Consider the following 140,782-nt stretch of genomic DNA (forward strand, 5'->3'; position numbering starts at 1 on the left):
ATGTATTCTGATGGAAGTGGATTTCTTCGACAAAGAGATCTAACTCAGTTTCAATTGATCAAGGATGGACAGAAGCAGCTACACCCAAAGAAAGAACACTGGGAAATGAATATAAACTGTTTGCATTTTTGTTTTTCTTCCTGGGTTATTTTTACCTTCTGAATCCAATTCTCCCTGTGCAACAAGAGAACTGTTTGGTTCTGCACATATATATTGTATCTAGGATATACTGTAATCTATTTAACATGTATAGGACTGCTTGCCATCTGAGGGAGGGAGTGGGGGGGAGGGGGAAAATCAGAACAGAAGTGAGTGCAAGGGATAATGCTGTAAAAAATTACCCTGGCATGGGTTCTGTCAATAAAAAGTTATTTAAAAAAAAAAAGAAAAGAAAAGAAAAGTCAGTACATGTACAACATGTTGAATTGCTTGTCTTTTCGATTGGGGGGAGAGGGGATGGAGGGAGAGAATCTGGAAACTCAAAGTTTTAAGAAATGAATCTTTAAAATTGTTTTTATATGTAATTAAAGGAGAAATATTGAATAATTATTTTAAAAGTCAATCAATAAGCATTTATTAGTGTTTACTATGTGCTAGGTATTGTGTTAAGTATTAAGGATACAAAAAAAAAGGCAGAAGCCAGTCCTGATCCTCAAAGAATTCACAATCTAACAAGGAAATAACATGTTTAAAAATGTACAAATAAACTAAGTAGAGGATGAGTAGAAAACAATCAACAGAGAAAAGATATAAGAATTTTTAAAAGCTTAGTAAAGAATTCCTGTAGAAGATAGGATTTTGCTGGGACTTGAAGGAATCTAGGAGGCAGAGATGAGGAGAGAGAGCATTCCAAGTATGATGAACAGTAAGAGAAAATCCCAGAGAAGAAAGGAGGATTTTATTAACAGAATGGTAAGGAGGCCAATGTTACTAGACATATGGAGGGGAAAAGGGTTAAGTTATAAGAAAACTAGAAAGGTAAGGTGAGGGGATCAAGTTTATGAAGGGTATCACAGAGGAGGTGATAGGGAGCCTTTGGAGTAAGGGATAACACTTTAAGAAAATCACTTTGACAGTGTCAAAGGGCAATCACAACTTCACAAAACTTATGTGAACAATAGCTGAGTGGAAGATGAATTGGAGCAGCAAGAAGGTACTTGTGATAGGGAGATGATCTCCAGCAGGATATCGCAAGTCCATGCATGAAGTCCTGCATCACCTGGTGTGTCAGAGGGTAAGAAGGAATAATTGAGAAATGTTTAAACCCATCAGCTTCAGCTCCATTCCCTTTGCCTCATTTGATTCTGGAGAATCTGTGATTCCTTCACTCACTCTTTTTGTCCTGTGAAGAAATTGGAGTTCCCTACTTTCAGAGTTTCAAAAGATCAGAAGAATAAACAGTAGGAATCAGAGTCAGAGCCTCCTCCCAGGGCTGCAGCCAGCCTAGTATTGATGTGTTGTTGGTTGCTGGCCCCCTAACAATGAAAGGAACAAAAGCAGTGAAGCCCAAAGAAATGGCAATAGAGAAAAGGCTACCTTTAAGCGCCTCAGAAAATTTGAGCCTCCTGGTGTCTTGAGCAAGAATATATATATTACAACAGCAAAAGATCCTGAGAAATAGGTGATTGAATAGATAGAATAACTAGGAGAGATATATATTATGAAAACCAAGTGAGGAGAGCATTTCCAAGAGAGAAAGGATGTTCAGTATTTGAAAAAACACAGAAAGTCCAAAGTGGATTAAAAAAATCATGGAATTTAGTATATAAGAAATGCATCAACTCTTTTTATGGTAGCAAAGAATTGGAAAATGAGTGGATCCCTATCAACTGGGAATGGCTGAACAGGTTGTGGCATATCAAGGTACTAGAATATTATCGTTCTATAAAAAATGATGAACAAGCTGGTTTTAGAAAGGATTGGAAAGATTTACATGAATGGATGCTGAGTGAAACAAGCAGAACCTGGAATACATTGTACACAATAACAGCAAGAATGTATGATGATCAGCTGTGAAATATGTGGTTCTTCTCAGTAGTTTAGTGATCCGACGCAATCCCAATAAACTTTGAACAGAAAATGCCATCTGCAATCAGAAAAAGAAATAAGGAAACTGAATATAAACCAATACATGCTATGTTCACTTCTTTTTTCTGTTTTTTTTAATCTCCCTCATAGTTTTTCCCTTTTGCTCTGATTTTTCTCTCCCTTCATGATTCATAAAGCAATGTATATTAAAAATAAATACATTTACTAGAAAAAAAGAAAGGCATTGTGTTCAGAATAAATAAGATGATAATTCTGCTATAATGAAAAACATCTAAAGAATTACTTTTGGCTATAGAAGGTACATTTTAGAAAAGTCATTGACAACACATAACCATATCCAGAAAAGGGCAACTAGTATGATGAAGAGACCTAGAGATATAGTATAGAAGGTTTGGTTGAAGTAACAGGAGTTATTTTGCTTGAAAAAGAGATTTATGGAAAACAAGATAGGAGTCCAAGTGCAATACCAAAGAAACTGAGGTGAGAAGAGATTGTTTTTAGTCTTTAATGTGGAGAGTTTAAGCTAGCTGACTGAAATGAGAATATACTTCCAAAACATTTGGTCCAGAGCAACTGAGGCACACCATTTATATAAAGTTTTTTAGTAAACAAAGTACAGAAGAGAGAAAGCAGTTAATTTTGCAGCTGTTGTTACCTTTACTTCAAAGAGAAGGCAGGGAGAGAGGAGTTAACTTATAACTTAGTATTTATAGCTTGGAGATTGTGGCTTACTCTTGTCAGAGAGGGGAATGGAAGCATTGGCTAGATAGGGATTTTAACGAGGGCATAACTGCAGGACATGACATTGTTCTTGACAATAATTCTATTCTCAGGGTAGTTTTTGGACAGGAATGACATCAGAGAGGCAAACAGATGAAGACTGTGTTTCTTTTCTACCCTTCATTGTGTTGCAATGATACTGGAAAGGAAGTCAAAGCCTCAAGGTTTAAAGTTTCTTTTTAAACTCAATTCTCCAAGTCTAATTGCACAAATGAAAAAGGGGAGAAGGGGGTATGGCTCGCTATACAGAGCCTAACACAAGTATTTAAAGAACTATATAGTATGTCATAAAGAAATTTTAGATTTTCTTATTTATCCTCAGAGAGAAGAGTAATGTCTGAAGGTTTCAGAGAAGAAGAGTTGGCTCCATGCAAGAAAAACTTTCTTAAAAATTAGAGGTATCCAAAAATGTAATGGAGTAAAGATGCTGGGTCAGGGAAAGTATTAAGGTGAAAAATGGTTGCCCACTTGCTTGGAAGTATAGTAGAAAGATACTACTATTGTTATGTCCAGTCATCTAACTCAGTCTTAAGGAAAAGATGGCTCCAATAAATTAAGTGGTTAAATTATTGCTGATTGATGGTAAAATCTAAACTGTAAGCTGGAGAAGGAAATAAAAAGAAAGCTTTAATAGGCTTGCAGAGATCATTGTTAGATTTTCAGTGTAAGCATTTATACCTTACAAAATTTTGGTGGCTACAAATCAGGCCTTGATTTATCATTTTGTTAATTGTCCAGATTTAAGAAAGTGTTAATAATGCAGACCAAATTTTAATTTCTTCCCTCCTCGTTCACCCCCAACCCAATTGTTAAATATTTACCAACACAATCCTGACTGAGGCAGTGGCAAATCCAACATTTCCTGCTAACCCTTGACTTAACTTCCTGGACTTTTTCATACAAATAAAACAATCTAAAAGGTGAAAATTGGGGAGAGGATTCTGAGAAGATGGCTGAGTAGGTTCATAAATTTCATGCTCTCCAGGTGTCTCCCACAAATAGAACAAATTTTCTCCTCAGGGAAAACATAGACTGGTGAAAAATCAAGAAGACGTGAGGCAGAATAGAGGTGGGTACAACCAGCGAAGACCTGAAGAAACACCCACAGCTGGGATTAACCCTTGTGAAGTGCAAACACCTCTGAGCTAACTCTGTAGAAACCCCAAGTGGGGAGTCATGGGGGAGCTGGGTTTGGCTGGGGCCTCAGCTGTTGCCACAGAAACTTTCACCTCCCAGACACTATATGAAACTGCGGTCTGAGTCAGGGAAGACTGAGTGAACCTCAGCTAATCAGGGACGTCAAGCTAAACTGGGACTGCAGAGATTGGCCCTGGGCCAGAAGAAATCAGCATACCCAGTAAATGCAGAAGTAGGGGGCAGGGAAGCGGCTGGCTGTGGGCACTTGCTGGAGGGCTCTAGGACAGAGGGGAGACCTCAAGTGAAGTTAGAGGCACTCTTCTCCTACACCATGATTAGAGGTGCTTACACTAATATCTCTTATTTAAAAAAAAAAAATTAACCAGCAAAGAAGAATCCCACCATAGAAATTTACTATGGGAACAAAGAAGACAGGGGCTCATTTTCAGAGGAGAATGCTGAAATAAAAAGCGTTTCTTTTACCCCAAATAGTGATATGAAATGGCTTCCTGCCCAAAGAGAATTTATAAAAGACCTCAAAAAAGAATTTAAAAATCAAATGAGAGACATTAAGGAAAAACTAAAAATAAAAAATAAAAACCATCCAAGAAAAACAAAATTATGGGAAAAAAAAGTCAGCCAAATAGAAAAGGAGGCACAGAATCTCAAAAATAAAAATAACTCTTTGAAAATTAGAATTGGGGGAAAGCTAGTTGATGTAGTGGATAGAGCACCAGCCCTAAAGTCAAGAGGACCTGAGTTCAAATATGGCCTCAGACACTTAATGCTTCCTGGATGTGTGACCCTGGGCAAGTCACTTAACCCCAATTGGCTCAAAAAAAAAAAAAATTAGAATTGGGCAAAAGGAAGCTAGTGAAGCTATGAGAGACCCAGAAATAACAAAACAGATTCTAAAGAATGAAAAAATAGAACAGAATGTGAAATATGTTTTAAGAAAAATGACAAATCTGGTGAACAGATCAAGAAAAGAAAATATAAGAATAATTGTGCTGCCTGAAAGTTGTAATTAAAAAAGAACCTTGACACAATAATGCAAAAAATAATCCAAAAAAATTGTCTAGGAGTGATAGAACATAAGGGAAAAATAGAAATAGAAAAAATCTACCAATCATCTCCTCAAGAGATCCTTTGTGGAAAAGACACAGGAACATTATTGCCAAATTTTGAAATCCCCAGATCAAAGAGAAAATTTTGCAAGAAACAAGAAAAAAATTCAAATATGCTGGAGCTACAATTAGAATTGCACAGGACTTATCAACAGCCACAATAAAAGACCACAGGTCCTGAATCACATCTACCAGCAATCAAACAAAATAAGCCTGTGACCAAAAATATCATATCCAGCAAAATTATCCACAATATTGAACTAGAAAAAATTAATATTCAACAAACTTAAAGATTTTCAGAACTTTCTGTCCCCTTCTATTATTTTAGCCAGTCTCATAAGTATAAGATGATATTTCAAAGTTGTTTTAATGTGCATTTTTCTAATCATAGTGATTTCGGGCATTTTTATACAATGACATATAGTTTTGATTTCTTCATGAAAAAATTGCCTGTTTATGTCCTTTGACCATTTATTAATTGAGAAATTACTCATATTCTTATGTTTGTCAAAGTTCTTTATATATTTGAGATGAGACCTTTATCTGAGAAACTATCTATAAACATTTTCTCCCAATTTTCTGTTTTTCTTTTAATCTTGGCTACAGATTTTATTTGTACTTGGCATTATGTATTTAATTTTTTCAATTTAATATAATCAAAATTATCCACTTTATGCCTTACATTGTTCTCTATCTTCTTTATTCATAAATTGTTCTCCTCTACATAAATCTGATAGATAATATGCTCCATTTTTAGTTTCCTTTTTCATATCTCCTTTACATTTAGATCATGTATTTATTCATTTTGAGTTGTCTAGGTAAATAGTATAAGATAGTAGCCTTTGCCCAATTTCTACTAGGCTGTTTTTCAATTTTCCCAGAAATGTTTAGCAAATTATGAATTCTTATCCCAAAAATTTAAATCTTTACATTTGTCAAACACAAGGTTACTATAAACACTTGTTGCTTTATTGTATACCTATTCTGTTGTATTGATCTACCTTTCAATTTCTTAGGTATTATCTGATAGTTTTGGCAACTATATAGTTTAAGATCTGGTACTGCCAAACTTGCTTCTTTAATTTTTTTCATAAAGTACTTTGATGTTCTTGAGCCTTCATTTTTCCGAATGAATTTTGTTATTATTTTTTCCAACTCAGTAAAATAATAAAATAAAATAATTCCAATTCAGTAAAATAAGATAGTATTGAATTAAAAGGTTAGGTAAAATTTTTATTTTTATTATATTGGCTCTGCTTACCCATAAACAATTACTATTTCTCCAAATATTTAAACCTGACTTTGTTTTTTAAATGTTTTATAATTATGTTCGTGTGGTCTATGCCCAAGTTCTTGGTTTGTTTTGATAGATATACTCCCAGGTTTTTTATACTGTTTCCAATTATTTTAAATAGATATCTCTTAATATCTCTTCTTACAGAATTTTGCTCCTGATATATAAAAATACAAATGATTTTTATGCACTTATTGTATATCCTGCTACTTTGCTAAAATTATTGTTTATACTAACTTTTGGGTTGAATCTTTAGAATTTTCCGGTGTATCATCATCTTGTCTCCAAAAAGAGAGTTTTATTCCCTCATTACCCATTCTGATTCCTTCAATTTCTTTTTTCCCTCTAATTACTATTTCTATCATTTCTAATACTTTATTGAATTATATTGGTAACAATGGGCAGCCTTCTTTCACTCTTGATCTAAGTGAGAAGGCTTCTAGTTTATTCCCATTACAAATAATATTTGCTAAGAGTTTTTGGTAGATGCTCCTTGTCATTTTAAGGAAAAACCCTTTATACTTTTGCTTTCAAGTTTTTTTTTTAATAAAAATGAGTGTCATATTTTATGAAAAGCTTTTTTTGACATCTATTGATATAATGAAATGATTTTTGTGATTTTTGTTATTAATATAGTCAATTATATTAATAGTTTTCCTTATGTTGAATCATACCTGTATTCCTGGTATAAATCCTAATTTGTCATTATGCATAATTTTTATATATTTATATATATAATATTAATTATAATTATATATATAATATTAATTAATAAATAATAAGTATTTATTTATATATATTTATATAACAATATATTGTTATAGCTTCTTAGCTAGTATTTTATTTAGGATTTTGTATCTATATTCATTAATGAAATTAGTCTATAATTTTCTTTCTTTGTTTTTGCTCTTCCTGCTTAGGAATCTGGTACTGATTTTTGTTTCAAAAAAGGAGTTTGGTGAGACTCCTTCTTTGCCTAGTATTACAAATTATGTATTTAATGTTGAAATTAGCTAATCTTTAAATATTTGGTCAATTTGTAAATCTGCTTGGTCCTGTTCAATTTTTTTTTGTAAAATGGGTTTATTTAAATATTCTATTTCCTTTTCTGTTTCTTATTCTAAGCAGTTTATATTTTTGTAGAAATTCTTTAATTTCACTTAAATTGTCAAATTTATTGACCTATAATTGGGCAAAATAACTCCTCATGATTGCTTTGATTTCATCTTCATTATTGATATAATCACCCTTTTTATTTTTTTGTATTAATGATTTTGTTTTCTTCTTTAAATATCTTATTAATCTATGGTTTATCTATTTTTTTCCATAAAACCATCTCTTAGTTTTATTTATTAATCCAATTGTCTTCTTACACTCAATTTTATTAATCTCACATTTAATTTTTTAGATTTCCAATTTGATATTGAGGATTTTTAATTTGCTTCTTATCTAGTTTTTTTTAATTGCATACCCAATCCACTGATCTGCTCTTTCTTTATTTTATTGATACAAGCATTTAGAGATATAAATTTTCCTCTGATTACTGCTTTTCCTATGCCCATAGTTTTGATATAGTGTCTTATTATTTTCATTCTCTTTAATGAAACTATTGATGGTTTCCATGATTGTTTCTTTAACCTACTCATTCTTTAAAATTAGGTTGTTTAGTCTTCAATTAATTTTTAATCTAAGTTTTCATTTTCCCTTATGGAATATAACTTTCATTGCATTGTAATCTGAAAAAGATGCATCAAATATTTCTGATTTTCTTCATTTAACTATAATGTTTTTATATCCTAATATATGGTCAATTTTTATAAAGGTATATTTGACTGAGAAAAGGTATATTCTTTTCTATTCGCATTCCATTCTCTCTAGATAGTGATCATATCTATTTTACTTTAGTTTCTATTTACCTCCTTAACTTTCCAGCTCTGACATTCTGTGATTCTATGATCTGAGTTCAAATCCTACCCCTAGAATTAATTTGCATTGAGATCTTCAAGAAGATCATTTAACTTTCAAGTTTTCTAATCTATCAAATAAAAACATTTGAACAGAAAATCTCTTAGGGTCCTCCTCACTCTAGGACTGACTTACCAGGTGTGAAATCCAGGCTCTGAGGAAAGCAAAAATTATAATAATTATAATAATTAGCTATTATATTTTATTATGCTTATTTCTATTCTATGGACAGACAATGACCTAACTCTGTTGCTGTGATACACATACAACTTTATCACACCAATCTTTGAATCTTTCCACTAGCACTCATCTTCATCTTATTTAAATAAGAAGGAAGCCCCATTGTATAGTATCATCTGAGGAGTGGGGGAAAACATCTGGCCAAAAATATGACTCTATCCTTGAACAGTTCCTCTACTTTAACATCCGACTATTAAGAAATAATTCCTTTGAAAGAAGAAATTGTTCCCCTTTAAAATGCAAATACTATTGAGAAAAGTCATATTCTAAAATTTCAGTCTGGTAGAAACTTCAGATACTATCTAGTCCACTCTGTACCTGAACAGGAATCTATTCATCAACATTCCTGATGTTGATCATCCAGTCTACAAGTGAAAGTGAAAGTTGTAGCTTACAACTTTCTAGAGTATCCTCCTATTCCATTTCCTAGTAACTCTAATTATTTGTCAATTTGGGTTGGCTTTGGGTTTTTTGTTTTATTTTCTGTTTATTTATTTATGTATTTGTTTTTTGTTCCTCCCAACTCTGCCTATTCCTCCTGGTTCTGCTTTTTGTGGCTAAGAACAAAAAAATCAAGTCTCTCATTTAAATGACTTTTTTTTTTATCAAATACAGTCAATTCTTAGTAATCATAAAATGGTTATTTGCAAATTTGCTCATTTGCTCAAATTTATTTATAATGCTCAAAATCAATATTCACAATACTTTCATAGACATTCACAGATATACTTGATAATGGAAAATTTTAAATCACTCATCTGAAAGATTCTCAGCTGAAGCTGAACTGAAGTTCTGCCTTCTTGTTTCAGCTCTCAAAGTAGAAACAACTGTTCTCTTTATGGTCTATTGAGTTACATGTGTTTTTTGCCTTTTTTTGTGTGTGATGATTTTACTGCTTAAAATGTTTCCCAATTGCAGTGCTGAAATGTGGTCTAAGATTCCTAAATTCAAGAAATCTGTGATATGTCTTATAAAGAAAATATGTGTCAGACACATTTCATTCAGGTGTGAGTTTTAAGTGCTGTTGACCACGAGTTCAATATTCGTTAATCAACAATATAATACATCCAGAAAAGGGAAGAGAAAACTAGCCAATTTAACATGAAGCCACTCATAAAATGCTAAAGCCAATATTGTGACCAGTAGCTCACAGGAACCTGTATTTCCCAGACAAAAATGATTCCATATTCATTGGTTGAACATTTGGGGTGAGAAGAAAAGACAACTACTTCAAATGATACAAATCAATTGTACTTGAAATCCAGTATCATATTTCCGCCTGAGCTTCCTCTTCTCTGGACTGAATGTCTTCCATTTCTTCAACTGATTCTTGAATGACATAATATCCAATTTTTTCACTGCTCTGGTCATTCTCTGTAGTTCTTTAATTTGCCAATGTCCTTCTTAAAAGAATGGAAACATTCTGGATATCCTCTAAATAAAAATTGTAATGTAATGACACCATTCTTCTTGTCATTCGGACACAGTGATCTTATTAGCACAGGCAGAGCTGGCAATAACTTTTTCTATGTCACAGTGTACTCAGGCCCCCAGATTTTCCCACACACACACAAAAATTAGAAATATGTTGTCTAATCACATTTCCCCACATCTTATATTTGCACATTTGATTTTTTTTTTTAATCAATGCTATCAATTACAGGGAACTCATGCTGAAATTGTAGCTTATGTGTGGGAGATCTTTTCAGGTAGGTTTATTTATGGCTCTCTCAGCCTTACTATTTATGAGAACAAGAGAAAACAAGATTTTTTAAACATTAACAATCTACAGGGTTGAAATTAACATTAGTAAGAATAAATATGTTAGCTGTAAGGTGTGGCAGGGGGCACACTTCCAAAGCATTATTAATTTAGATATCCAGAAGCCATCCCAACAGTATCATGGCATCTAAAGGTCTTAGCCATTGTCCTGCTCACAATTTTTTTTTTAATGGTGGCTAATTTTAATCTTTTTCTGTCTTGAATGTTTAACCTAAAGAAGAAAAAAGTAGAAAAAGATATGTTTTCAAGTGTTTGAAAGATTGTCATATAGAAGAAGCAATAGTTTACCTCAAGAAGATAAAATCAGGAACCCTAGGAAGAACTTTCAGATTCTAGGTATATCTGTAATATTCGTCTCTTAAATATAATAGTTCTCTTGGAGCAGATTTCTTGGGGGGCTTCTGGAGGCAGCGTTAGTTTCAATTCAAAGTAATAATCACCTCAAATGCAGCCTGGAATTAAAGTCCAAATCCGTTATTGTTACCTTTTAAGTCTTGTCTCCTTTCTGGGGCCCAGTTAGCTTTCTTAGAGGCCTATCTCTCTCCTTGGTTCCAAGAGCTCTTGCCACTAGTTCTTTGCCTCTCCAGCTTCAGCCTCCAGCCAGCACAAAGTGGAAGTTGGAATGAATCTGACTCCTTCTCCGAGAGAGTGGGCTTCTGGGCTTCTGTGGGTTTGTGGGAGCTCCTCCTTGTATATGCTCTCTCAAAGGTGTGAACTCTAATAAGTACTAAGTACATAATCATTGTCTCTATCTGGACGTGGCCCTCTTCAGCAATGAGATGAACCAAATCAGTTCCAATAGAACAGTAATGAATTGAACCAACTACACCCAGTGAAAGAACTCTGGGAGATGACTATGAACCACTACATAGAATTCCCAGTCCCTCTATTTTTGTCCGCCTGCATTTTTGTTTTCCTTCACAGGCTAATTGTACATTATTTCAAAGTCCGACTCTTTTTGTACAACAAAATAACTGTTTGGACATGTACACATATATTGTATTTAATTTATACTTCAACATATTTAACATGTATTGGTCAAACTGCCATCTGGGAGAAGGAGTGGGGGGGGGAGGGAAAAGTTAGAACAAAAGGATTTGCAACTGTCAATGCTGAAAAACTACCTATGCATATATCTTGTAAATAAAAAGCTATAATAAAAAAAAATCATTGTCTCTATCAATTCAGTGACTTAGCACCTTGTAATAATTCTAACATATATCATTACAACTTTTTGACAGAAAAGCTTCCTAAAATCCTGAGATGTCCAAAAGGGGAGTGAGCTGTTACACAGTCAATGTAGGTCTTCAAATGGAAACTGGAAAACCACTTATTGGAGACATTGCAGAAAGATTTTCTGTTCCTAGCCTCTTTCTAATACTCAAATGCCTCAGAATCAAAATTCAATTTATTATTAGACTTATGCCCAAGACCTCTCCCAATTTGGTAAAACAAATAAGATTATATTCTGTTGTCATAGTCTTCAAGATCTAGTCATATGCTATCCTATGCATAGATAAAATAATATTAACAATTATCTTAATATTTTATCAATATATTTTGGTTTTACCTCATCAAAATTTCTCCCATTAACCATCTCATATGACAAATAATATTTTAAAGACAAAAAGATCATACAGAAAGAGAAATCAGCACAACCAATGGACTGAAAAAGTCCAAAAATATATGCAATATGAAACATTTATGGTTCTCCCAATTCCAAAAAGTAGTAAGAAGCATCCTCTCATATAGCTTCTTTTGAGCCATATTCATTCTTTATAATTTATCATTTATTCATATATGTGCACATGGTTATTCTTTCCATTTGTATTATTAAACTATTGTTATATTGTTTTCTTGACTCTGCTTACTTCACTATATATCATTTTTCATGGATTTTTCCATACTTTTCTGTGTTTCTTATCATTTTTTACAGTATAGTAATATTACATTATGTTCATATATACCACAATTTATTGAGCCATTACTTAATTGATGAGCGTCCATTTTGTTTCCAATTGTATGCTCTCACAGAAAATGCTGCTATAACTATATTGAAGTATATGATGACTGTACTTTTATCATTACTCTCCTTGGGGTATAAACCCAGTAATGTACTCTCCGATTAAAGAGTGTGGACACATTAGTCATTTTATTTGCATAATTCCATGTTGTTTTCCAAAATGGTTGTACTAATTCATACCTCCTTGAGCAATGCTCCAGAATGCCTATCTTCCCACAAACTTTTTAACACTGATTATTACCACTTTTTGTCATCTTTACCAATTTGCAGGGAAATTGGTGAAACCTCACAATTATTTTTATTTTAATTTCTTTTACTTGTGATTTGGAGAGTGTTTTCATTTGGTTTTCTAAATTTATAAAAACTATTTTCAATTCATTACTCCTTTCAAAAAAAGTTATTGATATATCTTTGTAGAAATATTATTTTTCCCCTTAGGACTATTTTAATTGCATTCCAGAGATTTTAATATACTGTTTCACTATTATCATTTTCTGTCACATAATTATTCATTGTTTCTATGACTTATTCTTTGACCCACTTATTATTTCAGACTTGCATTATATCTATGTTTTTCATCTGTGTTACCTGAACTGATTACTATTTTTATTGTTTTGTTATCTCTAAAGGATGTATTTATAAATTTTGCCTTTTATTTGTCATATCTGTGGCCTAATGTGAGGTTAATATTTGTAAAAGTTCCACATAGTACTGTTTTTTTTAGAGTCTCATTTAGAAGTTGTCTGCTTTTTACAATGTGTTTCATTCTATATTTTCTCTTTTTTATATCTCTCTGTTATTCATAAAAATTGAGGGACATTGTGGTTTCCTACTATGATAATATTACTCTGTCTTCTTGTATTTTAGTGATTTTTTTCCTCTAAGAATTTAGATTCTGAGACATATAAAGTATATCAGTTTAATACTGATAATGATTTTCTGTCTATGGTTCCTTTCAACAAAAGGTAATTTTCTTGTTTATATCTTTTTTTTCTTGTTTATCTTATCTACCTATCTTTTAACTCTTACTTTTTAAAATTCCCCTAATACATAATATGCTTTTTTCTAGGATCTCATTTTTATTCTGTATATATCTTTGGTTTTTAGGTAAGAGCAAGAAATTGTGGGACTTTGTTTTCTTATATAATGCATTACTTTTTTTTCATGTTTTTGTCTTCTTGAACCCATTCACCCTTAAACTTATGAGTAAGATTTATATTTTCCTCCATTCATCTCTAATATTGAGAGGTGGTTTTTTTCCCTCTTCCTCTATAAAGACAATATTTTGTCTCCAGTTATTTTAGCTACAACTAGTTTAAAGCAACTCTAGACATACTGGGTCTTTTAAACTCACCCTCAAACTCCTATATCCATCCATTTGTTCCTTCTTTCCCTCTTTTTTTTTTTTTTAACCTTTGCTTGACTTAATTTTTTTTCTTTCTTTCTCTTACCTAGTTATTAAATTTGTCTTCTGATCTTCTGATTAGTTCAATTCTGTTCAAAATAGTCAAGTAAAATACCTTTCTCTCTTCTTCTTCAACTTGTTTGATTCATTAGTTTTAAATTTTCATTTTCTGCATTTTTTTGCAAATAGGATTCCCCCCTTGTTGTCTTTTTTATCTTCCCTTTCTATTTATTCTATGCTTTTATTCTTTGATTCATGGCCCATATATTTGTTTAGTTCTTCTTTTTAGCCTTTGTATTACTCATAGAATTAAAGCTGCTAAGATACCTTGTACCTTATTGCCTTGTAGATTTTACTCTTTTTACTTTTTTCTTTTACAAATACTAATTTCTACAAGCAGTCAAGAAGATATTGCTCTCATGGTATCGATTATTCTATGTCCTTGATCATATAGTTTATTTTTAACCTTTATCTCCCCAGGGTCATTTCTCTTCCCCTCCCCCCAATTTATCATAAAATATGCTTTCAAGGTCTGTTACTTCCCACTTTTCTGGATGTCAGTTGCCTATAGGAGTTCTGATTTCCCTTCTCCTGAGGCAGGATGAGTGATTACTCTAAGAATCAAATCCTCACTAATTATCTCTATTGCAAGCCCCCAATTCCCTCTCTTCCTCAAAAAAAAGGGAGATAATAACCCCTCTCACCACTAAAACAAGAGTTGCTTTATTTTACTTTTTTTCAATCCTTCATTTACTTCCTTACTCCTTTTTCTGTACTCTCTCTCCTTGCTAAGAGGCCACCAAAAATAATTTCCCCTTATTATTATTTTTATTTCACTCAGTCCCGTCTAGATTCTCTTTTATATACATTTTTATTCTATAATTTGTTGTGGTTTAGTTAAGTTATTTCCATTGGACCAACTCTTTGCTATGCCATTTGGAGTTTTCTTGGCAAAGATACAGGAGTAGTTTGCTATTTCCTTCTCCAGTTCATTTTACAAATGAGGAAACCAAGACAAATAGGTTACATGACTTGCCCAGAGTCACATGGCTAGAAAGTGTCTGAGGCCAGATTTGAACTCAGGAAGATGCACTCTACCAATTGGACTACCTAGCTCCCTCTTCTGCAATTTAAAATTTAAAAAAAAATTCATTCACCTGTTAGTATTATATTTCTCCATCATTATTTCTATTTGACTATTGCTTTCACTTTTGTCTATTGTAGACTTTTAGAAAAAAATCTCATGATCATCTCCGTTATTTTGTTTTTGTTATCCTTGGTTACATTTATTGTATTTCTATTGTTAATGATGCTTGAAAAACTATTAATTTGCTCTGGTCTGGTTTTCCTTGTAGGAATGCTTCAAATTCCTCTACTTTTTTTATACTAATAGTTAGACTCATATTTGCAAGGTTGTGTTGAATCTTGAGAGCCTTAATGTTTCAGAGCACATTATTCCATTCTCTCCTGTGTTTTCTAGTTTGTGTCAAATAGTCTCATGTAATTAAAATTTCCTTTACTTTGTACTTGAAGTTCTTTCTCCTGGTCTTTTGCAAGAATTGTTATTTGTCATCGGGATAAATAAATTTGGACATTATGCATACCAATAACTTTGCACCATAAGACTGGGTTTTTCCCCCCTTCTTGTTTTGTTTTGTTTTCTGGGGCTGACTTCTTTTTAGTTCTATTTTATTTTCCATTCTAAATTATCTTCTTCCCCTACCCACTGAAAAGACAAGAAAAACAAAACCCATTATAACAATATGGATAGTCAAGCAAAACAAATCCCCACATTAGCTATATGGAAAGAAGAGAAGAAAAGAAAGGAAAAAATGCTTCGAATTGTACCCCAAATCTTCAGCTATTTCTCAGGAATGGATACTATGTTTCATTTTATTGTGGTTGCTCAGCGTGTTGATCAGAGTTCTTAAGTCTTTTAAAATTATTTTTCTTCACAATATTGTTGTTACTGTGTACGTTGTTCTCCTGGTTCTCTTCACTTTACTTTGCATCAGTTCTTCGCAGACTTTTCTGAAACCATCCTCCTCTTCATTTCTTACAACAGAATAACTTTATTTTTTAACAATAGTTTTTTATTTTCAAAATACATACAAAAATAGTTTCAACATTCTCATGTATTCCAAATTTTTCTCCTTTCCTTCCTCAACCCTCCTCCCATAGAAAGCAAGCAATTCAATATAGATCAAACATATGAAATTCTTCTAAATATGTTTCTATATTTATCATGCTTCACAAGAAGAATCAGATAAAAAAAGGGGAAAATTTGGAAAAGAAAGGGGGAAAAGGCAAGCAAACAACAACAAAAAAGATGAAAATACTATGTTGTGTTTCACATTCACTCCCTATAGTCCTCTTTCTGCATGCAAATGGCTCTCTCCATCACAAGTCTATTGGAATTGCATTGAATCATCTCATTATTGAAAAGAGCCAAGTCCATCACAGTTATTCATCACATAATCTTCTTGTTGCTGTGTACCATATTCTCTTGGTTCTACTTCACTTAGCATCAGTACATCTCAGTCTCTCCAGGCCTTTCTGAAATCATCCTGCTGATTGTTTTTTTTGTAGAATAATATACCATACCATGTAGAATAAGTTATATACCATAACTTATTCAGCCATTTCCCAACTGACTAGCATCCACTCAGTTGGCAGGATAGCTTTCTATCACTCTATGATACTTTAAGACCTCCTTCTTTCCCACTTTCTTCATTAATTCATTTTCTATTATTGACTTTTTTGTTGCTCCAGATTTTATATATATATATATGTCCATATATATATATATATATATATATTACATATATATATATAAAACAACTCCACCAACAATTCATTCCAGTTTTCCCACAGTCATTCTAGTAATTGTAATTTCTTCTTGTTAACTTTGCCTAACTGATTAATATGAGGTGTTATGTCAGAGTTGTTTTAATTTGTATTTTTCTAGTTATTAGTGATTTAGAACATTTTTATATGATTATTGATAGCTTGAATTTCTTTCTCTGAAAGCTGCCTATTCCTATCCTGTCACCATTTATTAACTGGAGAATGACTTTTATGCTCTATTTGTCATAAATTTGATTATATAAATGGAACTTTTTAGAGAAACTGGTCTGAAAATATTATTTCCCCAATTTCCAACTTCTAATTTTACCTGCATTGATCTTGCTTGAGCTTTAATTTCATATAATCAAAATTGTCCATTTTATTTTCTGTGAACCTCTCACTATCTTTTTTAGTTATGAAATTTTCCTCTATTCATCAATCTGACCGAAGATTTTCCTATGCTTCCCTAATTGCTTATGATAATCACCCTTTATGTCAAAATCATATATCCATTTGGAGGTTATCTTGACAAACAATGAGAGATGTTCATTTATATCTAGTTTTTGCAAGACTGATTTCCAGTTTTTCCAAGTTGTTTTTTTGTTGTTTTGCTGGTAGTTGTTTTTGGTTTTGTTGTTGTTGTTGTTTTGCTTGGTAAAATTGTGAGTTCTTATCCCAGTAGCTGAGATTTTATGAAACACCATATTACTATGCTCATTTGCTTCAGTATATTTTGTGCCAAATCTGTTCCACTAATCAATCTCTTCACTTCTTACCTAATACCAAATTGTTTTGATGATTATGGAGTTGTAATATATTTTGAGATATGACACTTCTAGACCTTTTTCTTTCCCACTTTTTTCATTATTTCATTTTCTCTTCTTGACTTTGGTTGCTCCAGATAAATTTTATTATTTTTTCTAACTTCATAAAATCCTGAAAATTCTTCAAATCAATATCATGTCTTGAAATTTTACTTATATTTATATATAATATGTATATGTACATATGCATACATATACATGTGCATATGCATGTATATATACACATATACATAAATATATACGTATATAACATTCTTAGGAAGGGCATTAAACTTACTGTTTTATTAAATAGAATGTTCTTCAACTTAATTGATTTAGTAAAATCTTCAAGGGGAAGCTAGGTAGTGCAGTGGATAGAGCATCAGTCCTAAAGTTAGAAGGATCTGAGTTCAAATTTGATTTCAGACACTTAACACACTTGCTAGCTGTGTGACTGTGAAAAAGTCACTTAACCCCAATTGCCTCAGCAAAAAAAATAATAATAAAATAAATATTCAATTTAAGATTCATGCTTTCTAGTACCAGTCTTCAAATTTTCTAAAGCTGATGGTACATTTAATTATTTTTATGTTTTCTGAAAAGCACTTTAGTTCACCTTGACTGCACCACAGTTAAAAGTAATGAAAATTCTTCAAGAATGTCAATAATTGAAGCAAATTATTACAATAAATTAATGTTAGCTCATCTCTTTACCAAACCCAGAATAAGGAGAAAAATGCAAATATTATGCAAAATACCTATATCATATAGCAGTAATGTCTTATAAACTATCTGCCATCCATTTCAGTTCCAATATTTGACCTATTTTAATAATTTCAAGTTCTTTATAGTTTCTAGCTAAGTTTTATTATTATTGGATTTGTAATTAATAAAGGAAAATTTATTCAGAACATTTTAATGATTAATTTTATTTCAGCTATTGAATCAATTGATCATTTCAATCAATGATTTAAACAGTGCTAAATGATGATTTCAGGAAAATTTTCTAACAACTTCACAGACTTTCTTTCTGGTATTATATAAGTACCATCAAAACAAAATATAATTAAATTCACTTTCACATATTCACTATAATTATTAAATTAAATACTCTTTAAAAATCATTTAAAGTAGAAAATTATGTTTTGAAAATACATTATGCTATGGTTGACAAAAATTCTTTTAAAGCAGCATATAATGTTACCAACATTAGAGTTAATTGTGCTGTATAATGGCTGTGTTTAAAAACTTGCTCTGAAAATTGCTGAAAATTTAATAGTCATCTCTTGAGAGCCAGTACTGTATGGTTCTAGCACATTACTGCTTATAGCCTAGAGATCAGTCCAATTTCATGAAATTCCCTGGAGTACATTTCTCAAAAAGCTGTATGTCTGAGTACTATACAGGGCTAGCATAGTAAGATAATAAGTTTTCTGTCAGAAGATACAGTGGGATCTATAATTTCAGCAAGGAGCTGATGATGGTACCTCAGAGAGAAGGAAGAATATAAATATTTGTATCATTTTAGGCACTATGTTAACCATGAAAGATAGATTTTATTATTCTCATACACAATTGAAGAAACTGAGGCAAACAGAGGTGAAGTAACTTATTTAGGATCACACAGCTTGTAAATTTCCAAGGTGAGATTTGAACTCAGACCTTCCTGATTCCAAGTCAGCACTTTATCCATTGAACCACCAGGTGCTAACTCAGAAGTATCACTGAGAAGAAGCTAAGAAAAGATGGAGAAAAATCCTTTCTCCATCCATCTGCCTCTACCACCACTACATAAATGCATATATATGTATGTATGTATGTATGTATAAAATGACTTTTTTCACAACTCAAATATTAGCTTTCTAGAGAAATTGTGCATATTTTCATATGGGATCTGAGAATACTGCATGATTTTTTTCTTCGTTATTTACCTTGCTATTGTGTCTGTATGAAATATGTCAGTTGCTTTTATTTAAAATTTTTCTCTGGTTTATACTAACGTGTATACTGAAATAGAAGCTTGAGATTTATTTACATACTTATGATTACCAAAATGTCACATCTGAATCTGAGACAGCAAAAGGTTCTAGAACTGAGTGGAATTTGTGCTGCATTTGTAGGTTTATCTGGAATTAATTATGACTATTAAAAATCTTTATGAATGCTATTGCTACCTGTCTGAGCATTACTAGTATAAATTGAAATTTTTTGTTGTTGCTTTTCCATCCTCAAAATCTAGAATGCAATTTGGCAGCATTTTCCCACTTTGCAAACTTTATTATAAATCAGATAGAAATTCTGAATAAAATAACCAAAGTATTTTGTTTAAAGTTAATAGCAACAGAAATAATAAGGGGGAAGACAAGAATCACTCTTATCCTACATCCCCATCCAATATTCAAGTGGATACCACCTCCCTAGAAAGCTCATAAAGAATGTTATTGCTTTACAAAGAAGTGTATTGCCTCCTGGGAAATGAAGTCCTAGGAATTTTTCCTAGTGAGCAGCTTTCATGGTCTCCAAGTACCATCAGAAATGAAGTGAGGGCTTTTTCATACTGGCACTGCTCACTACAATATCTCTGATTGTTTTTCTCATTTTGTGATTTCTTTTTGTTCAAGCTGAATAGGAATAATACACACACATACACACACACACACACAAATATATATATATAACTTCAGAAAACATTAAGATTAATTTTAGAACTTTAAGTCTTCCCAGGAACAATGATTTGGAGCTTATCATCAATTTTATGTTTAATAAGGCTGTCTAAACTTTTTGAAATTTTCTCAAATCAAGGTCACCCAAACCTATTGTAATCTGTCATTTCTTAAATAGACCAAGGAGTTATACTAGATTACTATCAGAATGTTTCACAAATTTTGTTTGTTTGTTATTTAAGATTATACATGTACATTCACTTTTTACATATTTCTATATGAGTCATGTTGAGAGAGAAAAATCAAAACAAAAGGGAAAAAAACACAAGAAAAAAAAAAAAAAAGAAAAGGGGGAAAATGTGAAAATACTATGTGTTGATCCACATTCAGTCTCCATAGTTTTCTCTCTGGATGCAGATGGTGTTTTCCATCCAAGGTTTATTGGAATACTCTCCAATCACTGAATTGCTGAGAACCAAGTCTATCATAGTTGTTCATCCCACAATATTCAGTAATTGTTTTGTTTGTTTTTATGGGGGTAGGGTTGTGTTCCCAAACTTGCGTCCAAGCTAATTCCTAACAAACCTAGAACCAGTAAGATGCTATTTCACAGGTAAGAAAGAAAGTACGTATTTATATAGTGATAGTCACTGTGCTGCTCACTTTGAGAGGTAGGAGCAAGATGAAGGCTTTTCCTTTGTTTAAGTTGAACCTAAAGTAATCTTTGAAGAAGATTCTGCAGACAGTGATCTCTTTTTCTTCTTCTGATGTGACTAAAAATATTAAAAGCAATAGGTTCTAGCCATCTGGCTTTGCTTAGAAGTCACTGAGGTGAGGAATGACCTGACACTGTGCCATTAGTTTGGTATGCTCCAGAGAAGTCGTTTGAAAGACTTAGGAAATAGCAAGATCTAGGGAGGCAAGAAATGAATCAAGCAAATGGGTTTACTCAGCAGATAGTTTTGACCAGAAGGAAACAGCTCGGTGGTAGACTGAGAAGGCCTTCCTAAAGTAGAAAGTGGCCCCAGAAATTTGTTTTTGTTTTGTTTTGGGAGAGATGGAAGGCTGTAGAAGGGAAGCTCACATAAGTGAAACCTGAGGTTCAAAGTCAATTTGCATGGGACTTTCCTCGTTGTGAGGATTGATTCTGTATCTGCATGAGAGTTTGAGGGAGATGAAAAATCCTGATTTTCTGGCTTCCAACTTCAACAAAAAAGACACAAGGTTCACAAGTTCCTAAAGAAACAGACTTTCAGAAGAAATTTATATGTAGAGGAGCCAATTCTTCCATCTTACTCCTAACAGAGACTAGCCGCTCTGTTCTCCTCAGACAAAGGATTCTGGACTAGAATTATATCTATTCTCCTCACTCCACACCCAGATATTATTAATCTAGAAGAAATCATTTTTAGGGTTGCTAAGAGGCTGTTGTTAGTTGTCCTTTGTTCCCAAAGAGGACCAATGACATCACAAGGTTGATCTCTTGACTTGTTTGTGAATTGGACTGAAGGGAGCCAGAACTGTGAAAAGTTTGTTATGTTCCAGAGATTATCCTATAAATATAGTATTCCAGAGACTTTGGGAAATTTCCTTTTGGGCAAAATCTGAGATTCTCTCTCAGTTAAGCTAACCCACTCCAACTAAGAGAATTCATTCACTAATATTATCTGGTATATTCTCATCTGGATACCTTCTCTGATTTCTGATTGCTATTGACATGGTTAAATGGGTTTGTTTACTATTTTCTGCTATTTACTAATGGTGTTCTTTGTTGAACCAAGATTAGGTGAAAAAGGAGTCAAGTCTTCCATAGACAGCTTGGGAAACTTTTTTATCAGGAGCTCAATTTGACTCTACTAAGGCATTGCCAGTCATCTTGATCTTTGGCTTCAGCTAACTCTGGAGGGGAAAGTAAAACTGGCGATTTTTGCACAGCTCTGGATCATTATAATCCAATTCACAAGCAAATCAAGATATCAGCTTCAAGATGTCATTGGTGCTCTACAAGAAAAAATGATGGGGAGGATTCTGGGAAGATGGCAGAGTAGGTTGGTAAATTTCCAGCTTTCCGGATTTTCCCTACAAATAGAATAAGCTTGTGCCTCAGGGTAAACATAGACTCATGAAAAAACAAGAAGATTTGGGGCAGAACAGGGGTCCTCTTGAAACAACTGAGAAGATGCAAAGAAAGACCCCAGGCCATGATTAACCTGTGTGAAGTGCCAACACCTCTGGGCTAGCTCCACAGAAATATCAAGTGGGGAGCCTGAGGATGAGCTGAGTTGTAGTTAGAGCCTCAGTAGGAACCACAGAAACTTTCACCTCCTGTACTGTTTGTCCAGTCTGGGTCTGAATCTGGGAAGATTGATGGAATTTCTGATGATTAAGAATGCCAGGCCCAATCGTACTGCTGAGACCCAGCTCAGGGCCAGGAGGAAACAGCACCTTGTGAATGCAGACAGGGGAGCAGGGATGCACTGGCTGAGGGCACTTGCTAGAGGGTGGAGCTCTTGGTATAGGGTTCATGATCATAGGAGAAACCTGAAGTGAAGCCAGAGACACCATTCCCCACACACACACCTAAGATTAAAGTTGCTTATACTAGTATCTCTTATTTAAAAAAAAAAAAAAACTGAGCCAACAAAGAAGAAAGAACCCCACCATAGAAACATATAGGAACAGGAAGTTCAGGTACATCTTTAGAGGAAATCACTGAAATTAAAAAAAAAAAAAAATCCATTCCAAAGAGTAATGTGAAATGGCTCCCTGGGCCCAGAGGGAATTTATGAAAGAACTTTAAAAAGAATTTAAAAGTCAAATAACTTGATTGAGGAAAAAAAACCAAAAATAAAAATAAAAATCATCCAAGACAAACAAGATTATGAAAAAAAAAAAGTTAACCAAGTAGAAAAGGAGATATAGAGTCTCAAAGATGAAAATAACTCTTTGAAAATTAGAATTAGGCAAGGGGAAGCCAGGGAAATTATGAGAGACCCAGAAATAACAAAACATATTCTAAAGAATGAAAAAATAGGGCAGAATGGGAAATATAAGAAAAATGACAGATCTGGAGAACAGATCGAGAAGAGAAAATATAAAAATAATTGGACTGCCTAAAAATTGTGACCAAAAAAAAGAACCTTGACACTATAATGCAAGAAATAATCCAAGAAAATTATCCTGGAGTGACAGAACATGAGAGGAAAGTAGAAATAGAAAAAATCCACCCATATCATCTCAATGAGATCCTTTGTGAAAAACACATAAGAATATCATTGTCAAATTTTGAAACCCTCAGATCAAAGAGAAAATTTTGCAAGCAACAAGAAAAAAAATTCAAATATGCTGGAGCTACAATTAGAATTGTACAGTACTTATCAGCAGCCACAATAAAAAACCACAGGTTCTGGAATCATATCCACTCGATAATCAAAAGAACTAGATTTGGAGTCAAAAATATCATATCCAGCAAAATTATCTATAATATTGAACTAGAAAAAATAGATATTCAATGAACTTGCAGATTTCTAGGACTTCCTATCAACTAAATCCAAACTTAATAGAAATTTTTCTCCTTTAGGCAATTGGGGTTAAGTGACTTGCCCAGAGTCACATAGCTAGGAAGTGTTAAGTGTCTGAAGCCAGATTTGAACTCATGTCCTCCTGATTTTAGGGAAGTGCTCTATCCACTGCACCACCTAGCTCCCCTTAGAAAAAGTAACATATAAGAGCCCTTATCAAAGATTATTTTCAAAGAACTCAATATGGAAAAATTGTTTATGTTTTTTTTTAACCTGGGAAATTTATAGCATATGTTTAAGATGGACATCAAATTAAAACAGCTCAGAAAAAAGATTGGGATAGAGTTAAAGTAAAAATAGTAATTCTGGCATGCAAATGAGATGCAAAGGAAGAATAGACACAGAGGTATTACAGGGGGGAGGAAGGCCCATAGGTCTGAAAACCTACTCACATTGGGAATAGGTTAAATTGGCAGCACTACATATATACTATCAAGGATATAGCACCCTTCAAAATCTATAAAGAAATAAACCCGGACTGATGGACAAACAGGAAGCAAAGTGTAAGGGAAGAAGTCAAGGAAGGGATCCATGGTTGGGAGAAGGTTAAGTAATAGCAAGGCAAGTTAGGAATTAAACCAAAGGATCAGTAGGCATAGGAAAGATATATGTGGGGCTATGTGTATGTGTGTGTATATATATTGACATATGTATATATAAATAAATCCTCTCTTAACTATAGCCTGCATGGAGGTGGAGAGATGAAAGAAGGAAAAAAGAATAAAGTAAAAAAAAAAAAAAAAGAAAGAAAGAAAAGATGCACAGCAGAGAACAAAAGAACAATTTACAAGAAAGTAAAGAGAAAAAAAGAAAGAAAGAGAGAGAAAAAAAGAGAAAGAAAAGAGAGAAAGAAATAAAGAGAGAACGAGAAAGAGAGAGGGAGAAGGGAGAGAAGGAGGGAGGGAGGAAGGAAGTAAGGAAGGAAGGAAGATAATTTTTTTCTTTTTCCATTTCTTCTTCTTCCTCCCCTCCTTTTCATTTGCCTCCTTTTTCTCTTCCTCCTGCTTTTTCTCCTTACATATGAGCTGTCCAAAGGAATATAATTTTTGGTCATTTATATTTTATAAACTATTTTGATATTTGGGTAGTTTTTTTTTAATTTACTGTTTTCATCATTATTTTCTAGGACAATTAATTCTTTTCCTTGTGCAGTTTTCATTTAGGAAAAGCAGTTCTGAAAACACAGGATTTGAAAAAACTCATTGTGAGTCACATGGAATTATTTGACCATATATTTAAACCCAAATCAATTTGGCTTTCACTGAATGACCAATAAAAAGTCCCAATCCAATTCTCTCTTGCACATTACTAGGGATTTGATGGCTCAGAGTGAACATAAACAGTACTTTTTTCTATTTTAGCAAGAAATTCAAAAGTTCTTTCCCTCCTGAATTGATACTTTTGTGATGGCAAACCAGGTCATCCATTGTCTCAATTCTTACCTGGATAATGTTAGAACTTTATGTAAGAAAATGTATCGTGCTTTGGGGCTCATGGAAGTTATGTTTGCCTGCATGTATCTGCCTAGATGTGGGTCAGGGTTATGGATAGATATATTTAAAGGCATCACTACCTACCATTGTCCAAAGGAATCTTTGATTCCTGCCAGGAGGGATGTAGGGGTTTGGAGCCAAAGACTAGCTCTCTTCAGACAAAGAGTTCTGGACTACAATTATATCTATTCTCCTCATTCCACATCCAGATATTATTATTCTAGAAGAAATCATTTTTGGGGTCAAGAGGTCATTATTCAACCTTTGTTCCCAAAGGATGAAGACCATTGACCTCATGAGTCTGATGTCTTGATTTGTGTGTGAATTGGACTGAAGGGAGCCAGAGCTGTGTAAAGTCATCACCTCACTTTCTCTTCCAGAGTCACTGGAGTCCTCCAATGGCTAGACAAAATAACTGGCAATGGCCCAGGATGCAGTGGGTGACAGCTTTCTTAAACTAAGATCTTTTGTAGGACTCAGGCAACACCCATTCAATGGCTAAGGGTTAAGAATATAATGAATTTTCAATAAGAATCTGAAATCAGTAAGTATTTACAGTGTCCACTCACTAGGTGGACACACATAATCCTCTAGGACTTAATAAGAGCTAGGGAGGATATAGAAAGACACTGGTCCCTTCACACTGATCTCTGCCTCTTGAAACTTATAATTTAGTCAAGAAAGGGAAGAATATATGATTATGCATAGAGAATAACTCCAATAATTTTATTGTTCAGTGCTTTCTCATTTATGTAGGTATTGCTGTATATGATGGTGACCACAGCCCATCCACACCTTCTCATTTAGGGTAATTCTCATACCAGAGGTAAATCCTTCACAAAGAAATCAACAAATGTGTTGGGGGCCTCCCACAATTTCTGGATAACCACAGAGTAACAGGTGAATTGGTCTCACTCAAATGTTCTTATAGTATATCTCTCTGATGATGGAAAAGGGGACCAAAAAAAGGGGGGGGGGAATGCTACAAGAAGTCTGAATGAGGATTTTCATTTCTGATTGAGGAAATTAGGAAATGTTTCAAGAAACTGGTGCCTCTTGAGTCCTAAAGAATGGCTGGGAATTTCATAGGTGAGGATTGGGGGTGGGGAAAGGCTGCAGGGGAGGAAGAAGAGGGACTTCAAGGCACCAAGGCAAAATATAGGAAGGATACAAGATGGGTACTGGCAGAGTATAAGATCTGGAATAGTGTTAAAATTTATGTATGTATATATACATATATATGCATACATAAATTTTGTATGTTCATGTATATAAATGTATATATATACATCCATACATTTTATACTATTCTAGATCTTGTATGTATTATATACATTATATATGTGTGTGTGTGTGTGTGTGTGTGTGTGTGTGTGTGTGTGTATCCTGCTAGATTGTAGAAGACTGTGAATGCTAGCCAAAGAAGATGGGCTTTATTTGAGAAGCATTTGAGAAATAAGGAACCTTTGAAGAATAGAAGTTTTGAACAGAGACACATCAGCATTTTTCTAACAGTAATGAGTATTGTGTCTGAGATTAAAACACTTAAGTTCAAATCCTAGACACATGATTTAATTTGTCTCAATTACTTTTTCAGCAAAATAAAAGACTAATGTGAAGCCCCTTCCAGCTTTAAATCCAATAATTACTTTGTTGTTGTGATATTCTTTGTCATAACACATATTTGATCTATCAATGCTTCCTTTAGAATACTTCGCAGTGTTAGAGTTGGAGTTGGAAATTGTCTAGACTAACCTCCTTCGTCTTCCAGGTAGAGAAAAGTGAAGTTTAAATGGATTCAGTGATTTACACAGTCACACAGACAATAAGAACTTCATCCATAAATTCCAAGATACTTAAAATTTAGTCATTAATAAAGTAATTGGGGCTACGGCAAAATTTTTTCTTAGGAAGAAAAATAAATAATTGTAATAATAGATGGGTCCTTGTATTTTCTCTCATTTCATCATGGGATGAAGGTGACACACAGCTCTCAACTGTTATTCCAGCAGAGGGCAAATTTTGGCAGGTCCTCCAAGCTGGAAAGGCTTCAAGTACCAACTCAGATACATTCTGTCTGACAGAATGTGTATCTCTCCTCAAAATGTCAGGCTAGCAGGGTATGGAAGACTCATCACCTTAAGGACACATCATTAGAAACCACATGTCCCTTGTTTTAGCTGAGTTCTGAAGACTGTTAGAATAGTCATTTTTCAAATATTCCAATATAATAATATTGTAAAACACTTAGCATAGAGTCTGGCACATAGTAGGTGCTATGTAAACACTTATTCCCCTTTCCTTCCTTTCCCCTTACTTTAGATGACTGGAAAGCAGGAGAAGGGGAGGAAGATATAGGGGAAAATTCAAGGGAAGCATCTTGAGAACTGAGATTTTATTCTTTTATTTTCCCAGCATGTAGAGCAGTGCCTGGCACAGTCACATAGTAGAAGCTTAATAAACGCCTGTTGTTGATTTGTTTTTGTATTTGTTGCCCTGGACCCAAGTGCAGAGCACATTTTATGCTCAACAAATTGATTTTAGGTTACCACAAACAGGCTGCTTAGTGAGGTATTAAGTTTGCAACACAGGAAGTAAAGAAGCAGAGGCTGAATGGTTTCTTGTGAGATATGTTTTAGTGGGGAGTTATGTTTAGGTACAGGTTGGATTAGATGACTTCTATTCTAATAAAAAACATTAGGACATCTAGGTGACATGGACTGGATAGAACTGAATTCAAGTCCTGTCTTAGACATTCAAAAGCTGGGCAAATCACATAATCTGTTTCTTTATCTGTAAAATGGGAATAGGAACACCAACTTCATAGGAGATAATTTATGTAAAGTGCATTACGACACTTTAAGTTGCTACATAAATGCCATGCTGTGATTTTTAAAATTTTTTTAAAAATTATTTCTTTTTAATACACATTGTTTTATAAATCATATTGGGAGAAAAAAATCAAAGAAAAAGGGAAAAACCATAGGAGAGAAAAAAAAAAAAAAAAAAGAAGTGAACCTAACATGTGTTGATTTACATTCAATCTCCATAATTCTTTTTTTGGATGCAGATGGCATTTTCTGCCCAAAATCTATTGGGATTGCTTAGAATCATTGATCCACTGAGTAGAACCAAGTCTTTCAAAGTTTATTAGTTACACATACTTGCTGTTATCGTGAACAACATATTTCTGGCTCTGTTTGTTTCACTCAGCATCAGTTCGTGTAAATCTTTCCAGGCCTTCCTAAAATAAGCTTGTTCATCATTTTTTGTAGAACAATAATATTCCATTACCTTCGTGTACCACAACTTGTTCAGCCATTCCCCAACTGATGGGCATCCATTCCTTTTCCAATTCTTCGCTACCACAAAAAGAGCTGCTACAAACATTTTTGCACATGTGCATCCTTTTCACAATCTTTTTGATTTCCTTAAGATACAGATCCAGTAGTGGCACTGGTGGATACAAGGATATGCTTGACAGCCCTTTGGCTAATTCCAAATTGCTCTCCAGAATGAGCGTCCCAATTTTCCCACATCCCCTCCAACATTTATCCTTGTTTCCCTGTCTTCTTAACCAATTTGAGAGTGTGAGGTGTTAACTCAGAGTTGTTCTAATTTGCATTTCTCTAATCAATAGTGAAGAGCATTTTTTCATATTATTATAGATGGCTTTAATTTTATCATCTGAAAATGGTTCGCATCCTTTGTTATTATTAAATAGAAGGCAGCGAGAAACATAAACGTTAAAGAGTTGAGAAAGAGGAGGCAGCAAGAACCAAGTAGAGTAGCCAAACGGGATGGGGCGGGGCGGGGCGGGGCGGGATTTGGACGAGGGAAAAAGCCGGGCTAGAGTCTTTGAACCTACAAGAACCAGATGAGAAGAAGGTGGGAGGCCGGGTACTGAAGTTAGGTGCCCTCCCCCACTCATGTCTATAAAGACGTGATTTTCTACCCGGCCGACTCCCATTGGCTATTTAAATAAGCTAAGAACCCGTGGACCAATGAGGAGCGGCCACGGCTTGGCGAGCGTTTTCTCTCCCTCCCTCTCCTGCCGCTATTGCTCTCTCGCTTCCCTCCCCGCCCCTCTTGGGTAGAGGGAGGGGTTGCCCGGCCTGTGGGGGTATTGAGGCGAGAGAGCGGGCGGGCGGCTGAGGAAGCAGGCGAGCTAGTATTGCAGCGGCGGCTTTTATTGCAACGGTGCCCCCGGGGCGCTACTCAACATGACCGGCCTAGGATTCGGTAAGCGCAAGGCTGGCGGGCGGGCACGCGCGCGCGCGGAGACGACCGGTGGGAGAGCGATGGGGGGGATGGGAAGGGAGAAAGCGCGTGCGGACTGCCGGCTTCATCCTCCGCCCCCCGCGGCTACAATGGCCGTCTGCCTGGCCCGGCTTGCTTTAGAGGGAGACCAGAGGAGGGGGTGAGCTCTGGTCGGGGAATGCGCGGGGCTGGCCGTCCTGACAGTCTGGACCATGCCGCTGTGGGTGGGAAGGAGGGGGAAGAGTAGCATGTGAGGATGAGCTGGGATGGGGGGGATTCCGGAGGTGGGGCGGACGAGCTGCGGGTCTCGTCGGCGGTGTGGGGGCCGCTTGAGGAGTTTTGTTAGGGAGTAAAAAGTGTAGGGCTTTGGGACCAGTGCTCGGTGGGGGAGGGGGCCTTAGTGGGTTTAAGTTTGGAATACTTGGGGCGGGGGTCAGAGAGGAACACCGAGAACCGTTTTGAGGAGTTAGAATTGCTTAAGGAGGAACCATGAAAACTAGCGGCCCCTGCTTCGGGGCTGGGGAGTGCTGTTTGCGAGCAGATTAGGGACCAAATTCCCTGTGGGTGGGAGATGCTTTGTGTGTACGAGCTGGGGGTGGCGGGGTAGGGGTGGGATTCGCTAATGAAGAACCCTGGTCGAGGAAGTTCTTCCTGTGAGGGAGGAAATGATGGCTGCACAGGGCCTTTCCTAGGCAAAACTTTGGGCACTCTGGGAATTGAAGTGGTGGGTGTGGTGAAAGCTTAGTTACATTTCATCTAATTTTAATGTGACTGGCCCAATACGGTTTTATTCTTAATATTCTGACCCATTTTATTTGTAGGGAGAAGTGAAAGCACATTTCTTTTAGGACAGGCTCACTTAGGTATGGGAGGGGGATTTACCTATTGAAAGGAATAGAATAAAAATTTGTTGTGGTTCAGTTTATTTACACTTAATTTTTGTGGGCACACGAGGTGGTTGGGGGTACCACCAGTTCTTAAAAGATACCTGTGTTGTATAAAATGAAGTATATCTATTTGTGGAGTCTTGGGTTCTAGAGATTCTTACCTCTCTGGGTCCATGTCACTTTGAAGTGAAGGCTGGGTGAGAGTTTCTCAGGGGACATAATATGAGTGATAGCTATTCTGTCCATATTTTCATCAGGGGTGTTTTTTCTTTGTATCCCTAGATTGTGTAATACATAAGAATTGATTGATAAATACTTGTTGATATGTAGATGGAAGGGACCTTAGAGATCATAGACCAACTCCATCATTTACAGTTCAGGAAACTGAGACCCAGCATAGTTAAGTGACTTACTTAGTAACTGATTCTGGATTTAAATTCAGATCCTCTGATTCAAAGTCTGACGCCCTTTCCATTCAACTGAAGAGGATAATTTCTGTATTAATTTAGTGAATTTTCTTGAGAATCTCCTAAGACGAGATGGATGGTTTTAGAATGCACATTTTTATTAGCAATGTGGAATTGTCCTTTCACTGAGACAGCATAATGACATCCTTGAATATAGTAGGGAAATAGAAATTACAGGTGCCAAAATGTGTGCTTACATAGATTTTAACATTAAACATTTATATATTGAAATATTGCCGATGGCATTCATCAGCGGACTACAAGGATGAAAAATAAATTTTAAAGTTGTACAGGTCAGTTTGGAAGTTAGCCTGTTTTGTCATGTTTATTTTTATAGAGGTATTTGGGATTATTTTATTTGAGGGCCTGAAGTTAAGATCTAGGAATTAGCCTGTTATAGATCTCCCTTTATTTAAAAAAAAAAAAGCTTCAGTGGCTTACTGCCCTCTCTAGTTTCCAAGTTCCTGGCTCCCTAATTAAAAAGAAAAAGACAGACCTTTGTCTTGACTGTGGTCAAGCAAAAGGAATCCATATAGTGGCTGTCACTTTCAGTATCACCTCTTTCTGGAAGTGGAGAACATCCTAAATCATATCCTTTGGGGAGCCATAGTTAGTCCTTGCATTGATAATGAATACTTTTAAAGTTTTTCAGTTCTTCACAACATTGTATTTAAGTTATTTGTTCTTGTGGTTCTGCACATCTGAACTTTGTTGGCTCATAATACCCAGGATGTTCTATAAATACCTTTTGTCTTTCTTAATAAAATAAAATTGCATTCATTTATCATTTGTTCAGCCATTAATGGGGCATCCTCTTAGGTTCTAGATCTTGTCCCAATTTTACCCACACCTTCAGCATATGAAAGATTGTTTTGCTTGGTTATTACTATTTCCTTGGTCTTTTCCTTTTTTTTTTTTTTTTTTTTAACTCCACTTCCTCCTTATTCCTGTTTGTTTCCTTGTGTTTTTACACCAAACTGTGGGTTCAACCTTCCTTCGCTGCTTTTTCGGGTAAGAGTGTGGTGATTCTAATGCTTGCCTTCTCTTGCATCATTTTTATATATTCTCCAATTTTGAGAAATGACAAATCACACCTTTCTTCACTAGTGATTCCTTTTATTCTCCATTCTTACTCCTTTAAAACTCTTACAACAAAAGCCACTTCCAGATACTGCTTTTTTAAACTTTATTTACATTTGAAAACATTAATATTGAAGTGCACTTAATCCTTTTTTCTCTTCCTTTCTTAATAATGTTAATACCACCATCACATGGCCTTTTCCAATTACTCAAATAAAATTACTTTTTGGTTTTTTCACCCTAAGTAACTAAATTGCCCTCTCTTCCATTATAGATCAACATTTTTTTCCCCCACTTAGAATTATACTTAGCTTTACAGGGCAATTTATTCTTGATAGCTTCTATCTTTTGTTTTTGTAATACTCTTAAGATATAATCTTGACTGTTGCTCTTGAATCTTGCAGTATTTTTTCTTTTGACTATCTTCATTTTACCCTTTTGGTTCTAATAGATCTAGATAGTTTTAATTTATGACTAACTGAAATTCAGTGATTAAACTTTTTTATCATTGTTTTCAGAAAAATCTAATGATTCTCAAATTATTAGTTGTCTTTGATATGAGGTTTCTCACATTTAATTTTTTTCAGTCCTGATCTTTGTTCTAATATTTTTGGCTGTGTCATGGAGTCATTAATTTCTGTCTATTCTAGTTTTTAGGGACTCTATTTCTTGGATAAGGTTTACGATAATAATTTCTAATCTATTTATTTCTTTCCAATTCTTTCCCTCAGAAATTTTATTTTACTTTTTCTATGTATTTATGTAATCCTTGTAGAAGATCCATTTTTTTTCCTTTGAATTTATATTTGCCATTGTTACAATTAACTCTCCTTTTGTACATCTTAACATGTTTCCAGTTTTAGTTCCTTAACTTAGGTTTTGATCCAGGATCAGATTCTGCCTCCGCTTTATTTCTCCCCTTTGGGTCTTGAGAGTCATAGCATTGACTCTTTAGGATCTTTAGTAGCATCTCAGAAAAAAAGGCTAGAGAACTTGGGAAACTGAGCATCAGTACTGCTTTGGTTTTAACACTGCTTCAGCTTCCAGGGTCCTCATCCTGCCTTATCTGTGCTGATCATGGCTTTATTGAGGTTTCCTTTCCTGTTGCCCATGGTTCTTATGGCTAACGTTTTGTATAGTTCAGCAGCAAAAGAAGCCATTTGCTATTTTTCTTAATGGTCTCGTTGTTCAATGTGGTACGAATTTCAGTTTTTGCTTAAGAAGGTATAGATAAGCTGCTCAGCTACCCTTCTTACAGATAGTATTCTTGGCTAGAGATTCTTGTGTAGTTTAAAGGTATTAAAAGTTAATGTAAACTTCATTATTTGTCAAGAATGTAGGGCATTGGGGCAGCTAGATGGCTCAATGGAATTGATGCTGGCCTGAAGTCAAGAAGACCTGAGTTCAAAAATCCTACCTCAGACACTTTCTAACTGTATAAATCCTAGCCAAGTCAGTTTTGGCCTCAGCCAAAAAAACAAAACAAACAAACAAACAAACAAACAAACAAAAAAAGATGGCAAATATAGGGAATCTCGTTTGAAAGAGGAATTAGTAAAATGCCATCTAAGTATTAAAATGGCTGTTCTCCTGAAAGCATTTCATTAGTGCCATCATTAAATAGATAGGCTGGGATGCAAAGTACCTTCAAAAGACTATTCCATGCATTGTAGTGTGTACTACTGAGACTTGGAGCCATGAGGGGACCCTCAGGTTTCTAATAGCTGCTTAAGCCTAGAGATATACTTTGAATGGGGCTATGTCACCATGGCTTCTAATCCACAGAGTAGATCATTAAGCTTATATCTAGCTTGAAAATAGAACAGAAGTACAAAGAGATTTATATATAAAGCACATCTTGCTTTGACACATACTTATCTCAGGAGCGTGATATATTTCAGGGATGGTTTGAGAGGAACACGCAGCTCTAAGCTAATGCAGGCATTGGCTTAGTAAACATCAGGCTTCTGGTTGTATGCACAATTCTAGATGATAAATATTACATATTAAGTCTTTGGGAAACAGCATAGTTGGGTAGATCACAGTACTATATAAGTGCTTTGAAGAGATGAAAAACAGGTTTCATGAAGAAAATATCCTTTGAATTGAACTAAAAGAGGATACCTTTATTAAGGAAATATGGACCACATTCAGTGAACTTAAATTTTTTCCTTTTTCCTACTTCAAAACCTTTCTACATTGTAGAGGTCTGGACAACTGAGCACTTAAGGCTAATTACCCATTGGACAATACACCAAGCATATACTTGGAAAATGGCCCTTCTCACTATTCTGTGCTGGCTCGATAATTGGTGTATACAGAGAATTGTAGGAGAGACTGGGGGTAGAATAAGACTGGCCAGGGTCACTTTGGCCGTGGAGGAGGAAGAAGGTCATGGAGATTCTGCGTCCGTCCAATTCAATCCTACCTCTAAAGACCAAGAATAAAGACCAAGGACTTTTGCTTATCCTGACTCCGGCTGATTCTAAGGTATCCAGGGTGCTATAACGTGATCATCACACTACATCTTTACCTATTTCTTTTCCTTCCTTGAAGAAAGAAGGTCCTGCTCCCTCTGGACTTAGTTCCCATTTCCCAGAATTTATCCTGTGGATCATTTATCATCTTTAATTTGCCATCTCTTTTCTGCTGCCAATATACATATCCAGATTTACTTCATTCTTTAAAAATCTTCAGTTAACATATTTCTTCAAGTTAATCCTATATATTTCCCTTTTACTACTAAAGTCATAGAATTATTAGTTCTCTTATCTCTACTTCCTCATTTATTCTTCAATCCCTACTAATCTGATTTCTGATCCCACCACTCTAATGAAATAATTTTTAAATTAATCTAATGGCTTTTAAATCCTTAATCACTGACTTTTCTGGAGTTTTTATATATTGTTGACTAACCCTTTTATGACACTTTTCTTTGGTTCTCTTCCTATCTGGTATCTGGCTATACCTCTGTGGGATCATCTCTTGCCTTCTAAAGATCACTTTCCTCAGTCACCATCTTCTCTTCTCTCAAATAATTCTTATGACTCTCAAATCTACATAACTGTTGCTAATTATTGTATTGGATTCCAGCCACAGGTCTTCAACTGATTTGTCAGATATTTCTCTTTAGGGATGTCCTATAGTTATCTATGCCTCAGGGTGTCTGAAGCAGAACTCATTTTCCTTCCACCTAAACTCACCGGTTTTTCTTGAAGGTACCATTATTCTTCTAGTCACCCATATATAGTCTTCAGAATTATCCTTAACTCTTTCTCACATTTGATTTCTGATTATCACATTGTCAAATAAGTCTTTTTGATTTTACCCCACAACCTTGTCTCTCAATTGCATCAGTTTCTCTTCTCTGACCCTCAGAATTCAAATTTTCATTAGAATTGGCTTCTATATCTATCCTATTTGTCTTCATGTTTCTAGTCTTCCCTCTCCAATCTGTCTTCTGCACAACTGACAATATTTAGTTCACTTCTCCTGCTCAAGATCTTCTAGTATCCACGGGAGTGAAATAGAAATGCCTCATTTTATAGTGTTTAAGGCTGACCTGATATCTGGCCCCATCCACCTTTCCAGACTTGTTTTATATCATTACCCTTTACTTGCTCTGCAAATTAGCAAATTTGCAGTCAACTGGCAAATTAGCTGTTACTCTAATTCCACACTCAGTCTCTTTTAACATCTATTCATTCTCAGTTCATTTCAGTGGCTGGAATAATATATTGCTACTTCATTTCTGTTCAAAATTCTTTCTAGTCTCGGCCAATGCTCCCTTCATCGAAGATTTCCTTGATTTCTCTCCTTCCCCCTCCCCTAAGTTCTTTGTTTTTTTCTTTATATTATACATATTGGTGCAAAAATCCAGAAGACAGACTTTACATCTTCATACTACTGATGCATATTATTGCATCTTAATGTTTTTATTGAGAAATGGAAGGAGGGCAGTTTTAAGTCTAGGGAGTGAGTGTTATTAGAGGAATGGAAGGGACAGGATAAATAATCTTGCGTCAGATTTAGCCTCAGACACTTGCTGTGTTTGGGCAAATCAACTTCTATCTGCCTTTCCTCATCTGTAAAATGGGAATAATAGCAACTACCTCTCAGAGTTAGGAAAAAAATGAGATAATTTGTAAAAAAAATACTTTGCAAAAAATAACTGTTTGGACATGTATACTTATATTGTATTTAATTTATACTTTAACATATTTAACATGTATTGGTCAACCTGCCATTGTGGGGAAGGAGGGGAAAAATTGGAACAAAAGGTTTGGCAGTTGTCAATGCTGTAAAATTATCCATGCTTATAACTTGTAAATAAAAAGCTATAATTAAAAAAAATACTTTGCAAACCTTTAAAAGCCCTTAAGAATGTTAGGTATTGTTACCATTATCTTTATTATGCTTTTTCCTCTTTTCATTTGTACTATTTACTTGCTCACTCTGGAGTCAGGGGATGGAAGACTTGGATTTTTAACTTGGCTTTTCCAACTGTTAGTTGAGTGTCACAACCTTTCTGGCCTTTGAGTTTCTCATCTTATTTGGATGATATGAGGAGCAAATGAGATAACATATAAAAACAAACTAAATTATTCAACAATGACACCCTAGGTTCTGAATACGTATGACGTACAAGGGCTTTGAGGCCAGTTTATCGTCCAAGTCTTTTTGCTATAGAGATTGTTACAAATAGTGGTGTGGTGTTAGATCCCCAAGATAGCCATTAGGAACCCACTTAAACTATAATGTAGCTATAAAGTTTATTACCATTTGCAGTGTTCATGAAAATTCCTTGCAGTGCTATTCTAGAAATAAGCAAGCAGGAATCTTCTAACTGTATGGAGCCACACTGGGTGGAGGAATAGGGACTGCCAGAGGAGATGGGAAGTAGAAGACTAATCCCTCTGTACTTTTTTGATGGTATGATTATGTTTTTGTTCTAGGACTAATAAGCTGTGCCTTCTTTTTGGGTGTGAATGGCCTATATTCCTCTAGTGATGATGTCATAGAACTTACTTCTTCCAATTTCAACCGTGAAGTTATTCAAAGTAACAGTTTGTGGCTTGTAGAATTCTATGCTCCGTGGTAAGTTTTGTAAGCACTTTAATATCAAAGTATTGCTATAAACTTGAGAAAATTATTGGTATAGTAAAAAGAAAATTGATGTTGATGTTATGATTGCTTGCCTAAGGAGAAGCTAGTGAAAGATAACTGGGGGAACTGAGGGAAATACTTAAAATGGTTAAAGTTATTGAAGAAGAGGGGTAGCTAGATTGACCTATCAGATAAGAGTACTATCCCTGAAGTCAGGAGGACTTGACTTCAAATTAGGCCTCAGGCAATACTTACTAGCTATGTATGATCCTGAGCAAATCACCTATCCTCAATTGCCTTGCAAATACATATATATATATATATATATAGTAAAAATTAATGTTTTATAGAGGAAGATAATTGTGATGATACATACAGAACTGAAAACTTTGTTGCATAAAAATTAACTGCATTTATTATGCCCAAATGTTTATGAAAAAGACAGAATTAGTAATTATTTTAAAAATTTCCTTAAGCAAATTGTTAACTAAAATATATTTTCTAGTTGCTTATCTTCTTCTTCTTTTTCTTCTTTTTTTTTTTTCTTATCTTATTCAATGTAATAAGTGGTTTGTGTAAGTTGAAAGTAACTGGGACTTGAACTTTTTATTTTAGATAAAAAATGGTGAGTTACCCAGAACAAAAAATCTCATGAAAGGGAGTCATAGAGAACATTTAATTAAAAGCTTGTCCTCAGCAACATAGTGGATCAAGAACTAGCTTCAAAGTTAGAAAGACCTTTATTAAAATTCCATTTTTGATATATGTTATGTAGCCATAGGCAAATCATTTAACATGGCAGTATCCCCAGGTAATTTTCTAAATTGGGGGCAGTTGCTGACCTGCAATAGTGGGAGTTTCCTTATCAAGGAGTGTTCTGCATTAATGAAATCTTCAGTCTAGATGAAGGAAAAAAAAAAAAAAAAAAAAAAAGCTTGTGCTAACAAACACCAATCACATAGTCTATTTAATGTAATACTCTGCTTTTTGAGGGGTGGGATGTATTTTGTAAAGGAATCTTTAAAGTAAATGTCAGTGAATTTGAAAGTAAAATACAATTCCAAATTTTGAATATTTATCAATGGAAACATTAAAACAAAGTCCTCAAACTTTTAAATAGGCCACTTCACTGTCCCTCAGCCTATTGGAGGACCAGATAATAACAAAAACTTTGTTTTGTGGGCCTTTAAATAAAGAAATTTCATAGCCCTGGGTGAGGGGGATAAACGTCCTCAGTTGCTGCATCTGGCCTGTGGGCCGTAGTTTGAGGACCCCTGCATTAAAAATTGCTTTTTTAATGAACTTGCATAATTAAAAACTTGGTGGGGTGATTAATTAGTTTAATGGTCTCTTGTTATTAAAATTTTTAGCTATAGATTAACTGGATAAAACCATTTGTGCAAATGCTTTCTTATTAAATATCAATTGAAATTCTTTCATGAGAAGTGATTTTATTTAAAGAATTAAAACAACATAGTTAATAATTATTTATAATGTACATGGGTTACCTACTAATACACAAATATAGAGAAAGCTCTATGATTTCACTTTTAAAGGAACTGTTTGTATTTCCTTTTGTAATTCCTTCATGGAATTATTTATTACTGTATAAGTGTGTTAGTGCTAGAAGCAAATAAAAGTTAAGAGATTTACCCAGAATCACAAAGGGTTAAGGGTTAACTTTGTGGGATGGGATTTATACAAAGGTTCTAAAGACTTAAGTCCAAAACTAGCCACTTTGCCAAGCTACTTTTATAATACTATTGTTAAAATAATTTACCATTTTGCTAACAAGCATATGTTAATAGAGATTAAATAACTATCCAATTAAAGGGCTTGCTATTTAGATAAACCACACATTACATAGCATCTTGATGTGTACAGTTGACAGATAATCTAACAGCTAAGAGATAATGTGATCTTATTTGGACAAAGGTGTTTATATGAATCACATATAATTTTGTTAAAATCTGACTCCTATTGTGACTAAATTTGTATAGAAAAAGTATGTTTGTCAATACATAAAAGCCTCATCCCAAGATAGCTTTGGATAGTTGAAATTTTAGATTAGTGTTTTGCTCAGTGGCCATCAATAAAGTATTACCTTCTATGTTTGCAACAGTGATTGCAAATAACTAAAAAGTTAGGATTGAAGAACACAGGTGATTCGGACCTTATGTTATATTTCCAGCCTGAGGTTTGATTTTAAATTTGTAACTTCTAAAATTATTACTTGTGTTACAGGTAAACATTCCTTAACATTTTTCTGTTTAAAATTAAAGTTTAATCCTCTCATTGTTCCCCACCCCTCTACCCAAAATCTACCACTTGTAAAATATCAGCCTGAGATAGATGGAGTTTCAGCTCTGCTAGTCAGATTTCTAGGTCTTTGATGTTTATTCAAATCATTTAGATAAAATTTAACATTTTTCTTATTGAAGTGTTAACCAAAATTTTTTACAATCTCTGTTTCTGTGATTATAAGTAGAGATTAAAGTAATCTAATTGTGTGATTTTTCTATCCTTCTACCCTGTTTCTCTCCTATAAAGGTGTGGTCATTGCCAAAGGTTAGCACCAGAATGGAAGAAAGCAGCTACTGCATTAAAAGTAAGTTTCACCCATTCTTAGAAGCTATAAATTTGGTTTGAATAGTACAATTTGAATTTATTGAAATCTTAAGTCCATGCGGAATCCTTAGGAATTATGTTTTGTTTTCCATTCTGCCTTTAATTATTGTTAGTTTATCCGTTTCCTATTACTTCACAATCTACTTAGTACTAATTCTGCATCAGAATTTTGCTTCCATTAAAATCCTGATATCACAAATTGTTTTTAAACTTTTTTATTTAAGCAGTTCTGAAATATATGAAAAATATTCGGTTTTGGATAAAATAATGAAATCATGTTGTTAACTGATCTAGGAAACCAAGAAAAAAAAAGCAGGTCTTTGTGAAGTGAGTACAAAGTAATTTTTATTTGAATTTCAACAGGATATAGTGAAAATTGGTGCAGTTGATGCAGATAAACATCAGTCCTTAGGTGGACAATATGGAGTCCAAGGATTCCCTACTATTAAAATCTTTAGCTCCAACAAAAATAGACCAGAAGATTATCAGGGTAAGAATTTACTTTCCTATTTCTCCCTTTCTTATGGCTTTGTTATATATCTTTGTTTGAAATCTGAAACCAGATTTCAAATAACTAATACATCATCACAGAAAAATACATGGCATTTAGATTGCTGAGTGCTTCCTACTTTTTTTTTGTTATTTGTGTCATATTGTTTGTAAGGTATTTGTGTCCCTCTACTAATTTATGACAACCTTGTTCCTCCCCCTACTGGGGATAGAAGGAATAGAATATGAATAAAAAGATAGTTCATTTTAGTTTACAGTTTAGACACCCACACAGACAGATCTAAAATATGCATATATACATTAAGTGCCTACGTTCTGTAAGAAATGCACAATTGAGAATTGAAATATTTCCTGCCTTTTAAGAACTTATGTTCTGTTGACTAGAAACAAATGAGCACAAAACATACACAAGGTAATTGAAGTGGAAAGGGGACTAATAACTTCTATAGTGATATGGAGGATCCCTGGTCCCCTTGTAGGAGATGGCACTTAATCTTGTCTGTTTTGGGACATGACTTTTTATGGGAATTTGTTGCTTAATTGTACATATTTGTCCTCATCAGTTCTATTTATCTCCAGTGAAGTTATGGTCTCAAGAGGTGGGGAAAATTAGGAGGAAAAATCAATGCTTGATCACTGGAAAAATAAAATGTCATAAAATTTTTGAAGCTGCCTGTTTATAGTCTTTGACCTTTATTTAAATGGCTCTTTCTCTGACCTTGTGATTTTCTTTTTCTTTTGAAAAGGCAGGAAAGAAAATACATTTTTTAGCACTTTTTACAAAAAGACAATGCAACTAGATAGAATTATTATTTTTATTCATAATTTTTGTTTTGTCAGAACAAACTAAGCTTTAAGAATTTAGTATCTTGAAGTTTTTCTACTTCAGAAAAATTAGCTAAAAATATAAAATCACATAAAACGGGAAACTAATTGGTATTGTTGAAAAAAGCATTTGTTTTCAGAAAAGGAATTGGGAAGTGTAGGAGATATGCACATCATTGATTGAACTAATAGTAGTCTATGAGACAAGAAAGTTGTTATAGTGCTAGATTTTCTAAGAACTTGATGGAGTCTCAATTCCTTCTTTTTAAAATATAAGGAATTTGGAATAAATGTTTTGTTATATTTTCTTCTATATCAGAAGATTTAGTGAATAAGCAGGATGATTTAAAAATAGGAACTATCTGTACTTTTTATATTCCAAAGCAACTTAGTGACTTGCAACTAGTCAATTTTTGAGTTGTCGGGATTCCTGCTTGTTTTGTGTGTAAACATTAACCATTTGTTTTCCTTTTAGGTGGTAGAACTGGTGAAGCTATTGTAGATGCTGCTCTTAATTCTTTAAGACAACTGGTAAAGGAACGCCTTGGTGGAAGAAGTGGTGGATATAGTTCTGTAAGACTTTCTAGTTATTTTTGGTAACTTTAAAAAAAAAGTTTTGTTGATCTTATCTACATCTTTCTACATCAGTCACTTCCAGGTAGCTCTTCATCTCCTCCCTCACTAAACCAACCCCTTATTCCTTGTTAGTTTTCCCATATCACAACAAACAAAAAACACTACTTGCATTGACACTGTTGCAAAAATAATTTTCTAACTCTTCTCTTGTTAATACTTTATAAATTTAGCAGTACTACATGTCATATGTGTTTAATAACATTCAATATTCCATATCCAGTCTCCCATCCCTCCATCAGAGATTAGAGGTACATTTCCTTATCTCTTCTGAGTCCAAGATCAGTCAAAATAAATGCTCAAGACTTTTAATTTCATTTGTTTGTTTCAGACACATTTTTGTAGTCATTGTTCACTATTTTCCCTAGTCGTTTCATTTTGCATCACTTCATCCAGGTCTTTTCTTTTTTTTTTTTTTTTTTTTTAATTCCTTATTGCTCATTTCTTAGGTGAAATTCTATCTCATTACATTTATGTGCCACAGTTCATTTAACTAAAGATTGATACAAATTTGCTCCAAGTGAGTGTGAGTGTATTAAAGCTTCAACTCCTATGTGTGAAAGAGTATTGTTTGTATACGTTTTTAAGGCAGAGAATATATGTCCGCTTAATTTAAAAATTATATTCCATTCTGTTTTTATTACACTGGTAAAGCTTTTTATTTTTACTTATTTTGCACATGAATTGCAAAAAATAAACAAAAGCCTCCAGGAGTGTGTAAACATTTTTTAAGTTTAGATACAGAATTATATTCATTGCCCCAAACCTTTTTTTTTTTAATAATAGCTTTTTATTTTCAAAATATGTGCAAAGATAGTTTTCAACATTCACCTTTGCAAAACCCTGTGTTCCAAATTTTTCTTCCTCCCAATCCCTCCCCTAGATAGCAAGTAATCCAATATAGTTAAATATGTGCAGTTCTTCTAAATATATTTCCACATTTTTTTTTAATTAAAGTTTTTTATTTTCAAAATATATACATGGATAATTTTCACCATTCACCCTTACAAAATCTTGTGTTCTAAATTTCTTCCCCACCTCCTCCCCTATAAGACAAGTAATCTAATATATGTTAAACATGTTCAGTTCTATATATATTTCCCCAAATATTATGCTGCACAAGAAAAATCAGATCAAAAAGGGGAAAAAATAAGAAAGTAAACAAAATGCAAGCAAATACAAAAAAAGTGAAAATACTTTGTTGTGATCCATACTCAGTTACTCTCTTCTATAACAAACTATTTAAAGTGCCAGTGCCTATTTCTTTTTTTTAATTAATTAATTTATTTGTATTAACAAAGCTTTTTATTTACAAGACATGCATGGTAATTTTTCAGCATTCACCCTTGCAAAACATTTCCACATTTATTGTGCTACACAATAAAAGTAAGATGAGAAAGGATAAAAACAGCAACAAAAAAGGTAAAAATACTATATTGTGATCTACATTCAGTTTCCATAGTCCTCTTTCTGGATATAGATGGCTCTCTCCATCCCAAGTCTTTGGAATTCATTGCCCCAAATCTTATTCCCAAGCTATAACTAAGGGTTTGCATGTATTTTAATTACAGGGTCGAAGTGAAGGTTCAGGCAAGAAGGATGTGATTGAACTGACAGATGACACTTTTGATAAAAATGTGCTTGACAGTGATGATGTTTGGTTGGTAGAATTTTATGCCCCTTGGTGTGGACACTGCAAAAAGTAAGTTTGATAATTGTTTTTTAATCCTCTTTTTGTTTCATAACTATAGTGGTAGACAATTTAGTCTATTATCAGACTTTAAAATGTTTAGCCAGCAAAATGGTTCTAAGGTATATAGGGAATGGCATGGCACATATTTATGGAAAATGGAACTTGAAAAGAAATACATTTAATGCGCGCGCGTGCGTGCATGTGTGTGTGTGTGTGTGTGTGTGTTTTCCAGGGAACTTTGAAAATAGGTGTTATCTGCAGAAGAAAGTGGCTACAAAGGGTCATTTCTAAAGTCTGCCTCATGACTTTATACAATAGTGTATACAATAACACAATTGTATAAAAAGAGAATATAGGGGTATGCAGTTTTTAGAGCACCAGCCTTGAAGTCAGAAGGACCTGAGTTCAAATGTGGTCTCAGATACTTAACACTTCCAAGCTGTGTGACCCTGGGCAAGTCACTTAACCCCAATTGCTTCAGTAAAATTAAAAAAAGAGAGAATATAAAAGGAAATATTATTGCTAATCATTGAAGATGAGGTGAAATCTAATGATATTTTATTTTTATAGCTTAGAGCCAGAATGGGCAGCTGCAGCCACAGAAGTAAAAGAACAGACAAAAGGAAAAGTGAAGCTAGCTGCTGTAGATGCTACAGTAAATCAGGCATTGACTAGCCGATATGGGGTAAGTATATTTTAAATCATTAAATATTAAGAGTTAGAAAAGACCTTAAAAATCATCTAGTTCAAATCTCTAAAGAGTAAAGAAACTGCATGGTGTCCCCAGCTAATAAGAGCTGAGATTTGAAATCCAAGTGTTCTAACTTTTTAAGTTTAGTACTTTCATTTGGCTTTCTTCCAGTGTCACTTTTTATATAGCATATTTGCAGAAAATATTTTCAAAGGTGATTTTTGTTTGTTTTTAAGTAAATCTTCACTGATAACCTCAGTTTTTACATCACTATTTTGCTACTACTGTGTGGTGATCTTTTTCTAATTTAAAATATGTAAGATAAAGGTTCTCTCTGGGGGAGAGAGCAGGTTTCTCGAGGAGATTTTCTGGCGGCAGTCTTAGTATCAGTTCAGATCAATAATTACCCCAAATGCAGCCAGTTGGTAAAAGTACAAATGTTTATTTCTCCTTCCAAGTCTTGTCTCTTTCCTTGGGCCTGGATAGCTAGATTCTTAGAGGCCTATTTCTCTGCTTAGTTCCAAGAGCTCCCTCCGAATATCTCCAAATCCAAAGGTTTGTCCTTCAGCTTCTGCCTCTGCTTTCTTCAGCCTCCAGCCAGCACAAAGATGAATCTGTCTGTCTTGCCTTCCAAAGTAATTCTCTCCTGGCTCTGGCTCAACTCTGACTCGTGACTTCTTCTGACTTGATGCTCTTCTCTTTGTGTAATTTGGCTGAATTCTCTCTGAGAGCCTTTGTCTGTATCTTATATATGAGAGAGAGGAATTGTGGGATATGAGAGAGAGAGATTATGGGTTTCTCCCATAGTGCTCTCTGGCCCTAAGAGCTTCAAGGGAGGTGTGAATTCACAAAGTTACAAAGTTTACTTTGTGAATGTCCCGTACTTGTGAATTCCAATGAGTAAAGCTGTAAACACAAGCATTGTATTAATTAGTTCTACTTAGTATCTTGTTTCAGGTTCTGGCCCAAAACTTCTTCTTGTAAAATCAGATCAATAATCTATCAACTCTAATGAGTTAGCAGTTTGTAAAGATTCCAACACTACTGCACTAGAATATTAGGCCTTTCAGCAAGTTGGGTGAAGGCCCCATGTTTAATTTGTGGAAAGATGTGTACAAGAAGAGTTGAATGATCAGTTAATCTGTATTATTGAAAGGGATATTCATGTCAATAAATCACAAAGTCACTGATTATATTGGAATATTTATTCCTGTAAATACTCCTTTCCTGCAGAATGAGGCTTTTTTTTGCCAGTGTTGTCACCTGCTTTTATACCAGTAATTGGTCTCAGGGGAACTCATCTTTAGTCCACAGCACTTGAAGTTCAGGGCCTCATCAACTTCCTTCAGTCTTATCTTCACACACAGAATTAGTGAATTTCAGAATTGGAAGGGGACTTATAAGAATCCCTTCTACAGCATCCCCAACAAGTCATCTAGCCTTTGCTTGAAGACTTAGAATAAGGAGGAATCTGACTGTGACATGAAGAATTTTTTTAATCAATTTTTTAATTTTTCTGCTTTATGTTGCCCAGAATTGAATTCAGCATTCTGTATGTGATTTGACTAGGGTGGAGTCTGATGAAGATTTTTGCCTTCTTCCTGAGAGCCATGCTTTATTAGTTTTGTTTGACCAACACAACATATTGACTTATTAAGCTTGTCCAACAAACTGCAAGTGTTTTTCTGACAAATTGCTGTCTAAGTATTTTCTCTTTCACTTTCGTTGAAGTGGCACAATGCATAAAGTGTTGCGTCTGGAATCAAGAAGATCTCCAGCATCATACTTTTAGCTGTTCTGGGCAAATAACTTATGTTTTCCTAAATTGCAAAATGATGATAATATAAAAGCATCTCCCTCACAGAGCTGTGAGAATCAAATAAGATGGTATCTGTAAAATGCTTAGCATAGTAGCCTAATACATAGTATGCATTTAATAAATGCTTTCTTTCCTTACAGTTAACTAATAAAAATTTATATACCACAGGATCAATCAAGCACAAATCCTTGGGGTACTCCACTGATGACTCGGTCCAATTTAATATTGAACCATTATCATTACTGTAGATATTCACCAGATTCCCATTGAATCTAACCATTTCATTGTATACATTAAGAAAAATGGAGGGAGCTTAGTGGAAGGATGGGAAGAGAATCAGGGCACGAGGACAACAAAATGATGCAGTCAATAGCAGCCCTGGAGTCAAGAGAATATGTAATTGGTCCTAGCTCTATGATCCTGGGCAACTCACTTAACCCCAATTTTCTTCTTCCCCTCTCCCCCAAAAAAGATGATTCAGACAGACCGAGTGACTTTTGACTAAAATCACAATATATAGTTTTTCTCTATCACCCCAAAATCAAAGTGATTGTATATCATAAACATTATTCCCAGAGTTCACAAAAGATATGCTTTTTCCTTACAGAATATTAACTGAAAATTTGTTCCTACCTTCCTTCCTTCCCCCTATTTCTCCCTATCAATCAGCCAATCATTCCTTTTAATTGACTTTTTCCTGTTCTAGCTAGGTCAGTTTGATTTAACCACTTCTGGAAACAAGTTTATCCAGTTAAGAATTTGAGGGAGAGATAGCAGGGTATAGGGGGTGGAGGGAGGAGAAAGAGATTGGAACCAGTTTTCAGTTAAATGTTCTGTAAGAAAGAAAGTTATCTTTTGTGAATTCCGGGAATAATATTTATGGGGTAACATCACTGAGCTTGAAAATTCAAGCTCAATTTTTCTTTGAAATCTTGGTATTTAGGAAGTTAAGCATCTGTTAAATGATCTGTCCTTCCAATCTGTTTTCCAGGTCAGTTTCTATAATCTCATGGAGTCATTGACTTCTAAATCATCTATTCTAATTTTCAGAGAGTCCTTTACTTAGGTCAGACTTATGTTCTTTTCTAAACTATTTATTTTCTTTCCAAGGACTTTCCTTTTTTTTTCTTTTCACATTTTGCTTCATTTCATGTAGTCCTTTAGAAATTTCTTTCTCTGAGTCTTAGCTTAAGTTATTTCTTCTTTTGCAAACTCCAGATTGTTATTGTGGTGGTTGTTGTTTTCTCCTGATACCTCAGGTATCCTCAGAGTGCTGAAGAATTGGACTTTCCCATCTAAATACTTTAGTACCCCATACCAGTCATTGCCTTCTCTTGTGTAGGATCCATCCTGGTTTAAAGTGGGGTGTTTCTGTTAGCCTGGAAGCTTTCTCCATGGAGCCTTCAGCACTTGGTTGCCTTCAGACACTACACATTTATCCTTGCTCTGATTTTATTAGCAAAGGCTTCTTTCCTTGGCTGATTTTTTTTTTTTTTAATATGCATGTATGTGCAGTTCTAGAATTGAAGCACTTACTGTCATTTCTCAGTGGCTTTCTTGTCCATTATTCAGTTTTATGTGGATATCTGGATTTTGCTGGATTTGGGTATCTAGGGGGTAGACAATTTAATTTGCCTCCTTCAGACATCCCTTCCAGAAGTTCAATACTTCTCTCTTTTCTTCCCTATTCTCTGCAATGAACAATTTTAGGAAGTGACCCAGTACTTTGAAATCGGTAGCCACTGGCATGTCTTAGAAAATAAACAAATTACTAAAGGAAAGGGAAAAATTTGGAGCTAGATTTTAATGATCTTTACTAATTAATGTGTAGTGCTAGAGTTAATCACTGTTCTTTAGCTAAAAATGAAAAGCACAAAGATAGATGAAACTTACTGAGGATAAGAATAGAATCAAATATTTATCTAAATGAAAATATTTGGGGAAATTTGGGCTGTGTGATAATGGTTAATAAGTATTCCTATTTTTTCTGATTGCAATATATTGTATTGAAATGTCAAGCAGCCTTAGGACCATTATTACTTTCCAACTCATCTATATACAGTTTGATGGGAAGATTGATGAAACAGTAGGTGCTTCAGCAAAATTAACTGGCAGCATAGAAGTCCTGAAACTCACAAAAAAATCAGGTCAGTTTTTGTATAACAGACCACATATAGTAAGTAGTACATATATGTACAGAAGATAGTAATTTGAATACATCTGGTACAAATATTTTACGATTTGTTTACATCTGATTTTAATTGAAGAAGTGAAATTCTCCTGGAAAGTGCTATTTTCCTTATTAAAATCCAAATACCCAAGTAGGTTTTAATTAACATTAAGATTTGGTAAGAATATTGGTGAGTATGATCATCTTTGACTTCTACTTAGAAATTAATGTGTGTTTTGTTGCCCTACTTTACCACTCTCCCATTTCCCAACTTCTATGTGTGAATATGCAGATGCTTTCAAATCAGTAGCTGTATTTTAAGGATCTTTTAGTTTTAATAACATGTTGCACATTTAATTGACTTATTCAGTTATTGAAAATTCCAAGGGAAAAAAGGCTTGGTTGAGCCTAAAGGGAAGTCAGACTGAAGAAAAAAAAAAAATTAAACTGAATCAAGTAGTATGAGACTTGATATATTGGTACTTTTGGATATTTAGATATAGATAGAAAATAAAGGCAAAATGTGTTTGTTTTCTTTTAGCAAGTTACACAGTGGTTTTAGAAATGGTGAAACGCAATTCTTTTGTTTTAATCTGATTAAAAAATAAATATTCTGCATTTTATTATAGATTGGAGGATTTCCCACAATCAAGATTTTTCAGAAAGGAGAACCACCTATGGATTACAATGGTGGGAGGACAAGATCTGACATAGTTTCCCGAGCTCTAGATTTATTTTCTGATAATGCTCCACCACCTGAACTCCTGGAGGTATATCACTTTTTTTAAATTTCAGTTTATTTCATACTAATTTTACTATTTCTATTGAGGATGTCACTATATTCTCTCATTGTGCAAGTAAACAATCTCCTCAACTTGGGCACTTTCCTTTCCCTATTTTCACTTATTTGATAAATCTTATTGATGCTATATATATCTCCCTGCCTCTTAACTCACATCTGCTAGTCAAGATCAGGTCCACATCACTTTTTTTTCTGAGCTGTTGGAGTAGCCTCCTAATTGATCTCCATGTCTTTGGTAACCCAAGTGTGATTCTGATTATGCCACCCTCATGTTCAAAAAGCTTTATTGGTTCCCAAAATGGGTTTTCCAAAATGATTTTTTATTGCTTCTTCTAAGACATAATTATGTTCTGACCAAACTAGCCCACTTGCTGCTTGCCACCCATGACATTTCTTTCTCCTGGATTAGTACAGATTGTGCCTTTATACCTAGCACACTCTCCCTGCCAACTCTGTCTCATGGAATCCTAAGTTTCCTTCAAATTACAGCTCAAGTATCACCTCCTACATGAAACTTTTTTTGATTTATTTCAATTGTTAGTGCTCCCTCATACCTTTTGAAATTACTTCATCATTGACTGAATTTTATATTTTTCTGTGTACATAGTGTTGCACCTCAATAGAATATCTTATTAAAGGCAAAGACTATTGGTTTTTTTTCACCTAGTATAGTGTCTGACTCAGATATTTGCTTAGTAAATTGAGATGTTGATGGATACTTCATACAAAGTACTTTTAATGTCAAAATGAAAAAAAAAATTTTAAATTGGTATGTAGAGACTTTGAAACCGAAATAAATGCTCTTAGGTTGTTTCCCTTTTTATTCTAAACTGGCTCTGTGCCTTTTTGACAAACAGGAGTATTTGACTGCTTTTAGGTGCACAGTTTTCTTGAATACTTCATTTTATTTTTTTGCACTAAAATAATTGATGAGCAGGAATGTACCTAAAGATCCTAAATATACTTTATTGGGTTTTGTATGAGCATCTTTGTTAGATGCATTCCTTAAAGTGATATTTGGCAAAAGAATTTAACAATCTAATGGCATAAATGATGGATTTACTTTTTGGAATGATTTTATGAAATTCAGAACACTGAATTTTTCTTTTTATTTTCTTGGCTATTTATATTGCAGTTCCCTAATTTTTAACTGCTGGCTTCCATATTATTATTCACAGATTGTTGATGAAGCAGTAGCAAAGAAAACATGTGAAGATCACCAGCTCTGTGTAGTTGCCGTGTTGCCTCATATTCTTGATACTGGTAAGAGGAAAAGAAACCCATTCTCCATCAGTTTTTCTTCTAATACTAAATGAATCTTACAAATAGCTCTTAAATGGAGGGAGAATAATTTTTCCCTCTATAATTAAAATTTTATCTATCTAAAACAGGTGCAGCAGGCAGAAATTCTTACTTAGAAGTTCTACTAAAATTGGCAGAGAAATACAAAAAGAAATTGTGGGGGTAAGTTACTGATCAATCTTCACATTTCAGAAGGTATGGGACTTCTGAACTTGGTTTTCCCATTAACTATCCAAAATAGGTCTTAACTATTGCTTCTCTTAATGTTTTTTATCTCTTTAAAAAGTGCATAGTCTATTAGGATACATTAGAACTTTGACAATTAAATACAGGAGTGAGTCAAGGATGCCTCCTTCTCTCTACTACTAAATGATTAATAGCTTCATCAGAGTTGCAGGGTAAGGAATAAATCAGCAGAAAGTAAATAAATAAAAGTACATATTTCCATTAAATGCCCTTGGGAATATACAGATGAAAAAGCCAGTAATGTCCAGTGGCCTTCACATAATATGGTTTTTAAGATATGAATAGATTAATACAAAACAAACAATAGCTGTGAGATTATGCTCAATCCCTAACTCCTAGGAGGTAGTGGTGTTGGTTGTCAATAGAGTGTTGAGTGAGAGATAGAAAACAATATGCCCATTAAGTAAAAGAGTTTATTTAAATGTTGAGGGAGGTTAATTGGGCTTAAGGAAGAATCTCTTGCCTGAATGATAAGTTGTTAAAGAACATCACAGATCTTACATTCTATAGAAATTCGTGAGCAAGCAAGCTTTATGGGATTGAAATCTTGTCTTGTTGATACTTTATTGCATGGTGAAGAACATTCTAAGTTTAAAGTCATTAGAAGGCTGAGGAGTAAGGCCTAGTCCTGACCTTTAATGGGTTTGTTACTAGCAGCAAATTAGATATTTTTAGCTTCAAGTTTTCGCTAGTAAAATGAGTTTAGGAATATGAAAATTGCTTATTTCTCATTAAGATTGAAGAGATATATGAAGGAGTTTTGTGATTCCTTAAGAATCCATTTTCCTGGGGCAAGCTGGGTGGCAGAGTGAATAGAGCACCAGCCTGAAGTCAGGAGGACCTGAGTTCAAATCTGGTCCTAGCTGGGCAAGTCACTTAACCCCAATTGCCTCAGCAAAAAAAAAAAAAAAAGAAAAGAAAAGAATCCATTTTCCATTATACAGAAATAGCTCATCTTTAAATTTTACAAAGTATATTTCTTTTAAACCCTGTACCTTATGAGGTAATAAACAGTAGCTTTGTTTGTGTATAGATGCAATCCTGTATCTCTTCATTTTCCTGGCTATTCTCCTTGGGAAAACTATTTCTAATATCTTTCTTCTCACTCTCTTTAACATTCTTTAGTCACTGCCAGTTTTGTCATTCAACTGAAAATTGCTTTCCAAAGTTAGCAAATGATCTCTTAATTGCCAGATCTAAGGGCCTTTTCTCATTCTTCATTCTTGACTTCTCTGCAGTTTGATATTGTGGGTCAGCTTCTTTTCCATAATATACTCTGTAGTAAAGTTTTCATGACGCTTCTAGGTTCTAGTTCTCTTTAACTTCTCCAATTGTTCCTTTTCAGTCTCCTTTCCTGTATATTCATGTAAATCACATCTACTAATTGTTTTGTCAACCAAGGCTCTGTCTTGATCTCTTTTCACTCTGTACTTTTTTACTTGGTGATCTCAGCTCCCATGGATTCAATTGTCATTTTTGTGCTGATGATTTTCAGATGAGTTTTTCTAACTCTACCCTTCTCCTAACCTTTGATCTCGCCTCCAAGACATCTAGTTGTCTTTTTGATGTCTTGAATGTTTTATCAGCATCTTTAACTGAACTCAGTATCTTTTCTCATTCCCATTTTATCTTATCCCATCCCATTCCCATTCCCATTGCTAGTTTCCCTTTATTGTTAAGGGCACACCACCATTTTCCCAGGCTCCCAAACTAAATGACATTTTCAACTTGCCTCCATAATCAATCATTTGCTTAATTTCTCACTTCAACTTTCATAATATTTTTATATATTATAAATGAGCAAATTCACCTAAAATTATACAGATAATACATAGCATAACTCTGGATTTGAATTTTCTTAGTCCGAACATTTTGATAATGGTTTGTGTGTGTATGTACATATATGTATAAATATATATATATGTAATTTTTTTTAAAAGGCAAAGAAAATGGGAGTACCACTTCTTGGGGTAGTTGAAAAAAATACTCTCCACCAAAAGAAAATTGAAATTTTACATCAAAGAACATTTTGCGACCCATTGAAAATACATTTATTATGGGAAATCTTAATGTGGTTTGCTAAAACCACTTGTCCTTCTTGGGCCTTTCCTTCTTTCTCCTCCCCAAAAACCTATTCACTTTCCCTACAGTCAGTCCCCTTTCACTTTATCACTGTATTTCACTCATTTTTGACCCTTAGCTATTCAGTTGAACTTTTTATACTAATTTCAGTCCTTAGCCCCATTGCCTTCTTACAACCTATCCCTTTCCACACTCCACCCTGCGTTGTTTTAATCATCTCTTTTGTCCACTCCTGAATGCTGCTACTGAAGAAAGGCATATTTTGATTAGATCAACTACAAGTTGTTTAGTTATTCTCAACAGGGGCCTTGTTTGTTGCATGTCATCCATTTGTCAAGTAGGCCACAATTATTTTAGCTACTCACATTCAAAATTTTAGTATCAGTTCTTGGTTTTTTGCTCTCTCACCCCCAGTATCTGACTACTTACCAAGTCTTGTTGATTCCATCTGACCATCTCTCACATCTATTTTATTTCTCAGTTAAGTTTTAATCACCTCTTCTCTTGCCTATACTATTGCAATAATCTCCTAACTTATGTCCATTCTTTTTCCAAAACACTTTCTAAAGCTGCTAAATTGCCATGCTTAATATGTGCCATGTTACTAGATGAAATAGACTTCAGTCTTTAGCATTTAAAGCCCTGCACAGTCTGTCTTTAGCATTTATTAGTGTAAACTATATATTATTCCTGTTCAGACACTATACTTCAGACAAACTGTCCCACTTGCTGTTCCCCATAAATGACATTCTGCCTCACACCTATGGTTTGACACAATCCAGCCTACATGCCTCTGCCTCTGGGGATCCCTTTTTTGCTTCAAGGCTCAGTTCAGGTGATACTTCCTTCAAGAGATCTTTTCTGAGTTCCTCAGTTTGGGATACATCCTATATTTATCTTTGTATATACCATATTTTATCTCTTCTTTTGTATGTGAAAATATTTTGGGAATGGAGAAATAATTCTTATTTTGTCTTATTCTTAATTTATGGCCAGTTGTTAATATAAAGAATGCCCTAAGAAATTTTAAAAATATTCTTTTCTAGATGGCTGTGGACAGAAGCTGGAGCTCAGCATGAGCTTGAGACTGCACTGGGAATTGGAGGTTTTGGGTACCCTGCAATGGCAGCTGTCAATACACGGAAAATGAAATTTGCTCTTTTGAAAGGGTCTTTCAGTGAGCAAGGAATCAATGAATTTCTCAGGTAAGATGGGGAATAGAGGATGGGGAGAAGTGCCTCTGTAGGAGGTTTGGGAGTTAATATAATTAGACCTAAGTTCAAATTCAGTCTCACATACTTACTAGCTGTATGAACTTGGGCTTACTTGCCTGAGTTTCCTCCACTAAAAAAGGGATACCACAGTGCCTACCTTGATGATGTTAAGCTCATGAAAGATAATACTTCTAAGTTGCTTATTAGTACTATGTTTGGCCACGTTATTAATGACACTAATAATAGTGGTTTGTATGTGGTTCATATTAAATCTCTTCATTGTCAAGAGTTCCCAGCCTTTCTGTTTCTGCCTTAGCAACAGGCTTTGTTTTTTATTTTATTTTTGTTTGTTTTTTGTTAAAGATGTTTTTAACCATAAACAAAGTTATTAGGAACGAGGAACCTAGAAGGGCTAGAGCTGGCTAGTCAAGATTCTTCTGTACTTGACTTTAGACTCCAATTATTTGAATGTGGGTGTGTCTGACCATTCATAGTACTTCAAATAGCATAATGAATCCACTCTAGTAGTTTAAAAGTTTGCTAATTTTTCTATTCTTGTTCCTCTGCTCATGATCATGCTTTCCATACTATACTGCAGTTTGACCTTATCCCTCATTTTAAAAAAAATACCCATGTCCGAACTCAACAGTCAACAGAGAAGTAGCTTTCCATAAAATTCTGCCTCTGCTTCTCAGTTATACCTTCTCCTTAAGTCATTCCTCTTTCTGGTTACAAAGAAAATCAAAGCACCTAGCCAAGCAGCTTAGTAATAGCCATGAGAAATCAAAAGCAAGATCTTACCAAGTTCTGCTTAAGCTGAGTTAATAATTGAGTTCATTTTACATCTGAGTGTATAATAGAGTAATATGGAGTGTTTTCAGACAAGTATAGCAAAAATGAATATTCAAAGAAAAATTAGAATTTAGATTGAATACAGAAATAGACATGGAAATTTTATTTAGTTTTCATTCAGTAACCAAGATAATATGTGGCATACTGGGACAGATTGCACTGAAGTAATCACAGATCTAGTTCTGCGTCACAGAAGAGCTTTCTTTTAATGGTATATCCTTGGGAACTTTTTTTACTGTTGAGAAAATAATTGCTGGGAAGACATTATAAACAATGTTTTTGTTTCTCTCTTTAAAATGTGGTTCACATTTTTGTTTCTAATATTTCAGATTTATAATTGAGTTCCTATGGGACTAAAATGCCATGAGTAATCTAGTTTTGTGTTTGCAGGAAACTAAGTTTATAGAGTATTTATATAACAAAGCTACATTAGTGCATATGGAAGAAACATATCAGCTTTTTGATTTTTGAGTTATTTTAGGTAATCTCTAAAAAATCTCTTTAAAAACATCCAACATTTTTTAGTTCCCCCAGATTTGCCTAATAAGAATAAGAGATTGATGTCTGGTTTTCATTTGCATGTGGGAGACAGCAATGTATAGAAATTGGCTTGTGGAATTTGAATGTAAAGTTTTGTGCTTTTTGTAGGGAAGTTAGGAGTTAACTAGTTATAAGACTCTAGTAGCATAAAATTTGGATCTCTAACACAGACCTTTTTGCAAGGGGGGAGGGGGAGAAGGGGAGGGAGGGAGAAGAGATATATCCACAGACCTCTTCAGAATTTCTGGGACATCCCAAAAAAACTCCTTTAGGAGTCCTTGTGGTCAAAACCAAACCTAGAGATCCTAAAACCAAAAAGATTGCTAACAACTTCTAAGTAGTAAGCTCATTTAAGAAAGAACATTTTAAAGAAAAGAGCCCTGGACTTTGAGTCAGAGGTAGGTCCCAATCCCAACATCTCTCTTCCTTATCAGATAAATTACTGAGAAATACTTTTTGTCAGAAATTGGGTTATTGCTGTGGACTGTGATCCAGATCCTTGGGGCAATGTAGCATATTTCTGTCTTCTCTGCTAGGGGAGAAACCCCTGTAATCTGACCTTTTGTCTCAACCCCCTTAATTATCTGTGGGACTGAGGGCTCCAGAAGCAACTGCTGCTATTGCTAATTCACTGGCTCCCAAGGCCTACTCCTGGGTTTGCTAGGCCAGGTCTGTGCTGATGCAGCTCCTGCTAGACACTGCTGTAATCCTTGCCTGCTGACCTTCTAAGCTAGAAAATTGTTTCACCCTATCCTTGTGGATTCTGCCATTCCAAAATATTTTAAGACCATTATTTTAAAGGTATATTTGCAAGTGAATTAAAATAATGAAAAGATCAACTACCTGGGATTATGCCATTTTAAATGAAAAAAAATGGAATGTTTTTGTATTTGTTAGTGATTTATAATTATCTTTAATGTAATCAGGGAAATTGACTTGACTGTTGAAGTCACATTTTGCTTAATTCACCAAACATATATTTTAATCAAACAGTTTACCATTTATTTGTTTTGTTTTTCAGGGAGCTTTCTGTTGGCCGGGGCTCCACAGCACCAGTAGGTGGTGGTATGTTCCCTAAAATAAACACAGTAGCCCCTTGGGATGGCAAAGATGGTGAGGTAAGTATTTATATATAGTGCCTACTCTATACCAGGCACTATGCTAAGCACTTTACAAATACCTCATTTGATCCAACAATTCTGCACAGTAGTTGCTGTTGTTATACCTATTTCACAGTTGAAGAAACTGAAGCCGTTTTCTTAAAATTCAAATGATTTTAACATATTAGATTACTTGCATCTAGGGGAGTGGAGGAGAAAGGAGAGGGAAATTTGGAACACAAGGTTTAAAAGGGTCAGTGAGGAAAACTATGCTAGGAGATTCTACTTCTTTAAAATTCTTTGAATTTTTGTTATTAGCTCCTTCATTCAACATTCATCCCCTCCAGAATCTTTATTTATTTTTTGGGTGAGAAATACCATCTACTATAGAGGACCCAATTTCAGATTCTCCAATCTCTCCTATTGATATTTTTGCTATAGGCAAGTCACCCAAACTTCCTTAGTACTTCAGTTTCTTCATCACTAAACCGAGGGGATTAAGCCATATAATGATTATAATGATAAAGCCTTCCAGCTGAGATTTTATAAACTATGAACAGGAAATTATATTGTGGCTTTGGCCCATTTGTTGTGTTGTCATTATTTCAGAGTTTAAAAGGCCCATTTGTTGTGTTGTCATTATTTCAGAGTTTAAAAGAAAGTTATTTTTGAGTTGTGTGTGTGTGTGTGTGTGTGTGTGTGTGTGTGTGTGTATTTTATTACTCCAAAACTGAAGCAGAAATATATCAAGAAGCTCTATGATAGTAGTTGAATTCTTTCAAGTCTTATTTTGTTGGTCTTTTGTAATATTTAATCTATTGCTTAAGGGATGAGATAAAGTGTGGGGTGTAATATAGGTTAAATACCTATAATCTGAAATCTAGAGGAAATACAGATTCTCTTTAAATATCCCACATTGCTTAGATTTTATTCTAAGGTATTAATTGGCCACATTCAGTAAGATCCCATTTATTATTATTTCACAGCTTCCCATTGAAGATGATATTGATCTCAGTGATGTAGAACTTGACGACTTGGGAAAAGATGAGTTGTGAGATATGACATATACTTCTTGGGAGCGGATTTTTCCAACAGTGGTGGAACATCCTTTGCAATCAAATGGATATACCAGTGGCCTTCTTAAAAACTGAAGCAGCATTGTTTGGTCATTTTAAACACTGTAACAGTGAACTGTTTGCTTCTCAAGAAAAACATTGAAAAATTCTATGAATTGTTGTTAACCAGTGAATTTGATTGTATTCTGTCAAATAATATTTTGAAGATAATTGATTTTTTTTGTTGTTAAAATTTTTTTCCATCCCAAGTGTGCTGTTTGTAGGTTCTTTAAGGCTGTTACTTTACTAAGTTTTTAACTGTGATTTTTTTTTTCCCCTTCATTTGAACACAATGCTTTGTTCCAGTTAAAGAATAAAAACAAAGTATTTTTGACAGTGCCTATCATGTATGAAAACAAATCCACGTCACAAGTTTAATTCAGGGTTTGAAGGTTGTGTCCAATAACTCCTCACATAATAATGTCCTTTGGGTTTCTTTCCTCCCTTCTGTAGGTGAATAGTAGCAATGCAATATGTATGCCTTTATTTTGAATATTTAGAGAGTACTTAGTTCTCTCTGCCTTGCTTTCCTCTTATTATCTTGTTTTTTCCTTTTTGTCTTCACTGGGCCTGTTTTCAAATTTCTCTCATTTTAATCATATCTTTAGAAATTGAATTGCTACAGGAATACAAAGAACCCTTCGATTGTAGCACTATTTTATTTTTACACTTTATAAAATTAGTTTCAGTTTGGGGAACCCAGATAAGACTCTTAAGTGTGATATACTTTTAGGGACAAAGCATTTGTGAAAGCCAGGCTTACCACATACTGTTTTTAAAGTGCTCCTTGTGCCTGAAGCAACCACCTATCCCTAGTCTTTGCTTTGCTTGAGAATAGGTTTTAATCAATTGCTGGTTCAGGGCTTCATTTCCAACCTACCACTCTTTAGTCCTCCTCAAATGAATATCAGGGAACCAGAACCCAGGTATATAGCTAGGCAATAAGCAATTTCCAAATATTTGTTAAATGGCATGATGTACACATTTGTAATAATTTAGTCTTTTTCAGACTTCAGTGTAAGGCATGGAACTTATATACTTATGCCCTACTTAGGAATCTTCAACTTTGACAAATTATCTTAGATTTTGGGGCAGGGCACAGAACTATAAGACTTAAGTACAAAACAGTTGTAATTATTTTACATGTTTGTACATATAATGCCTTGAATACGTGTAAAATTATCTTTAGAAAAGGGTGACTAGGTGTTCAGTATTATCTTAGTTTTTAATTATGTTTAAATTGAAGTCAAGAAAAAATACTTCAAAATTTAAAGACATGGGAGCTTTTCTTTATTGTAACTTACAAAAAATAAATACAACCATAACTAATTTTTGTGAGTAATTTTTGTGGTAACATTCTAAATTGTAGGCCATTTTTTTAAAAAGTAATTGCTATTCTGAAGTTAATTTTGTAACAGTTCTTTAACTTAGAGAAGACAGCACCTAAAGTTTAATTTGATGAAATAAAACAATTTCTAGAGTTACCGGGCTGTTAAAAACTAGTCGAGAAGACTAAGGTCAATGTGAAAGTAGACATAAGGAAAATAATCTTGGTTATTTAGTTGTAATCCAGGAATATCCACAGAAGCCTAGAAAAGGAAAAAAAGACTAATTAAATGCATTCTTGGAAGATTTGGGTTTTAGTTTTTTGGTCCAAGTTTGAACCTTGTTCATATTTTCCACGTTTCAATCTTTGAAAACACTACTTAGCACTAAATCTTAACATCTGATGGGAGATTATCTAGATATTAAAACCAATTCTTTCTTCTTGGCACCCTTAACATTGTTTTAATTTCACACACACACACACAAAATTTGGTAATGGAAATAAAATACAATTACATCTTGTCATAGATGATATACATACATCCAATATACTTGCTGCTGCTACTTCATCCAGGTGTTTGAAGACCGAGTTTAGAACCTCTCTCAAACGTTTTGTGGCCTTCTTATGGGGTTGTAAAAGCACTGCCTGAAAATTCACGGGTAGTCCATACCTTTTTTAAATGTATAAAACATTGATTTGAAGATGTAAGATCTTAAGAGATACAGTAAAATATTACAGTGGACATTTAATTTTCTATTTGATACTTAAAAGTAATACATTTGTCCCAGTTTACCACAGTAGAGCCACAAGCATAATACTAAAATGCATTTATAACAAAATTGTGCTGAAGGTGAAGGTATATTTGATTTATTTTAAAGTTCAAAAGCCTAGATGACAGTGGATCGAGCACCAGCCTTGGAATCAGAAGGACCTATGTTCAATCTAAGACACTTGCTTAGCTATGTGACCCTGGGCAAATCACTTAAACCTAATTGCCTTCTCTTTCTCCCTAACCCCAAAAAGGACAGAGCTTCTGAAACAAGGACTCTTGTCTACTTGAGCTCTGGGGTTAATGTATAACTAGTACCTTCTGTAGATCCTAGCATAATAAAGATGGAAAAGGGGGCAGGGGGAGAAAAAAGTCTCATCCAAGAATCTTTTAGAGTCAAGTATAATAAGTAAATGCTGGCTTAAAACAGGATTGTTCCTGAAGAAGTATATGCTAAAGATATGTGTTTATACAAACCATATTTCTAAGAAAAATATTATGGTCATTGACTTAAAAAAAAACAAAAACAAAAAGAGTCCAATGGTTCAAGGACTCAGATGCCATTTTTTTAATAGTCAAAACCATTTAAAAGTACATAAAGCAAGTTTTCCATTCTTACTCCTAAGGTTTTTTATAATACATCTATGTCCTGACATAGTTAAAGAGAGCAATTTACTTTTTTCAATTTTAAAGAGTCTCAAGTTGGACTCCTTGGTTTTTAATAGTGACTTCTTACCCAGGATAACCTGAACTAAAGGTCTAACAAACTTGGTTCTGGAGCCAATGATTCACATTTGCCTTTAGAACTTACCAATGCTTTCTTTATTAAATAATGTAAATTTAGATGCTTTTAGATCTTTCTTCTCAATATGCTATATATAAATAGGTTTAGGAACTTGAAGGAAAGGCATTAGGCAGACCATTTGTAAGTAAACTTGAAGGAAAAGGGGGCAAAAGGATGGATGGACTAAATTGGCCCCCTTGCCAAGCAGCTCGAAGGCTGAAGTTCAAGGAAAAAATGCCTTTCTCTACCTGCACCTTTGTATGCAAGTACGTATGCATCTGATATCTCCTCTTCAAAATGGAAAAGTACATGAAGATTATGTATCCTTTCCAAAAAGCTATTGACCAGGGCAACTAGGTGGCACAGTGGACAGAATACCAGCCCTGAAGTCGGAAGGACCCGAGTTCAATTATGGCCTCAGACACTTAACACTTCCTAGCTATGTGATCCTGGGCAAGTTACTTCATCACAATTGCCTCAGCTTTGTTCTAAAATTATGAGTCTCTTCCCCAAAACAAATTCAGTTACACAGCTTTTTATATAAATTCTCATCTTGGACAGCTGCCCTTTTTTACCTTGCCATGCTAAATTATAATAAAGTATATAAATATTTTACATTGAGACATCCAAAGCTACATACATGTGGCAAGGGGAGAGTTCAATGGAACTTACCTATATATAAAAACTGGAGCAAAAATGAGTTTAGCTATTAAATTATTTGTGTCAGGTATTAAAAGCATTGGAGGTGAGAACTTTAAAGTTATAAAATCATAGTCCTAATTAACTCTAAACTCATATTTTCCTTGTATTTTGCTGCTCTGCTCTTCTGTTGTTTGATCTTAGGAGCAATGCCCTCCCCACTTATAACTGGCTAATAATTTTTGTGCCTTTTCCTGTTCCCCACACACACACACACACAAAAAATATATATATATATATATATATATATATATGGTGACTATTATTTGTATCCTTCAGTTAAATAAATTACTCAAGGACAAGGACTCTAAATTTTTATACCCTTAGCACCTGACACAGGTATCTATTATATACTTATTGATTGAATGGTTGTGCTAATGAGAAGTTAAATCTCCATTCTTTGTAGAGATAGTCTAGAATGAGTGTGGAAAACTGCATATACATAAAGACATGGTGTGTTCTATTGAACTTAAAAAAATTATTTTTTTGTAAAGGCTCTCTGAGAGGAATTTATTAGAAAAGTAAATTTCATAAAAATTGGCAATGTTTGGGTTCACTTATTTCCAAGAGAAAACATTTCTTAAAATACCACCTAATTCCTAAACCACAACTCTTTAAAACAAAGCTCTTCAGGAAATTCTATTACATTTTACTAACTTGTAAGAATTAAAATAATACAATATTGTCAGCAGCAGAGGTTGATATATATAAAATCTGCTATTTAGTTGGGGTGGCTCTACAACAAGTTACTATATTGGAATATTTCTCAAAATCCTATTTTCCCTTAAAAAGAGGCAACTTCTAAAATGTAAAGAGCCATAGTTATATATCAGCATAGGAAGGAAAAATTCAAGGATACTCTGATAGTAAATGGGCACCAAGTTCGAAAATGTAGAAACTTAGATTTTGGAAGATCTTTTTGTAACCTTTTCCTTTAAAGCAAATGGAGTGGTAGGCCTCCCTTTCCCTCTCCTTTCTTCCCTCCCATCTCTCTCCTCTATCCTACCCTTTCCTTTACTCCTTTTCCCTTTCCTCCTTCCCTTCTATTTCTTTCTCTCCTCCCAGGATCTCTCCTCACCTTTTCCTCATTTTTCCCACTCCCTTCTCCCTCTCTCCTTCCCTTCCTTCTTCTCTCTCTCTGTCTCTCCCCCCTTCCTCCTCCCCTTCCGTCCCCCTCTTTCCCTCTCTCTGTCTCTTTCTCTTTTCTCCCTCCTCACCCCTCACCTCTACAATAAATGGTCTTTGGTGACAACTTAAGTTTCCCCTTAATACAGCCCTTTAGCTTTTCTTCCTTGGAGATTTCTCCAGGGATATATTCTATTTTACCAGCTTTAATCTTCATCTAGTAACATTCTGTTCTTCATGCCTGTGAAGGGGACTGGATAGAAATGTCCTCATTCTGCTCTAAAAGTCCATCTATTACCAGCGCTTAACATAATCTTACAAGTTCTACCCCTTGCCTGTGCCCCAACATGATACAGGTGAGAGACCAATACAGATGATTACAGGTCTGTATAATGTATTCCCCCAATTACCTTTAAAATTCTAAAAACGTTCAGTCTCATAATAGTAATATTTCTTTAGTCTTAAAACTTGCAGTGTTTTCCTTGTGACCCTAACAAGAAGGTAAAATGGATGTTGTCATCTCTATTTTATAGATGAATAAAACACACTAAGCTAAAGAGAACTACCTGTGATCACACAGATAGTGTCAGAGCTAAGACTTGAACTGAAGAGCCTCCGAGTCCAAGATTTTCTCCACTATGTCACATTATCATCATCATTACTACTACTATTAATAAAACAAAGTTATTGAAGAATACTAGTGATGCTAATTAATACTTCCTTAAAATACTAAGTAAAATATTAATTAAAAATAAAATGTTAATCAATGGCTAGCATTTATATAATGTGTACCAGCATTTTACCTCCTAACAACCTTAGGAGAAAGGTGCTCTTATACTCATTTTGCAAACAGAAGAAGAAACATATATAAATTTGAACTGATCTTAATTTTAGACCCAGTGCCCAAATATGATATTGACATGTAACTTAGGTTCACTTACCTTAGCACAGATTCAACAAATACTCTCAAAGCCTTCAGGTGAATCCAGGCAATAAATGCTTCACTGAAGTTCACCTTCAGCCACCGCAAAAGGGGACCCTTGAAAAGAAATCAGGTTATCACTTTTCTCCTTTACCCCCAGACACAGCAAGTTAAAGGAAATTTTTCATCATGACGGAATACTGGAGTTGATAAGAACAATAAGTTTGCAAAAGCTGGAAAGAAGCTGGGAAGCCACCCAGAAGTCCGCCTTCCAGCAAGATAAACCAACCAGGCCCCAATGCATTATGGGGGCCAATTGCCCTCGGAGTCCAGACTCCGTTAAATAGAGTTGTAGAAAAGTAGCAGCTCAGCCACCCAGCACATGCAAACCATCTATCCCAATGTATATATAAATGAGCAAGCCCGCTCTAAAAGTAAGTTCTGATACCAGGCAGATTTCAAGTTTTTGTCTGACAAGACAACTCAGGACCCTTTATAGTCTGTCGTTGCAAGCTACAGTGTCAACCATGCTCAACCAATATTCCAAACTACATTTCAGACCAGCTTAAAGCCCCAAACCTTCTTAGCAGGAGAAATGATGCAGATTTTAAGAGCGTTTCCCTCGATGGAAAATAGTGATAAAACTCATGGTAATCAGCTCAAGCTGCAGATTCTTCTGAGGAATCTTGAAAGCACTTTAAGAATAGCATAGGAATCTTCCCCAGCACCTCAAGATATGTTGTTAGATAGATGGTTGGGTACCGTTTTCTTCATTTGTATAGATGGGGAAACTAAGAGAGCACAGATGAGCTGCCCGACATCCAAGTGAGTTAGTGGCAGAACCCGTCATCAAGCCAAAGACTCATGACTCCCAATCAGCTCCATCCACCTAGAATCCTGGGACAACCTAGCACACCTGACCAAGAAGCAGTTATTTAGGTATTAGGAGGAAGAGATCGATAGGTTAAGAAGAGGCATAGTTGGTGAGGGAAGGATCCCCTTTTTCATCACTTTTATTAATTTGATGTCTGGTGAAAGCCACGTTAGATGATGAAAATGATGGTGAGAGATTCATTTTATCAAAAGTTAAAGACCTCTCAGTCTGGAGAGGGAATAGAAAAGCTCCCCAGGTACAACTGCTTACCTCACCCTCGCCCTCATTCTCTTTTTCTTTGTCCGTATGCCCCGTAGAGGGCCTAGAAGGGTTCCCTACTGGGGTCATTTTAACCATGTGATCCGGGAAGGTGGATGATCTCTTTTTAAGAGCAACACGTGAAGTTTGCTATAAGCATAGAAATGATTTATTAATCATGGCATCAGAATACAAACTAACACAAATCAGTGAAAAGCATCTAAAAGCAAACAAGTGACAAAATTTAATATTAATCCTAGGGATTAAGTGCTAAAGTTAGATCTTGTCACCTAACCTGGGGAAACTGAAAATGGTCTGTGATTGACTTGGCGACTGAAACCAATCACTGAAAGAGGGATTAAGATCACATACCATGCTTAGAATATATATATACACACATATTGCCCATATTTGGTACTTTCCCTAATAGGGCAAAGGTCTCCCCAAATCTTATATGAAGTCAAGGAAATAGAAGTGAAGAGGGCAGAACTTTCCAGTCATGAGGGGCAGCTGGAAAAGTATTAAGTATGCAAAAGTATTAAGAATAGTTGATGCAGGGGAGAGTCCTATCTGAGAAGCTACAAGTAGACCAAGCAGCAGAACCATACTATAGAATGCATGATGGGAGGGTCAAGTGAGAAAAGACTGGAAGACGATAAAGAGATAGTTGCTGGTACTGGACTAGCTTAGGAAAACTGGGAATGAATTTGTAGATCTGAGATTTCATCCTGTACTCTTTAAGCCCACACTGAAATGAAGAAAGAATTACAGTGAAAGCTGAAATGGAGCTTTCTCTGCTTGGTCAAGAACGAAAGAAGGATAAAATTACTAGTTCCTAATGTACAATAAAATAGATCTAAGATGGGATTAAGACAGAATAAGTTCTGACCTATAAACCCACCCCACCTCACCCTTACCTCCACCTAAAGACCAGTAAGCAGCAGGCTACTTTCCCACATAATAAGATGAGAAGGTTGAAAGCTATTAAATGTTTAAAAGTTGGATGCCTATTACAGAGCTCCATTTCCCTTCTTAAAGAAACCTTGGCCACACTCGCCTGGGGGGAATGTGCACAAGTGGAACACCGAGTAAAATTCTAGACCAGTGATCTGATAACGCAGATGGCAGGTGTGATGCTCTTGTATAACACACTGATAAACGAGGTGGTCTCAGGTTAGTTTATGATGATACAGAGGGCAGTGCCAAGAGCCCCACTTTACCCCTCCTCCTCAGCACAGCCTTCTAAAAAGTTTCTCTGGAAATAAAAATGGCTGCTAGCCAATCCAGGGCCTGGAAACTCAACGAAATTCCAGGGCAAGACATAACGAAAGGTTTCCAAGTCAGGAAGAGATAGTACATTGATTCTTTGATTTGGAGATGGGGGTAAAGGAGACGAGACAAGAGTGCTTTAATTTTTATTCTTTAAAAAATGTGAGCACTAGCCCTGAAGCCAAGAGAATCCGAGTTCAAATCTGGCCTCAGACACTTAACACTTCCTAGCTGTGTGACTCTGGGTAAGTCTCACAATTGCCTCAGCAAAAAAAAATTGGAAAAACTAATGCTCATGAAATTAAAGGGAGGTGTTCTGGGTAACAAGATTTTCTAGTTAGTTCACAGTTAAAACAATCAGACTTCATAGTAAAAGGAATCTCAGAAATGACCTACCCCAACTCTTTCCTCTTTCCCAATTAAAAAAATAATAAAAGTTTTGTGTTGTAGCTCTTTTTTAGGATTGTTTGATAATGTCCTGCTGAGGGGTCTGCCTCACTAAAGTCCATTAACCAGAATTATTCTTTGATGGCAAAGGATTCCAGAGAAGCTCAGCTCATTGTACAGAATGGAACATCAGCAGGCATTATTCAAGACAATATGAAAGCTGTGAGTGTGAATGAGCATGAAACCTAGGACAGAAATTTTTTTAGACATGAATCTCTGATCTTTTCTTTCTTGACATATATCTCTTATTGGGGCAATCACAAAATTCCAGTTAATGGAGATTGCAACTAGTTTGTCTGTAGTAATGATATCTTTCTGATACACATTGAAAAAGGATAACAAGGTATGAATTGTAATGTAATCAGGATTCTATTAGTTACATAAACATTTCACATCAAACTTTGGCCAATAAAAACAGAACATAGCATAATGTGTTAACAAATACCTTCCATACAAATAACACTTCTCAAAACCTCAACTGCTTTTAGAATAAAAATGTTTTCAATTATGATTATATCAAGTTAAAAAGTTTTTATATAAACAAAACTAATGCAGACAAGATTAGAAGGGAAGCAACAAACTGGGAAAACATCTTTACAGTTAAAGGTTCTGATAAAGGCCTCATTTCCAAAATATATAAAGAATTGACTCAAATTTATAAAAAATCAAGCCATTCTCCAATTGATAAATGGTCAAAGGATATGAATAGACAATTTTCAGGTGATGAAATTGAAATTATTTCTACCCATATGAAAAGGTGTTTCAAATCATTATTGATCAGAGAAATGCAAATTAAGACAACTCTGAGATGCCACTACACACCTGTCAGATTGGCTAAGATGACAGGAAAAAATAATGATGAATGTTGGAGGGGATGCGGGAAAACTGGGACAGTGAGGCATTGTTGGTGGAATTGTGAACACATCCAGCCATTCTGGAGAGCAATTTGGAACTATGCTAAAATGTTATCAAACTGTGCATACCCTTTGATCCAGCAGTGTTTCTACTGGCTTATATTCCAAAGAAATACTAAAGAAGGGAAAGGGACCTGTATGTGCCAAAGTGTTTGTAGCAGCCCTTTTTGCAGTGGCTAGAAACTGGAAACTGAGTGGATGCCCATCAATTGGAGAATGGCTGAATAAATTGTGGTATATGAACATTATGGAATATTATTGTTCTGTAAGAAATGACCAGCAGGATGATTTCAGAGAGGCTTGGAGAGACTGATATGAACTGATGCTAAATGAAATGAACAAAACCAGGAAATCATTATACACTTCAACAACAAAACTATATAAGGATCAATTCTCATGGAAGTGGCTCTCTTCAACAATGAGAGGCTCCAAATCAATTCCAATTGATCAGTAATGAATAGAACCAGCTACACCCAGCAAAAGAAATGAGTGTGGACCACAACATAGCATTTACACTCTTTCTGTTATTGCTTGCTTGCATTTTTGGTTTTCTTCTCAGGTTTTTTTACTTTCTTTCTAAATCTGATTTTTCTTGTGTAGCAAGACAACTGTATAAATATGTATATATATATATATATATATATATATATATATATATATACACACACATACATACATATATATGTATATATACATATATATATATATAGTATTTAATATATACTTTAACATATTTAACATGTATGGGACTACCTGCCATTTAGGGGAGGGGGTGGCGGGGAAGGAGGGGAAAAGTTGGAACAGAAGTGATTGCAAGGGTCAGTATTGAAAAATTACCCATGCATATGCTGTCAATAAAAAGTTATAATAAATATTAATAAAAAACATAATAAAATAAAATAAAAATGTTTTCAAAACTTCAGCAGTAAAGATGACATGCTTTTAAAAATTTGAATAAAGCCTTTCCTCCCAAGAAAGCAAAGGGGTCTTCCAGATTTGTTCTCCATTTTTATCACCAGTTTTGAAATCATTAGATTATAGGATCTCAGAACCAGAGTCCTTGGTGGTGGTAAGCATGGTAATAAAAGATTTCATTTTTGAAACATAGTTCTTCTGACTTATGAAAATCTGACTATGATATGGATGGGATTACATATGTATTAAACTGACTTTACAAGAGCAAACAGGTATGGAAAGAAAAAATTATTTGCCCAAAGGCCATGTAGCTCACCTTTAAAAACGGAGAGTCTGTTAGCTTTCATTACATGCTAAGCTAAGCTTCCTTCATATAGTATAAAGCTCACGTGATACTATTGCTGGAGGACACCTTTTTATGCAGATACATTACTAAAAACATGGAAAGGTAAAGACAAGAGACAGTTGTTTGGTACATTTGGACATCAAGCACCACTCCCTTGAAACCCTGCTGTCAAAAGTGGTTCAACCAGTTTCATTTAGCATAGCTGCATTATTGCCATCAACACAGGAGCTATGTTGGTCCCTCTGACCAATGAACCTCTAAATTCCATTGGCCTAAGGGTGAGGGCACTCTAAGACCCCTTTCAAGGGGAACCTGAGCTCACATTATCAGTGCCTAAAACTGCTTTCTTAGAGCACTTGGCTCATAGCTCTTATGAAATCAAATTCTGCCTGATAGAAGTACACAGGGACTAAGAGAAGACCAGCTTGCCCAAGATCTCTCAAAGAGTTGGGGACCAAATCAGGAAAACTTCCAAGCTTCAAAGGGTCTCTTCTTGCTAAGACACCTGTCCACCTGAAGGGTAGGGCAGCAAGTTTGCAAATTAAATAGGAAAAATTCACCAGACTCAAGTACTTACATACTGTTGCTTCTTTTCAGAGAGCAATTTAGTCATCTCTTCCCTTTCAGATTTAATTTCTTTTTCATCATAGAAAAATTCACGGACAATGAACCTTAAAAGAAGCAAAATGGAAATGTTTTATACAAATGTATAATTTATATCGGATTGCTTACTGTCCTAGGGAGAGAGGAGGAGAAAGAGGGATGGATGGGTAGAATTTGGAACTCAAAGCTTAAAAAAATTTCTTTTAATTGTTTCAACATGTAATTGGAGAAGAAAAAAAAATTTTTTTAAAGAAGAAATATATGTTACCAAATTATTAAATGTGTAGGAAGAAGTAAGGTCCTAGAAGACTGTCAATCAGAAGAACAAGGTTCAAATCCTGATTTTGCCATTAATTGAAAACAGATAGAGGCATGATAGAAAAGCACATTTTCAAGCTTTCAGCTTCAAATTTCACAAAGAAAAAAATATAAATAAATAAAAGTAAATAGAAAATAAATAACTGGGTGGGTAGATAAATAAGGAGGTAATCCAAAATCCTTACTTGTTTTCTTTGGCTTTGGCTTTGAAATCATTGATCACCTTCCGAAACATCGTGACTGTAAAGAGGCCTCCCTCATCATCTTCAGCAATCAATCTACAGAAGAGAAGAGCCACTCATAACTGTGTTCAGACTGTACTCAGACTAAAAGGCATTATTTTTCTCCAGGATTTGACATTCTACTGTTCCTTCTGTTTAACATCTCAGAAGCCTAGAGGTAATGATCCACGCATTTGGAACATTTAAGAGCTAGAAATACAGACAATTTTCAAATTCTGACCCTAGTCTTTATTGTGCCAGCCTTTGGATTTTTCCAACTAGATTGTATCAGCTAGGAGATTCCAGAGACTGCTAATGATACCTGGGCATTCTCTCATTGATCTAAATAATGATTGGTCCTTTGAAGAGAGAAAGGGACTAGGAGTTAGAAGAACTGGGTTTGACTTGTGTCTTGGCAACTAGGTGAAGGCCCAAATGATGTCTTCACTTGACAAGAAGTTAGGTGGGAGACTTGTATCACTGGATGAGGAATCAGGAAGATCTTAACAGGTTAGAAGGATGATATTTACTTTTATATCACTTCAATAATTAGAAACATCTGTGATTTCATCAAGGTAGGTACTTTTTCCACTTAATAAGCCCATTGGAGACAATCAAATTACAAGCACATTGAATTTAACTAGTTTAAAACTCATACTATGAAGACAGAGACCATCACTGGCTCTGCACTTAAAGCACTTCCAGCTTGATACACCACCACAGCCTTTGACAACCCTAAATCACCTCCACACTAGGGTGAGTTTTGTGAATTGCCCACTTCACAGTTCTGGAGTCAGACAAATTGGGTTTAAATTTTATGTGACCACAATCAACAGATGTTTGTCTCCAAGGAGCCATGGTCCTCATCTTTAAAATGAGGATTTGATAATGAAGGCTGAGATGATGATACTGTATGTAATGCATTAAGATTTGCAAAGTACTTTACATATATAATTTCTTTTTATCTTTACAATAACACTTGAGGTCAGTACAATTATTAAGCTCACTTTACAGAACAAGAAACTGAGAGTGGCAGAGATTTAATGACAAATGGCAGAGGTTTAATCCCAAAATTACACAGCTACAGTGTCTAAGGTAGATTTTAAACTTCTTTTCCTGATCCCATATCCAGTACCCTAGCCACATCTAATATTAAAAGCAAGTTCTTTATTCACAACAAGCAAACAGAAAGTAAATTACTTAATTATATTTGCTTTCTCTCTGTGTGTCTATGTATATATATATCTAAATATGTCATATATATAACAATACATATTACATATTTATATATTTATAACATATTATATGTATACATATGCATCTATATCTTATTAAGTATTAATATTTTATTCATCTTCCAAAGCCCATTTCAACCATCACCTCATTATATGGTGTTCAGAATATATTCTAAAACTCTGTCAGAAATTCCTAGATAATCTACTTCCACTAGAGTTAGGAAGACTATTCTTGTGCCTTTTATCACTGGCAATTTTGTCTTTTTCTACCTATGAGATAGATTATAAGCTCCTGAGGGCAAGGACCATTTAGGTCTTTCTAAAATCTGACTACCCATCCATAATGCTTAGAGATGCTTGATCATGATATAGAGATGACCCTGTTTCACAAAGGCTGTGCCAGGAAAGCACAGGTTAAAAAGAGTTTCAAATAACAAAATCCCATAACTTGCCTGTTACCTAAAGAGCAATTCATCTAAGAGCAAAGAGATTCATCAAATAAATGATTTTCCCCATCAGAGCAATTCGTAAAATTATATTCTAGGAAGCAACTAGATGGCTCAGTGGATAGAGCACCAGCCCTGAAGTCAGGAGGACCTGAGTTCAGATCTGATCTCAGACATTTAACACTTCCTAGCTGTGTGACCCTGGGCAAGTCACTTAACCCCAATTGCCTCAGCAAAAAAAAAAAAAAAAAATCATCTTCTAGGGTCTGCAGGGACTATGACCAACATTAGCACAAAAATTACCTATCATAAAAAGAAATTATGGGTCCTGGAAATATGGAAAAAAATATTTTGTACACATGCATCACATACAATTTTGAGAATTTCCATTCTCAAAGATGACCTGTAGTTTCATGATGAGTCCCTAGAACTTAATTTTCTAATGAAAAACTCTTTCTTTTCTGTGATCTAGTCCTAGCTCCCTCACATTTTACAAAGGAGGGATGCCCAGAGAGAAGGGTGATTTACCAAAGATTGTACAGAAGAAACATTTTTCATTTTATGGCAGAGGTAGGCGTAGGACCAAAGCTCATGAGCACCAGTTAAATGCTTCCATCAGTCCCACACTTTGCCTCTTCAAAACACTAAACATTCTGAAACAAACAGAGTGTAACAGTTTCTCCTTGAACAAAATGCCATTTCTAAATACAAGAAGTATAAAAAGAAGAATAAATACCCTAACAGGGAAATGACTGAATTCAAAAGTTTTACTTACTTGGTTGATCGAGGTACAACCATGTCTGAGAGAGATTCATATCTTTTTTGCCACTGTGAATAGTTTGGCCTTCAAGCAACAGAACAGAACTTCAGTTAGCATTAGCAAAAATAATAGTGCATTGTAAATTTTAATAAGTTCACAGAAATATTTTTCTTAAAAGAACCCTGTGAAGTAAGTGTGTTATTATCTCTATCTGAAAGATAAAGATCTATGGTCTTGAGAGGGCAGCTGACTTTCTCTAAGTCTTATAATTATTAAGTGTTAGAGCCACAGCTTTTTCTGGAGGAGCCCATCAATTCCCCAACCACTTGGGATGGGAGGGCTCTGGCCTGACAGATTATTTTTTCCAGCAGCTTCCTACTGTGGGGATTAAAACTGCCCAATAAAAAGACTGAGCCAACAACATTTAATTAAAGGGTCCATGGTCCCTTCTAATGAAGTAGACCTCATATCTTCCTCACAAAATGAGATACCCCTTCTTTCAGGGCCTTATTTTTTAATAAGACTTGATATCTAAATACTCTAAAGAGTCTGTCTATACAAAGTATGGAATCCCATTGGTTGATAAATCTTGCTTTGATGGGTGGATCTTATACAAACCATTTTGCATCTCCATTAAGTAGTCATAACATCATAAAATGGTCACCTGCTCATGTTGGATAAAACAAAAATTGATCTAAAGATACAAAAATTTTTGATTAATGGTTCCAGGGGCAGAGCCAAGTTGACAGCGTGAAGTCAGATAGCTCCTCAAGCTTTCCCAGTTTCCCCCATAAACCACATGAAACCAAGACTCTGAAAAAAGGTCAGTTGGTAAAAAGCGGGTTCAGCCCAGCTCACAGTGTATGAGAAAGCTGAGAGGGTCTTAATCTTAGCAGGTCATCAAATAAGCTACTTGGTCCTGGCAGTGGAGTGGAGCAGCCTCCAGTCCCAGCATAGATGCAAATTACTAGACAGGGAGAATCAGGCTGTTTCCTGGAAAGAGCAAAATACCAAACACAAATACCTATACTCAAAACAAAGGCTCAAAGTGGCACAAGAAAGTTGGAACAGCATCCCCTATACTCCAAGAGCAGAGCTTGACCTTAAAAGTCACAAAACAGGAAAAGAAAGAAAGAAAATGGGCAAGAAACAGAAAAGAACCTTAACCATATAACCATATAAAGCTATGATGGTAACAGGGACGACTAAAACACCAAATCAGAGAAGAACAAAACACCCACATGGGAAATCTTCAAAGAATGATATGAATTGGTCTCAATCCCAAAGAGGCTTCTAAGAAGTGCTCATAAAAGATTTTAAAAGGCAAATAAAGGAAAAATTGGGGAAAGAAACAGTTATGCAAAAGTGTCAATACCTTTGAAAAGGAAAACAATTCCTTAAAAAAATACAATTGATCAAATGCAAAAGAAAAAACACTGAAGAAATCAATTCCTTAAAAACACAATTGGCCAAATCCAAAAAAAAAAAAAAAAAAAAAAAAAAAAAAAGATAGAAAAAAGAAAGGAAAAAAAAATTCAATGAAGAAAACAACTTGAAAAGAAAAAGTAATCAAATGGAAAGAGATACAAAAGTTAATTTAAGAAAATCATACCCTAAAAATTAGAACAAGACAAATGAAAACTAATGACTCTAGAGACATCAAGAATCAGATAAACAAATTTAAAAAAATAAAAAATGGAAGAAAATGTAGAATACCTCATTGGAAAAGTAGCCAACCTGAAAAATACATCCAAGAGAAACAAATTTAAAAATAACTGGTCTACCTGAAGGCCACAACCAAAAAAGAAGCCTGAATATCATTCTTCAAAAGATAATCAATGAAAACTGCTCTGATATACTAGAAGCAGAAGGCAAAATATTCAGAGAAAGAATCCCTCAATCACCTCCAAAAAGAGATACCATAAAGAAAGTCTAAGGAACATTGTTGCAAAACTTCAAAGCTACAAAAATAAGTTAGAGAACTTTCCATGTTATTGAGTCACCTTCACCAGGCTGGACTTGGTCACCTTAACAAAGGCAAAGAAAGGTGGCGGGCTCTGTAGTTAGCTTCCTATGATTAAGCAAGAGAACTTACAATCTCTCATAACTTTATGGTCTAATATACAGAACTTATAATCACTACCCCTATGGAATCATATCAAATTGATTAATACTTATTAGAATAGAGTAAGGGTCCAAATGAATTCTTTTACACCCCCTCTCCCTCTTAAATGGCTCCTCTGGTTCAGGTTCACATCCAGCCTGAAGTGACCTAAGATTTTTCCCTCATCTCCCTCAGCCCATTGGACAAAAAAAAAAAAATCGGCTCAAAAAAGAACCAAAGCCACTCAACCTTGGGGTCACTTAACAGTGCTCTTACTTTGGAACTATCACCAGGAGAGTGATGAGATACTCTGAATCAAGCACAAAATCTTCTTTGTTCACAATATCAGCTAATGTCCGAGTGAAGAGATTTCCCCTAAAATGCAAAAGCAGAAAGATATGAGCTTAATGGAAAGGTATTTCAGTTCTGAGCTCCTGCTTTTTCATTTAGGCTTACTGGTATATATATATATATATATATATATATATATATATATATATATATACACACATTGAAAATAAGAGATCCCAAATACAAAATATTCATATATTCAATAAGTCAACAAGCATTATTGAGGTTTGCAGAGCGTAGAAAACAATTTAGATCAGGGGTTCTTGACTTGAGATCAACATCAACATAATTGGTTTCCTTTATTATTTTCTTTTATGCATCTGAAAACATTATTCTGAAAAGGGATCCATAGGCTTCACCAGACTGCCACAGAAGTTCATGACAGATACCGAAAGAATCTCTGATTTAGATAAGAGAGTCTTGACCTCATGTGCTTACCATGAGATGACACAGTTGACTAAATAATACTACATGATAATTACAGTAGAATATTATCAAGTGCAATCACGAATAGCACTTAGCTGAATGAGGGGATCTGGGAAGCTTCCATGGAGGAAGTAGCATTTAAGTTGGACTTTATAATATCACAGCCACGTTTTAAGTATTTACTTTATACCAAGTCCTATATTATAACTAAGGGAGAGGTTTGAATTAGAGGCATTACCATCAAGAGCTTGCACCTTTTAAATACAAGTTTAGAAAAAGATACCAAAAAGATTTCTAAAACACGTTCTTTATAACATACCAGTGAGTTATCATGAAAAACTTCTCTGTCCAATTGATAAAATAACTTGATTGCTTTAGTCACATTTTCTAGGGATAAATTTACCTTAATTGTATAGCATAAAATATTAGGTAAAGTTGGAGAAGAAGCAAGAGAAAAAGGTTCATAAATTTCAAACTAGACAGGATCTTTAAAAACATTTGATTGTATCCCCTTGTTTTACCAATAAGGCTGCTAAGGTCTCAAAACATTTAAATGCCTTTTTTTAATGATAGAACAACTTGAAAGCTAAAAATTTAAACACAAGTCCTCTGTCTACAAATCAGGTGATCCACTTTCTATTCCATTGCTTCCTTCAGAGTAAAACTAAGATCCAATGGTGAAGGTCTTAACTGATAGAGAGGAAGGATAGGGTGAAATAAGGAAGGCATTATGGATGAGGTGCCATTTAAGCTGGATTTTAAAGGTAAAAATAAGAATGGATATTTCATCCACAGAATGTAAAAGGAGGAATGATTTTTCTACTTTTTCAAAATCTTCAACATACAGCACAGAGCCTGGCACTGAGGTAAGCACTTAAGAATTGCTTATTAATTAATTCCTGTCATGAGGGACACTGAGGCATTGCAGGGACAGAATTGTCCAACTGACCTGGAACATGAACTGTGTGGAATGTTATGATTCAGACCAGACTAGAAAGACAAGGAAGGTACCACATCATTGCTACAAACTTAAGGCAAGTACCTAGAGGCATCATGGGGCAAGGGGAGGAGAATTTTGTCCACTATTTGAAAAATGCTTATTCATCTTATTCCCTGGCCATTCACATTCCCTTACTTCTATCTCCTGGAATCCAGGGTACTAAAGCTAGCAACCCCTCCCTTCCCCTTGTATTGTGGCAAGCTTGGCTCATTAACCCAATGGTGTTCTCACCAGTGTGCCAAAATGACTACTCCACACCTCACTGACCTGGGTTCCCCTCTCCACCTTCATTCTTTCCATCTACATTGCTCTGCCAGATTAATCACCCTAATGCATTATTTGGATGTGCTGCTTCTCTGTTCAAAACTTGCTTAAAAAACTCAGCCCCAGCACATTCCCATTGCCCACTAAGTCAAGTTCCTGGTTACTCAAACCTCTCCAAAATCTGGATATAATCTACTTTCTAGTTTTATTTCCTTCTCGTGGGTTATTTGACGCCATTAGAATACAGCACTTTTCCAAAGACCTGAGCCTCCAATTTATACATGTCTCCAATATATTCTTCTAATCAGATTTATAAAAAAATTAAGTCATTTCTAATTGTTATACCTCAGTTTCCTTGCCTCAGTTTCCCTGAATTGTTTTGCCTCAGTTTCCCTGGTGGCAACTCCCCTTCTTGGCCATTAGGACTGAGATAATTAGAACTGGGAGCCCTGGCCACTAGCATTCCAAAAACTCATAAAACTCCACATCTAATATCTCAAATTCTTAGATGGAACTCTGAGCTAGACTTAGGGGCTCCTAGCTTCTTCCCTCAACTTATGAGAATTTATGATCCTTCCTTACCCCCAACCTATCAGAACTGAATTTATAGTCCTTTCCTGGAACTTCCCATTCACCAGTGCTTTTACACTCCCCCTCCTCCCCATCCCCCCAGCCTTTGTTTCCCTGAGCCCTCTGGAATCCCTCACTCATGTTTGGATGCTTTGAGACAAGAGTCCCATCCATCGGCTGGCTAAGCCAGTCCAAACTCTCCCACTAATAAAATATTAAAAACCTCTAATCTCTATCTTACCTCAGTTTCTCTGGCATTACAACTGGAATCCCACAAAAAATCTTCTTGTTTCTATGTACCATTAAGATTTTAAAAGCATTTTCCAATCAGTAACATTTATGAAATGGGTTTTACAAGCATTAATATCTCCTGCTTTCAATTTCAATTCTGAAACTGTGTGTTCCAAAAGGCTGTAATTTATCTAATGCTTCAGGATGTGAACCCAAAAGAATACTGACTCCAGTAACTACTTACTTCATACCATAATAAATGAGGGAAAGAGGCAAGATGGAAACACAAAAGGAGAGAATAAAAGAGTATGACAGTCAAAATCATCCATGAAGTCAGTCCCAGTCAGGAATCAAATCCAAAACTTTTGACTCCAAGCCTGAGGCAGCTTACCCTACAAAACACTGCACATTAAATTCTAATAGTGCCTTTCTTCTGGCCCCAGTCAAATTCTAGAAGCAGAAGCTGCTACACTTGGGGATAGAAGGGAATTCCCTGGAAGGCAGGGCTCTAGACCACTTAGAAATTTGCCCCCAAGAGAAGTGGAATTGGTTCAAGTTACCTGAGGGAGGTGGCTCAAGGTAGAGCAAAACTGGCTTTTACAGGGTTTTCAGCTCAAGTGAAACCAGAGTAAAGTTCTTTTTAAAAATTCAAAGAAACCTCATACAGATTATTAACATATGATTCACTGGCCAAAAAGGGTGATGGGATTAGCCTTGTGGCTCACTCACAGTTAAGTACTTTTCCAAAAATAAAAGATCACATAGTAATAACTTGTGTTGGTTTACAAATCACTTTAAAAATCTTAGCTCCAGCACAGCTAGGTGGTGCAGTAGATACAAAGGCTTCCTAGCTGTGTGATCCTGGGCAAGTCATTTAACCCCAATTGCCTCAGAAAAAAAAAAAAAATCTTACCTCCTTTCACTCTCACAAGGACTATTATTTCCATTTTTGTTATGGTGATGGTGGAGTCTCTGGATTCTCTTTCTGGCCCCATTTTAGTGTTTTCTTGACAAAGATACTGGAGTGTTTGCCATCTTTCTCCAGCTCATTTCACAGATGAGCAAACTGGGGCAAACAGGATTAAGAGACTTGCCCAGGGTCATGTAATTACTAAGTTTCTGAGACCTGATTTGAGCTCAAGATCAATCTTCCTGATTCCAGGATCAGCACTCTTCTACATCACCTAACTGATCCCATTTGACAAATGAGGAAAGTAAGATAGACAGGATGAGGATAACAGATAAGATTGTTTAGTGTCAGAGACTTAATTTTTGATTGCCAAGTTTGTTCCAGAGGGAATGTAGCTGAATACAGTAGAGAAAAATATTGGATTTGGGTATAGAATAGGATTTGAATCCTGCTTCTTTTTTCCTACTAGTTATGACAGAGAGTATGGAAAATCCTTTCTGATGCAAGGTCCTATGATCTTAGGGATTTTACCCACTAATGTGGGACAGAACTAAAAAACTGAGAAGCACAATTGTAGCAAGGTGAAGTAATTTATAAACTGACTAAATGAAATGTTGAATGAAGGGGTGAAAGATGGACAAGTTGTGACTTAATTCTGTCTGACTTGATTCTTCTCAACAATTCAGTGACCCAAAGCAATTCCAATAAACTTTGGATGGAAAATGCCAACCATATCCAGAGAGATCTATGGATCTCTCCACAGTGGAATCAACACATATTATGTTCCTTTGTTTTTCCTTGTTTTTTTTTTTTTCTCATTTGTGGTTTTTCCTTTTTGCTCTGATTTTTCTCTCCCAACATGGCTCATAAGAAAAAATATTTTAAAAATATGAATATACATGTAGAACACCCCAAAAAATGTTTTTTACATGTAACTCTGTCCCTGGACAAATCACCTATAAATAAAGGATATAATACTTGAGCTAATCCTTTCACAAGATTATTGGGAAGAAGTTTCTTTGTAAACTATACAAAGTACTTTAGTAATATCCAAGTGAGGGCAACTAAGTAGCTCAGAGATAGAAAGTTTATTTTTTAGTGTTATAGTTGTCTCTGATCCCATTTGGAATTTCCTTGGCAAAGATATTTTGTGATTAAGTAACTTGCCCAGGATCACACAGATAGTGTCTGTGGTCATATTTAAATTTAGGAAGACAAGTCTTCCTGCAAGCACTCTATTCATGCTCTATCCACTGGATCAACCTAGCTACCCTTAATTACCTTCAGCTTAGAGTAGCTCTTTCCTCTATATTGCCATTTTCCCACTCTCCTCCAATTCTTTCACATTCCTTTCTTCCAATCTCTTCTCTAAGAAAGCCCCAAAGAAGCAAGTGGATGAGGATCAGTTAGGACACAGTCAAAAAGTGTCAATTGTGTGAGCCTAAACTCTGAAATTCTCCCTTGGACCATAATCTGCTATCTTTCATTTCTCAGTCTCAACGCTTCATCCTCATTGCAACCTCCAGTCACCTCCCACTCCCAATATTTCCAGTTCATTTAAATCTAGATTGTTCTGACTTCACTTTACTCCCTTCAGTCTTGAACCTAAAGTTAACCAAAATATAAGTTGCCAAATCCTTAACAGGGAGTAGGCATCTCAAGAACTTTTCTCCCTCCTTCAATCCTTACATCCAATACCTGCCATACCCTTTTGATTTTTCTTCTAAATTTTTCATCTGTCTCTTTTGTTAACATTCACAATGTCATACTTACCTCTTGGCTGGATCATTTCAATTACTTCTAATTTGGTGTCTGTGCTTCTTGTCTCTATAGTCTGCAAGCCAACTTCAATTGCCAAAATCATATTCTTAAGATACACAACCGACTGTGTAATTTGATGGTTCAAAAACCTTGAGTTTTTGATTAAAAAAATTTTTAAATAAAATATCAAAATCTCTTTCTGGCATTTAAGATCCTACATGATTTCCCTCCAAGCATCTTTACTGGACTTATTAACCTCTTTCATGAACTTCATTTTCTAGTCAAATGATGAGCTGTTCTCAAACTTAAACATTCCATTTTGCACTGCTTATTTGCAAAATCCTTCCTGGAAGAAGGAATGCACTCTTCTCACAGAATCCAGGTCCTTCTTCCATACTCAACCCAGGTGCCATCAGATACAGAAAAAATTTCTTTGACTCTATCCACCCTAGCAACTTTTCCCCTCCTTGAGTTACCATTTATTTATCTGTACATACTTCACTCTTCCTTGGCAGTTGACAGACTCTCTTTCAGCAGATCTCTAAAAATCCTAACCACATCCTTGCATATCATAGACCTGTTGAGTTGAACTGAGAAAGGGAAAGACGTGAGGGAGGTACTGGGGATGGGAGCAAAGAACTAAGCCATTCTAACTCCTAGTAGGCAACTCAAGAAGCACAAGATTATAAATCCATGGAGGAGCATAAACAAAGCAGGAGAATGGAAGGGTGCCAGGTGGGGAAGGGGGTAAAAAGGAAGTTGAATGAGCAAGACAACTTCAGCAGAACCTATGGAAACAGGTCCCATGAATGAGCAAAAGCAAAGATACATACGTGGATTTCCTTTCCAGATTCTCCAGATTTCCTTTCAGAGTGTTGTAGGCAGCTGTTCGAGCTTTCAGATCTGTTTCTATTTGTGCCAGTTGCTGTATGTGAAAGCAAAAGTTAACTTTGCATAGTTAAAAAGTTAGTATTTTCTACACAACTGCCTCAATTTGGACACAGTAAAGGACTAGGAGATCAACCCAGATGAAAAGAAGCTGGGTTTCATCCTGAGGACCTATGCAACATAGTGTGGTAAGAGGAACCTGTGTTTGAATTCAGAGCACAATTTACCAACTGTAGCAACATTTCCCCACTCTAGGTCTCAATTGCCCTACCTATAAAGTAGGGAATCTCCACCTGTAATAGTAGTTGACATTTAAATGACATTTCTGATCCTTACAGCAATCTTGCTTCTGGAATTATTAGCCTCATTTTACTGATTAGGAAACTGATACTTAAAGATTTTAAGTTTCTTGTCTTAACTTGTCTTAATTAAGTGACAATCATAGGGAAGACTTTAAGTTCATGTTTCAAATAATTAACATACTGACCACAGTTAAGGGCTGGGAGGCAGCAAGAACCAGATATTGCCCTTGGAATCTAAAATCTTTGGCCAAGGGCAAGCCTCTTACTCCTATAAAATGAGAAGTAATATCTAAGCTATCTACTTCAAGGAGTTATTATGAAGTTCAAATGAGACAGTGAAAAGTAATTTGTAAACTTTATTTAACACAATAGAAACATCCCCTATAATTATCATGACTGTCATTAGTTGACCTGTACCTTTCTTAAAGCTATTTATCTGCTTCATTATACTTATTATTACATTATGCTTAAAATAGTAACAAGTTTTGTACATTTTTTACCATGTTTAACATATATTGGATTACATGCCATCTAGGGGAAAGAGTGAGAAGGGAAGGAAAAATTGGAATAGAAGATTTTTAACAATCAATGTTGAAAAAGTATCCTTGCACGTTCTGAAAATAAAAAAAAACTTTAATAAAATTTTAAAAAATAGTAACAAGTTTTATACCAGTTGATATAATGTAACTTATTTGCCCCAAATTGACCACTCAACTTTATAGACTTGTACAAAAAGTCTCCCTAATTTCTTACAGAAGCTCTTTAGTCTACTTACTGCTCAAGGCTCTGAAGATGGCAGATTCTCACTTCAGACTGCCCCGTACTTTGCATCTTTACCACAATGCTCCAAAACTACTGCCAACTGGAATTCCCTCCCAACTCTTATTTCTACAACTTGAAATTTTACCAACTTCACAGACCCTATGATTTCTCTAGTCAGTTTCCTATTCCGAAAAATAAGAGAAATGCATTCAATGCATAATGATCAAAAAATTATTTTAAATAGCTGTAATGGAATAGTATCATGTTATAAGTAATGGAGGATTTAACAGATTCTGAGAAACCTAGGAAGATATACATGAACTAAAGTAAAGTCTGAGTGAGTCCTAAATGATCCAGTGGGTAAGAGTGCTAAGAGTTCTGGTCCCAAAGTCAGGAAGACTCCTCTTCCTGAGTTCAAATCCATTCCTCAGAGCCCAGCTGTGTGATCCTAGACAAATTATTTAACACTGTTTCTTCAGTTTCTCAACTGTAAAATGAGCTGGAGAAAGAAATGGCAAACCATTCTAGTATCTTTACAAGGAAAACCCCAAATGGGGTCACAAAGAGTTGAACATGAGTGAAATATGCCTGAAAGAGTATGAAGACAATCAGAACTATTTTGTACACTCTATTTTGTACAATTATCACAATAAAGGAAAATATCTTTGAAAGACTTAATAATGATGATCAGCTCAGTCAAGACTCCAGAAGACTAATAATGAATCTAATTCTCATCTGTTGATATAAAAGTAATGGCCAGAGGTATAAAATAAGAAGAAACACACATTTAATATTATTGGATTTATTTTGCTTCACTACGCTTATCATATTCCCTTAGAAAGGAAAAATTTCTTCAGTAGAGGTAAAGAGACAGGAATTATGAAGAGGAATTGGTGGGTAATGAAAGTGATTCAAACCAAATAAAAAAAGGAGAGTCAACTAAACCCTTTTTAAAAAAATTGAACAGTAAAGAGCAGAAAGAAGTTCAGAAACAGGAAGAGACAAGCAGGACATTTGTTATTTTATTAAACTGAATATACATGTTTTGAAAAGTGTATGTTCACATTTTACCTTTACAATTCTCTTATGTTCTTTGCATATTGAAATGTTCATATTTGTTAAACTGATTATTAAAAAAAGAAAAAAATTTAAATGAGGGGGTTGGACTAAATTACCTGAAGTCTCTTCCAGTCTTATGGAAACTGCAAAGTAACATTAACAACCTGTCCCTGTCTCACCTACACAGCCAAATATAGTATTTCATTAAATGGTTTGTAAGAGTACATTTTAATCCCCTCCACTGGTTTGCACAGGGAGGACTTCAAAGAGATGGAAAATATGCCAGGCAACCTGTGTCCCTTGAACAGAATGTTCCCCAATTCTCCATGGTGTAAATACATGCTCTCATTCCTCCTTGGACAGATATTTCACAATCTTTCTCATTCAGAAGTTATTCCCAGGTTTAGCCAAAACCAGACAGGACTGTTTGGTTAGACTTCAGAGGACATGAGTAGAAGAAATGGACCTATTGGGTAGAACTGATGCCAATGAATCTGTATTCTAGCTGACACCTGTTTAACACTTGTTTTTCATAGTTGTGTGATTTATTTCACATCCACACAAAGGCTTTACCATAAGTTAAAGCCATTATGTAATACATCCTAGGGCTCATTTATTCATTAACAAATGTTGATGGAATGGAATCAATGATTGTACTTAGTCAGGAGACCCAGGAGTCTTGACTGAAACTTCTTAGCTGTGAGGTTGTAGACAGGTTACTTTTCTTGGCTTATATCTCCTCATTTGTGAAAAGATAAAAATAGCACTTGCCCTCAAGATTTTTTTTAAACTGAGTTTCAAATAGGGTTTCCCTATGCTACCCAGATTGGATCATTCATATCCTAATTTCACTGACACAAAAACTTTGACATTTTGTTTCCAAGTGTACCAGTTCACTCCTTCCTTTCAACAACATTTGCCCCGCTTCAAACCTTGCTTCTGGGGGCTCATCACCCTGATAGGGAATTTAGTGATGATACTGAGTAGGTTAACCCACAGCAACTCAGAACTCTTGAATTCAAGATCTGCTAGCCTTAGCCAAATTAGGCAGAAAGATTACAGGTGTATCACCAAACCTACCATTTTGGGACTATAAGACAAACATTTCGCAAACCAAAAACCACTGGTAAAATGTGAGTTATTCAATGAGAAAAAGTTCAATAAGATATACAAATATATATAAATTAGTTATCATCACCATTCATTTATTCAATAATCATCCAATTAAGTAGCTTGGTATGCAACACTGTGGGTGCCCATCAACTCTATCACTATTAAACTCTCAATTACTGAATAATAATTCTCCATTTAGGTCCTCTTCTGATACTTCATAATGGTATGAATGGGAATGTGAGCTCTTAAAAGGTTTGACAGTAAAGTGATCTACTAAATTAGAAAGGCCTCTAAGATTACCCAAGCAATTCCGGGGGCTGAACAAGGTATAACTAACTAAGATCACAGAAGCTCATCGTTGGGTTTTAGCAAATTGAAGTATCCCACCCCAGAAACTCTCAAGGATCATTTATTAGGTTGTGTGGCCCTATATAATCTGCACCAGGAGCGGATATACCCCCATTAAGAAAAACACATTTAAGTATTACATCAAACTTAGATGTAAATATCCAAATGTTATAGCAATATTAATCATTATCATGACTATGCTGCTTCCTCAAAAACCTGTTTTGACAGGAGCAGGCTACACTCCTACATCCAGACTGGTGAGGTAGGTGGAGAGGACAAATATCTAAGGCCCACAGCCTAATGGGAGAGAACAGGCCAGCCCTGACCATGATCACAACAGCTCATGACTATAGAAGCTGTGGTACAGCAGAGTAATACAGATTAGGAAACATAACCACTGTTACCACAAAAAACTGAAGAATTGGGGAGGTAGTCAGTTCAGGGATTTTTGCTTCCTGGTTCCATATTGACTGCCCTGACCTGAACCTCCACTTCTGAATATCATATTCTATTTCCTTCTTAAACTCTGGGGGGTTGATACTACTCAGAAGTCATCCTGGTATCAAACCTAGCTTAGCCGATCAGTGTGAAGTGGATTTGTCCCCTCCCTTTACCCCACCAGTGAGTACGATCTCTGCCTGTTGTGATTCCAGGAAGCTTCTTGTCATGAAGAACATGACAACCAAGGCAAGGGAAGAGGCCTTGAATTAGGGAAAATCCAAACCTAATCATGAATGGAGAACCACAGAATATGAGGATATTAAGGCAAAGGGAGTGTTTAAAACTGAGTGCATAAAAAATGAGAATGACTTTATTTTTTAGGTGAAAACTGAGGTCCAGAAGTGAAAGGATTTTGGCTTTTTCAAAGGTAAAGGAATTCAGACGAAATGCAGGTTTACTGTCCCTTTGTGTAGTGCCTTTGTCACTATATAAAAATATAAAATGTCAAAGCTATGTAAGTGGGTTTGGGGGAGAGGAGATGAGAAAATACAATTCAGAGTTTCCTCTGAGATCCCTTAAGGGTAACTCTCAAATACATCGTGTCTCCTTTACCTTTGCCAATGTGTCCACTACGACCACAAGCGGCTGCTTGGCAGGATACTTGGCCATGTCCCATTCAAATCGGGTCACAAAAGAAGTTAAGTCAACTGAAAAGACATCAATATAATCAGTTTAGCAACAATAAAAGAAAATTCAGCCTTTCAATATGTGCACCATAGAGAAATGAAAAACTACTACCAATCAGTATGATGATCATAAAATAACACACACAATCTTCTATAGGTTTATAGGTTTACAAAGCAATGTTTTCCCAATAGCCATGAAATGAAAGTAGTATAAATATTATGTCCATTTTATCTGTGATTAAATCAAGGCCCAGAATGGTTTTAAAAAAAAGTCTTCTCTTTAAGGGATCTTTGTTATTTGAATTCATGCATACACTCATAGATTGTTACATCTGGAAGGGAACTTGGAGAGACCCAACACGATAAAGTGATTTATCCAAAGTCACTCTGAGTCAGGATTTAAGCCCAAGTTTCCTGACTGAAGGCTCAGTAATCTTTCCAATACATCAGGTACTTGCACTACTGCTGCAGCTAATGAAAAACTTAAGTTATTTAAATTGATAGGCTTTGAGAAAGCACACATGCAATATGGAGGACTAAATACCTCGGATCAATAAAATTATTGTTTTATCTCTCATTTGAAAGCAATCTACCTATGGATGACATAATCAAAATGAGTTAACACACTCAAAGGACTTTGTAAATGTTAAAGTCCTATAAAAAAGTCCCATTTTCATTATGTCAAATTAGCTGAAAAAGCTTCATCAAAGAAATACAACTTTTGGTCAAGACTGATTTGCAGAAAATTGTCATCTTTAAGCTCACATTTCTATAGCACTTTATATTCAAATTACTTTCCTCAAGATGACCCAGAGAAATAGGTGGTGCTAATTATACCCACCTTAGAGATGAGGAAACCGAGTTTAGAATGGTTAAACAACTTGGGATCATAGTCTCAAAGGAATTACCACTGAAAAGGATTATCTTAAAGGTTATCTAGTCCTACCTTCTCACTTTACAGATGAGTAAACTAAGAGGAGAGGTAAAGTAAATTGCTCAAGACTACAGAAATTATATATTAGCAGAGGCAAGATGTGAAGCAAGATCATCTGATTCCATAAATCTGGTACTTTCACCTCAGTCTCCCCCAAGTCCTCAGAGACAACAGCAGACAAATATAAGATTCCTTCTAGGTTTCTTTCATTAATTCTAGTACTCTCTCACAATAGATCTCATAAAGGACCTATTATACAGTTTGGGATCTCCAAGGGAGCAAAGCAAAATGGCACGCTTTCATCCATCTTTTGTCAAAGCTTATGGATTTTTCAAGGCACATTAAATGCTTCACCTCTTTCTCTGTTCTTTCAGAAATGTTATTTACTCCACACCAAATCTTAGGCTCCAGGCTCTCACAGAAAGTTTTTTGTTCCACACTTTGGAATGTATTTCTTTGTTCCCATGTAATCCCTGCTATTAAATCTTATCTGTAACCTCCACAACACTGAGTACAGGCCTTACATGTATTAGATACTTAAAAAAATAACTGTCTAATGAATTAAGAAATGTTTCTCGAGATAATGAACAAATAGGATTTAGAGAGAATTTTTCCCAAGCTCTTATTTTTCATAGAATCAGGAAGTGTCAGAGATGAAAGAGACTTCAAAGTTCATTAGTCCAACTTATACCAGGAAAAAATCTTTTCTCTGCCATCCCCAAAAGGGAAAAAAACCCAGTTTTTGCTTGAGACCATTTAATGTAGAGATGACAGATCTAAAACCAGTTCATTCTACTTTGTGATGGATTTTAGGAATTATTATTGCTGTTACAAATACTCAATACTCTAGGTGTCAATTACTGTAGTAATCTAGTGTTTGATAAATCCAAAGGCTCCAGCTTCTGGGATAACAACTCACTATTTAACAAAAATTTCTGGGAAAACTGGAAAATAGTATGGCAGAAACTAGGCATTGACTAACACCTAATACCTAACACCCTATATGAAGATAAAGTCGAAATGGGTAAATGATTTAGACATAAAAGGTGATACTATAAACAAAGTAAGAGAACAAGGGATAGTTTACCTCTCACATTTGTGGAGAAGGAAAGAATTTATGTCCAAAGAAAAACTAAAGAACATTATAAAATGCAAAATGAATAGTTTTGATTTTACACACACACACACACACACACACACACACACACACACACATATAATATAAAAAACATTTGTACAAACAAAACCAATGCAGCTAAGATTAGAAAGGAAGCAGAAAACTGGGAAAAAAATTTTTCACCCAAGAGTTCTGAGAAAGGCCTCATTTCTAAAATATAGAGAGAACTGACTCAAATTTATAAGAATACAGGCCATTCTCCAATTGGTAAATGGTCAAAGGATATGAACAGACAATGTTCAGATGAAGAAATTAGAAATGGCTCTAATCATATAAAAATATGATTAATCACTATTAATTAGAGAAATGCAAATTAGGACAACTCTGAGATATCACTACTCACCTCTCAGATTGGCTAAGATGACAATGTTGGATAAAGATAATGATCAACGTTGGAGGAGATATGGGAAAACTGAGACACGAATACATGTTGTTGATGGAGTTGTGAATTTCTCCAATCATTCTGGAGAGCAATTTGGTGCTATGCCCAAAAGGACATCAAACTATGTATATACCCTTTGATCCAGCAATACCTTTACTAGGTTTGTATCCCTAAGAGATCATGCAAAAGGAAAAAGGGCCCACATGTGCAAAAATATTTGTAGCAGCCTTTTTTGTAGTGGCAAGGAACTTAAACTGAGTGGATGTTTATCAGCTGGAGAATGACTGAATAAGTTATGAGGACTTTTTTGCTCTTATCGCCACTATCAGATGAGAAAATTCTGTAAGTAGTCAAGGACAATTGCTTTTAGAAAAGAAGGTCAGCTCAGATGTTTAACACTTACTAGCTATGTCGACCTTAAGCAAGTCACTTAACTTTTTTTTTTAACCTCACACAAAAAGAAAGAAAGAAAGAAAGAAAGAAAGAAAGAAAGAAAGAAAGAAAGAAAGAAAGAAAGAAAGAAAGAAAGAAAGAAAGAAAGAAAGAAAGAAAGAAAGAAAGAAAAGGAAAAGAAAGTTGGATTTGGAGTGTCATAGCTCGTGTGACTTTGGACAAGTCATTTCACTGACTTGTAGTTGCAACATTTTCACATGGTAAATGAAAGGACTGAATTGTATAATATGTAAATTAATCAATCAATAAGTATTAAGTGCCTCTTCAGAAGCAGTAGTAGGTACTGGAAATACCAAGACAAAACAGAGATCACCTCAGCCCTTGAGAGGGAAAAAACACAGAATACATAGAACTGTACAGATAATAAATACTATACAAGATAATGGAGTAGAGATATAAAGGCACTAAAAGCCAGAGGGCCCTTCCAACTCTAAAGTCTCAAATCTTGCATAACTTTTTCCCCTTTCCATTGACAAAGCAAAAGCTCTTGCCAATTGTCCTCACTGATAGTGTTTGCCTTGAATCCCTGCCTAGTTGAGAAGGAAGAGGTGGTGAAGGATGAATGTTTTGCAGTTCTCTGTATTAGTTCAAAAGCATATTAGCAGAGACTTAAAATCAACCAACTCTGTAATCATATCACAGGAGTACTTGTACTTATGTCACATCCAAGGAACCATAAATAAGATGATGACTTAAGGATCACTTATTTACTTGGCTCTAACAAGTGTTTACCCTCTCCCTGCTCCATATATATCCTAAAGCTTGGGTTAGACATCTGCTTTTAAAACAGTGTGGACCAGTTCTTCCTGCAACCTAATATATGCATGTTTGTCCAAGCGTGACTATAAAATCGAAATGAATACTAATGCCTATGAGACTAAGCCAAAAAAAAAAAAAAAAAAAGTCAGCAAATAATGAAATAGGGTCTAGGTGATTTTTATACCAAAACAAATTATATGGTTTATAATGCAAGATGTTCTACACTGATTAAGTATTGTCTTTTTTTCATCCCATTTCTTCAGTTCCAGACCACCAAGAATCCATACGACATCAAGAATGCCTTTTCCCTCTTTGTGGTTAAATAGAGATCTGCCTCTGAGAATTAAAAACTCTAGAGAGTAGAATTACTCAGAAGTATCTCTGTGGATCATGGCTTAGTTAAATAGTGAATGAAATCAATGATGAATTATTTCAAAATGAGTAAGTATCCATATTAGGTGTGCTGTTGGTATGAGGAAGAGTCTGAAAGCTTTCACTTAACTCAGTTACCATTTCAGAGTTATTATCATATTTAAGAGTTCCCAATTCTCAATGTTAAAATATTAGAAATTAATTGTAGTAAGAACTTGAGATATTAAAAACCATTAAAAGAGGCCAGAGTTTTCTTTTCTGAAGAATTTTATTCCCAGTCTTGGTTTATTTTAAAAGATATTTTTATGCTATAAATAGAAGGGATTTGAGGTCAATTCACCCCCAAACTACCACTAAAAACACACATACCTCCATCCATATCCTCCCAATTTTTAGACAAAGAAACTGAGATTCAAAGGAGGTGAAATAAATAGAAAGGAATCTTCCTTCAAGCTCAGGTCAGATCACAGCTTGTTATAACATTAGGGGAATTATTTTTCCATGTACTACTAGACAGGATGACTCTGAGGTTCCTTACAAACCAACTTTGAAATTGCTTTTCATAACAATCTTAAAAGGTATAGTTGCTATAATTATCACCATTTTAAAGAGGAAGAAACTGAATTTCAGAGTGATTAAGTGACTTTCAATGGACACAGCTATTATCTGAGATACAATTCGAACTCAGGGCTTCCTGACTCCAGGTTCAGTCTTTTATCCCCTATACTACCTCTGGGTCTCTTTCTACCCAGATTGTCTTCAGGGTAAATGGAATAGGTCTTCAAGGTTTTTGATTACCAATAATATAATTTCTTTTAAGATGCACAACAAATTTGGTAAAAATCAATCAATTAAGAAGAAAATATTAAGCACTTAACTCAGTGCCAGGAACTGCACTGGCGATACAAATACAGTAAATAAAACAACTCCCACTTACAAAAAGCTTACTATAATGACAACTGAAAGACTTTTCTAAGACCTTTCCCCTTAAAGCAAGATTTATCCTAAGACAAAAAATGTTGGGTCTTTACTGGACCGTTACTTGCATGGAAACCTCTCAGATTATTGGTAGGTTTGAATGTTTACACAGGCAAGAAGAGCAAATTCAGTACAAAAGGTAATGAAAGGCACATCAGATTTGATTTGCCAATCTAACAAAAAGGAATGAATCAATAACTTCTTTTAGGATCTGTTAGCAGGGCAACCATGTGAGACAGATGGCATATTTTAAAACCCCTTTTAAAAACTCTAAATGGTGCCATAGATAGTGTTGGATATGGATCCAAAAAGACTTAAATTTGAATCTTACTTCAGACTTTAGCTCTTTCTCCCTGAAAAAGTACTTAAACTCTACCTCACCTTTTTTACCTGCAAAATGGGGATAATAAAAGTACCTACTTCCCAAGGTTATTGTAATGAAATAATATATGTATAAAGCACTTTGGAAACCTTAAAGTATTATATAAAGGCTAGCTAGAACTATCTGTTCTTTATGAGCATTTGATTGTCTTGCCCAAACTGGTTTTGCCTTAGGCTTAGTCCAAGACTTGGCAGACAATAAGTGCTTAATAAATGTTTCAACTCAAATATGACTTCCTACAGGAAGCTTTGATTCTCCTCTTGTCTCATCCACTTTGTTTGCCCCTCTCAAATGCCACTGTCACATACAGTGTATTATGGTCATCTATATCTTATCCTCCACTAAACTGTAAGTTTAAGCCCAACAAGGGCATGTATCTAAAGTACACATCTCAGACAGCTCTCAATCTGGTGTTCTGTACCCAGAAATGACTTCATAAATGTTTCTTGAACTGAATTGAAAATAGGATTGGACTCGCAGTGATAATTACATCTTTAAAGCCACTCAGCCTACCTGGGTAATGACTGACCTGCTTGAAGGAAAACCAAAGTCTCCTTCTCCCTCATCAAAACCAGATCTAGCATAACACAAAGGCCCCAAGGTAAAAACCAGAGGTTTTAAAAAAGTAAACAGTCTAAGGATCTGTCAGAGCACTCTTAACACAAACTAAAACAGTTAATTTCTTATACATGATTTTTCCACAGACATGTCTGAAATAGACAGCAGGAGAGTAATGCATTGTGACCATTAGGGAGAAAAAAAGAAAAAAGCAATCTTGTTTCTGAGCACAGCAATGTATATAGGAAGTCATATAATGGCTCACAAAAAGAAGCAGTATCCTGTAGGGAAGAGAGAGCTTGATTTAGGGTCAGAAGACATGGATATTTACAGTGTGTCCTGCATGAGTTAACTTTTTTATCTCTGGAAGCTTCAGTCCCTTTATCTATAAAATAGAATTAATAATACTTGCATGATTAAAATACTAAACAGCTAATACTTACTTAGAGGTGCCGAGGTGATGCAGTAGATAAAAGGAAAGAGTAAGAAATTCAAATCCAACCTCAACAAATCACTACTTGTATGTCCTTGGACAGATCAGTTAATCTGTTTGCTTCAATTTCCTCAAACTACAAAAAGGGGAAAACCATAACATCTACCTGATCAAATAATACTTATACTTATAAAGCACTTAAGCATAGTACCTGACATATTGTAAGTGCTATATCATGCTAGCTAACTATTGTTATCATAGCATCATTTTTATTATCAGACTGTATATCAGTTTTTGAATAACAGCCTAGTCCCATCAGCAAGTTGACCACCTGGTGATGAGTTAGTTAACCATTATAACTTTTAAAAGCTTGTCCACTCAGTAGAAATGCTCTGATCTGAATCAATGAAGAAAGGAGCTATACAGAGATATATCTTAGGTATTAACACTTACAAAAGTAATGCTCACCCACTGTCCTTGCATGGAAAGCAAAGAATAAATGAGATAAAACACAAAGCTCTTGGTAAGCCTTACAGCATTATGCAAATGTTAGCAATAAGGTTCCTAGAGAATTTGTCATTTCTACATGACATATAGATTAGTTATTAGACAAGTAACAACACAGGAAATAAGACAAAAGTCTAAAACTGTGGCCGTCTGAGTCATATGGATATCGTGACTGAGCTATGAGGTGATTACTTGAGAAAATCCACCATAACCCGATCACTGTACCCCTACAACCAGACCAAGATTCCTCCCTCTGGGTAGCATGCACACATCACACAGACCATGAGAACAGCAAATCATGCTCAACCTACTTTTGAGGTATTTCATTTTTTCCTTCAATCCTGAAACATAGGAAGGTGAATTTTTATGAGTTAAATGAAGGTACTAGAGTAGGGCTCAAATCCAGGGGCACAAGGATTTCAAAGTCTCATTCTGAAACAAGAGAGCTAAGACTCAGGCATTTTTGTTTCAAATATACAAATGTGTATACACACACACACACACACACACACACACATACATTTGTATATACATGCAATATTTTAATGCATTAGTCTTGGAGATTTGATGAGAGAGGACAGTCTCCTCCACTGACACAGATCACAATTTATCTACAATTTGATATATAATCATCTTAGAGATGATGAGGCTAAAAAAAACAATCCTTTAATAAACTTGGTAATAAACTCTAATCTCTTTTAAAATACATTAGACAACAGATCCACAGTCAGTCTTTAGGCTTATATTCTAAAATCTTTGCATTCTGGGAGGCCTTGCCAAAGTTTAAATGCTACCATTATAGTCTTGGGAAGCCTACTGCTACCTCCAAGCCCTGATATGATGAGATCATCTGTGAACCTTCAGATCTTTTTTTTAAATCATTTCTAACATGTTTTTTAAAAATCATTAGTCTGAAAAACTGTCTGAACATAGAAAAAGGCTTTTAATTTATAAAATAATTCTGTCATGCAAGGAGCAAGACATTTTCAAGCTGTTTAGAATATACATTTTAGATTCTAACAGGTATATTCTGAGCAATCAGTCATGCCAGAGATAGGCAGGGTCTCCAATACTGAGTAAATTAAGTTTTACTTGGAGGCTGGATCTGCCAAAGATATTTACAAGCCCTTCCTTGGTCCCCATCTGCCAAAGCACAATGGGACTGTGCATGTTACCCACCTCCATTGGCCAACAGGTTCTCATAAACTTTGCCTTTTGCATCTTCCATAACTTCTACTACACACTGAGCCATCTTCTTTATAAGGCTTTAAAGAAAGTAAAAGAAAAAACATAATTAGAACAGAAAAACATCCTAGGAAAGGATATAAACATACCAGGCAATGAGAAACTTATCATGAAGAGAATAACAATATATTATAACAAAAGGTACTGGATTTTATATTATAACAGACTAGGATTCACATCCTACTACCAATATGTACTAGTTATGTGATCAGGGGTAAGACATTTCAACTTCCTGGTCCTCAGTTTCTTCACTTGAAAGCAGGATGGAAATCACAGAATTGTGGCAAGGACTTAAAATGTCTAAATGACATTATGATAATGATGACGACAACAAGAATGATGATGGTGGAAGACAAGTTCTCAATAGAAAAATCACTGGGGGGACAGTGATTTTCTGAAGTCAAGAGGGCCTGAGTTCAAAGCTGACCTCAGACACGTAACACTTCCTAGCTATGTGACCCTAGACAAGTCACTTAACCTTAATTGCCTCAGCATTAAAAAAAAAAAAAAAAAAAAAGAAGATCACTGGGGGACAGCTAGGTGGTGCAGTGGATAGAGCATCAGCCCTGAAGTCAGAAGGACCCGTGTTCAAATCTGGTCTCTAACATTTAACACTTCCTAGCTATGTGACCCTGGGCAAATCATTTAATCCCAATTGCCTCAGCAAAAAAAAAAAAAAGAAAGAAAGAAAGAAAGAAAGAAAGAAAAGAAAAGAAAAAAAAATCATTGGACAAACTATGATCAAGTATATCAATGATCTGACTATCTGATTTACATTCCCTGTTTGTTTGCATTCTGGGCTCTGAGCGAGAACAGAGGAAGGCCATTTATCTCTAAGGGAAGCACATGACCTTCTGTACTCACCAGGTTTCCAGTAAGGAAAAAGGGAATAACACATTACACTCAGAGGGAGGGAAAATTAAGAAGGGAAAGTTAACATTAGCACCTTTTATTTGACTCTTTTGACATAAAAAGAAAAGCTTTTTTTTCACTTGTGTCAGGAGAAAGGAAAGAGGCACCTGGTGGTATAGTGGATAGAGCACCAGGCCTGGAAACAGACTTGAATTCAAATTTGCCTTCAGACACTTATTAGCTGAGTGACTTTGGTGACTTGATTTCTTCAACCATAAATGAGGCTCAAAGAGTACCTATCTCACAAAGTTGCTGTGAGGGTCAAATTTGAGATTTCTTTTTTTAAAGTCTTACTCCTGACATGTAATAGCTGTGAGAAAAATCACTTAAACTTTCTAAGCCTGAGTTTTTCATCTATAAAATGAGAGGTATAACCAGCAAAGTTATTATTAATTTATGATACTTACAAAGCAACTGTAATATATAATTTCTTTAAGCCTCACACCCCAGTAAACAAACACTACATTTCTGTAACAGAGATAACAACTATCAGAAGTAGAATTCTTACTAGATTTTCCAAGCAAAGTCTTCTTGCGAATTTTACAACATTGTGTTAAGGTTGCTAATAACTTTTATTATATAATGCTTTAAAAGTGGCAAAGGTAGTCACACCATGTCAAAATAACTAAGGGAAGACTCCAGGCAATTGGATGACCCCCTGTAGTAGGATTATAGGAAGACAGGACAATTGTAATCCAGGATGAGAAATCATAAATGAATTGCTATCTACACACTGGAGAATATAACCATATAGCATTTGCCACCATATAGAATGTAGAGATTCAGGTAGAAATTCAGGATGCTATAACATGATGTAGAACAGAGGTCTTTAATCTGTTTATCATCAGGATTATTAATTTGTCATGGATTGGAGGTTTCTGACTTCATTAGAGTTACTCGTGTCTGTTTTCAGTCTTAATTTCAATAGGTCATTCCCATTAGATTCAATAAAAATTTACTAAATGCCTACTGTTGGTCTTCCCTACCTATTTCTCTCACTACCTGTTTATTAGACATTTCAAATTAGATATATTCTATAGACATTTCTAAAACATAACTATGTTGGGAATTGAAGAGAGACACAAAGAAAGATGAGAAAGATACAAAAAACTAAGAGAGACACTATAATTATAAGGAATCCTACATTTGAATTTGTGTTTTGAAACTTAATCACTGAAACTGAACCTCAAGTTTCTTCACATGTATGATGAAGACTATAATTAATATGCCATCTACTTCAATGGGAGAAGAGGGAGTTTTCTGCATTTAGGATCTATATAACCTTGTGTTTTGCAGTTTGTGCTTTGCACTCTCTACCAATACCTTGTCTGTTGGGAGTTGTCCTTTTTTGTGAGATTGTAATAAATCCTTTTTTGCTTTTTACCTTGAAAGTCTATGATTTTAATTTGGGTAAGGGTCACTGTCCCAGTTTCTACCTCCCAAGACTATTATGAGAATTACCTGAGATTATTTATAACATTTCTAAGTATTTAGTACAGTACCTAGAATATTGAAGGTGTTAAAAACCATTTATTCCTCCCTACATTCCTTTTTTTTCCCCACCTTCCTTTTAATATCTCTAATAAGTGATATAGCCTAAACATAGATCCTCCATTTCCAAATCCAGCACTTTTTCCATTGCACCAAACTGTAGTTCTCTACTGACATCTTCGTAATCAAACATTCACTTCTCATACCTTAGTGTTTTGTAAAACTTAAAACATTATGGAAATAAATTATTACATGTGGAAATGAAAGAGTAAATACTTGTTAAAGTCAAATGTACTGTTTTTCTAAAGCAGTCATAAATAACACATCAAGCAGTGTGCCATAGCAGAAGTTCTAAAGTCAAAAGACCTGAGTTTTTATCCTGACTTCTAATAATTATGTTGTGTAATCTCTAGGAAATTCTCTTGCCTTCTTTGGGCCACAGGCTTCTTATCTATAAAATGAAAGGTCTGAATTAAATGCTTCTCTCTCTAAGAACTATTTCTACTTCTAAATTCTATGAACCATTCATTATGAGGTTTCATTAGGTCAATCAGCCAAGCCAGGCAATCAATAAGCACTTAACATTATAGAGAATAGAGATCACAACACTGAGAAGTCAGGAAGCCTAGAAAGCTGGGGGGGTTGGAGGAAGAGATAATGAGTTTATTTTAAATTTGTTGAGTTTAAGGTTTTGGAGACCTCCAGTTTGAGATGTCCAATAAGCAGTAGAAGATAAATGATTGCATTGGGTCAGGAAAAAGATTAGAACTAGCTAAATAGAACGTCTAAGCAGTTTAGAGATGATAATTAAGATGAAGCATAGAGCAGGTATTTACCTCAGAGGTTTGCTACAAGGTCTTCTAGTACACCTCACCCCCTGCCTTCGACCTCCAGCATTTTCCTAAACTTCTGAGACCAGGAATTCTAACCAAAGAGATCATTCTTTGTGATTAAAGGAGCCCAGGGGGGCTCAGTTAAAAATGCGAAGATGTGACTAGGGCAAGGCCCAGGTATCACATTAGGAAAATTAAGGCCCTCAGGGAGAGTAGGACAAGTAGAGATTTTAAAATAATAACAATAAATGAGATTTTGTTTTCTTTCTCAATTTTTTTTCTTCTAGATTCAATTTTTCTTGTGCATCAAGATAATTATATAAACATGTATATATATACATATATATATTGGATCTAACATATATTTTAACATATTTAACAAATACTGGATTATCTGCCATCTAAGGGAGGAGGAAGAGGAAAGGAGGATAAAATTTGGAACAGAAGGTTTTGCAAGGGTCAATGCTGAAAAATTACCCATGCATGCTTTATAAATAAAAAGCTTTAATAAATAAATAGGTAGACAGATAGATATCAACAGGCATCACAAGGCAAGGTAGAATACAAAGGAAGGTGCAAATAGAGTACATTTAAAACTCCCCTCTAGAAGGGGTCTTCAAAAATGGTCATTTGAGACCATCTCCTCCCTCTTTCATACTCAAGACCAGAAAGCCCAAGAAGTAACAAGGGATAGGGTTCTCAAGACAGAATTTCTCTTTCTGGAACAAAGAGAAAGCTACAAACCTAATCCCCATAGTTGGAAGAGATTTCCAAGGTTAAATGACTTTATATGAACAAATGAAAATTGAGGTAAGAAAAGCTAAAACAGTAGACACAGTAAGAGCAGCCCTAACACAAAACATAATTCAAATTGTGATGTCGAATCTTGGTACTAAAGAAAAAATGATTAAATACACTGCCATAATCTTACTAGAGATGAAATTTATTACAAGTATATTCCAATATGCCATGCCAGAAGGTCATTGTGTTTGTTGGTTTTGTTTAATTGTTTTTCTTGGTTAGAAGGAATGGTAGAGAGAGGACTGTGACATAAGATATCCAGAAATGACAACCATAATAAACATAAGCCATCAATAAAGTTTTTAAAATATATGCTTTTTAAAAAACAAATTATAAATCTTTTTCAATTTATACCTTTAGGCACAGTTATGTTTTATTTAGTGTTTGTTACTGGAGGGAAAGAAATGGCTTTTCTTTTGTACTTGTAGAGTAAACCTAATGCTTTTTCTGACATTTTGCACATAGCAAGCCTTAATAAATCCTTGTGACTGGAGACCTAACAGCTCTTTTACAGCCATCTTCTTTATCCCTATAGCAGATAGGTGGAGCAAGCCTCTACAAACTAGATAACCAACTGCCTTTGCTAGATTTTCAGGTGACCTAGACAAGAACCGCGTAAAATGGTCTGGATATTCCAAAAAAAAAACCAACAACAACAACAACAAAAAAAAAAAAAAAAAAAAAAAAAAACCGGAAGCTCTGACGTTCCTTCCTCTTCAGTACAGTCAAGTCAGAAGTGAGATAGTTTGGCCCAAAGGTATAAAAAGCTCCAAACAGGGGAGTCTGTTCTGATCCAGGCCCATCCAATGACTCAAGGATCCCCTGGGCAAGACACCCAACTTCTTTGTTTCGCTATTTCCTCCTGAGCCAATAGGAATAATGGAACTAATCTACCCTGAAGCAAAGCAGCAGGAATAGGAAGGTGTGGCTACAAAGAAAGGAGGCTGAACTTTTTTTTTTAAGACTATAATGGAAAACCCTAGAATGAAAATAAATGGGTTCAAAATATTCTTTAATTAACCTTCTAGCTACTCTTAATTTTATTAGAATCAACAAATATGAACATTTCCCTATACAAATAACAGAAAAAGGATTAATTATGAAATCTGAATATTCATTATTTACAACTTAAAAAAAAAGAAGCATATTTCTAATTTCTTATTTCAAATTCAAGCTCTGCAACTTGTTAGCCCTGTGGCTGTGGGCGGATCACCATTTCTGTAATATGAAGTTACTTCCTTAGTAAAATGAAGAGTTTGGAAAATATTGTCCCTTCCAAAAGAATTTACTTTTATTCAAGAATTGTTAAATCATCTATTTCAATTCACTATTTTTAGAGGGATAAACTGAGGTCCAGAGTAAATTATTCAAAGTTACAAAAGTCAGAAGCATCTGATTTAAAGCTTCAAACTCAAGATTCCTTATGAATCCAAGGTTCTCTCTACTATACAGTATGGTATGATCCAATTCAGTCGCCCACTTTATTTGATAAACTAAATTCTGAATAACTTTTGACTATTTCTAAAAACTTACCGAGGGGCAGCTAAGGTGCATAAGATAAAGTAAAAAGAAGACCAAGCCTGGGGTAAGGAGAACCTGGGTTCAAATCCAGCCTCAGCTGTGTGACTCTATATGAGTCTCTTCCCCTTATTTGCCTCAGTTTTCTCATTAGTAAAATAAGCCTAAAAAGAAAAGAACAAACCACTCCAATATTTGCAAAGAAAATCCCAAATGGGATCATGAAGAGTCAAACATGACTGAAAAGGACTCAACAAGAAAAAATGCTGACTGACCAAATAGAGGAACTTATATCTAGTTCAGGATTAGGAGGATGATAATAACATTTCTAAAGTTTGTGAAAGACTACAAAACTTTCCTCATAACAACTCTGGAAGCAGGTAATCCAGGTATTACCCCTATCTTACAGATGAAGAAATAAAGATTTCCTGGAAATTCAATAACTAGCCTAAGGTCACATAGCTGGTTAAGCATCAAAGCCCTCATATCCTGACTCCTTCCCAGGACAGTGTTCTTTTCCTGACATCATGCCACCAACAATGATACTTAAAAATAGCTACAGCTAGAAATGTTTGACTAAGTTGATCAGAAAGCAGAATCATAAAGCCTACCTAGGCATTAAATATTCCTTTGAAAAGTCTACAGAAAAACTATTGAATATACACCTCAAAGTGGTAAAAAAAAATAGGAAACCCCCATATATACCAAATGAATCAAATATGTATTTTTTTTTTTTTTTTGGTGGTAGTTTAAAAAAAGGGGAGAAGAGGAACAAAGTGAACAAGTCTTCCGATTTTTTAAAAGAGTAAACAAACTATGGTATATGAATGGAATGGAATATTATTGCATTGTAAGACACGACAAATATAAGGATATGGGGGGGAAGGGGGAGGAAGAGAGGGAATACAGAGAAAGACCTATTCAAACCAGAAGAATTATACAATTATTAGGATGTCATTGTGAAAATAACAAAGTGAAGACAACTAAAGATTAATTTTTGTGTTTTGGTTATTGTTATTTTTTTCAGGATACTTGGGCCAATAATTGGTCCCAGGCCATTCTTTGTCATAGTTTTGGTTTTGAGGGTTCAGAATAAATTGTAGTTGTTTCTGTTCTGGGAAGAAACTTTGAAGATCTTTCCCTCTCATTTTGATTTTTTTTTTTGAGTAGATAAACTAAGCCATATTTCACTCATTTGCCATAAGTCACTGAATGACTGTTGCCTCAGACAAACTGAGACTTGGAAAAGACTTTAGTTTAAAAAGGTTAAGGTCCCCCACTGCATCTAGAGTCATCAAGCCGTCCTGATCTAAGTCAATTCATTTCAAGTCAAATCATCACCCTCCTGATGTTATTGGTTCTCTTTGAAAACAATAATCAATAATTGCTTATACCAAATTCTGTTCTACCTTCACCCATTTCTGCAAATTTTACTTCAAACTGGCTCTGGCCCTATATATATTATGCAATCAATTAATCAAAACATTTATTATACACTTACTGTGTGAAAGGCACTGTGCTAAATGCCAAGAACGACAAGGAAAGCAGTAATAGTTCTTCCCTCAAAAAGCTTATATCAAAAGAAAAAAGGAGCTGGCTTTGAAATCAACAATAACTTACCCAGAAAAACTGAGTATAAACTGGAATGAAAAAAGAGATAGAAGAGATTTAATGAATTGACAGGTACCTATGACAAAAAGACCAGAATTCAGTGGAAAATTTAACATCTAAGATCTCAGAGAAATGTAAAGTAAATATGTAAAGTAAATATTAAAGAGCAACTTCTATATAGGGGATCAAGAAGGTCAAACTGTTTACTTCTCATATGGGAGAATGTTATCTGTACTTTTAAGAATGTTATCATTACTTGGATAGTTTGCAAGGGCACATATAGATAGAAGATGAGGTTATAGTAGAATATAATGGAATGGAATAAAACTGGGTAGGAAGAGGTAAAATGGAACAATTATCTCTTATCTCATACAGTGGAAGCAGATGGGAGGAGAGGGCTAGTAACATCAGTACTAAATCTATATGTACCAAATGCTATATAACATCTAAAAGTTGAATTTCAAGTGAAAATAGATAATACTACAACAGTGGAGGACTTTCACTTTCCCTCTCAGAACTAGGTAACACTAACAAAAAAAAAAAAATAAGAATTTAAGGAGGTAAATAAAATCTTAGAAAAACTAGATATGATATATATCTGAAGAGGACTAAATGGGAATAGAAAAAAATATACCTTCTTTTTCAATGGTACATGTTACCTTTACACCATATATTGATCATATATTAGGGTAGAAAAATTTCAAAACTGGGGTGAAAATTTATGAATTTCTCTGATGTCAAATTTATAAGAATGTGAATCATTCCCCAGTTGAAAAATGATCAGAGGATATGTATGAAAGGACAATTTTTTGATGAAAAAGTCAAAACCATATGTGCTTATAAAAAGTGCTCTAAGTTATTATTGATTAGAGAAATGAAAATTAAAACAACTTTTTTCAGATTGGCTAAAGTGCTAGAAAGGCAAAGTGACAAATATTGGAGCAGATGTGGAAAAAATTGGGACACATTCACTATTGTAGAATTGAACGGATCCAACCATTTTGTAAAGCAATCTAAAATAATTCTCAAAGTTATAAAACTGTATACCTTTTGAACCAGAAATACCACTATTAGGTCTGCTTCCCAAGATGATTAAGGAAAAAGGAAAAGAACTTCTATGTTCTAAAATATTTATAGAGTTTTCTTAGTGGTAGAAAAGAAGTAGAAATTTAGGGGATGCCTATCAATTGGGGAATAGCTAAAGAAGTTTTGAGATATATATGACCATGATAGAATACTACTGTGCTATGAGAAATAATGAACGAGTTGATTTTAAGAAAATGTAGAAAGACTTACAGGAAACAATAAAGAGTGAAATGAGCAGGACCAAGAGAAAGTTATATACACAGTAACAGAAATATTATTCTATAAAAACTCAAATCAACTACAAACATCTATGAAGATGTCACTATCCACAGTCAGAGAAAGAACTGATAAATAGAATTATGTGACAGCATGGCTACACATGTGTATGTGTGTGTGTGTGTGTGTGTGTGTGTGTGTGTATATATATATATATATATATATACACACACACACACACACACACACACACACACATATACATACACATTTTTGTGTCTAATGGCAGCCTTCTTTAGGGCAGGATAGGGAGGGAAGGAGAAAAAAGTGCATAACTGAAAACAAACAAATAACAACAACAACAAAACCTTAAAAAAAAGTACAGAAAAATGAGGTAACTTTTTCAAAGTTTTTCAAAAAAAAAAAATAGTACCAGAACAATCCCAATAGACTTTAGATAGAAAATGTCATTGGCATCCAAGAACTAAGAGATTAGTTCTTATAAATTAACACATGCTATGTTCACTTTTTCTAGTTTTTTTCTCCTCTCCCATGGTTTTTCCCTTTTGTTCTGATTTTTGTCTCCCAACATGATTTATAAAGAAATATGTATTAAAATTTTCTATTTTTAAAATCTTTATCCTAAATTAAACAATTTTTGCTATTGTGAAATTCAACTCAGACCATTTAGAACTTATAATGAAAGACATAAGGATTTCTACCCTCAGAAATTCTCTTTTGCCATTATTCTTCCTAAAAGATTGTAACCCTTTAAGAGTCAGGATCATGTGATTTTTCATCTTCCTATCATAATTCATAATACTCTCCACCCCCTCCCAGTTTCTAATGTTCTCCCTAGCTCCAAAATTGTCTTAAATTTACTTTTTCTATCTTCTTATGCTTGAAACTTGTCTAATAAGAGAGGTGAAAAGATAGTATGTGGACAGAGAACTTGCCTCTAAGATAGTTGGTTCCAAATCCCACCTGGACATGCTGGCTCTGTTAATTCTGGCCAAGCCATGCAGTTTCTCAGAGCTCTAAGCAACTCTAGGAATACAAGTTGCAGAGAAGGTATAGGACAGAATCGACGCAGAAAGTTTCCCCTTGCAGGAGCTCTTTATGCCAATGAAATCACAGATTCAGCCCCTATCCCCCATAATGGGTAGCCAGGAATGCCCAAGACAACTAGACAACTCAGTGGAGAAAGCACTGGGCCTGGAATCACAAAGACCTGAACTCAAATCTAGCTCCAAAAAGTTACCATCTGTGCAATCCTGGACAAGTCATTGAACCTGTCAATAGAAAAAGAAATGGTAAACCACTCAAGTATCTCTGTCATAAAACCCCCAAGATTTGGGGATATTATAATCTATGGGGTCACAAGTTGTTGTTGAACAACAACAAAAAGGCAGAGGTGACTGACAGTGAGTGCATTTACTTGGGGGAGTCTTTACAAAAGTATGGAGAAAAGAGATAGAATGGTGCATGTAAGGAACAATAAGGTGGACTGTGTGATTAGCCCCATAAAGTATGTGAAGGAGACTAATATACAAGAGGCCCAGGAAGTAGGTTAAAACTCAGTTGTGAAGGACTTTAAATGTCAAAGTAACCCATGCACTATATCTGCTCTAAACCCTTTCCAACCTCTAAAAATTTTTTCAGTCATGAATAATCCACACATGGATAATTAAGCATTTGATTACATGTCCACACTGTGCTGGATGGGTCACTTCTATTTTACTAAATTTGGGAACTTAGATTTCTTACGTATAAAATTCTTCAATTCCTATCTTATTGTTGATGTATTTTAACAAGTTATAAATGATTATCTGTGAATGTGGGCTTAACTAGATCCTATATAAATGTTTGTATTGTCCATACTTTGTTCTCCTTCATTAATTCAAGTAATATCCTAAGAAAGCTCTCAAGACATGTGATGTTTCCACTAATTGCTAACCTGATCAAGATCACTTAAAAGGCTCAGATATTCAGAAAAATGAGGAAAGTGCTACTTTCTAAGACAAAAGTATTAATTCTTCAGATGGTAATGTAGTAGAATAAAAATAATTAGCAGATTCCCAACAGAACTGCTGGAGAATAAATCAAAAATAGATGAAAAGCTCCGAGAGCCAAAAGTTGCCTTACAGCAACATGGAAAAACACTCAGTCTAGCCGAGTAAATAAATAATAAAAGGATATGGAAACAATACACCCTGAAAACTCTTGTACCTTCTCTACTCTCCTGACCAGAGGCAGTGCTGACAGGTTTGTGCTGCCTAGGTTACAAGAACAGCTAGTATTTATTTATCTAATAACACTTAAGCACTTTTCAGAGAATCCAGTACTTCTTTTCGAAGAACTACAGAAGCGTATGAGCAGTTTCTTTGAATACTTCATCCTGTATAAGCTTTTCTACATGATTTTTATTCCCACAATGTGGGCAAGGGTGGCTGATAAGTTAATCATGCTATGACTACACATACTACTGTTGAGCTAGTACTAACTCTTGGGAGTGTTCAAAACATATCATACTTGTCTTACAAAAACGATGATATTTTCCTTTTCCAAGGGAAAAAGCGCTGGACTTAGACGGGAGACCTGGGTTTGTATCCTGCTACTGCTTACTAGCCGTATTACTTTAGAAAGTTATTCAAAAAATCTGAGCCAGCTTTCTCACCTGAAGGGTCATGGTGGAGGTCAGCCTATGTTTTCTTTAAAGTTCTTTCCAATTCAAAAAAATCTTAAATTTTCTTCTCTGAACATGGGCCTTGACATAGTAGCTACTCATTGTTTCTGCTTTGGCAAGAAACTCCCATACTGATTTTATTTATTTATTGGCTATGTTAAGGGGAGGGGAGAGGGAGAGGCCATTCTTTGCCTCATTTTTACCTAGCCTTATTCTCTGAAAGGGCGTTGCCTCAGACAAACTGAAACCTGGGAAAGACCTTAGTTTAAAAAGGCCAAGGCTTCCCACTTTATCCAGGACCATGGCCAGTTGTCCTGATCTATATCTTGCCACTCGACCCAGATGGCTCCAGTAGAAAGAATGAGGCTGCTAACTTTATACAGCTCTTCCTCCCTAAATCCAATTCACTTGCCAGTTATGACATGTCCTTCCTGATGCCATGGCCCTTTTCAAGAATGAAGAAAATATAATAAAATTAAGATATGTCAGATAAGCTACTGTCTTTTGGACCCTAGTGCTTCCATAAATCAGAAATAAATTGACTGACTGCTACAAAGAGTCAATTCTAGCTGCTATCTTGAATAGCCAGATGGTTAATATGCCAGTTGCACTTATTTTTCTATATTTTCTTTTTATGAATTTTTTTTTACCTTGAATGTAAGTTACGATGGAAAGAACAATCATACAACTCTAAAACTCAAAAAAACTTTAGAGATAATAATAAATTACATATGCGTAGTGTTTTACATGCATCATCTCATATGAGCCTCACAAGAAACCTGAGATAAATTCTAAGGTAGGCATAGACATTATACTAATTTTACAAATGGAGAAATTGAGGCTGGAAAGTGAAGATTTGAACTCGATTCTTCTTGATTCGAAGTCCCACATTTTATCCTCTTTGCCATGCTATCTTCTTTTTTTGATTTGCCTGAGATCCCAGTTTGTTGGAGAGGGTGAAGGATAGAACAAGAACCAAAATCCAAGGGTCCTGACTCTCTAAATCCAGTATTCCTTTTACTACACCATAAATTAAGACTGCTGTATTTTTGGTTAATTAGCCTCTTATACCTGGACTATATTCTTGACTCTACTGTCAATAATTCTTGGACAAGCCACTCACCTCACAGAGTTTCAATTTCTTTACTTTGAAATGAAGGGAATTAACTAGACATTTCAATAGCTCTTAGAAACTCCTAACAAACTCTAATTATATTATATAGTGTATACACTCACATACTCTTTTATCTAGGTAGTTTTTTTAGTATGTTTGCACATTTCTTTCATATCTGATATATGACAAGCAACTTAGATGGCAAACATAACTAGAAGAAATTTTTTCTATATTAGGATGGAGACAACAAAACATCACTTCATTGCTACACTGAATATTCCACTTAGAATTGTAACTAATGTTACAGTAATATCTAAAGTATTAGAACATCTTAAGGTAACATTAGTATCTATCAACCATTAGGCAGTATGGTACAATAAAAAGAGCACAGATATGACAATGGATCTCAATTTGAATCTCAGTTTTGCTACTTTAAATGAATAAATGAATGAATAAGTGGGCCAACGAATGAATGAATAACATTTATCAAACACTTACTACACATGATTTCATCTGTAAAATGAGTTAGGTATATTGAACCATTTCTATGATCCTATCTACCCACAAATAAAATAGAAGGTCTTCCAGAGCAGGGACTCATTTTTGTCTCTTATTCCCAGAAGTATACTAGTGCAGAGTGAGCCAGCCTTTATATGTTACGTGACCAAAAGCAATTTGGTCACTTTCAATGTTCTTGATGACAAAATTACAGAGGTATCAACCTATATTGATAGATAGAATTTCCTTACCAGAAGTTCTCAATACCAATAACACTGTAGTCCTCCATCCCCAGAACTTAGCACAGTGATTCAAACATAAAATATACTTAATAAATGTTTGCTTAGTTTAGTTTAATTCTGGCTTTAAATTCTATAAACTATTCTAGAGGATCATTCTGAGCTTTCCCAAATTATGAAATATACTGATCATTTCCCCTAAATTATAATTTCCCAAAGTATGTGTCCTGATCTTATCTTCATATCTCACTAAGCAGACTAGAAGCTAAATAGTAACATTCAATTTTGCAGATAAGCAAAATGCAAAAGGATTTATCAATCATTCATTCAATAAAAAGTTAATTAACTCTCTGCAAAGCAATTTTCCCTAGGTTACATAAATTGTAAAATCTTCAAGATTAGGGCTATTACATATAGTATCCTACATCCTGCAAACAGGTAAACATTACTACTATTATTACAATTAACAATACTATTAGGTAAATTGATAGGGAGGTAGAGGGATTTCCCAGTGCCTATCATATAACAACAATCTTTAATAACAATCATTTTCCAACTATATTCCCTACAATCCCAAAGATTTGCACTTTACAGAGCTAGTATCCACAGTGTTCCTTCTTAAGACTGTTGCTCAAAACAGCATTTGGGAGTTGGAATCCTGTGTCCTAAAAGAAATGCAGGGGTCTCTGCGATCTCAAAAAGTAGGAAAATTACAGCTCTAAATAATGCTCAGAGCTATTTCTAGAAGGAAAACCTCTTCTTAATTCCTAGAGTTTAATGCTAAAAGTCTTACTTTTATTTTAGGATAATAATTGCACTGAAAATTTTAGCAGCATATTTATCTAATAAGCAAGTTGCTTACAGAATAACCCTGCAGTTCTTAGAAAAAGATTAAGTCCCTTCTGTCCACTTTGCTGTTATCCTATGACCAGGTTTAGACAAGTATGGGTTCAGTTACTGCAAGTACACTGTGTCCTCTAAAAACAATGTCAGATTCTCATTTGTATGTAGTAAATAAGGACTATTTTACCTTTCAGCGAAGGTATCAAGTTTCCCCAACTCATCTGAGAGACCAACAAGAGAATCCAAGGTCCCCACCTACAAAGAGCATAAATAAGTTAAATGTACAAACTCTTAATGGGAAAGGTGTTTTGTGATTTTTTTAGTAGAATAGCTTGTGTGGGAAATTCTCTGATAGCCTGTTGAGAGAGAGAAACCAACACAGAGCCTAGAGATTGGTTAGAATTCTTTAATTAATACTAACTTGGGATATGGGTTCTCCCCATATAGAAGTGCACAACAATGCACACTTAAAATTAAGAGATGTGAAATTAAGAGATGTGGCTTCTCTTCCCCAAGGGTTCTCCTCCTCCACATTTCCCCAAGACACTAAAGTTTTTGACTTCTATTAAGAGACAAGCCAAAAGAGCCTTGATTCGAGGGTTAGAACTCAGGGCTTCTTTTACTTCATGACTTCATCATGTTTTTCCCATGCAAAAGATTGCATGTTATCTTGTGATGGGTCCTAATTCTTATTTTCAAATAGAAAGTAGCAATTCTACAATTTGATGAAAAAAACTTCAGCAAGAGATATCTGCAGAAGCAAACTTAAAAACTTACTAGACTGTCAACTCCTTGCAGAGACCATTTCTATTTTTGTTTTTGTATAGCCAGAAAATAGTATAATGTCTGACACATAGTAGGTACTTATTGTTTATTAAATTAACTGAATCAAATAGAGAACTTAAATTTTAAAAAGCATTTCTGTTTCAAGTGATTTCAAATGGTATCTTGTAGAGTTTTCTTGGCTGCTATAGATAAAGGTTCTGGTTTGGGTGGGGCTCCTCTGGGGTCATCCTTTGGGGCAGCCATACTCTTAGATATTCTGAAAGTTTATGGAACATTCCTTCTACTAACAGAAGGAATTAACTGTATAGAAGTGCACAACAATGCACACTTATCTCTGATGAAACTAAGAGATGTGGCTTCTCTTCCCCAAGGGTTCTCCTCCTCCACATTTCCCCAAGACACTAAAGTTTTTGACTTCTATTAAGAGACAAACCAAAAGAGCCTTGATTCGAGGGTTAGAACTCAGGGCTTCTTTTACTTCTATGACTTCAGGCAAGTCATTTGGTATCTTTGTTGCTGAGTGTCCATATCTATAAAATGGGAGGAACATGGGCTACAGATCTGAGATCTTAAATCTATGCTCTTTTCTGCACTTTAATTACTTCGTTGCAAATGGGATAATATGTGAAGGGATTTCCTGTGCTTATCCCTATTTTTGAAGTAAAATAATACTGAGTCCCAGCAAGAATTTGAACAAGAGTGCTTAATCTGGGGCCCTGGAATTTTTTTAATATGTTGAAAAAATACTTCAACATATTTTAGTCTCCTTTGTAACTCTATATATTTTATTCTATGCAGTAAAACTGAATCCTGAAGCACTCATAAGCTTCACGAGATTACCAAAGGAATCCATGACATACAAAAAGTTTCAAAATCCCTGATCTAAGAACAGTTGGTGTAGGCATCATTATTTTAAACATCCTTCTACAGAAAGGCTTTTCTTTCAGCTTACCTGCTGGTGGCATGCCTCTTAAAATGACACTGTACTTACTTTGTGTGTAGTTCTTTGTATATTTAACAGCACTATATATGGGAGTTTTTGTTTCTTCTATTCTCTCCTATTTCTCACTTTCATCTTGGGAAGGACTTCTCCAACTTGGGTAGCCTTAGTTGGTATAAAAAATTAGTTCAAGGAGATAAGGGAATATATTAATTTTGTAATTATCTGCCAAGCCAGTGTGACATTTTTCATGCTACTAGAGAAGCTGAGGTGAGTGGATCACTTGACCTCTGAAGTTCTGAGCCAAAAGTGGGATAAAGTCTTCCAGTGTCTGTGCTATGTCACATACCAATATGGTGAATCCCAAGAAGCACAAGGGCCACCAGGCTACCTAGGAAGCCCCGGTCAGAAAACAGAACAGGGCAAAGATTCAGAGCTGATCAGTAATGAACCTCTGTATTTACAGCCTGGCTCAGTTAAGGAGAAACCTAGTCTCAAAAAAAAATAAAAGTCTTATGCAACTAAGCATTATGAATTTAAGAATGTTTTCTTTTTCATATTGAATAAAATAAAGTTTATTCAATGCCAAGGGATATGGGAACAGAAAAGTGATCTTGGGCATAAACATTGAATTTCTTTCCCTTCATACCTTCTCTAAAGTGGGTCAAAAGTACACTTAGGGCTGGAGACAAACAAGGCAAATTCCAAACTATAGCATATTGTCAGTCCTTACCAGAAGGAATTAGAATGGGAATTTAAGATAAGACCAAGAGTTTAACTATGAGGGCCAATCAGCAGGCTTTCCCAGAAAACTTTTCAATAGGGAAGAAACTAGCTCCATCTTTAATGGAGCCCACCCACAATTTAGCTACTAGCTCTGTCCTTGCCCAAAACATTTTTAGCTCTCATACAGAAATAGTACCTCATCTCTCTGAAATCCATTCCCTCCCATGATACCATAATTAATCTGAAGACTTCTCCTCATGTTCCTGAGTCTATAAAATCAGATATTTTTACCACCCACTTTTGCCCTATGTGATATAGGAAAAAAAAAAAAAAAGCTGATTCTGGATTAAAATGTTGCCTCTGACACATACTACCTGTGAAATCTTTTCATTTAAACTTATCTATAAAAATGAGCTGGTTAGTCTAGGTGGCCTGAGGTCTGTTCTAGCTCAAGACTTAGCTGGCTATTTTCCACCTTTCTTTTTTCCAAAGGACCATTCATGATAGATGGCTCCCATAGTACCATCTCATTTTTTATGTTATCATAAGTTTAGAGCGGACAGGGACCATAAAGTCAGAGGTAGTCTAATCCTCTCATTTTACAGATGAGGAAATTGAGACAATTAAGTTAATGACTTTCCTAAATCATAAGTCATATCTTCTTATACTATTATAACACAGCACTCTTTCCACAAAACCATATTTCTTCTCTCCTTCCAAGATGCTAAAATGAGAAAGTCTTTTCCCTTCCTCTCCTTAATGATTGTTTGTTTCTTTTCTCCCTTCCAACCCTCCCTATATCACTCCCTCTGATTTCTATGACTTTACCTTGAAGTCAGGAATGGCAAATTTTGTGTTGTGGGATAGATTAGACTTGGAGGTTACTGTGTTCATCCGTTCCAGAGCCTGCAAATTCTCCTTATCTCCAGGGGCAGAAATCAGCCAAAATTCCGACGACATGTTAAAGTCTTTCCTTTTAGTCAAGGTTACTACTGAGCACACAAAAAACAAAAACAAAAACACAACATGTTAGTGTAAGGACTTTCCTACCTGCTTTTTTCTCTTCTTGCTATCAGTTCTATAGGATTGAGAACAGAGATGGACATGTTATAGATAGATATTGTATAGTACATGGAGAACTAACCTAAGATTGGATTTGGATTCAAATCTTTGAAGTCAACAGGGATTGGAATTATTGCTATAATTTCAAGCAAATCACTTTCTTTCTCTGGAATTTATATCCTATCCTTGTAAAATGATGAAGTTGGAGTATAATTTGGCATGGACTTTGATAAACTGGAAAGAGTCCAAAGGAGGACACAGGACAGTGAAAAGTTAGTTGTTCAAGTCATACGCTTATTGTTTAAAGGAAATGGGAAAATTTAGCTCACAGACTAGAAGACTCAGGAGAACAAGATAAATAATTAAAACTTTTAGCATAGTACCTGGCACATAACTAGCACTTAATATGTTTATTAACTGATTTACTGATGGACAAAACCAGGAACAATAGATGGAATTTGTAAAGAGGCAAATTTAAGGAAAAATCCACAAGCAATTAAAATTGCTGAAGAGTATTATCAGCTCTCTCAAGAGGTGACTTAGTTCCCCTTCCGGAGAGGTCTTCAAGCAGAGGCTGGTTGACCACTTTTCAGGCATTCTGCTCTCTGATGTGGATTGAACCAAATGGTCACTGAAGTTGATTTTCACCATTAAAATTGTATAATCTTGAAAACTGCTTTCCACTTTAAATTCTATAGTCCTAAAGTTGTCCATTTACTTGGAAGAACCTAGTCCCAAAGGACTGTGAGCCGAGTCAGGAGATTGGCTTCCTGAAAGTTAAAGAAAGGCTTTAGCAGTGACTTCTTTCTCGGGTTGTTCCAACTGGTTCCTGGGAAGGAGGAGGAGTAGGTGGTGGTGGAGGTGGAGGTGGAAGAGCAGAAGGAGGTTTTCCATTTCCTTTCCCTCCACCCCATTCCAGTGACAAATCCCCATATGACCTCATAAAAACCTGTAATAATCAGGAGGCCTACCTTGGGAACTTGATGTTCCTTTAACATGATAGCCACCTTTTGAATAGACTGCATTTGGATGTACTGAAAAACTGATTTTGGAAGGAAGGGTGGGATATCAAGTTGGGGGGGAAAGGGAAGTAAAAAATTAGGATTTTCCTCCTTTGGCAAAGAAATTTTAGTAGCTTAAGTATTAGATTTGTCACGAAAAGGCCTGGGTTTGAATTCTAGCTCTGCCATTTAATAATTTTTGTTTTTTAGCTGAACAAGACATTTTCCCTATGTGCTTCAATTTCATTGTTTCTAAAATTAAAGGAGTGGAATATATGATCTTCTACACATCTTTGCAGTTCAAACATGAATGACAACTGAAGACTCACAAAATTATATATGCCTTCATTAAAGTCTCTTGAGAAAAACTCTTAATCTGGTCTTCAAAGGATGGGGTATGTCTTACTTTCAGAGAAGTAGCTTATAGCTAGACAGGTTTCTAAATGCTGGTACCTAGGAGTTTCTGCCCAAGTGTTCTTACCACTAAAACCTATTAGTTCTGCTCATTCGAACACAAATACACCCACACACATTTCTTCTTTCCATTGTCTCCCCTCCCTCGAAGTGTTTATCAGTCCTTCCTCTCAAGTACCTCCTCCTATTAATACCTGCTTAGATGACGAAGGTGGGAGATAAGAGGGATAAAATATATGGATTAAAAAACAAAAACACCAAAACTCTAAAAGAAATATATATAATTCTACGAGGCAGTTTTAAGTCGCCTGAACCCTAATTGCTTTTAAAACCATTATAAAATGGATTTCATTCTATTTTTATTGAAAAGTATCTGGGCATGGATTGTTCCCACTCTCAGGGCTCTGAAGAGGTACCACCTGCGACCTGAATTGCCTGATGTTCATGTGGCAATTCAGAAGATTGTCAGCTGGAAAGGAACTTAAAGCGTTCTATAGAAGAGGCAGCGAGACGCAGTGGTCTCGATTGGCAGATGGGTTCCAGTTCGAACTCTGACCCTTACCAGCCCTGTGACCTTCACCTCTGAACTAAAGTTTCCCCGCTGTCAAAACCAGATAATACTACCTGCGCTACCTGCCTCACATGAGCGCAGTGAGACAAGCGACTGCTAAACCTGAAAGAGCTGTAGAAATGTGAGCCACCTGGATCCTTGACTTCCCATTCAGAAATGACGGAGAAAAAGTCCCAAGTAAAACTGGAGCCAATATAAACGTGGGTGGAAGTTTCCTTTTCTCCTTCTCCCTCTTTCCAAGTCGCGATTGGTCTGGATTCTCCGTACTTGCTGGTTCCCTTCTTCACCCACCCTCTCTCACGGCAATACTTGCCCAATTTTTCCTGGGTCTTACCTGGCGTAAAATGAAGGAGCCTCGCATGCCAGGGTGCGTCGGAAGGTCTAAGGACAGAGAGACTGGAGACGCGGGGCGGACGCGAGCTCGGGTTCGGGACGATGCGGACGATCCGCCTGGGTAGCCTTGGGTGGGAGCACCTCCGCTCCTTCGGGGAATAGCTTTGGGCACTGCTGGGATGGGACTGGGGAGTGCTGGGCTGCCTCCCGCTGCTGGCTGCCGGGGTCGCTGGAGGGCAGATGCTACCCCCTTTGCCCAGATAAGTCCCTGGTGCGCGCGAGCCCCGGCTCCCAGGCGGTTGAGGCTCCAGCTGCTCCCGCCGGCCCCGCCCCGCCCGCCTGGCGTTTTATCCCCGAGCAGCACTCGGGAGGTGGCTTCACTGCCCCCACCTGCCTGCGGATTTGCATACGGTACCAGGTCGCCTGTCGCAGGGCCCCTACTGGCTCTCTGCGACTCACCTAGCCTCTCCTCCTTCCATCCTTGGCGCCCCGGTCCCGGCCCCTCATTCAGGACATCATCAGAATAATAGCAGCTAACATTTATAAAGCTAGTGAACATATGTTGTTTTCCGAACACTAGCTCATTTGAACTTCACTACTACTATAAAATAAATCCTAAAGATAATGCCTCTCGTTTTCCAAGGATCGTTGCACACATATACACACACTCCCCTACTAAATGACACCATGATGACGATGATACGGGATTTTGGTGTGGTTAAGTCATGTTCAACTCTTCATGACCCGTTTGAAGTTTTCTTGGTAAAATTATTAAAGTTGTTTACCATTCTCCAATTCATTTTATAGATAGATGAGGGAATTGAGGCAAAGTTAAGTGACTTGCCTGGGGTCACACAGCTAGGAAGTGCTTGCAGCTGAATTTGATCTCTGATCTTCCAGACTACAAGCCCAGTGCTTTATAAACTGGCGCCTAGCTACCCTAACCATGGAATCTAAATGTTCTGTAAGAACCGAAAGGGAATTTAGAAGTTCAACCCGTCCTGCTCTTTCATTTCATAAATGAGAAAACAACCTCGGCGGGAACACAGGCCCAGAGATTCCAAAAGATTCTTTTTGACTGCCTTATCCTTCTGTTTTACACACATTATCTGTTTTCTTTTTTGTTTTTTTGGATTATTGCTGTAGTTTTTAGCATCAGCTTCGTTCCCCATTATATTCCTCCATCCTTCTCCACTCAGGAAGTCAATATGCTTTTATTAAGCTCTTTACTTGCCGGGCTCTGTGCTAAGCACTGGGTATACAAATAAAGGCAAAAACACAAACAAACCCAGTCCTTCAAAAGCTCGAATTCTAACGCGGGTGATAACATGCAAACAACAGTGTGGGAGACAAGCTATATGCTGGTTAAACTGGAGGTAAACTCAAAAGAAAAACTAGCTTGTCGGAGGGGGGAGAGCAGAAAGGGGGGAAAAAAGGGGGGTGGGAGATAGAGAACGAGAGTGAAATTAGTTGGGTGGCAGTTTATAGGAAAATGCTTTTAGCCCTAGGTAGGATTTGACCCAAGCCTTGAAGGAAGCCAGGGAAACCAGGAGGTGGAGCCAAGATAGAACATTCCAAGCATAACAAGCCATCCCATTTAATTTGAGAAAGACTGACAGAGACATACCGACACAGAGACAGAGGAGAGAAAGAAAGAGAAACTGGCAAATTCAGTCCGGCAAAACTAATCACCTATCAACTAACCATTAAATGATGCACACAATTGTGTGAGGTCACAGGGATTATTTCCTCCTGTGTTGGAAATGAGAAAACAAGCCTGGACAGGTGTCCATCTCTACATGTGTAAGGATCACATATGGGATTCCAATCTGGAAGGTCTCTATTCCAAGAGTACCAATACTAATGAAGTCCCCCTGAATCTTGTTTTCATTAACTATTTTACAGTTTTTAATTCACTTCATATCATTCCAACTAGTAATTGTTAAATGCCTAATGGAAAGATTACTTGTGATTCTTCTTGGAGAGATAGCAAGATGAGACACTAATACTGATAACTATAATGCACAATATAATTAGAACAACTGGGTTATTTATTCAGGAAGTAATTACTAAGTACTTACAGTGTGCAAAAACACTGAATTTGAGACTAGGGGACTTGTTTAAAGAATCATGGAATCTCAAAGTTTGAGAGGGACCTCAGAGGTCATCTAGAGTACACTCCCAATCTGTCCAGGAATCCCTCTAAATCTTCAACAAGTACTTATCCTTCCATGCCTAGTAAAATTATAGTAAGAGGAACTCAGTACCTCCTGAAGCATCACATTTTGCTTTATGACAGCTCTGTTAGAAAAATTTTTCCTTAGATCAAACCTAAATCTATTTTTTGGCAACTTTGACCATTGCTTTCAAGTCTGCCTTCTGGAACCAAGAACAAGAGTAATCCTCTAATACTTATTGCTTACCCAACCTTGGCAACTCCATGAGTTTTGTTTGTAATGGGCTGAGGCTTGAGTTGATGCACTGAGGTCCCAAGCATGTGAGGCTAAATAGTAATTGGACCATACTCTATTAATATATAAGCTTGGAGAAAGAATGGCCCCTGCCCACTCTTTGTGCAAGTCCTTATGTGTTGTATAGGAAATGACGATTTTGGTGGGTGGAGGCAGAGGGGTGGAAAGGGAAGCGGAAAGAGAGACTGCTAGCTGGTTTCTTGACACAGCTGCTTGCATTGCTATCGAGACCTCCCTTCACCTCCAATCCCCTTTCACTGGCAATTCCTTTTCACCTCTGCTAGCTGGCTTCCTGTTGCAGCTGCCAATATTGTTATCGCAATCCCCCTTCACCTCAAAAAGAATACAGATTGAAGATTTTCCCCTTAACTTGAATTCCTGACTCCAGCTGATTTTAAATACGCGGTCATCACATTTGTTCATATATATAATATTAATTCTTCAAAATACTTGAAGATGATTAACAGTCTCCAATTTCTTTATCCAATCCTCATATGATATTGATGCTAATCCCTGTCACCATCTTGCTTCTGAACAACCTCTGAAAATCTCCTCCTTTAGCTTATCAACATTCTTCCTAAAATGTAGCAGCCAGAACTGAACACAGTAGTCCGAGTATGTCTAATCAGGGCAGGGCACAATGAGACTACCACTTCTTGTTTTCTGGACACTAATTAATTCAGTTTAAGATGGCATTAATTTTTTTGGCTACCATAACTCACTGCCAACTCATATTAAGTTTGCAGCCCTTTAGGATCCTCAGATATTTTTCATATGGATTGCTCTCTAGCTATCCCTCTAGATGAAACATTGTACCTTACAAGTATATGCCCTTTATAAGTTCTGGCTGAATTGATTAGAGAGCTGTAAAACCAAGTGCCATGTGAGCTCTGAGATTTGTTGTTCAGTTGTTTTTCAATTGTCTCTGACTTTTCATGACCCCATTTGGGGTTTTCTTGGTAGAGATACTAGAGTGATTTGCAATTTTCTTTTGCAGTTTATTATACATATAAGGAATCTAAGGAACAGGGTCAAGTGACTTGTCCAGAGTCTTAGCATGTGTTTAAGGGTGGGTTTGAACTCAACAAGTTAAGTATTCTTGCCCCCAAGCCTAACACTCTGTCCAGTGGAATACTTAGCTGCCCTAAGCTCTGAGATAGAAGATCATTATTAATAGGGGAATTTGGAAAGACTTTTTGAATGAAGTAGCACAAGGAATTTTAAGGCTACTAACAGGTATAGCAAACAACTCTTAATATCCTTATTAAGAAAACTCCACAAATGGTTACAAAGAATAGGACATGAGGAAAACAGCTGAATAACAACTACCAGTTGAAAATGCGAAGGATGTTCTACACCTAAGAAACAACCAAGGGACTTGGGAAAAGGGAGACCAAAGACTAACAGTTTGACTAGAGCATAGAGTGAGTGGAGAGGTGTCATATGCAATGTTTAGAAAAATAGGTAATATTAGATTTTAGAGATTCTTGAATGCCCTAAAAAGGAATTTGGCAGTCCTCATCTTCCTTATCTATTTATCTCTATCTACAGAAAAGAAATGCAAAATATAGGGAAAGGAAATCAGAAGTGGAAACAAATGTCACTTCTACTTTATTCTAGTTGTCTGTTGAATATCACCAGGACCTATGGAGAAGATAACTTCTCTGCTCATTATATATGCCATCTATTTCTTCTAATGCCATAAGAAGAGCACTAGTTTTAGAGTCAAACAGAGAACTATCTTCTGACACAAATGAAACTTTAGTCAAGTTCGTTAATTGACCTGAGTTCCATTTTCTTCATCTATTATGTGAGGAGGTTGAGCTAGAAGTTCCTCTGAGATTCCTTCCATAAATCTTAGTATTCCCCCTAAAAGGTTAATATATGTGCTTGTCACAAGGAGAATTATACACAATATAAAATAGTTTCTGATTCTCTCTCTCTCCCTGTCTCCCTGCCTCTATCTCTGTCTCTCTGACTCTGTGTATATGTGTGTCTATCTGTCTCTCATCTTTTTTTCATTTAGGACCTAGGAAGACAGAAAATAAGCATAATGTATGGGAAAGAGAGTAAAGAATTAAAATGTGTTTTTACATTTTATAGACTCCTTATTTGGCCTCAGCAATGGACTATCACCCCAAGAATATTCAATCTACTGAAATTCAGAAAGGCTTATCAAACCAAAGAGTTGATCACCTGATCAAGAATGTTTTTGGACATCTACTCATGAAGATTGCCTGTGAAAGTGTGGAAGGCTTGAGAGCTTCATATCGAGGAAAGAATGAAGTTTTGAAGTTTTAAAAACCCTTTTTACCTGTAGTATTGCATTGCCAGAATTAGAGTTCACGGTACTGAAATAGTGTCTTGAAGAGATACATAAATTTACCTCACTTACCCTCCGGCAATTCAAAAGGCTTACTAAATACAGATCACAACTAGTCTGTAACTTAGATAAGTTCTAGGGAGTGTCAGAAGTAGAATTTGAATCCAACACTTCCTGACTCCAAGGCTGATCTCCTATCACTAGGCCAAGCTGCCTATCTGTATATTAAAATAGTAAACTTACATATCTATTAAAATATGTCCCTGACTAATGATAAAAGCTAATACTTGGAAACTGTCATACAATCCATGTGATCCTTTAAGTAAAACTTTCAAGTCCAGTTCTCTACCCATTTTATCTTATTGCCTATAAGTGAATATATGTGAACAAAAAATATTTTACTATCCTGAAGGAAGGATATTTGTCAAGTTGATGTGGTTTCTGTGTTTATAGTTCATCTAGACCAGGACTTCATCATTTTTGTGTCATGGATTCCTTTGAAGTCTGTGAAGCCCATACCCCTTCTTAGAATATTGTTTTTAAATACATAAAATAAAATTCACAGAATCACAAAGGAAGACAATTATATTGAAATACTGAAATTGAATTAAAAAACAAAACAAAACAAAAACAAGTTCCTGGTCCCCAGCTTAAGAATTTTTAAAAGATTTCATAGTCATGTTCCTTAACCCCATATTCACACTTTTGATAAAGTTTTTGGCCTTTGAGCATTCTTTTCTCTTATGCCTTTACTTAATAAGATTGAGCTTAGGTACCACCTCTTTCAAGAAATCTTTCCTGGAAAACCTCCCTCTTAAATTTCTCATAGAGTTTTATCTGAATTTCTGTTTTGAATTTACCACATTCTATTTCATATCATAGTTATACCTGTATATATCTTTCTTTTCTATTAAACCATAAAGTCCTTCAAAGCATAGGTCTGTATCATGTCTTCTTTATATTTTCAGTCATAGTACAATGCTTTAAAAACTTTTTTTTAAAATTCTGTTGCTTGAATTTTAATTACTCCTTTAAATTTTGATGACTGCTAAGCATATTCAAAAGCCAAACAGATCATCTTGGGAATGTTACCAGATATAGCTTAAAGGAAAAAAAGTAGAAATCATAGACAATGCATTTTCTTCACAATAATATTTGGAACCTAAGAGAACCAACAAATACCTACCTGGCTATACACTGGGGAGTAGTTTCATTGATTTTATTTGGGGAAAGGAGTGCAGATAGGACAAGAGAGGCTTTAAGATTATATCTGACATTTTATTGAAAATAAAAATAGCTGTTTTTCAGAGTTACCCAATTTATTTTAATCTAGTTTTCAAAACTCTCTAAAGACAAGAGGAAAAAAATATATAGTGTTGGAGAAAGTGTTCTGGATTTGGAATCAGAAAGCTTGGGTTCTCATCCTAATTTACTAGCTGTCTGATTCATGTTGTGTAATCTCCCTAGATTGCCATTTCTTTTTTTGGTACAATGAAGAAGTTCAAGTATATGATGTCTTTCATTCTGACACTATATATTCTAAGATCCCTTCAATTTTGACTTCAGATGCTTATTAATCGTATGACCCTGGGCAAGCCGCCTAACCTCCTCAAACTTGGTTTCCTTATGTGTCAAATGATAATTATAATAGCACCAATCTCCAAGGATTGTTGTGAGCCCTTTAAAGTACTATATAAATGGTAGTTATTTTATTAGTAATAATATTAAATACTACATTTTAATTAAGAGGTATTACAAATTATTTTCTCAACAGGATGTTCCATCTCCCACTTTAATATATTTCCACAAACCATGCTCCCTCATCTAGAATTTGCTACCTCTTCATTACTAGGACTCATCCTTTTTTTTCCCAAAGTTCTATTCAGAGGTCACCTCTACCATGAAGCTTTCCTTTATTTCATTCCTTCCCCCTCATACATATATTTAGTTCTGTACTTATTTTGTAAATTTTTTTTAAATCTCTTAGTTGAATGAAAGGGCAGAGACTCTTTTGTTTATATCTTTCTAACCTTATCACCTAGTAAAGTGCTTTTTTTTGTAGGTTCTTAAAATGTATTTGTTTAATTGAATAAAATTTTAACTCTATGACATTCTGTGATTCTAAAATTGAAGTTGCTAATGAGTGGAGATATGTTTCATTTTCAATTTCAATCTTGACTTGGTTGGAGAGGGTGTTTAATTTGACTGTTCTTCAGTTACTCCATTCTCAAAACAATCTATGGTACATAATAACTCTGCCCTTCCCTGAGTATTATTCTCAGTCTTCTTCAGGTGAAAGCTGTAAAAATGCTTTGATCTTTCAACAGACAGATCTATATAATGCAAGTTCTGTGTAATGTCGAATGAAATTTTTCCCACTTGTGACAGAGAGAGAATGTAAGGCACACTGAGTACTGAGAGGTAGCTTTTGGGTCACACTCATCTTCATATTATGAGGCCATTCATGGGTTCCGAATTGCCATAGTAGAAGGGATATTCCCAGCACCTGCACTCTTTGCATCATTATTATTGAGACACTAACTAATTTGGATTAGTCAGTTCTTGCAACATCTTCATGAGGGAGGACACCCTGAAACTTAGAGATGAGGAAACCAAGGTACAAAAAGAGGATAAGTGGATTCCAGGGTCACCCAGAAATAGTGATATGTCTATACTTATTTAGTCTCCCTCTAATCTCATGCTTTGTCCAGCCATCCACAATAGGACTATGACATCATCTGGGAGAGACTGTGTACCTCCCTCTCAGTTTCAGCTGTAGCCACATTTTGCCTGATTGGCTTTCCATTTTTTTTTTTTCTCCTCAGCTAGCAAGAAATATGTTTAGAAGTGATCCCCATATACTTGCTGCCCCACATCTATTGATATGACTTCTTTTAAACTATTTTATTTTAACATCATAAGAGCAGAATCAGGCACAAATTTCTTAGTTGTAACATATATAATTAATGAAATAATGAAAAGCATTGGGGAGAGGTGACGTCCCTTTCCCTATCAAGGAACAACACCCAAGACTTTTCAGTGGGGGAGTGGGTGGGGTAGTCCTTCTGGCATGTAAAAAAGGAATACAATGTTTGAGAACTTTGGGGGTTCAGATATCAGTTACAGTAATCTTTGTGTGGTGAGTACTTATAGATTAGCAAACCCTATATCTGTGTGTGTAGGTGGAGTGCCAGGGCCAGGTGAGTGTTGGGGTGACTTCTACTGGGGCTGAGAGTGTGGCACTAATTATAAATCTACCAGTGGGCTGAACCTGAGGAACTGTAAACTGGGTGGAACCAAGGCTCTCAGCCCATCTTCTTGGAATGGTTACTAGTCCTGGCTGGGAACCCATTAAAGTTGGGCATACCAGTAAAAGAGAGAAAACATGGTGTGACATAGAGGAAAGAGTATTGGATTTGGAGCCAGATGATCTGGGCTCTTACCCTATGTCTTTCAGTTACCATATGTGTAATCTTGTAAATCATTTCCTTCTAAGTCTAGTTTCTTCATATGTAAAATGAGAGCAATGATCTAGATTAACTCATGTTCCTTTTGGCTTTAAATCTCTGATCTAAACATGAAGGCATCTGATCTATGCCAGGGATATAGTCTAGAAGAGGCTAGAATAAGGCTTAGGATAAAAAAGCTTTAGTCATGTCTAGCTATTCAATGGTAATTTATTAACATTTTCATAATCTCTGTATAATTTTTGAGTTTTTAGTCCTTTCCTTACCAATAAATATATGATTGCATGGAATTCCAAGATATCAAGTTACCTTGTTACCTTGAAGGTTTTAAATGCCTGACACATTCTGGTGGAAGCACAGACTAGGAACATTAAAATGGAAAGGGGTACTGCTAGTTCATATCTTTTTGTGCTGTTAAGGTGGTCACAATATTTCATAGGACCATATATAGGCCCATGGATCTAGAACTAAAAAAAAGAAAGCAAAGAGCATCAAGTCTAACTTCCTCTTTACACAGATGAGGAAAGTAATGTTGAGTAGCTTAATTGACTTTCCCAAAATCACACAGGTAATATTTGTAAGGTAATAGAGAGGTGAACTACAGAATACAAGTAAAAAAGTATAGTGGGGAAAAAAAATCTGGACCAGAGGGCACAGATTTGATTCCTGGCTTTCTGACTTACTATCTATGTGAGTGGTCAAGTCATTTAACCTTCCTTCACATCAATTTCTTCATTTATAAAATTAAGGAGGGTGGGCCTGGAGGATTCTCTCAGTTTGTCATATTTTTAAGATCTATGGACCCCTTTTAGTCAAGTTTAGAGAAGGAACATGGAGTTTCACACAGGGGTCTGCCATAGTATTAGGATGACTTTTCTGTAAGCATATATGTTTTATAGCATTATTTGACAGCTATAGACATGATATGATTGCATATAAAAGAATCAAATTAATTAATGGCTGAACAAATACATCTTGTAGATAAACAAACCAAAGTCAAGAAATGAATCCTCAAAGTTCAGGTCTTGAGTTACTATCTTTTGTTTAAAAAAAAAAAAACAAAAAACAAAGATCACAAAACAACTGATATCTTGATAAGCTATCAGCTCAAATGTTGATTAAAAAATTAAACAAAAACAACACCAACTCCTTAAAGGATTAACTTTCTTTCCTATCCCTCCATTCTTGTTCTCCTGTATGAAGATCTGTGTCAGTTATACTAAAGTCCTTATCTCCTTTGTTCCCCATTCAATTCATGGTTATAGAATCACATCAAAAGACCTGAATGAAAGCTTGTCCACTGATACTACTAGTGTAACATTTAAATTCTCTGAGTCTCAGTATTCTCATCTGTAAAACTGATGGACTGGACTAGATAGCCTCTGAAATTCCCTTTCAGCTCTAAATCTAGGATCTTACTGTATTCTGGCACAAGTAATACAATGACCAAAATGAAATAGCCCCTACTTTTAAGACACACATATTCTACTTAGGTGAAAGGATGTACTTTATATAAAAATAAATATAAAAATATCTGTTTTTAAATGTTGGTTAGTCTTCTTGAACTTTTTTTTGTTTGTTTCTCTTTTTAACTCTTGAATGTAAAAAATGACCCTCTAAGGGAGAATTTTATTAGACAATGGAGATGATGTAAAAACAAAAGAAACCCAAAAATAGATTTTAAAAAAGACAGACACAGGCAGAAAGATAGATAGATGGATGGGCAAATGGATGGTTAATAATGCCGCTGGGAAGGGGGCAAGAGAACCAGTTCATTTCCTCTGGGGAAATGGGGAAGTATCATGGTACTTATGAGTCCTGCCCAACTCTATGATAGCCTCAAGGGATGGTGGCTACACTCCAACCTCCACCCCCACCCTTTAAATCAGACAGAGTATTTTTCCTCTCCATTTAAAAGGTCTTCCAAAGCACCCTGCCAGCAGAGGAGTAGAACCTCTCCAACACTAATTTTATATGTCTTTGACACTGCTTTCAAGCATACCTTAAAGACGTAGTCACATTATTTATGTTACACTAAGCGGAGCTCTCTGTGTGTATGTGTACGTGTATGGGTTTGTTCTTGAACAGATTTCTTCTGAATCCTTGAAATTGTTTTTTTTGAGACACTCTTTCCTCCTGAACAGGAAATACAGACCACCTTTTCCGGGAGGGAAATCAAGGCCAGTGGAAGGGTGCCAACAGCCTTTTATTATCATCAATGTGGCTGCAAATACTGCCTCGGCCAGATGTCCCAGAACTGCATCTGTAGTTGGCACTGGCCATGCATTTTCTTTAGAGAAATGGCAGGGGGCCAGCAAAAATCTATGCAAGATCGAACTGTCCCATCTGGTTTGAGAACTAGAACAACGAGGCTAGGCTAGTCGGTGTGTTGTTTTTCAACCGCTCCCAGGTGGTTATTTTCTAGCCCTTTTTAACTATTACTTCATAGAGACAAACCTTCAGGGATCGATGCAACTCCATTTCCAGATTACTACAAGAGTCCCTAGAATTGGATGAAGAGATTGTTTTCCCTTCCCAATCTCCCCAAGACTTACTGGAAAGACAACAGATAAATCTTTCTAGTGGAATACCAAGGAGAGAAGAGGGCCTAGGAAGTAGCACTTTTGTCTAGCTTAGAAATTCTCTGGGGGTTGAAAAGTCTCAAATTTTCATCTAGATCATCTGAACAGTTTCCATATCATGATGTAGCCTTAAAGCATGAAGGAGGTACATAGGGACAGTACTCAAATTTTGTTAACATTTTTAGGATTATAAAGTACTTTTCTTACAACAACTTTATGAGGTATCACCATTCCCATGCTATAGGCAGGAAAATTGAGACTTTAAGAGGCTAAATCACTTATTCACAGAGTTAACAAATATATGAAGTTGGATCTGAGTAATCTGAAGGCAGCTAGGTGGTATAATGGATAGAGTACCAGACCTGGAATCAAAAAGACTCATTTTACTGAACTCAAATCTGTCCTCAGACATTTATTAGCTGTATGACCCTCAACAAGTCACTTCATTTTGTTTGCCTCAGTTTCTTATCTGTAAAATGAGCGTAAGAAGAAAATGACAAACCAGTCCAACATCTTTGCTAAGAAAATCTCAAGAAGGGTCACAAAGAGATGGACATGATTGAAAAGTGACTGAACAAGAACAAAGTCAAATCTATGCTCCAGTCTCTTGGATCTGAGGACAAATTGTACCTGGTACGTTTCCTAGCTCTGCTTGGGGAAGCCACTTAAAAGCTACTATTGCACTTTAAGGTTTGTACAGCATGTTACAGGCATTATTTGATCCTCAAAACAGCTCTGTGAGATAAATACTGTTATCCCAGTTTAACAGATGATGCCAAGAGTGGTTAAATAACTTGCCCAAAGCCACAACAGTGTCTGAGGCAAGATTCAAATCTGTTCTTTCTGACTCCAAGACTCTTTCCACTTAAGTGAGGTAGCTGCCTCACTTAAATTCCTTGGGCCATCATGTACTCATTTGTAAAATAATAAGGATTGGACTTGATGACCTCTAAAGTCCCTCTCAATTTTAAGTCAATAATCCTTTGAAAACCAAGTCCAATACCCTAGCCACTATGCTATTTTGCCTTTCATCAGCTCTAGGTAATTTCAAATATGACATTTCATTGATCTAGTCAATATTCTTATAATTTAAGAACAAATATTCTCCTTATTTTACATCTACCAAAGATAAACTGAAACAGAGAACTTTCCACCTTTTAGTTACCCAATATCTTGGATAAGTCCTCCTTGGGCACCTAAGTAACACAGTAGTTAGAGTGCTGGGCCTGAACCAGGAAAACCTGAGTTCGAATTTGTCTTCATTATTATGATATTAGTGGTGTAATTCTGGGTGAGTCACTTAACCCTATGTTTGCCTCAGTTTCTTCAAGGACAAAAAACATACCAGTACCTACTTTCCAGAGTTACTGAAATGATCAAATGAGATAATGTCTGTAAAGTGTGTAGTATAGCACCTGGCACAGGTACTATATAAATGTATATTCCCTTTCCTTTCCATTCCCCCCCTTTAATTCATTCATCCATCATATTTAGAGTTTGAACTTTCCTCTGCTCTCATGACTAGCTAAAATAGGCATTAAGTTTGATAAAAAGAGTATTATTTTTGAAGTCAGAAAATCAAGTTTCAAGTCTGCCACTTATGAACTTTGTGATTGAGCAAATCACTTTATTTTTCTGGTCTCAATTTCCTTAGCTATTAAATGGAAGAGTTGGTTGATCAGTGGTTCTCACTCTTTTTCAGTTTTGATTTGAAACAATTTTGAGGGTCCTTTCCTATATAACAGTAAATATAGTATTAATATGCATTGGTTTAGAAAATACATATTGACATATTGATTCAGTAATACTTTTAAAGGAGTGTTTTTATTAATTCCAATAGCATATATTCAAAGAATAACATAAATCATAAGGGTAATATATTATTTGTATTATTATATAGAATAACCAATATATATTATATGTAATAATTTAATAAGATTAATAATAATATTGATATATTCTAGTGTTACATTTTAATTATATGATATATTATTTTTTTTCTTTTTTTTTTCTTTTTTTAATAATTTTTTATTGATAGAATGCATGCCAGGGTAATTTTTTACAGCATTATCCCTTGCATTCATTTCTGTTCTGATTTTTTCCCTCCCTCCCTCCACCCCTTCCCCCCAGATGGCAAGAGTCCTTTACATGTTGAATGGGTTGCAGTATATCCTAGATACAATATATGTGTGCAGAACCAAACAGTTTTCTTGTTGCACAGGGAGAATTGAATTCAGAAGGTATAAATAACCCGGGAGGAAAAACATAAATGCAAGCAGTTTATATTCATTTCCAGTGTTCTTTCTCTGGATGTAGCTGCTTCTGTCCATCTTTGATCAATTAAGGCTCTCTTTATCAAAGAGGTCCACTTCCATCAGAATACATCCTCAAACAGTATCATTGTTGAGGTATATAATGATCTCCTGGTTCTGCTCATTTCACTCAGCATCAGTTCATGTAAGTCTCGCCAGTCCTCTCTGTATTCATCCTGCTGGTCGTTCCTTACAGAACAATAATATTCCATAACGTTCATATACCACAATTTACTCAACCATTCTCCAATTGATGGACATCCTTTCATTTTCCAGCTTCTAGCCACTATAAACAGGGCTGCCACAAACATTTTGGCACATACAGGTCCCTTTCCTTTCTTTAGTATCTCTTTGGGATATAAGCCCAGTAGAAACACTGCTGGATCAAAGGGTATGCACAGCTTGATAACTTTTTGAGCATAGTTCCAAATTGCTCTCCAGAATGGCTGGATGTGTTCACAACTCCACCAACAATGTATCAGTGTCCCTGTTTTCCCACATCCCCTCCAACATTCCCCATTATCTTTCCCTGTCATTCTAGCCAATCTGACAGGTGTGTAGTGGTATCTCAGAGTTGTCTTAATTTGCATTTCTCTGATTAATAATGATTTGGAGCATGTTTTCATATGTCTATAAATAGTTTCAATTTCTTCGTCTGACAATTGTCTGTTCATATCCTTTGACCATTTATCAATTGGAGAATGGTTTGATTTCTTATAGATTAGGGTCAGTTCTCTATATATTTTGGAAATGAGGCCTTTATATGATATATTATTTATAAACATGTGTATTTACATATATGTTTTTAAGGGATATTATTCATGTGGTATACAGAAGGTATGTTTTCTTAGTTCTTATACTGACTCCCTAAATTAGATAATGCCTTTATTATAATAGCACCACCACCCTGTAAGGGGTCCCAGTTCAAGAAGTCCAAAACCACCATGGCTGGATTAGATGATTGCTGAGATCCTGTCTAGTTCTAAGTGCTTTCTTTCCTTTAAGGTTCAACTCAGGAATCAGCTCTTCAATGAAACCCTCATGACCACCTTTCCCTACCTTGCAAAAATGATGATTAATCTATTAGTTAATTAACAAGCATTTATTGACTACAATGTGCCAGGAGCTATGCTAAATACTAGACAATACAAAAACAAAATGAAACAGTCCTTATCTTTGAGGAGCTTACTGTCAGGGAAAATATGTGGTGATAACCAAGTGATTTATATAATCATTTCATTTGATCTTCATAACAACCAGGATGAAAATATTATTATATCTATTTTGCAGATGAAGAAACCTAAGCTTATAGAGGTTAACTGATTTGCTAAATGAAATTCAAAAGGTACAAATTAAATTAAAGTCTCTTCTGATTTACAGGACACCATAGTGAACTTGCCTCACTTTCTTCACAACACTGCATTAACTTTTACTTTGCCTCTACTATATTCTCCCTCATGTTATAATTATTGTTGTAACTATTATTTTTATCCTAGCAGATTTTAAGCCCAGTGAGAGCAGGGATTATCTTGTACTGATCTATGTAATGTCAAAATCTATTCCTTGAATATAGTGAGTGCTTAAAAATACCTGTAGAATGTATTCATGATTTACTTACAAAATCTATATTGAGTGATAAAAATACTCTGTTGTGAATTGTGGGTACACAGGGATAAATAAGATGTGATCTCTACTTTTAGAAACTAGTCAATTAAAGGAAGAAAAACAGGTCCATAAAATAATAATATCTAGCATTAAAATAACACCTTAAAAACTTAAATGCTATTTCATTTGATCCTCACAACACCATCATGTAGGTATTATTATTTTTTTTTTCAGATGAGAAAACCAAAATTACTAGAGACTGTGACTTGCCCAGCCATACAATGGTAAGGGTCTAAGTAAGGATTCAAACTCAGGTCTTCCTGACACCAAGTTTAGCGTTATATACCATCTAACTGGCTGACATTGATAAACATGAATGGTAAAAATATGGTTCTAAAAGAGTTGAGAAAGAGAAAAGAACTCTTTGGGTTTAGAGATAAAGAAAGCTTCATAGAGGAGGTAGCTTTTGAATTGATTCTTGAGTGATGAGTAGAATTCCAATCAATGATCATATCCTGTGAATTTTACTACTATTCCATCTGGAGTCCTGATCCAGTGCCATTTCATTGTCTGGAAGTGACCTGAGATATTCAAGGGACAAGCTTTGACAAGTTTTATCATGTTAGAAAGACTTGAAATATAGTCTTGGCAACAAAATGAACCTGCTTTCCAAGAATCAGCCTAGATAAGTAAAAAGAAGTGCCTCATCATAAGACTGGTCATTTGAGCTTGAATTCTTTGACCCAGAAAATAGGGAAAAAATGCAAAATGGCCTTCAGGCTTCTGCAACCCTATTTACTTTGCAGTTATAATGTTTGAGTTGTAGAAAATAGGCAAAGTGAACTGAGAATCTCCATAAACCTTAATTTAACTATTCATCATCTAAACAGGAAATCCTTGTCTAATGACTTAGTGAACAAATGATTAAAGGAATCAAATCATCCCAATCTGGAGATCTTGCTTTAAACAAAATTCAAAAAAAAAAAAAAGAAAAAAGTTGTAGATAAATAGGAGGATGGTTTATGGGAAAAGACAAATAAAGGACTTTGTAGAAACAAGTTTGCCATACATCTAAAGGCCACAAGAAATATCATTTCATGAGACATTTAGTCATTTCACATTGGAATGATGATGATAAAGCAAAACAACAAACCAACTCTCAAAGCAGTGAAAATAATTGCAGCTTATTTCACCAATATGTATTGCAGAAGATGAAAAAAAAATAAATTCAATAAAGAATTTGGTGACAGACCTTTAAAATTTAATCAACATGTACTTTGCTACTTAACACAATAATAGGAATAGATGAAGTTGACGAATAACACATTGGAATACATGGAAATGAGAAATGAAATGAGAAAAAAATGAGAAAAGAAAAAGGCAACAACTTGTAGATTACACAGGAACTTAGGGCCTATTTATGTGTAAAAAGGTCAGGAAAAGTGACTGAGGAGTTATGGAGAAGATAGACTTGCCCTTCACTGTGCTAGCTTCACTTTCTTTGTCTACTCATTTATATAAGCATTAAGAGAATCTGAGAGTTTAAAAACAGGGGGATGTGCTATGTACAGGGCTTTGGAAGAAAGAGAGCTTGGTCCTTGGAGTAGGAATGGTGGAGTAGGAACTTCAGGGAAAATAGAACTGGGGATGTTTCCCAGGCTCTGATTCTCCCTGAAAGAATTTGGCAGAAACCCAGCCAAGGATTTTGGATGAGGCAGAAAACATGGGCGGTAGATAGAGAATGTGGACATCCAGTGAAGCCACATGTCTAGCCTCGCAGAGAGCAGGCTCAGGGCGCCCAGAAAAGTGACTCTCCCAGCAAAGATGCTGCACTCTGTCAGGAGTCATCACTAAAAGGTGTGAATGCCCTTTAGTTTCAGAGGTATAAATTGCTCCTCCTTGCACTCTTGTGTCCTGATCATGTTTTCTCTGTTCATACTTCTCTCTACTTGTGACTTTATGTCTGTCTGCTCTTCCTGCTAATGTCAGATTTAGCTGTGGAAGAAAGTACCATGGATTTGTAGAACATAATAGACATAGATTTTTAGATTTTATACACATATATACACACACACAATATATATATATATATGTATATATATATACATATATACACACACATACATATACTATGCTATTTCTGTGATATGTCTTCATTTTAGCTAATTATATTAATCATATCCTCTGGCTGACTACTGAAAGATAGTCATAATCTATCAGAGCTTATGGCTATAGTCTTAAGAGCATAAATTCACAGAAAACCTTGAACCTAGGGATAGTCATCCTCTGAGAAACCCAATCCATGAGAACAAGTTGGGGGAGTAGCCTGTGGAGTCCTATATATTATGAATATTCTATTTATTTATTTATTTTTTACTACTTTCTTTCTTTTTTATAACTTTTTATTGACAGAACCCACGCCAGGGTAATTTTTTTTTTACAACATTATCCCTTGCACTCACTTCTGTTCCGATTTTTCCCCTCTCTCCCTCCATCCCCTGTCCCAGATGGCAAGCAGTCCTATATATGTTAAATATGTTGCAGTATATCCTAGATACAATATATGTTTGCAGAACTGAACAGTTCTCTTGTTGCACAGGGAGAATTGGATTCAGAAGGTAAAAATAACCCGGGAAGAAAAACAAAAATGCAAATAGTTTGCATTCATTTCCCAGTGTTCTTTCTTTGGGTGTAGCTGCTTCTGTCCATCATTTATCAATTGAAACGGAGGTAGGTACCTTGTCCAAAGAAATCTACTTCCATCAAAATACATCCTCATACAGTGTCGTTGTTGACGTGTATAATGATCTCCTGGTTCTGCTCAGTTCACTTAGCATCAGTTCATTTAAGTCTCTCCAAGCCTCTCTGTATTCATCCTGCTGGTCATTTCTTACAGAACACATAATTGAATATTTTATTTTTAAAAAAGAATAGGTAGATCTGGAAATTGTAAGAACTGAATAGGGAGGAGGAAAGGGAATAAGCATTTATTAAGTGCTTACTGTATACCAAGCACTTTACAAATAATCCTCTTGACAACCCTAGGAGTTAGGAGCTATTCAGGGATATGTGCTATTATGATATTCATTCTGTAATTGAGGAAACTGAGGCAAATAGAGAGTAAGTTATTTGTCCAGAAACACAAATCCAGAAAGTATGGGAGGCCTTATTTGTATTCAGACTTCTGACACTTAGCCACTGCACCATCTTGTTGGCATCACCAAAAAAAAAAAAAAAAAAGAAAGAAAAAGAAAAAAATTATTATATATGACAGAAAACAACTTAATGTGAGAATAACTTCTGAATGGTTCAATCAGACCATCAATCAGACCATCAATTTATTAGAACAAAGATACAAATAATACAAAGCTAGGAGAATATGATATGATATTCAATTGAAATAACTTAATTTTGCCATGTTTAAACTAATAATTGATGGTAAAAATAGGATATCAACAGCAAAAAGGATATAGATGTAACTGCATAATTTCATCCTGACATTTAACCATCATAAATCATTTGTCATTATGAGGAAACCACACAGCCTAAAAAATACTTTAGTCAGCAAATACTTGACTTACTTGTTAAGCAGAAAGATATAGCAGAAAAGACAACACTGGATTAGAATATAAATTTGTTTGTTTATTGAAGAATGACGATAGAAGATGATGAGTAGTATTGCATCATAAACTAGAGAGAGGAAGTAGAACCTAAAACCAATTCAAAGGAAAATAAGAAACTAGACAAAGCAAAGGCATTTAAGGATAAAAATTGAAGAAAAAGAAATAAGAAAAATGGAAATGATTTTCTTTTTTTATCAAGTAATTTTTTTTATTTTTTATTTTTATTTTTTAATAATTATAACTTTTCATTGACAGAACCCATGCCAGGGTAATTTTTTACAACATTATCCCTTGCACTCATTTCTGTTCTGATTTTTCCCCTCCCTTCCTCTACCCCTTCCCCCAGATGGCAAGTAGTCCTATACATGTTAAAAATGTCACAGTATATCCTAGATACAATATATGTGTGCAGAACCAAACAGTTCTCTTGTTGCACAGGAAGATTTGGATTCAGAAGGTATAAATAACTCAGGAAGAAAAACAAAAATGCAAACAGTTTACATTCATTTAATGGAAATGATTTTCAAGGATTTTTGTACAATTTTTTTTTTATATCAAGAATAACAGAAGCATCATACTTGGACTTTAATATCAGATTGCCTTTGATGGTTAAAAAAAAAAAAAAGTCCTTGAACTGAGTGGATGCCCATCAATTGGAGAATGGGTGATTAAATTGTGATATATTAATATTATGGAATATTATTGTTCTGTCAGAAATGATCAATAGGATGATTTCAGAAAGTCCTGGAGAGACTTACATGAACTGATGCTGAGTGAAATGAGCGGGACCAGAAGATCATTATATACTTCAACAACAATACTATACGATGATCAGTTCTGATGGACGAGATCCTCTTCAACAATGAGATGAACCAAATCAGTTCCAATAGATCAGTAATGAATTGAACCAGCTACACCCACTCTGGGAAATGACTATGAACCACTACATAGAATTCCCAATTCCTCGATTTTTGTCCACCTGCATTTTTGATTTCCTTCACAGGACTGTACACTATTTCAAAGTCCGATTCTTTTTGTACAGCAAAATAACTGTATGGACATGTGTGTATGTGTATGTATATATATATATATATATATATATTGGGTTTAACACATACTTTAACATATTTAACATTTATTGGTCAACCTGCCATTTAGGAGAGAGGGTGTGGGGAAGGAGGGAAAAAATTGGAAAAAAAGTTTTACAATTGTCAATGCTGAAAAACTACCTGTGTATATATCTTGTAAATAAAAAGCTATAATAAAAAAACAAAAACAAAAACAAAAACAAAACAAAAACAAAAAAAAAGTCCTTGTACTACACAGCCTTTCAGATAATTTGTGAATAAAACTATGTTGGTTATAAAAAAAAAAAAAAAAAAAAGAGAATATTCCAAGTCTCTATAACCGTTCAAAAGATTTTGGCTTAATTATTCTTACAGGAAAAAAGCAAATGGATGAAGAATGTCTATTGTCTCTATTATGAAATGAAGTTAGATAAGCAGCCTATTTAGATCCTATTCTACAGTATGTATATATGTGTGTGTATTTATCTATCTATCTATCTATCTATCTATCTACATGTAGATATATATCTTCAGAGTCAGTATAATGTCCACTGATAGCCTCACAATGTCATAATATCAAGAAAGACTCTAGTATATTGTCAGTACTCTATAGCAAACTTATGGGAGGACATAGACTAGAGTTACTGGGATAGACAGGTTTGGGTCTTTATATTATAGCCCTTTTTGAGTAATACTATCAGTCTCCTAATAGTTTTCTTGTCCTCAATATCTTTTCTCTCTATTCTAGTGTTCACACAGCTGCCCAAAATATCTTACAAATTCCTTCTTTCATATCGCTTCTCTTCAGTTATTCTATAAACCAGCAAAACTAAATTGTTAACTATTCTCTGATTTCATTAGTCGCTCTTCCAACTCCAGACTGGCATAAATTCATACACACACACACACACACACACACACACACACACACACGTACCTCAACACAAACACAAATGCACACAAACCCAAACAAATACATAGAAATACACAAAAACATAACATACACACCCCATACCTAGGAATCATTCCTTCCTCATTTCTGTCTGTTTAATTCTTCCTTTTAAGCCTAACCCTCTCACATAGATTTCCTCTATGAGTTCTTCCCTGACCTCAGCTAAAAGTGATCTCTCTCTCTCTCTCTCTCTCAAGTTTTCTCATCAAAGTCCAGATCTCTGTTTGCCCTTATTATATTCTTCTTTGCACTATGCTTTTTTGTGCATACATTTCCTATATTGTTATGGGCCAGAATGTGAAACAAGGTACTAAGTGGAATTGAGGAGACAATGGTTAAATCTAGTTTAGCATTGATTTAATCCTACAACAAATAATGGTTTCCTAGTGATGTAATGATTGGTAAATACTCAGTGTGAGAATATAAGCTAGAAGTTCTCATGACCAGAAAGGACAAATGCACTAGAAGCTCTGGGAGGCTGATTCATTCCATCATCTACCTTTGTGGTAGCTGCGGGCTGAAGCACAAACCTTTGGATCCAGAGAGTTTCAGAGGGCAGAGAAGGAGGCAGGAGCTCAAGCTCTTGGAACCAAGGAGAGAGATAGGCCTCTAAGAAAGCTAACTGGGCCCCAAGAAAGGAGACAAGATTTTGAAGGAGACAATAAAGGATATGGACTTTAATACCTGGCTGCACTTGTGGTGATTACTGAACTGAAAAGAAGGCTGCTCCCAGAGACCCCAAGAGAACTGAAACAAAGAACATTACACTATATCTTTTTTCAATTAGTTTGTTAAGAGGCTTGATGACAGGGACTATTGTTTATTTCATTTGCACTAAGCATGTTGCCTTGCATACAGTAGGAACTTAATACATAGTTATTGGATTTCATTGAATTGTTCCAACAAGAGATAATTAAAATAATACTGGTTCTGGAATCAGGCCTATGTTCAAATACTCATTACCTGTGAGGCCTTAACACAATCATTTATTCTCGCTGAGTCTCAGTTTCCTCAATTGAAAAATGGGAGAGTGGGGATGTACTAAGTGACCTCTGAGGTCACTTTCAACTCTAGATTCATGGTTCTATGCTTTAAGGTAATAAAATCCTCCACTAGAATGGAGGCAGTAGTGGGAAAGGAAATTGCAACACAATTGGAGTTTAGTGACTTGCTCAGAGTCGCACAGTAAATGACTGGTGCTTTATACACTGTGCCATCTAGCTGCCCCTGTAAACACTATTCATAAAAATAGGGAATTTAGAAAAAAAAGCCTGGTTTGGAGATAAAGGAAAGTCGGTAAGTTTAGGTTTTAGATACATTGAGTTTGAAGTGCTAATGAGGTATCCAAATGGAAACATCCAGAAAACAATTTGAAAGGAGACAGGATAGGATTGGAGATATGAATATGTTAGTCATTTCAATAAAGGTAACAGTTGAAGTTGTGGGAGTGGATGAGATCATTAAGCATAAGAGACTAGGCTGTGAAGAGAAGGCTTTGTTTATGTCAACACAATCTTGGGGAACCCCTACACATAACATGTGGGAAGGAGAAGAAATTCCAGGGGAAAGTAATAAGAATGATCAGAAGAGGAGAGTTCAATTAAGAGAGTGTCTCAAAAGCCAAGAGAACACAGAGAGTTGGAAAAAGTAAAGAACAGTTAAAATCATCAAATGCTACATGTCAGGATAAAGAAGAACTAAGAAAAAGAGTGCTGCACATTAAACTATATTGGATTACTGTCTAGGGGAGGGGAGCAGTGAGGAGGAAGGGAGAAGAATTTGAAACACAAGGTTTTGCAAGAGTGACTATTGAAAACTATCTTTGTGTATATTTGGAAAAATAAATAAAAATATTATTACTTTTTTTAAAAAAAAAGAAAAGAAAAGGAGTCCTGGTCTAGCAATTAGAGTTTAAGAATGGCTTTTAATTTCTAACATTTCAACTTTTTGCTCTGTGCCAGAAACTTTGCTAAATTCTGGGAATGTTGTTGTTCAGCTGTGTCCAATTCCATGACCCCCAGTTTTGGGTTTTCTTGGCAAAAATACTGGAACAGTTTGCATTTCCTTCTTTAGCTCATTTTACAGATGAGAAAACTGGAGCAAGTAGGGTTAAATGACTTACTTGGGGTTGATCAGATAGTAAGTATCTGAAACCAGATTAGAACTCACATGTTCCTGACTGTGGACCCAGCACTCTATGCACTATACCGCCTAGTTGCTCACTGGTTATATGGGGTGTTCAGGGAGCATTAATACGTCTGGTGAGAGGGCTTGCCACGTCCTTTTTAGAGTGTCTACTACTGTCCACTTTTCATACAACTCTCACCTCTGGCTCCAAGGAGCTGTAACATGTGCAGCATCCACACCCTGGTAAAACCATCTTACCAGATAGGCTAAATTAGGTTCAAAATAACCTATAGGCCTCAAATCCAGTGGTGAATTGGGGGGATGTCTTCCCTCAGCCAAATGGATAGATAGGAACAATTTGTTTCAATGGCTATGAAGGAGGCTGAAGCAGATGCTGTGGAGCACTTAGAGCTTGGCCAGACATCAAAGATAACAAATTCATCTGCTGTATCCTAGGTTATTATCAGTAATCTCCACTTTTGTCTTGCCTCTGGACTTCAATGGTCTGGATTAGACAGTCAGGTTAATGACTTTGTGCAGCTTTACTTCATTTAAATCCAAATTTGCACGCAAGTCAAGACATTGTCCTTAGTCATTAGTCCTCTTTGAAAATGAAGGACAAATAACAAGAAAATAATTTCAATAGAGTGGTAAAGGCAAAAGTCAGATTGCAAGACATTAAATGATACAGTGTATATGTAAATCTTAATATATGTGGAATATGTGGAATATAAATGAGAGTTAATTTTGTTTTTGTTAGTTTTTATTACATTTTCTATTAACCACTTATTTTTCTTTCATGTCCACCCCCAATTTAAAAGAAAAAAAGAGAAAAATAAAAATAAGTAATTCCAATCTTTTCCATGTTTGAAAATCTCATTATATATCTTGAATTCATGTCAAAAAGAGGTCAAAAAAAGAAGAAATGAATACATATACTTAAAAATACTTATAGCACCTCTTTATATGATGGCACAGAACTGGAAAGTAGGACTATGCCCATTTTTTATTATAATCACTGTTCACCTTATCTTTTTTATGAAATTCAGATAGGAATTGTCCTGGGACAATTTGCCATCCTGCTATTTTTCTTTAAAATTTTTTTTATTTAATGTTTTTTGAGAGTTATCTAAAACACTAAAAAGTTAAATAATTTATCCATGATGAAACAGCCAATACATGTCAGAGGTAAGACTTGACCCCATTATTTCCTGACTTTGAAAGCAAATTTGTAACTATTATACTATGCTGATTCGCATAAGACTGTTTCTCATAGGACAATTCTTTAAGATTCTAAATTGTTTTAGAAGGTCCTGACCTAGAAAGATAGAAAGAATTTCCTCATCTAAAAGTTTCCTATACTAATGAAATCATAGGTCCATCCAATCCCTATGCCTGATTAATATTATAGACTGTTAAGAAGAGGATAAAATAGCTTTTTATTTTCAAAATAAATGCAAAGGTAATTTTCAACATTCACTCTTGCAAAATCTTGTGTTCCAAACTTCTCTCCCTTCCTTTCTCCCACTCTCTTCTCTAGATAGTAATTCAATATATGTTAAACATGTGCAATTATTCTATGCATATTTTCACAATTGTCATGCTGCACAAGAAAAGTCAAATCAAAAAGGAAAAAAAATGAAGAAAAAAAAAAAACAAAAAGCAAGCAAACAAAAAGAAAAGAGGTGAAAATGCTATATTGTGATCCAAATTCACCCCACAGTCCTTTTTCTGGATGCAGATGGCTCTTTCCATCACAAAATCTATTGGAAACGGCCTGAATCATCTCATTGTTGAAAAGAGTCACATCTATCAGAATTAATCATCGTATAATCTTGTTGCTATGTACAATATTCTCTTGATTCTACTCACTTTACTTAGGATCAGTTCATGCAAGTTTCTCCAGGCCTTTCTGAAATCATCCATTTCTTATAGAACAATAATATTCCATTACATTCATGTACCATAACTTATTTAACCACTCTAACTGAGGAGCATCCACTTCCTTGCCACTACAAAAAGGGTCCTACAAATATTTTGGCATATGTGGGTCCTTTTCCCTTATTTATGATCTCTTTGGGATACAGACAGGTTCAGTAAAGACACTGCTGGATCAAAGGGTATGCACAGTTTGATAGCCCTTTGGGCATAGTTCCAAATTGTTCTCCAGAATGGTAGGATTAGTTCACAACCCCACCAACAATGTATTAGTGTTCAAGTTTTTCCACATCCCCTCCAACATTCATCATTACCTTTTCCAGTCATTTTGGTCAATCTGATAGGTATGAAGTGGTACCTCAAAGTTTTCAATTTGCATTTCTCTGATCAATAGTGATTTAAAGCATTTTGTCATATTACTAGGAATGATTTTAATTTCTTCATCTGAAAATTGTCTGTTCATGTAGTTAGACCATTTACCAATTGGAGAATGGCTTGTATTATAAATTTGAGTCAGTTCTCTATATATTTTTAGAAATGAGGCTTTTATTGGAACCATTGGATGTAATTTTTTTTTTCCAGTTTTCTGCTTCCCTTCTCATTTTTGGCTGCATTTTTTTGTTTGTACAAACCACTTTTAATTTAATATAATCAAAATTATCCATTTTACACTTCATAATGTACATTAGTTCTTTGACCATAAATTTCTTCCTTCTCCACAGATCTGAGAAGTAAACTATCCTTTGTTCTCCTAATTTGCTTATAGTATCACCCTTTATGTCTAAATCATTAATTCATTTCGACTTTATCTTGATATAGGTGGTAGGTGCAGGTCAATGCCTAATTTCTGATATTATTCTCTAATTTCCCAAGTAATTTTTTTCAAATAGTGAGTTCTTATCCCAGAAGCTGGGGTTTTGGGATTTATCAAACACTAGATTGCTATAGTCATTAACTATTTTATCCTGTGAAACTAATCAACTACTTTATTTCTTAGCCAGTATAATTTTTTTTTAATTGTTGAGGCAATTGGGGTTAAATGATTACCGTTTTTGCTAAATTTCTCAGTAAATGTCTTCTTGTAAAAGTTAATTTCATTTGGTCGGTCAATAACAGCGAGCACAATGGATGATGACTTTATGAATGGCAGTACTAGAACTGCCAATTCATCAGTTACCCTTAGAGTTTTGAGCTGGAACAGCAGGGCGTGTTAAGTGTCTGAGGTCAAATTTGAACTCAGGATCTCCTGACTTCAGGGCTATCCACTGCACCACCCAGTTGTCCCAGTACCAAATGGTTTTGATGTCTGCTGCATTATAATATAGTTAGATCTGGTACAGAGTCCACCTTCGTTTGCATAAAATAATTATTTTTGTGACTGAATAAAAGGATCAAGATAATGGGTTCAGAGAACTAGAGAACCAAAGATGAAACATGCCATCCATTTCTTATTAGAGAAGTAATGAATTAAAATGCAAAGTGATAATATAAATTTGGAAATGATCAATCAATATGGGAATTTTTTTCTAGACTCTGCATATTTATTATTAGGATTCCCTATTTCTTTATTTTTTAATAAATGAATAAGGAAGAGAAAGAAATAATAAATGATTATAAAAATAAATAATTATCAATCCCATTAAAGGGGTGTGTGTGTGTGTATGAAATATTGAGAGGTAAACTCATCTTCAGTTCTATAGGCTCATTCAAAGCATCTTTTGAAACAATTCCTGTAATTGATAGGGCAACAGGGATGTATGTATCTCATCCTATCCCCACATGGTTTTGATTTCCATTATTCGATCTCTATAGCTTGAAAACTTTTTATTCCATATAACTTAGAAGCTATTAATATTTGGTATGGTGACATGTAATTTTTTTTTTTAAGATTATGTTTAAAATTTTGTAGATCAGTATTATGTCCATGGAATTATCTCTTCCACCTGATGGCCATGTATCCATGAGTACATATTGCTGTTGGTTTTTTTGGATTTATACTATTTATACTATAGTAATATTATCATAATATTATACTATACTACTATTATGGTATATATTAGATATACTACATAGTATATATACTATATTGTATATACTATACTATATATTATGGTTTCTACTACATGTATTTATATATATTATATATTTACTATATATACCATATATTATATATTATGATAAATAAATATTATGGTGAGAATATTTGATGAGAGCAGAAAAAAATCTATCAAAACCATCAAAGATCTGACAATTGGAGTCTATGGGAGCAGCTGTCTATATTAGTGAGAAGCCAATGTAGAAGTGACATTACAAGAAGCAACTACAATTAAGCAAAGGGAATATCTCATCCTAAAGCAAATTTGTGGAAACTCTAAAAATCTAGGAAAAAACTTTCAGGGTTATGAATCATGAGATACTGCCAATTGCCACGTGTTCTCAACATATGTGCCTGACTGCCTTTGTTCTTGAAGTTTGAGCCCACTCTTTCCCCTAGACCTTCTGTGTGTGTAAGGGAAGGAGTGAGACCTCTGGTTTGGTAGGAGGAGTTGTTTTATAACCGCTGTTTTTGCTAAATTTCTCAGTGAATGCCTTCTTGTAAAAGTTAATCAATTTAATTTGGTCGGTCAATAACAGCGAGCACAATGATGATGACTTTATGAATGGCAGTACTAGAACTGCCAATTCATCAGTTACCCTTAGAGTTTTGAGCTGAATAATGGTTATTGACTTCTGGGGAATCTAACCTATTAGTCCATTGTGAATTGGGAGTTTGATCCCAGAAAAGATGCTATCCTTTAAAGAAGACCTAAGCCCAGAAGATTCCCTTGAAGCTTTGGTTTTATTTTACTTTTCTAAATTTATCTGGTAAATGCTTTCCCACAGAAGATAATCTATGTATTCACATTGTCACTAAAATGGAAAAGACCTGAGTCCTGGTTCTATCTCCCCCCAAAAAGTCAAGTAACCTTTTGATGTCTCAGATTCTTTATCTTGAAGGCATAAAAATCAGAACTCAGGATTATGTCAAGAAACTTGTCTGACTTGAACCTTGGTCATAGGCTTCTTGCCAATCTCTTCAACTAATCTGAATTATTCCATTCTTCTTTTTTAAGGTCATGTCACAAGGTATTGAAGCTTAGTCTGGCAATTTTGTGCTTTTTTTCAATAACATCTAGATATTCTTCATCATCAGAAGCTCTGGAAGAGGTCATCCATTTAACACTTTCATCTTACTGGTGAGGAAATGAAGGCCCACAAAAGTTAAATGATTTGCTCAAGATCACACAATCAACAAGCAAATGTGCCAAGAGTTGAAGCCAAAGTCACCAACTCCAAAGCCAGTGATGCTTTTTCTGCTCTGTTTCCTCTACACAGATGGTAAAAGGATATTACTAAGGCACAATGTGGAACAAATCACTCCTCTGCTAAAGAAGCTCTTATAGCTTCCTATTGACTCTAAGATCAAATACAAATTCCTCTGTTTAACATTTAATGTCCTTCGGAACTTGGCTCAAAATATTTTTCCAGCCATTTTACGTATTACTCTTCTCCATTCACTCAATTCTAAAGCCAGATTGGCTTTCTTGCTTCATGAGACATTCAATCTTTTGTCTATAAAGTTGCACAGGCTGTGTCCTATGCCTGAAATTAATTTCCTCCTCATTTCTATCTTTTGGAATCCTTAGCAAAATTGTCCCAAAATGCCACACCTACATAATACCTTTCTTGATACCTTCATTCCCTCCTCTCCCCTCCCCATCATGCTTGGGTCTACAGCATAAAATTACTATATAT

The 140,782-nt window shown here is 35.3% G+C and overlaps 2 protein-coding genes across 3 annotated transcripts; one reads left to right on the plus strand and one right to left on the minus strand.

The window, feature by feature from the left end:
- Positions 1-29,229: 29,229 nt before the first annotated feature.
- PDIA6 (protein disulfide isomerase family A member 6) lies at positions 29,230-57,550 on the plus strand. Its single transcript, XM_051976194.1, has 13 exons — positions 29,230-29,431; positions 36,839-36,980; positions 39,540-39,597; positions 39,981-40,107; positions 41,428-41,525; positions 43,157-43,287; positions 43,849-43,963; positions 48,588-48,728; positions 49,939-50,023; positions 50,152-50,224; positions 53,437-53,595; positions 56,018-56,114; positions 57,083-57,550. The coding sequence occupies exons 1-13, from the start codon at positions 29,413-29,415 to the stop codon at positions 57,149-57,151; spliced, it is 1,314 nt and encodes a 437-aa protein (XP_051832154.1). The 5' UTR covers positions 29,230-29,412; the 3' UTR covers positions 57,152-57,550.
- A 928-nt stretch (positions 57,551-58,478) lies between these two features.
- On the minus strand, positions 58,479-112,860 carry LOC127548686 (V-type proton ATPase subunit C 2). Of its 2 annotated transcripts, none has more exons than XM_051976196.1 (14): positions 112,522-112,860; positions 109,968-110,128; positions 106,875-106,942; positions 92,774-92,859; positions 84,586-84,680; positions 79,894-79,985; positions 73,824-73,922; positions 71,459-71,527; positions 68,967-69,059; positions 68,438-68,531; positions 63,982-64,119; positions 62,857-62,954; positions 59,079-59,208; positions 58,479-58,800 (listed from the first exon to the last, which is right to left on the minus strand). In XM_051976196.1, exons 2-14 carry the CDS (start codon positions 110,097-110,099, stop codon positions 58,711-58,713), a joined length of 1,284 nt encoding a protein of 427 aa, XP_051832156.1. In that variant the 5' UTR covers positions 110,100-110,128; positions 112,522-112,860; the 3' UTR covers positions 58,479-58,710. The 2 variants fall into 2 exon arrangements, with proteins under 2 accessions (XP_051832156.1, XP_051832155.1); XM_051976195.1 differs by having other exon boundaries at positions 109,968-110,131.
- Positions 112,861-140,782: the final 27,922 nt, after the last annotated feature.

Source organism: Antechinus flavipes, chromosome 2 (assembly GCF_016432865.1).
Source record: "Antechinus flavipes isolate AdamAnt ecotype Samford, QLD, Australia chromosome 2, AdamAnt_v2, whole genome shotgun sequence".
Lineage (NCBI taxonomy): Eukaryota > Metazoa > Chordata > Mammalia > Dasyuromorphia > Dasyuridae > Antechinus > Antechinus flavipes.

Bases quoted from the DNA above. Each gene is read 5' to 3' on its own strand.
- PDIA6 (XM_051976194.1), top strand. The intron at 40,108-41,427 runs GTAAGAATTTAC...TTTTCCTTTTAG, and splicing joins TAGACCAGAAGATTATCAGG to GTGGTAGAACTGGTGAAGCT. The intron at 56,115-57,082 runs GTAAGTATTTAT...ATTATTTCACAG, and splicing joins GGGATGGCAAAGATGGTGAG to CTTCCCATTGAAGATGATAT.
- LOC127548686 (XM_051976196.1), bottom strand. From the start codon at position 110,099: ATGTCGTCGGAATTTTGGCTGATTTCTGCCCCTGGAGATAAGGAGAAT. The intron at 79,986-84,585 runs GTAAAGGAGACA...TTTCACATACAG, and splicing joins TAGTGGACACATTGGCAAAG to CAACTGGCACAAATAGAAAC. The intron at 62,955-63,981 runs GTAAGCAGTTGT...TTTCTTTTCAAG, and splicing joins AGAATGAGGGCGAGGGTGAG to GGTCCCCTTTTGCGGTGGCT.